We start from the raw sequence: 144,179 nt of genomic DNA, 5'->3' as shown, positions 1-144,179 counted from the left end.
AAGAGTCATCGGTGACGACTGGGTCGCGTGAGTGTGTTGCGTTGGATAAGTGTTGTTGCTCTCTGTAATCTTTGCTTGTCGATTGACCAGACGAACGAACTGAACAAGGCGCACCTGTGGTGGCGAACGCGAAATCGAATCCATCCCCTATCCCCTGATCACTACAAGAGAAATAGTCCGTAGAGACACTATTTTTGGTTTGTAGAGACACTATAATTGTCTCTACATAACTTTAGACACGCTTGGTGCAATGCCACAAAACTGTCACTGCGGACATTGTCGCTAGGTGTGATGAGACACTATCTCTATTGTTTTAGACATTGCATAGAGACACCACACCGTCTCTACGTTTAAGACGACATTTCATAAAGAAATTGCATTGTGTCTTTATACTTTTTAGACATTTCATACAGACACTATATTGTCTCTACATTCAACGTGATATTTTGTAAAGACATTAAATTGTGTCTCTATAGTGATCTGCTAGAAAATATGCATTGAAAAGATAATGTTGAAACCAATCCTCGAACTCAAGACCTTAAGGAAAACTACACACTCACCTAACCATCTCAACCGAATACCAATTCTTGCTTATAATTCTAATGAAATTATTATGAGTAGTCTGGTGCATGTCTCAAACCTTCTAAGAATATTTCTACACAACATAATATGTGTCTCAAATAGTGTCTGTAACAATACCGTAAGGTCATTTCCTCAGGTATCTCAAACCATGTCTCTACATGAGTTTTGTGACAATTTATTAAATGCCTCAAAAAATGTTTCTATACCATAATGTCTCAACTAGTGTCTCTATATTTAAGACATCATCCATAGCGCCTCATAAAATGCCTCTACATGAAACTCTGTCTCAAAATTGTCTCTAGGTAGAGACAAAGAGTACATTGACTCAATAAAAATGTCTCTGCAAGACATATTTGTTGCAGTGAATAATCCCTAGTTCCCCTAAGGCCATTACACCTGTGTTGGCGGTGGTGCCCTGGCGGCGGAAGCCTCCATGGCTGGGTAATACCACGCGCGCTGCGGCGGAGCGAAGAGCGGCGGCAGGCAGTGCTGTGCTGCTCCGGTGGCGCCAGCAACCTGCATGGGGCCCCAGGTGAAGGGTGCTGGCGGCGTCGCGCCGTAAAAGAAGCTCGGCAGCGTCTGGGAAGCTCCAGCGTCCAAGGGAACCGCCGTCGGAGGCGCCTGCACACGAGAATCCATGCAAGGAAAAGTCAGGGCAAGTCAAATGTCTCGAATCAAATAAAACAAGCTAAATTTCAACAGTAAAATTCCATTCTTTAGATCACGGTGATATATATATCGGGCTGGTTAAATTGTTTTGAACGATGCAAGTTCTGCAACCATGTGCATTTACCATACATTTATTGAGTACTAGACCCGATTGAGCGATGCTTTAAAGAAAGCAGTGGGCCGAGCTGCCAAGGAGATGGGCTGGTCACAGTCTCGGCCTGTTTTTCGTTTTGGGGGGCTTAAGATACAAGGTATATTCATATATGGGCTGAATTTCCCAGGTTGGTTTCGCTGTCAACATATATGACCTATTCTTGTTACCATCTTTGAAAAAGTGGTGATATAAATTGATATATATATATAGGAATTTTCACAAAGTTGCATGACATGCCCCTTCGCCGGCTAATTGCTAGTGGTTATTACTATCAGCACGGACAGACAATTGTTTACAATATCGCCACTTTGCATTGCGGATGGCTAAAGAATAACAACCATATGCGATATAAAATCTAAATAGTCTCTAAGTTATTTTTTTAACGGAACAGGGGGATAGTAACCTACCGTAAATATATTAAAGAGAAGAGTGAGGAAAAAGAAAGCAGAAAGCAAAGAAGAAACTATAAACCCAAAGTTCTCCCACTAACTACTTATTTTGACTATTGTGTGTCTCTCCATGGTCGACCCTACCTCCTCCAGATCTATTCCTTCGGATGGATCGATCTCGTCCCATACCAATCCCCTAATCATATGTCTTTTTTGGTCACTATACTACTAGCCCTTCCTCCTGCTAGCATGTGCATTTACCATGCATTTAACTTTAAATACTAGAGTACTAGGCCCGATGGAGCGATGCGTTAAAGAAACAACAGCAATGGGCGGGCCACCGAGGAGATGGGCCGGTGAGAGTCTCGACCTGTTTTTCTTTTTTGGAGGCTTAGGCTACAAGGTATATATATTCACATATGGTCTGAATTCCCTGGTTGATCCATAGACCAACTTGGCCACCCGGTGGACACGTTCTGTGTCCACATATACTAACTACTTTTGTTACCATCTTTGAAAAAAATAGTGATAAATATGTTATATAGTACTTTTCACAAAGTTGCATGATATGCAGAAAGCGAAGATGAAACAATAAAACCCAAAGTTCTCCCCCTGACTACTTATTTTGACTATTTTGTGTCTCTCCATGTCGACCCTAGCTACCTCCTCCCGATCTCATCCCTTCAGACAGATCAATCTCGTCCCTTTCCAATCCCCTAATTACTTTTCAATTCGATCATTACTACTGCCCTCCTCTGGCTCCTCACTCCTCCGCTTTTTCGATCATTACTATTGTTCGCCTGCCTCCTATGTGAATGTTCCAACAACAACAAACTTCGACCACTGCCTCACAATATCTAACCTAAGGAGTTCACATCACCGAGATCACCTTGACATATGCCGAAGATGATGCAGCTGCCATTTTGCAACCATAGGCAGAAGAACTAACCAAACGTGGAAATGGAATCATCGACTGACAGAAAAATATGAGGGCATCAGCTCCTCCTTCTAACCGCTGATGCCAAGTGTCATGCAGCTCTAGGGCTTTTGTTGACAAGGAAGTGTAGAACAAGACGCTAGGGTACGTACTACAGCTCCGCCGACATCCCATGGATTATGGAGTGTGGATGACATCATCGATGCATCCAGGAGGAGGATTTGTTCTTGTATGTCCGTTTTGCACAAGAAGAACATTTCGAGCCGATGTGTTCATGTGTTCTTGTTTCCATGTATATGTCCTGGAGGCTGAGTATATCTACTCTGAAGGATTATTTGTGTTTTGGATGTATGTTTTTGATTATTTCTCCTCTTATCTGCATGGAAATAGTGTCATGAGCCACCAAGTAGCTTGCCGGCGACCGGAGGCGGTGCCACCGAACACTGTTGCTTTTTTTCTTAACAAATATTACCATTTCCAATGGTTGGATTGAAACTGGTTTGTAGTTACGAAGATAAGCCAAATGACTCAAGATATATAATAGTTTGTGATAGCATGTATAATAGCAAACAAGAACTTTCCCCGATTTCAGACGGCTTCCTAGGTGAGTTTCGACTTAAGACTGGGAGGGTGTCGGTGAGCTCTCAATGGTGCAGTCAGAGCACACGATGTCTCTTTGGGACTCCTTGATCACCACTGAGGCCAATCACCTCCTCGCTCCTTCATCCTCTCTCCTTGTCTCCCTCTTATTTGACTTCAGTCGTTCATATTCCTTGATTGACCCTCAACAGTGGCTGGTTTCTGAGAACGGCTACTGGAGGGTGTGCACGAGAGGTGTATTCTGTAGTAGTGTGCTCAATGATCATACGACATCCAAATGGTCGATATCGTATGACATCAATCCTTTCTACTCCGCTGTCGGAGCACGGTCTCCGGCACCGGGGATGCCGAGCAACCCCTTTTTGGTTCGGCGGAGGGCGAGGGGCGATCGCTCCGGCGATCGCCGGCGTGGCGATAGACACGAAGTGTAGACACGAGGTTTTACCTAGGTTCGGACCACCCGGAGGTGTAATACCCTACGTCCTGCTTTAGAGTTATATTTCCTTGTATGAGTTTTTACAGGTTGCCGAGGAGCTCCCGGGCTTTGCTACTTGTCCCTCTAAGGGCTTGGCTACTTGGGTGAATGCTGAACTGAAATGAACGGAACGTGACTAAAGTCCAACCCTTTTACCGGTGGCATCAGTCCTCCTTTTATAGACAAGGGGATACCACTGGTGCCTATGCATGCAGCGTGACACGTTTCCAGACGCGTGTCACAGCCACATGAAATACATCTTTGCTCATCCATGGTGGACGCCATGCAGCGCCCGGTCCACTGTACACGGTAGTAAAAATGGTTCGTAGGGTAGTCGCCCTAGCCTTACTAAGCAAGACTAGGCCTGCTGATAAAACTCCTGTCGGTGCATTAAATGCACTGCGCCCGCCGTCTTGTCCTTTCTTCACTGTTTTGCGGGCCCCGCCTGCATGCCTGAGCGTGGGTTGCTGGGGTGCCCCTCCCCGACTAGCGCACCTGGCTAGCTGCCGGGAGGCGTTCCTTCAGCTTCTCGGGACCGGGTTTCCCGGGGGCTTCTTGTACTCGGCCCTTAGCTTCTCCAAGTGTCGTCTCCTCGAGGCAGGCTTTCCGGACTCACCACTTCCCAGGAGGCCTTCCTGACGAGTGCCCCCGGGCGTGGGCCGACAGCCTTGAAGCTCCCAGCAAGTGCTATCCTCGATCAGTTGCTGGGCTACGCCCTATCCAACGCGTGGGTCCCAAGGGGGAACCCTCGTGGCACACGGCCTCGCGGGCCGCATTTATAGTTCCACTCCTTCGAGCGAAACGGTCGGGCGCACGATTTCGTGCCTTATCCCCCTTAATCACCAGAGGGCCACCCTTCTTAACCTCCGATTCTTTAGGGCTCTTTATTGCCGATCGTGGGGGTGTCCGTTGCGGCCCGCCAACCCCGATATATACCCAAGGCCGGCGGCAGGCACTCCCCATTGCCCATTGCCTCCTCCCAAGCCCTCGGTGCCCCAACTTCGACCAAACCACCTCTCCACCTCCGCCGATGTTTCCAAGGGCCAGAACCATCCCAAGGGTGGCACCAGCAAGGGGGAAAAGCGTGAGAAGGCCAGTAAGAAGGAGCTGTCGGACAGGGCCCGGAAGGAAGAGGAAATGCAGGCTAAATTCGCCTTCTTCCCCCCCCCCCCCGGGTACAACGGCGAGAGGGTCGACAAGCTGGTTTTGGCGCTGGTCACCAAACACAACGAGCACGGACCGACTCGGATTCTCCCCGTCGGTGTGGAGCGCGACCAGCAGTACTTCCGAATCTTTGGGAGGTTCATCCTTGCCGGGTTCATGCCGCCGCACTCCTACTTCCTTTCAACCATCATGGAGACCTACGGGCTCATCATGGCGCAGCTTCACCCCACATCATTCTTCACACTGGTTGTCTTCCAACACCTCTGTGAAGCGTTCGTAGGGGTGATACCATCGGTGGCGTTATTCTGACACTACTACTACCCGAGGGTGGAGAAGAAAGCTCCCTTGTCCTCGGGGGTAGTATTCAGATTCCGTGATAGGATCAAGTCGGAGTTCATCGAGCTGGGGAAGAAGAAGATCGCGCACGAGTGGCGCCGTGACTGGTGCTGGGTGCGCACCGACGAGCTCCAGGAGTTCCATGAGGAGCCCCTCGGGCTTCTGAAGGGCTCTGACGACTGGATGCTCCGCGACCAGAAGGACGAGGAGCTGGCCCCAATCTGTGCGAAAATCAAGGCGCTCCGTGAGGCTGGGCTCACGGACACGGATGTGGCGTGCCACTTCATCGGGAGGTGCGTGGCTCCCCTGCAACGGCGCTCACATCCGGCGTGGATGTACACCGGGGCCGGCGATTGGACCCGGCTGCAGCACACGGACCTCCTCTCGGGGGAGGTAAAATTCTGGGTGAAGGGCATCACCGACGAGGACAAACCTTACCGGCTGCCCCCGCTTGAAGCACAACCGCTCCACGCTGGGATCCCGAAACCGGGAGCTGGGGATCTCCCACTCTGCGACGAGTGGGGGATCGTGGAGGACCCCTCGGCGCAACCTCCCCCCATCCCCCACCCCCCCCCCCCCCCCCCCGCAGCACCGGCCCCACAAGGGCAAGGGGCCGGCTTATGACTCGAGGAAGGGGGGCCAAGGCCAGGCCTCCACCAGGGCAGAGGGCTCACACTCCGACGACTGCTCGCTGGGCGTCGGGGAAGACCTCAGCGACGACGATGACGGCGACACCCAGGCAAGCGGCGGAGTCGCACCGAAGGAGGATGACGAAGAAGACGACGTCCCCCTGGTGAGGCAGTCCGCGGCGGAGCGGGCGGGCAGGCAGGAGGCCAGCCCGCAGCCTCAAGAGCCTCACGGCGACGCGGGGGCTGTTGGGGAACGCGGTAGGCTACGCTAGCACAAAATAAAAATTCTACCGATTCCGCCCGGATCAATGCTGTAGATGATGAGTGTTGATGCCGAGTAGTAGTTTGGCCTGCTCCTCGTCGCGGATCCCACGAGCAGTTCGGCCAAGCGCCGCAGGTGCAGCGCCTCCGAGGTATCCACATGTACAGGGAGGAACTCCGTGCAGCAGACTGCTAGATCCGATCACAAGGTTTTGGGCGTGGAGGTGTGACAGCCGAGTATAACTCGCATCTGGACTGGTGTAACCCTAGCCGGGTTGGTCTCCTCCACTTATATAGATGTCCCTAGTGGGCTCAACACTTGAGGCCGGTTAGGAGTCTAATCCCGATACGAGTTGGATCCGATCCAATTCGGTCCCCACCCCTTAAGCGTGTGACCTTTCAGGTTCGCGGTCAGTCGGACACGACTACGAGCTCGGACTGCGGGCCTGAGTAACACCTTACTCGTCCACTGGCACCGACTCAAGTCGATAGTTGGCAGCGGCACCTAGCAGCACGTGCCAACTCCCGAGTGACCACAAGGTATATTGACGAACCATACAATGTGTCATATGCAACATTCCTTTTGCCTCACGATATGTGTGTCGAGGAGCTCAAGGCGAGTGCTTGTCATCCTTGTGGATAACTCCACTCTCTTCTCGTTCCTGTGATACAGATTCCCGAACGGGTTAACACTTAACCCAAGTCGCATGGCCATACTTTCCGAATCTGATATAACTCAAGAGGGCCCAGAGATATCTCTCCGAATAGGAGGGGCAAATCCCATCTTGATCAACCATGACTCGCAGCATGCTTCTCAGCAAACCCAAAAGCTACCTTTATAACCACCCAGTTATGGAGTAGCGTTTGGCAACCCGTAAGTATGCCGATTCACATCCCAAGCTCATGCGATGACCTCAGGTCTAGGACTGGCATATACATCGTACTTGAGACTAACAAATGACAATCATCTCGTTGTGTCTCAGTGCGGGTCTGTCCGACTCAACAATCTCATTGTCGAGTCCATGCTATCAGTCGGCAACGCCTTGCCCTATGACTTGTGAAACATAGTCATCATACTGATTCACATTGCTAGCCTACGTTATGTGTCCGCATAACCTCAATGACCAGGGACCATTAGAACAACATCATAGAATACATAGTCTCACAAACAAATCACGTATTTATTGATACATATCAGTGATGATGTTCAAGGACAATAATAATAACTCATGAATACATAGGAAATAACATCATCACATGATTGCCTCTAGGGCATATCTCCAACAGTCTCCCACTTGCACTAGAGTCAATCATCCAAGTATCACATACCCATGGCTCGTGTGTGCGCCTCATGCTTTGGCTGCGGGAGAGGCTTTGTCAATGGATCGGCAACATTGAGATCCATGTGTACCTTGCATATCTTAACGTCACCTCTCTCCATGAATTCACGTATGAGATGGTAATGCCTGAGTATGTGTTTGGATTTTTGGTGATGTCGTGATTCTTTGGCTTGTGCGATAGCACCACTGTTGTCACAGTAGAGGTCCATGGGATTGGACGCGCCCTGAACCACTCCAAGCTCAGAAACAAACTTTCTGATCAAAACGCCTTCTTTCGCGGCTTCCGAAGCCGCGATATACTTAGCTTCTGTTGTAGAGTCAGCCACCATTTCTTGCTTAGAGCTCTTCCAGCTCACCGCACCTCCGTTCAAGACGAACACGTATCCAGATTGTGATTGATAATCGTCCTTGTCCGTTTGGAAACTAGCATCGGTGTAACCCGTTACAACGAGCTCATCCTCACCACCGTAAATCAAAAACATATCCTTAGTCCTTCTCAAGTACTTAAGGATATTCTTCACCGCTGTCCGGTGACTCTCACCGGGGTCAGCTTAATACCTGCTCGTAACACTTAGAGCATAGGAAACATCCGGTTGAGTACATAACATGGTGTACATGATGGATCCGACCGCCAAAGCATACGGAATTGCACTCATCCGACTTCTCTCATCAGAAGTCGAAGGACTCTGAGTCTTGCTTAGACATATACCATGCGACATGGGGAAGAACCCTTTCTTTGCCTCATCCATGTTGAATCTTTTCAACACTTTGTCAACATATGTACTCTGGCTTAAACCAATAAGCCTCCTTGATCTATCTCTATAGATCCTGATTCCCAAAATATAAGCCGCTTCTCCCATGTCCTTCATTGAAAAGCTTTTCTTCAATGAGTCCTTGGCTGCTTCTAGCATCGGAATGTCATTTTCAATCAATAATATGTCATCCACATATAAGATTAGAAATACGACTGAGTTTGCAATAAACTTCTTGTATACACAAGGTTCTTCTTCATTTTTGATGAAGCCAAACCATTTGACTACTTCATCAAAACGAATGTTCTAGCTCCAAGATGCTTGCTTCAATCCATAGATGGATTTCTGAAGTTTGCATATTTTTCCAGCATTCTTTGGATTGACAAAACCCTCGGGTTGTATCATATACACGTCATCGGTTAAATTTCCGTTAAGAAAAGCCGTTTTGACATCCATTTGCCATATCTCGTAATCAAAATATGCAGCAATAGCTAGAATGATCCGAACTGATTTAAGCATCGCTACCGGCGAGAAAGTCTCGTCGTAGTCAACTCCTTGAACTTGTCGAAAACCCTTTGCGACAAGTCGAGCTTTATGGATTTGAGCATTTCCATCCATATCAGTTTTCCTTTTAAATATCCATTTGCACTTGATGGTTTTTACACCCTCCGGCGGATCTACCAAGTTCCAAACTTGGTTTTCATCCATGGACTTTAATTTGGATCTCATGGCCTCAAGCCATAACTCGGACTCTGGACCCACCGTCGCTTCTGCATAAGTAGTCGGCTCGTCATTGTCTAACAACAACACATTGCGTACATTACGCAGTCTTTCCAACCTTCGTGGATTTGGTGCTGCATTGGCTGTGGGTACGATGACTAGCTCAGTCACTCGGACATCACCTGTCGAGTTATCCCCTACTGGCTCATCTCAAACTTCTTCGAGTTGCACTGACCTCCCACTTGCCTCCCGACTGAGAAATTCTTTCTCAAGGAAGACACCGTTTCGAGCGACAAACACTTTGCCCTCTGCCCGGTTGTAGAAGTAATATCCTAAGGTTTCCATTGGATATCCCATGAATATGCACTTGTCCGATTTGGGAGTGAGCTTGTCTGACTGAAGTCGTTTGACAAATGCATCATAACCCCAAATCTTTAGAAAAGTCAAACTGGGACGCTTTTCAGTCCATATCTCATATGGTGTCTTATCTACGGACTTTGATGGTACTCTGTTTAGTGTGAACGCTATGGTTTCTAGAGCATAACCCCAAAATGACAAGGGAAGATCTGACTAACTCATCATCGACCGAACCATGTCCAACATGGTCCGGTTCCACCGTTCCGATATACCGTTTCGCTGTGGTGTACCTGGCGGTGTGAGCTGTGGAACAATTCCACAACTCTTCAAATGTTCGTCGAACTCGTGGCTCAAGTATTCACCTCCATGATCGGATCGTAAAAGTTTTATTTTCTTGCCACGTTGGTTCTCTACTTCATTCTGGAACTCCTTGAACTTTTCAAAGGTTTCCAACTTATGTTTCATTAAGTAGACATATCCATATCTACTCAAGTCATCAGTGAATGTTATGAAGTATTGATAACCTCCTCTAGCTGTCGTGCTCATTGGTCCACACACATCAGTATGTATGAGTTTCAACAAGTCGGTCGCCCTCTCGCAACTCTTTGCGAAAGGCGACTTGGTCATCTTGCCGAGTAGACAAGACTCGCATGTCTCGAATGATTCATAATCAAAGGAAGTTAAAAGTCCATCTCCATGGAGCTTCTTCATGCGTTTGTCACTTATGTGACCCAAACGACAATGCCAAAAATAGGTTTGATTCAGATCGTTAGGCTTGCGCCTCTTGACATTAATGTTATAGACAGATTCTCCTTCAAGATTAAGGATGAATAACCCGTTCGTAACAGGTGCAAAGCCATAAAACATATCCTTCAAATAAAAAGAACAACCATTGCCCTTAATATTGAATTCATAACCATGACTCAACAACTTTGAGACAGATATAATGTTTCGACTTAAAGAAGGAACATAATAACAATTATTTAATTCCATAACAAATCCAGAAGGTAAATGAAGTTGCAAAGTGCCGGCGGCCAATGCTGCAACTCTTGCTTTATTGCCAACCCTTATGTCAAACCTGTCCACTTGCGACGCTCCTAGTCCTTACCAGCCCCGGCATTGAGTTGCAAATGTGAACAACTGATCCGGTATCCAATACCCAAGAGCTGTTAGGTGCATCAGCAAGATAAATGTCTATAACACATACAATAACCGTACCTGAAGTAGAATTCACACTTCCACCCTTCTTTGCCACTTGGGCCTGGTACTTGCTGCAGTTCCTCTTCCAATGACCGGTGCCTTTGCAGAAATAGCACACGGTCTCTGAGTTCGGTCCAGCCTTAGGTGCAGCAGGGGCAGGGGTCGGGATCACATCCTTAGCCTTTCCCTTCTTTGCCTTCTTCTTAGCCCAAGAATTCTTATTGAACTTAGGCTTTCCCTGCACCAGCAACACTTGCTTGGTATTCTTTTTGATATCCTCCTCTACTGTTTTAAGCATCCCATGCAATTCAGTGACTTTCTTTTCCATGCCATGCATATGGTAGTTCGAAACGAACTGCGCATAGCTCGGCGGAAGAGATGCCAGAATTGTATCCGTGGCCAACTCTTGGCTCAGCGGAAAGCCCAGCTTCTCCAAGCTCAGCTCAATGGGTCGCCCTCCTTCAGCTTGCTTTCCAGGAAGGACCTCCAAACATTAAATCTTTCAGTCCTAACCTGAGTCTGAAACATGCCCTTGAAAATCTCGATCATATCGAAAGCCTCAACATTCTCAAATTGCTGCTGCAATTCGGGTTCCATATAGGCAAGCATCAGACAGCTGATTTCAGTCGACTCATCACATGAGCGCTGATAGGCATTTCTAACAGTAGCGGTGGCATTATCAGCCGGCGCATCTGGAAGTGGGTTCTCTATGACATGTTCTTTCTTATCGTGCCTGAGAACGATTCTCAGGTTCCGATACCAGTTGGTGAAGTTAGTTCCATTTAGTTTATCTTTCTCAAGAACAGATCTCAAAGCAAAACTAGACAATTGAGGTGGTGCCATTGATCTACAATAAAAAATGCAAAAACACTAAGACAAGTATTCATGAAGAGTAATTCATATTAAACACTTTAATAGAAATATACTCCCACTAAAATCAACATCCCTCCATTGATCATTAGTGATTCAAGATCCAAGATCAACCAATCGTCTAGTGAGCTTTAGCATCACTGCTAGCTGATTGAATCACTCGGTAGGCAATTCTTGCCAATCGTATCTCTATACGACTCTTGTTAGTCGGTAGGCAACACTTGCCCCGGCTCCGACTCCTTTTACCCCGAGGCCCAAAACCATTTTGATAGCCCTGTCAAGTTAACCAAAGCTTTGCATGTAAGTGTCCGACACGAACATCACCAACGACAAGGAAAAATGGTGATACCCCAATTTCATGAGCCCATCACCAAATGTACTTGTCTTGTGGTGTTGCACCTATTGGGGAGGTAAATAAACTTAACATTCTTTGAGGGATCATTCTACTCTAACACAATACCATGCATAGGAGTAAACAAAGCAATAACCATCACAGATAATCAAATTAACATGTGAAATAGTATGGCTCTGTTCTTCATGGTGATCTCCGTCTCCATGAACCTGTTCATCAAGCCGCCATGGTGCTCACGTCCTCCAATTCATACTAAACTGCTACACCTAGCATCTTGTAAAGAATTTACATGGAGAATGACATCACATGTCGACACGCAGGTCGTCATACAATTATAAAGACAGCACCTTGGCTCCAGCCTAGCTGACAAACTCATGACACGCAGGTCATGCAAATATTACACACATGCATCACATACATATGAGCCATACTATTCACAACAATCCTGCAAAAACAAGTTAAGCGTAGAAATCCATTCTACCGAATTGATGTGAACTCGCAACGACAACTAAGGCGCTACGAATACATAGCACGGCGGTCCCGCTAGGAGTATGTATTTCTATTCCAATCCGAAGTTTCCTTCATGTATTTCTATTCCGATTTGATCAATCGCATTGATCTCGTGAATCGTATCCAGATTTACGTTTTACTGTCTATTCCGATGGCGGAAATCCGACCGGTAGGAGTATGTTGTGTCACGACCTTCAACAATATCGCATCTGGATTTACGTTTCACTGTATACTCCGATGGCGGAAATCCGACCAGTAGGAGTATTTTGTGTCACGACCATCAGCATTACGATTATCAGAATCGAATATCCATGATCCCCGAGTATAATCGATCAATCGATTGAGTACAAAACCGATCTAACACTTAGATTGACCACCAAGATAGCAATAGATCACATCTACTACTAATCGCATAACACTTATGCACGTAATCCGAATCCAAAAGAGACAGCATCGGCTCTGATACCACTATTGGGGAACGCAGTAGGCTATGCTAGCACAAAATAAAAAAAAATACCGATTCCGCCCGGATCAATGCTGTTGATAATGGATCACGAGATTACCACTAGACGCGCAGACCCGTAGCGGAAGTAGAGTCGATGATGCGTGTCGATGCCGAGTAGTCGTTCGGCCTGCTCCTCCTCGCCGATCCCACGAGCAGTTCGTCCAACCGTCGCAGGTGGAGCGCCTTTGAGGTATCCACACGTATAGGGAGGAACTCCGTGCAGCGGACTGCTAGATTCGATCACAAGGTTTTGGGCGTGGAGGTGTGACGGCTGAGTATAACTCGCGTCTGGACTAGCGTAACCCTAGCCGGGTTGGTCTCCTCTACTTATATAGACGTCCATAGTGGGCTCAACACTTGAGGCCCGTTAGGAGTCTAAGCCCGATATGAGTTGGATCCGATCCAACTCGGTGCCCACCCCTTAAGCGTGTGACCCTTCAGGTTCGCGGTCAGTCAGACACGACTACGAGCTCGGACTGCGGGCCCGAGTAACACCTTACTTGTCCACTGGCACCGACTCAAGTCGATAGTTGGCAGTGGCGCCTAGCGGCACGTGCCAACTCCCGAGTGACCACAAGGTATATTGACGAACCATACAATGTGTCATATGCAACATTCCTTTTGCCTCACGATATGTGTGTTGAGCTCAAGGCGAGTGCTTGTCATCCTTGTGGATAGCTCGATTCTCTTCTCGTTCCTGTGATACAGATTCCCGAACGGGTTAACACTTAACCCAAGTCGCATGGCCATGCTTTTCGAATCTGATAACTCGAGAGGGCCCAGACATATCTCTCCGAATAGGAGGGGCAAATCCCATCTTGATCAACCATGACTCGCAGCATGCTTCTCAGCAAACCCGAAAGCTACCTTTATAACCACCCAGTTACGGAGTAGCGTTTGGCAACCCCTAAGTAGGCCGATTCACATCCCAAGCTCATGCGATGACCTCAGGTCTAGGACTGGCATATACATCGTACTTGAGACTAACAAATGACAATCATCTTGTTGTGTCTCAGTGCGGGTCTGTCCGACTCCACAATCTCATTGTCGAGTCCATGCTATCAGTCGGCAACACCTTGCCTTATGACTTGTGAAACATAGTCATCATACTGATTCACATTGCTAGTCTAGGTTATGTGTCCGCATAACCTCAATGACCAGGGACCATTATTACAACATCATAGAATACGTAGTCTCACAAACAAATCACGTATTTATGGATACATATCAGTGATGATGTTCAAGGACAATAACAATAACTCATGAATACCTAGGAAATAACATCATCACATGATTGCCTCTAGGGCATATCTCCAGCAGGGACGAGGGCCTCCGGCGGCAGCAATGCGGCTGCAGCAGCCTCCCCGACCACCCCGGCGGCTCCGACAGCTCCCCCTGCATGAATCGGCCCTCCGGCGAGGAGCATCCTAGCGGACAGGGTGCTCAAGCTCAAACCGGCGGGGTAAGTTCAATGTTGATTTCACAAATTTCTGTGTGCCTGACTAACTTGTTTTTGTGCTTTCCTGTTCGTCGAGGAAGAGGGGGAAAACCAGCACATCGTCGGCAGACCCAAATAAGAAGCTCCGCCCGGCATCGGGCGGCGGCAACGGAGGAGCCGCTAACGCGTCTATTGGGACGGCGGCTGCAGCCGCTGGGGACCCGAGGATCCCCGATTCGAGCTCGCAGGGTACCGGCCCTGTGGCAGGTACGTGCGAGTTCCCACCCTTCCTTTATTCATCTGCGCTGTCTCCCGTACTTGATGCAAGTGCTCTTCGTGCAGTTGCCGGAGAGGTTCCGGCTGCGCCCGCGCCCACAGAGGTGCGGGTAATCGACCTCACCAGTGAGGTCGACGACGATGCTCCGGCGGAGGTTGCCTCCGTCGGAGCCCTCCAGCAATCGGCCACGGCACCCGCCAGGGCCATGACTGCTGCCGCAGGTGACGCCACGCAGGGGGCGCCAGCTGAGGCGGGTGACACGGACCATCCTCCGCCAGCCGGAGCAGGCGGCAGCGCTCTGGAGAATCCCTTGAGCCCCCAGCCCCCTCCTTTGGACGGGCAAGGAGCAGTGGGGCTTGGCCAGGCCGGGGGCACGCCATCAAATCCTGATGCACCCTCGGGATCACAAACGGTCGCGGCAGGGTCCTCCTCCTCCGTCGGAGCCGCCTTCAGCCCGGGAGCAGGGGAACTTGCCGGGCGGACTTGGGGTCGGATTACCTTCGACCCCAGCGTGTTCCAACAGGGACACCAAGTGATCGACAACATCCAGCAGCAGCGGATGTTCGTCGATTTCTTCAACGACGCACAGCAGCACCACGCCCGTGTAGTGGCGGAGCTGGGCGCAGCACAACGAGAGGCGGAGGAGTAGCGCACCGAGCTGCAGCAGCTCCAGGAGGAGCTCCAGCAGGCGCGGCAAGTTGGGATGACGCCTGCTGTGCAAGGGGTGCCGGAGGCGGAGGTCCTCCAACAGCTGTGGGACCTCCAGCAAGAGCACCAACGGGAGCTCGAGCTGGTGAAACCCAGACACGCCAAGAGCGAGGAGGAGCACCAGGCGGCTCTGTACTCGTTCCAGGGGCGTCTCCGCGAGAAGACGGACTTGCTGTCCGGCTACTCCCTGGAGATCCAACGCCTCCGCCGCGAGGTCAGAGAGCTGGAGACGGCGGCTGCAACGGCAGCCGAAGCCTCAGCGCGCTGGGAGAAGGAGCTGCAGGACCAGGCCCGCTCCCGGGAGCGCGAGCTTGCGGGGCAGCTCAAGGCTGCCTAAGATGCCGGCTCGTCCCTTCAGGGCGAGCTCAACACGGTGCGGCAGGAACTCCGGTTGATTGACGACGACAACACCAAAAAGGCGTCTGAGATCGGCAGGCTGAAGTCCGAGTGCTGCGAGCACAATCTGCAGGCCCAGGAGGACGGGGGAGGTGGCCAGGCTGAACAAGCTGGCGTACTCGGCGGTGGAGGCGCTGCAGGGTTTTGACATCCGTGTGGCTTCCTTCGATGGGGCAGACATGGGCAGTTTCACTTCTTTCTTCGCGGAGTTCGTCAGCCGGTTGAGCGGCCTACAAAGCTGCGTTACAACCTTCGGGGGCTGGCAAGTCGGCCTTGCAGCCGAGCAGGTCGCCAGGCAAATTCTCACCCGGGGCCACTCCACCCACCTTGATTTCCTGTTCGAGTCAGTCTTTGACGCCTGGTCGGACGAGGAAGAGACCAAGACCCACCGGGAAGCGGTGCAGGGCGTCATGGACGAGATGGTGGCGCGGATGCAGGGCAAGGTCGATGAAGACGAAGCCACTGCTGAGGAGGTAGTCGGGGAAGCCCCCGATGCCGTGGATGCACCCGACACCGAAGCAGCCACCCCGGGAGCAATCCCGCATGATTGCGTGTTGTTCTTTTTATTTATTTTCCTGCAAGTGGCACATGGCGCCTTAGAACTTGTTATGTTAGCTTTCCCTTATCACCGCAAGTGTTATTCGTCAACCTGTTTTTCTCAAGCTTTAATATATCCAATGCCACTTTTATTTGCTTCTTTGCCTAAGACTACCTTGCCGGGGAGGGGCTTTGTCCTTCTCATGTTTTAGCCTTGCGTACCCGGGGACTCGCCAACCACGTGCTTAGCCAGACTAGGGACCCGGTACGGACCCGCCGTGCTGACCTAGGACCAAACAGCAGTGGCTAGTCACTCCGCCTGCGGGTTCACTACCCCAGCGCGCACGCCTCCGGGACGGACCCGCGAGCCACGTGTGGGGGGCGTCGTCACCCCGCAAGCATCCTTCCTACGCTCTGGCAACACAGGGACCGAGCTTACCTCAGCAAGCCAGCGTTACTAAAGGGAAAAACCAAGGACCCAAAATAAGATACTTAGCTTCCCGTTCTCTTTGGTCTTGTAGCACCTTGTTGAGAGCCGTGGCAAGGACGCGGTGGCAGTGCACCCTCCAGCAGCACCCTCGGAGCTGCGGAGGCATGGGCCACCACCGTGTCTTTACGACGCCTCTCACTTGTCACATCGTTTGTAACATCCCAAAATTTCAAACTTTTACATGTGCATTGCATCCATGAGCATCATGCCACAATTGCATATTTGAATTCAAATTTGAATCTCAAAAGGGCTTTAAAAGACTTTGTTTACACCCATTTAAGCTTTGGATTTTCAAACCAATAGGGTTTATGTATAAAAGGGGTTTAATGCATATAGAAGCTATCCCATAATTTTTGGATAATTATTTGGAGTTGGAAAGGTATTTTATTTAAATAGATATATAGCCCTAGAGGCATTTCTAGAGAAAATGTATTTTTATATAATTTATTCTGAGGGGAAACTACCCCCCCAAAAGTTGTATCTTGGTAGAACATGATTTTACAAATTTTCTAGAATTTATTTGGACCAATTTGGAGTTCAAGCTCAAAAGATATCAAAGAAATGAGAAAAACAGAAAAAGAAAGGCCTAAAAGAAAAAAAAACGGGGTAAACCGGACCGGCCCGGCCACTTTGGGCCGAACCGGCCCAGTCCGACCGCGCCCGACCGGCCCGGCCCGCCTGGCCACCCGCGCGCACGAAGACGCTGACAGGTGGGGCCCACCTGTCAGGCTCGTCGTCTCCGTTTGGAAGGCGCCCGCACCACCCGCGCCGGACTTCCCGCGCCGCCACAATCACCGGAATCCGGAGATTCCGGCCTTCCCGAAACCCACCGGCCGCGTCGCTTTAAAGCCCGAGCACCCCGCTTCTTTTCCCCCCCGTTTGCCCTCGCTCGCACACCCCCAGGCCGCCGGAATCACTCGCCGGAGAAGCTCCAAGCCCGCCGCCGTTTCGCGCCGTGCCGACGAGCTCGGTGAGCCCTCCTCCTCGCCACCTGCCTCTTCTTCTTCCTCACTCTCGTGCGCGCCTTTTGACGCTACTCGTTTGGTTTTTGGGGCACTGCAGCGCCGCCCGCACCGCCGCCCGACGCTTCGCCGGAGCCGCGACCGCGCCGCCACGTCTTCTTCGACCTAGGCGACGACCCGCGCCGCCCGATCCCCGCCGACCGCGCCCCCGTCTCCGCCGTGCCGCGCCGCGCCGTCCCCAGCCACCCCCGCAACGTCAGCTTCACCCGAGGACCCCGCGCCGCTGCGCCCGTGCCCGCGCCGCCGTCCCCTCCGTCTCCGGTGACCGCCGCGCCGCCCGGTAAAACCCTAGAACTCCCCTCGTCCGTCCGATCCGGATCCGAGGGCTAAGATTAGATTCCGTTTTAATTTTTAACCGAACCGGTACGCACCAATTAGATGCTGACACGTGGCACCCGGTTTTATAAAATAAAAATTTAATTTTAATCCCCCGGAATTAATAAAAGGCACTTTTGCAGATAGGCCCATGTAACTTCAAATGATCATAACTTTAAATCTGTTTGGCCAAATTTAGTGATCCGCACCTTTTTGAAATCCTTAGGAAATTTAGAATCTTTTGGCACTGTCCAATTTCAAATTTGAATATTTGAATCACATTCAAATTACAGATTAGGGTTTTATGCCTTTTAAATCATAACTAATTATCTAGAAGTCCTTTTTGAATGGAACCAGTGCCCAAAATTTTGTTTTATTGTCCTTTGTCCAATGGGACAGAGAAATAAATATTTCGAATTAATCTATTTGGCTGATGCCAGTAAAACCTCATTTTAGGGTTTAAACCCTAGCCATTGCAATTTATTTAAAAACTCTAATTGCATGTGCTTAATTATCAATGCCTTGGACCAGTAGATCACCCAAATAAACCAACCCACTCATGTCATATGTTTTGCATCGCATCATGGCATACATATTCTTTTGTCATGTTTGTATTGTGTGTTTATGTGTGTGTATATGTTTGTTGATTGTATAGTATTCTCGGAGAGCGAACCTTGCAATTGTGACGAGTGTTTGAACTCCAACTACTATCAAGGCAAGTTCACTTTGACCATCATCCCATTATTTTATTATGCACTAGATTTTATTAGTTGCATTGTCAGGATTATACTATATCTATGCTAGCTATGATCTGTCCTAGTAGTATAGGATACCTTTGTCATGACTTTCACCACCAATTGCCATCGTAGTAGTAGAATGCTATGCTATGATAATATACAAGGGTGGTATTATTACAATGTGATACTATTGAAATAGAAACATAGTTTTCCTAGTGTATGGTAAAACAAGTAATTCAATGAACCGTCCTGGGTGGGCTGCTTTGAGTATTCGGATGTCGTGACGTTAGGTCCATTTCTATGGGTCCCTCTGAGTCGAGTTCCTGTGGATTCAGGAATGGATCGTCCATGGAAGCATGGGTGTTTCTACCCCGTGTCCAATAAAATTCAAAGCTATTTGTCTAAAAATGATAGAATTTGAATAATGATGCTTTTATGCAAAATAGCCAAACCCCACTTAGCCAAACTATGCATGTACTTGGTAGGTCCTTTATAACTCTAGTGAGCTTGCCAATACATTCAAATGTATTGACCACGTAGTGGCTGCAATTAATAATGCAGGTGAAACTGACGAAGAGTGAGGTTCGTCGATATTTCTTTGGGTCATGTGCTTACATTCCAACATGCTCTCTCCTCTGGGAGTAGATGAGGCCCTTTTTGTTGGGCTCGTTGCATAGGAAACAAAAATTTTCCTACGAGAAGTGCGGAAGAAAACCCAAGAATATATATACTAGATATATGTAACGAGAGGGATCATGAACACCATACCCTCGTAGACCGCTAAGCGTTACGATCACGAGATCGTTGTTGGTGTAGTGGAACTTTCAATGAGATCAATCTCAGTGCCGAACGGACGGCACCTCCTTGGTATCCACACGTTCAGCTTCACGTTGTCTCCTCCTTCCTCGATCCAGCAAGCGAGAGGGAGAGGTAGACGAGATCCCGGCAGCACGACGGCGTGGTGACTATGGTGAATATTCTCACGGGCAGGGCTACGCCGTGCGCGTGAGAAGAGGAGGAGAGGAGGGCTCAGGGGAGAGAGATCCAACTGAAAGCTTGGGGGTGCTCTCTCCCTTGCCCCCCCTTCTATTTATATAGGGGTAGAGGAGGCGTGGCCGGCCAGGACTCTCCGGCGGCCAGGACTCTCATGCGGCCAGGACTCTCCGGCGGCCAGGACTCTCATGCGGCCAGGACTCTCCCGCGGCCAGGACTCTCCTCCTGGCCGCATGGGCCCTGTGGGCTAGCCCCTCGGCCCATTAAGGCCAGGGTGCTCCCTCACAGGCCCATTTAGCCTAGGGATAGGTGGGCCTCAAGGTGGAACCCTCCGGATCCCTCCGGAACCTTCTAGAAGCTTCCCGGTCAAAACCGGGAAATATTCCAAACTTTCCAGAACCCTGAAAACAACTTTCCATATATAAATCTTTATCTCCGGAACATTCCGGAGCTCCTCGTTGCGTCTAGGATCCCATCCAAGACTCCGAATCATAATTCGATATCATCATCATTTATCTCATCTAACCCAAGCAACATGAAACGTTAAGTGTGTGACCCTACGGGTTCGAGAACATGTGGACATGATCAAATATCAATAACCAATAGCGGGACCTGGATGTCCATAATAGTTCCCACATATTCCACGAAGATCTCATCGGTTGAACCACTATGTCGAGGATTCAATTAATCCAGTATCCAATTCTCTTTGTCTCGCGATATATTACTTGCCCGAGATTTGATCGTCGGTATCGCCATACCTAGTTTAATCTCGTTACCGGCAAGTTCTCTTTACTCGTTCCGTAATATAATACCCCCCGCAACTAAACACATTAGTCGCATGCTTGCAAGCTCATTAGGATATTATATTACCGAGAGGGCCCAGAGATATCTCTCCGTCACAAGGAGTGACAAATCCCAGTCTTGATCCATACAACCCAACAAGCACCTTCTGGGATACCTGAAAAACACCTTTATGATCACCCAGTTACGAGATGACGGTTGATGCCCACAAAGTATTCTTCCGGTACTTGGGAGTGGCATGATCTCATGGTCTAAAGAAATAATACTTGACATAATAAAACATAAGCAACTTAAACTTAAGTGACACGATCAAAAGCTATGTTTAGGTTTGGGTCTGTCCATCACATCATTCTCCTAATGATATGACCTTGTTATTAAATGACAACACATGTCTATGGTTAGGAAACCTTAACCATCTTTAATCAACGAGCTAATCTAGTAGAGGCGTATTAGGGACACGGTATTTGTTTATTTATCCACACATGTATTTGAGTTTCCAATCAATACAATTATAGCATGGGCAATAAACATTTATCAAGAACAATGAAATATGATAATAACAAATTTATTATTGCCTCTAGGGCATATTTCCAACAGTCTCCCACTTGCACTAGAGTCAATAATCTAGTTTACATTGTAATAAATCTAACACCCATGGAGTCTTGGTGTTGATCATGTTTTGCTCGTGGAAGAGGTTTAGTCAACGGGTCTGCGACATTCAGATCCGTATGTACTTTGCAAATCTTTATGTCACCATCCTTGACATATTCACGAATAGTGTGAAACCGGCGTTTAATATGTTTGGAATTCTTGTGAGACCTCGGCTCCTTGGCGTTGGCTATGGCACCAGTGTTGTCACAATAGATGTCCATGGGATCCAACGCACTCGGAACCACACCAAGTTCAGATATGAACTCCTTCATCCAAACTCCTTCCTGTGCCGCTTCTGAAGCAGCCACATATTCCGCTTCAGTTGTTGATGCTGCCACAACGCTCTGCTTGGAACTCCTCCAGCTAACTGCACCACCATTCAAAATAAATACGTATCCGGATTGAGACTTAGAGTCATCCGGATCAGTGTCAAAACTAGCATCGACGTAACCCTTTACGACGAGCTGTTCGTCACCTCCATAAACGAGAAACATTTCTTTAGTCCTTTTTAGGTACTTAAGGATATTCTTAACTGCTGTCCAGTGTTCCACTCCTGGATCACTTTGGTACCTGCTAGTCAAACTAACAGCATGACACACGTCTGGTCTAGTACACAGCATGGCATACATAATAGAGCCTATGGCTGAGGCATAGGGGATACTATTCATCTTTTCTCTATCTTCTGCCGAAGCTGGACACTGAGTCTTACTCAATATCTTACCTTGCAACATGGGCAAGAACCCTTTCTTTGCTTGATCCATTTTGAACCTTTTCAAAACTTTGTCAAGGTATGTACTTTGTGTAAGTCCTATCAGGCGTCTTGATCTATCTCTATAAATCTTGATGCCTAATATGTAAGCTGCTTCACCAAGGTCTTTCATTGAAAAACTTTTATTCAAATAGCCTTTAACATTTTTAAGAAGTTCTATATCATTCCCAATCAGCAATATGTCATCCACATACAGTATTAGAAATGCTACAGAGCTCCCACTCACTTTCTTGTAAATACAAGCTTCTCCGTGAGTTTGGACAAATCCAAACCCTTTGATCACCTTATCAAAACGGAGATTCCAACTCCGAGATGCTTGCTTCAGCCCATAAATGGAACGCTGAAGTTTGCATACCTTATTAGCATCCTTAGGATCGACAAAACCTTTGGGCTGAACCATGTATAACTCTTCCTCAATGTGACCATTAAGGAACGCGGTTTTGACATCCATCTGCCAGATTTCGTAATCGAAAAATGCAGCAATTGCTAACATAATCCGAACAGACTTTAGCATCGCTACGGGTGAGAAAGTCTCATCGTAGTCAACTCCTTGAATTTGTCGAAAACCTTTTGCGACAAGTCGAGCTTTATAGACGGTAACATTTCCATCAGCATCTGTTTTCTTCTTGAAAATCCATTTGTTCTCAACGGCCTTTCGGTCATTCGGTAAGTCTACCAAAGTCCATACTTGGTTTTCATACATGGATCCCATTTCGGATTTCATGGCTTCTAACCATTTTTCGGAGTCTGGGCTCATCATCGCTTCCTCATAATTCGCAGGTTCATCGTTGTCCAACAACATGACATTCATGACACGAACATTGTACCACTCAGGAGTATTACGTGTTCTCGTCGACCTGCGAAGTTCAGTAGTTGTCTCATTCAAAACTTCATGATCATTATCATTAGCTTCCTCTCTAGCTGATGCAGGATGCACGGGAACAGTTTCTGGTGCTGCGCTACACTCAAATTCGAGAGAAGGTTCAATAACCTCATCGAGCTCTACCTTCCTCCCACTCACTTCTTTCGAGAGAAACTCCTTCTCTAGAAAGGACCCGTTCTTAGCGACAAACACTTTTCCTTCGGATCTGTGATAGAAGGTGTACCCAATTGTTTCTTTAGGGTATCCTATGAAGACGCATTTTTCCGACTTGGGTTCGAGCTTATCAGGTTGTAGCCTTTTTACATAAGCTTCGCATCCCCAAACTTTAAGAAAGGACAGCTTAGGTTTCTTGCCAAACCATAATTCATACGGTGTCGTTTCAACGGATTTAGATGGTGCCCTATTTAAAGTGAATGCGGCTGTCTCTAATGCATAACCCCAAAACGACAGTGGCAAATCAGTAAGAGACATCATAGACCGTACCATATCCAATAAAGTACGATTACGACGTTCGGACACACCATTGCGTTGTGGTGTTCCAGGCGGCGTTAGTTGTGAAACAATTCCACATTGTCTTAAATGCGTGCCAAACTCGTAACTCAAATGTTCACCTCCACGATCCGATCGTAGAAATTTAATTTTCTTGTTACGATGATTCTCCACTTCATTCTGAAATTCCTTGAATTTTTCAAATGTCTCGGACTTGTTTTTCATTAAGTAAATATACCCATATCTACTCAAGTCATCTGTGAAGGTTAGGAAGTAACGATATCCACCGCACGTTGTAACACTCATTGGTCCGCACACATCAGTATGTATGATCTCCAACAAGTCACTGGCCCGTTCCATTATGCCTGAAAACGGGGTTCTAGTCATCTTACCCATGAGGCATGGTTCACATGTATCAAATGATTCAAAATCAAGTGATTCAAGTAGTCCATCAGAATGGAGTTTCTTCATGCGTTTTATACCAATATGACCTAGACGGCAGTGCCACAAATAAGTTGAACTATCATTATCCACTTTGCACCTTTTGGCATTAACATTATGAATATGTGTGTCACTACTATCGAGACTTAATAGAAATAAACCATTCACAAGTGGTGCATGACCATAAAAGATATTACTCATATAAATCGAACAACCATTATTCTCTGATTTAAATGAATAACCGTCTTGCATTAAACAAGATCCTGATATAATGTTCATGCTCAACGCAGGCACCAAATAACAATTACTAAGGTTTAAAACTAATCCCGAAGATAAATGTAGAGGGAGCGTGCCGACGGCGATCACATCAACTTTTGATCCATTCCCGACGCGCATAGTCACCTCATTTCTTGCTAGTCTTCGTTTATTCTGTAGCTCCTGTTTCGAGTTACAAATGTGAGCAACTGAACCAGTATCAAATACCCAGGTGCTACTACGAGTACTAGTAAGGTACACATCAATAACATGTATATCAAATATACCTTTGACATTGCCAGCCTTCTTATCTGCCAAGTACTTGGGGCAGTTACGCTTCCAGTGGCCAGTCCCCTTGCAGTAGAAGCACTCAGTATCCGGCTTAGGTCCAGATTTGGGCTTCTTCGCGGGAGTGGCAACAGTTTTGCCACCCTTCTTGAAATTTCCCTTCTTACCCTTTGCCTTCTTGAAACTGGTGGTCTTATTGACCATCAACACTTGATGCTCCTTTTTGATTTCCACCTCCGCGGTTTTTAACATCGCGAGGAGCTGAGGAAGTGTCCTATCCATCCCTTGCATATTGTAGTTCACCACAAAACTTTTATAGCTAGGTGGTAGTGACTGAAGAACCCGGTCAATGCCTAATTCATTAGGAATCTCAATTCCCAGTTGTCTCAGGCGGTCGGCGTACCCAGACATTCTGAGCACGTGCTCGCTAACGGAGCTGTTCTCCTCCATCTTGCAGTTAAAGAACCTTTCGGAGGCATCATACCTCTCCGCACGGGCTTGGGTCTGAAATAAAGTATTCAGTTCCCCAATCATAGCATATGCCGAGTGGTGCTCAAAACGCTTTTGGAGCTCAGGTTCCATACCAAGCAAGAGGCCGCACCTAACTACATTGTGGTCCTCAGATTGAGTCAGCCAAACGTTCCTAACGTCAGCAGACTCAGTTGCTGCGGGTTCTGCACCAAGTGCTGCATCAAAAACATAAGCCTTTTTGGCAGCTTCGAGGATAATCCTCACATTCCGGAACCAGTCCGTAAAGTTGCTTCCATTGGACTTCAGTTTATCTTTCTCTAGGAGAGTATTCATATTGAACGTAGTACGAGCCATTGATCTACAGCATATTTGCAAATGCAATTAGACTAAGTTCATGATAATAAGTTCAAGCTAATCAAATTACTAATGAACTCCCACTAAAATCAACATCCCTCGGGTTGTTTAGTGACACATGATCCAAATCCACTACACCAAGTCCGATCATCACGTGAGATGGAGTAGCTTCAATGGTAAACATCAGCATGTTGATCACATCATTCATATGACTCATGTTTAACCTTTCGGTTCCTTGTGTTCCGAGGCCATGTCTGTACATGCTAGGCTCGTCAAGTTAACCAAAGTATTCCTGCATGTGTAAAACTGGCTTACACCCGTTGTATGCGAACGTAGAGTTTATAACACCCGATCATCACGTGGTGCTTCAAAACGACGAACTTTTGCAACGGTGCATACTAAGGGAGAACACATTATTATCTTGATATTAACAATGAGGGATCATCTTATAATGCTACCGTCAACTAAGCAAAATAAGATGCATAAAAGGGATAAACATCACATGCATAAATAATGTGACATGATATGGCCTTCTCTTCGTGTGCCTTTGATCTCCATCTTCAAAGCACGGGCATGATCTCCATCATCACCAGCATGGCGCCTAGGTCCTCGGGCGTCATGTATAGTTGCCTCCACCAACTATTGCTACTACTAGCGATAAAGTAAAGCAATTACATGGCGATTAAATCATTGACACGAAGGTCATACAATAATTAATGAGACAACCATACGGCTCCTGCCGGTTGCCAAACTCATCGACATGCAAGTCGTGAAATATTACAAAACATGATCATCTCATACATCAAATATATTATATCATATCTTGGCCATACCACATCACATGCCCCTGCAAAAACAAGTTAGACGCTTCTACTTTGTTGTTGCATGTTTTACGTGGCTTTAGGGGCTGCACTAAAAGAACCGTTCTTACTTACGCAAAAGCCACAACGGTGATATACAAATTGCTTATTAACCATATAGGCCTCCCATTGCAAATCAGATTTCAACTATAGTGGGAGAGACAGACACCCGCCAGCCGCCTTATGCAATACAAGTTGCATGTTAATTGCGGAACCGGTCTCTTGTGCGAAGACAAGTAAGGTTGGTCCGAGCCGCTTCATCCCACTATCCCGCAAAATCCGATTGTGCACAAAGGAGGTAGCAATATGAACATCAACGCCCACAACTAAATTGTGTTCTACTCGTACAAAACATCTACGCATAGATCTAGCTCTGATACCACTGTTGGGCTCGTTGCATAGGAAACAAAAAATTTCCTACGAGAAGTGCGGAAGAAAACCCAAGAATATATATACTAGATATATGTAACGAGAGGGATCATGAACACCATACCCTCGTAGACCGCTAAGCGTTACGATCACGAGATCGTTGTTGGTGTAGTGGAACTTTCAATGAGATCAATCTCAGTGCCGAACGGACGGCACCTCCTTGGTATCCACACGTTCAGCTTCACGTTGTCTCCTCCTTCCTCGATCCAGCAAGCGAGAGGGAGAGGTAGACGAGATCCCGGCAGCACGACGGCGTGGTGACTATGGTGAATATTCTCACGGGCAGGGCTACGCCGTGCGCGTGAGAAGAGGAGGAGAGGAGGGCTCAGGGGAGAGAGATCCAACTGAAAGCTTGGGGGTGCTCTCTCCCTTGCCCCCCCTTCTATTTATATAGGGGTAGAGGAGGCGTGGCCGGCCAGGACTCTCCGGCGGCCAGGACTCTCATGCGGCCAGGACTCTCATGCGGCCAGGACTCTCCCGCGGCCAGGACTCTCCTCCTGGCCGCATGGGCCCTGTGGGCTAGCCCCTCGGCCCATTAAGGCCAGGGTGCTCCCTCACAGGCCCATTTAGCCTAGGGATAGGTGGGCCTCAAGGTGGAACCCTCCGGATCCCTCCGGAACCTTCTAGAAGCTTCCCGGTCAAAACCGGGAAATATTCCAAACTTTCCAGAACCCTGAAAACAACTTTCCATATATAAATCTTTATCTCCGGAACATTCCGGAGCTCCTCGTTGCGTCTAGGATCCCATCCAAGACTCCGAATCATAATTCGATATCATCATCATTTATCTCATCTAACCCAAGCAACATGAAACGTTAAGTGTGTGACCCTACGGGTTCGAGAACATGTGGACATGATCAAATATCAATAACCAATAGCGGGACCTGGATGTCCATAATAGTTCCCACATATTCCACGAAGATCTCATCGGTTGAACCACTATGTCGAGGATTCAATTAATCCAGTATCCAATTCTCTTTGTCTCGCGATATATTACTTGCCCGAGATTTGATCGTCGGTATCGCCATACCTAGTTTAATCTCGTTACCGGCAAGTTCTCTTTACTCGTTCCGTAATATAATACCCCCCGCAACTAAACACATTAGTCGCATGCTTGCAAGCTCATTAGGATATTATATTACCGAGAGGGCCCAGAGATATCTCTCCGTCACAAGGAGTGACAAATCCCAGTCTTGATCCATACAACCCAACAAGCACCTTCTGGGATACCTGAAAAACACCTTTATGATCACCCAGTTACGAGATGACGGTTGATGCCCACAAAGTATTCTTCCGGTACTTGGGAGTGGCATGATCTCATGGTCTAAAGAAATAATACTTGACATAATAAAACATAAGCAACTTAAACTTAAGTGACACGATCAAAAGCTATGTTTAGGTTTGGGTCTGTCCATCACATCATTCTCCTAATGATATGACCTCGTTATTAAATGACAACACATGTCTATGGTTAGGAAACCTTAACCATCTTTAATCAACGAGCTAATCTAGTAGAGGCGTATTAGGGACACGGTATTTGTTTATTTATCCACACATGTATTTGAGTTTCCAATCAATACAATTATAGCATGGGCAATAAACATTTATCAAGAACAATGAAATATGATAATAACAAATTTATTATTGCCTCTAGGGCATATTTCCAACACTTTTACTCTACCTTTCCGCTGCAGCTTCATGATACATTGTTATCATGATTTTGAACATTATTTGTTTATGCTGGCCTAGGAGGTCATGCAAGTTTGTAAGTATAATTTAAGTTCTGGATGATACGTTGTAATAAAGTACTTTTGACATTTTTATCTTGGTATTATATCTTGAACTGTGTGTGCTAGTGAGTCGATCCAGGGACTAGCACAAGTAAGCACAGAGATCGAACCCTTGGTGAAGGGGGATCGCTTCATCGTCATTTCTGGTGTCGTCTCCTAAGGGATGTGGCAGTGCCGCGATGGTGGAAACACCCTCAATGACAAGCGCAGAAGGATGCACCACCATGGCCTCTCTGCGACATCTCTTAGTTTCTTGCCCGTTGTTGGTGTTGTACTCGCCCTGGTCTCTTTAAATAGCTGAAGCGCTGCCCTTGCCTCCACACGCACGGGACCACCAGTCGCCGCGTGGAGGCACTGGCCCTGTCTCAGTTTCCTGCATCAAGCCTCGAAGTAATTGCCATATATGTACAACTTACTTGCAAGACGACGACATCCGTGACCACCCCACGAGCACCACAGTGTGCCTTCGCCTCATCTTTAATCTGCATGTCAGATTCCTGCAATGCCCAAGGTGCATAGCAAAAAAATTCGAAATGCACGAAAAACAGTATAAACTGGATAACCTCCTGTCTCCCAGCCCCTGGCATGGAAAAGTCGACCTCAAACTTGGGTGTGAGTATCTGTATGTTCCCGTGGTGCCTTGCTGGCACGTAGCACGTTGCGGACGGGTCCGGCAACTGCTAGGCCTCGTTCCGGGGCGTCCCGGCAACGAGCTTGGTTTTCAGGGTTTCGGCAGCCCCCTGCTCATAGCCAAGGATAAGGAGACAATTCTGTGCACCTAGAGCAGGAGGCAAAAGCATTCATAAATAGCAAAGCACAATATTCATGGAAGCAACACTTATCTTTATTCAACTTTGTGCTAGCGGATTACAATCGGGCCTTGCCCGGCTACACTAGCTTAAAGAGGCACACTGCCACAGCGTCACCCGTGGGTAACGCGCCACTGTTTCACTGGTAGAACTTGTGCAGGTGCTCAATGTTCTAACTATTGGGCACCATCAAGCCTTCTTCGGTCTCCAGCCAGACAGCCCCCGGTCTGGTCACCTGCACTACCCGGAAAGGGCCTTCCCAGACTGGAGTCAACTTGTTCCCGGCCTTCGTTCCTTGTATCCGGTGCAGGACGATGTCTCCAACCTCGAGCCCCTAGAGACGGACTCTCCTGTCATGATAACGACGGAGTCCCTGCTGGTATCCTGCAGCTCGCACAGCAGCCCGGCATAGAATCTCCTCGATGAAGGTAAGGTCATCAATCCTCTACGTGTGTTGGCTCTTCTTGCTGTACGCGCGTACCCGAGGTGACCCATATTTGAGCTCGAGGGGCAGCACAGCTTCTGCCCCATAGACGATAGTAAACGGAGTTTGACCTATCGCCCAACTCGGTGTGGTCCGCAGCGACCATAGCACGGGCTGGAGTTCTTCAACCCAATGTTTCCCGTGGCCTTTGAGCTTGTCAAAGGTTCTCGTTTTGAGCCCCCGCAGCACTTCTGCGTTGGTTCGCTCAACTTGCCCATTGCTCATCGGATGAGCAACAGAAGCAAAGTGAATCTTAGTGCCCATGTCCTCGCAATAAGCTTGGAACACCACAGTAGTGTATTCTGTGCCGTTGTCGGTGATGATGCCGTTAGGCACACCAAACCGGCACACAATGCCCTTGAGGAACTTGATGGCTGCCTCCGCCGTGATGGCTCGGATAGGCTCCACCTCGATCCACTTCGAGAACTTGTCGATGGCCACGAGCAAGTATTCATAGCCACAGACTGCTCTTGGCAACCTGCCGACGATGTCCAGCCCCCAGACCGCGAACGGCCACGAGGATACGATGAGTTGCCGGGCTTGTGCTGGTTGGTTGCTCTTCTTGGCGTGAAATTGGCATTCTTCACAGGTCTTGACTAATTGTTCGGCATCGGCTGCTGTTGTCGGCCAGTAGAAGCCGTGCCGGAACGCTTTCCCAGCTAGTGCCCTAGAGGCCACATGGTGCGAGCATGTGCCTCGATGTATATCCTCCAGCAACATGCGCCCTTCCTCCTGGGGCACGCAGAGGAGCATGACTCCATTAGGACGCCTCTGGTAGAGTTTTCCGTCCACCAGGGCGTACATCTTCGCTTGCCGGGTTACTCGCTCCGCGGCAATGTCGTCTTCCGGGAGGTTCCCGTCCCTGAGATAACGAATGATATCCGTCCCCTAGGGCGGTGGCTCCCGACTAGTGTATGCCACCAACTTGGCGGCATGATCCCCCGCAGCTGCAGGTTCGCCTTGAGTTGCCGGAGGGGCTTCCCCGGCAACTGTCTTGGGCTCTACAAAGGGCTTTGACTGCCTCTGTACGAACACCCCAGGAGGCACCTTGCTGCGTTCCGCTGCCCATTTGGACAGTTCATCTGCAACAAAGTTGTCCTTTGAACATGGACTCCAATTTTCGCACTTCTTCCACGTACGCTGCCATTGTAACATCCTAGAATTTTCACATTTTGGAATGTTAAATAAAATAATTATTTTAAATAAAAATATTGCTTTTGGAAATATTTTGGTTGTGAATTTCTGGAGGATTTTGAATTTTTAGGACTTATTTAAAATTTTCCACACCATGTTTCAATATTCAACAAAAGAGTGGATTAATATAAATATCCAAATTTATACAACATGGTTGGAAGATTTATGTAAGTTCAAAGTACTTTATTTAGAACCATTTGCATATTATGATTTATCTGGATTATTCTTTTTATCTTAATAAATCCTATTTTCCTTTTGCGGGATTTATTAACATCCCAAGTTTCCAATTTGGATGCCATGTAATGAGAGCGTCATTGGAATATTTGAATCGATTAGAAATGTTTTCCAACATTTATTTAAATGTCAAAGACAGGGAATAATATGACTTTTCTGGTTATAAGGTTGGAAACATATTCAATGATTCAACTATGTTTTTTCTGTCGATTTTCATTTTGTCATGTTCATTTGGTTTTTGAGAAGGAGTTATCAAATATTCAAGAAGAGGATAACATGACATCCTCATGTGGAGATGATATTCCAACATTTATTAAATCAATAAGAGTGGGAATAATGTGACTTTCCCAATTATATAGTTGGGAAATCATTTCCAAAAGTTTGCATGTTCTTGGTTTGGTGTTAACATCAATTTTGAGAATTTGGTGGAATCTAGAATATTTATATGGTTTTATTTGGATTTTAATTCAGGATTATTTGAGTTATAATTGTGCTTATAAAATTTATTTTGGATGGAAATCCATTTTGGCTTAGTCCATATCGGATATTTTGATTTACTGAAATTGTCTTGATTTGTTCGGAGTTCCTATGGTATTTTTCGAATGCCGTATTTGAATTATGTGAATTTTGTAATTAGAAAAGGATTACAAAATCCTAATTCCACCCCGGGCCGACCCAACCCAGCCTCGTACGAGCGCTGCTCGTCTTCCTCCTCGTGCCTGCGCAGAAGCAGGCAGCAGGCGTCGTCGCCGCCACAGTCTCCGCCACCGCTGCACCTAGTCGCTCCGTCCCCTGTCCAGGTGCATTGAACCCAACCCCATGGCTACCCTCTCCCTGATTCCCTCCTTAAATTTCTCCAATAAAGGCCTCCAATCACTCCCCCAATCAAGGCCTCCATCACTTCCAATCACCATTAATGGCGCTGCCATTTATTCCGGCCATTACCTGCCATAAATCTCGCCCGGATTTCACTATAAAGACCAGAGCCTCCCCTCCATTTCCCTCCATTTCCCCACTATAAACATGGCTAATTCAACGCCGGAGGCGACTGGAAAGACATCGCCACCGACGACCGCCTCCTCCGTCGCTTCGTCCGCTTGCTGCCGCCGTTGGAAGCCGTCCCAAGGACGACCGACGATGCCATGGACTTCACCATGACGTCCCCAACCCCATCCACGACCTCGTCCACTCCGCCGATGATCCCTTGCGATTTCCCCAACTCCAGCGACCTTCTTCTATTGTTTTTTTTCGGTGAGAAAACTTTCACCACGATCTGTTTTGATTAGCCATGTTTAGAAGCCCATATCTTTTGATCTATATATCAATTTCGGCTAATTCTTTCTGTTGTAGTTAGATCACGTTTATATCTATAGATTAGATCAATTTTTGCACTTTATCCAGTCTATCTACACCAGTACTTCGTCGGTTGAAAACTGTTTCACAGAACCCTGTTTGTTGAATAGCTATCTTCGGTAAATCATATCTTCCGACCAGTATCTCCGTTTGGATTGAACCTTTCTTTAGACCACAAAATATACCTTTGTCTACAGATTAGTTGACTTGGTTCACAATTTCTATTTCCTCCACACAAGTGAATCGTCGTTGCAAAACTGAACCTTCAGCAGCCTCCCATCCTTGGCCGTTCTGCCATGAGTTCAGAAACTTTGTTATAGATTAGCTAGTTTTGTAAGCCTGTATCTTTTGACTCACAATTCCTATTTAGGTGAAACCAGTGGATTTTGAAATCTTGTTAGATCTAGTTTAATTCATCCTATTGGACCTCTGTCATTGGAAGCCATTTGCACCAGGATACTTTCAATTGAAATTAGCACCTTTAGCCTGCCAGTTTCTGACTAGCCATTTTTGCAAGCCCATAACTATTACTCTGTAGATCCTATTGAGAGGAATCCAACTGTGTTAGTTAGTGTGTAGTTAGTATGAACCAGAAGCACAAAACCCCTTTCATTTTCTTCCATTTAGCACCATATGCCAAACAGCCAAAGTATCTAAGTTATAACAGTTCCTATAGACTTAAATTCCAGACTGTTAGCCCTAGGACCTAGAACTTTGTTTAGGGTTAAAGTAGTACTAGTTATACGTTGAATTGGTACTGTTATTGATTGCTTTTCATGTTGACTCGTGTTTGGTGTTCGTTTGGAGTTATATTTGGAGTTATTTGAATTGTGTGAATTGTGTATTTATATTTGGTTATTCGTTCTCTACAATAGATCACGCGGAGTGCGATTGTAGTGATTGTGTGTCGTTTAATAAGAAGGCTTCAACAAACTTAACAAAGGCAAGTTCACTTTGATCATTATCCCATTATTGTTGTTTTTAAATACCTATGGACTAGTGTTGCTTAGTAGAATGCATGGATAGGACTATTATTGTATATATGCTAGCTATAAATTCCTAGTAGTATAGATTACCCCTGCCATTACATTTCCACTAATTGCCATCACAAGTAGTTGAATTTCTATGCTATGTTAGTATACGTGGGCGAGGGAATCTCAATTAGCATGAAACAGATAATGTGGAGCGTTTTAGAAACCTGGCAAAACAACTTTAACGAATCATCCTGGGTGGACGGCTTTGAGGATTTGAGATGTTATGCGACGTCAGGTCCATTTCTATGGGTTCCTCTAAGTCGAGTCCCCGTGGATTCGGGGATGGATCGTCCATGGACGTCTCCCCGTGGATTCGGGGAGTGTTTGCGTCGCAAATGTGGAATGCCACCTGGGGTATCAGAGACTGGACTAGTTTCCTATTTAGTAGCTTCCACTACAACCACATGCCAATATGGGCTCTGGCTTGATGGAGTAAGACATATGATCCTGGATCCGAGGGATTGTGCAGATGTAGCCGTGTAGGTGGGAACGTAGGTCCCTCAGGTGGTCTTGGTGACAATGATCTGAAAATTCTTGTAATCGACGCCGTTGCTACTCTATCCTGAGGACAGCAAGGGATTAACCCGTCAGTTTCTTGTGGGTAAAGTGTACCACATCTCAAGAGTGTCAAACTAAGTACTTAGCCGTGTCCCCGGTTACGGACAATTATGAGCGACTAGATTTGGGGGCTGTAAGGAAAATCTCACTCATTCCAATTTCTTAATAAAATGAATGGTTTGAACTTGGGATAGGAGCATTGATGTGTCTACTCAATGTCCATAGATTAATAGGAGCATCGGTGTTTCTACCCGGTGTCCATTAGTTAACATTACTGTAACATTCATTTGTAGTAGGGTAAATTATGTTATGCTTCCACGCAAAAAGCCTAAACTCCACCTCGCCAAATACTGCATATACTTGTTAGGTCTGTTATAACCCTTTGGTGAACTTGCCAATACATTCAATGTATTGACCCCGTAGTGGCTGCAACATTTAAATGTTGCAGGTGAACCAGGTGAAAAGTGAGGTACGAATTGTTAGGGTTGCGAGTTTACATTCCAACATGTTTCGACTGTGGAGTTGTTATGTGACTCATGTATCTTCTGCTTTCCGCTGCAAGATTTTATTTTCCTTTGAGCTAACCCATGGGTTATGCAATATGTAAGTTACTACTAAATTCTGGATCAATGCGATGTAACATACTTTTGACCTTTGTATCTTGATATTACATCTTGAAACTGTGTGTGCTACCGAGTCGATCCAGGGACTAGCACTGTACGCACAGAGATCGAACCCTGTACGGGGGCGGTCGCTTCAGCCATCTGGGGGCAGTCGTAGTCCTTATTCACCTGGTTAATCACGAGTTGGGAGTCCCCGCGAACAACCAAGCACTTGATGTCGAGGGTGATCGCTGTGTGCAGCCCGGCAAGCAGCCCCTCATACTCTGCTATGTTGTTGGTGGAGTTGGCGAAGTTCAGTTATATCACGAACTTGAGCTGGTCTCCAGTGGGCGACTCGATCACCACTCCGACACCAGCGCCCTGCAAGCAGAAGGCGCCGTCGAAGTACATGACCCAGTACCCTTCGTCTAATCTTTCGGGAAGGCTTGCTTCCGGCTCTTCTTCCTCTATGTCTGTCGACGTCCACTCCGCGATGAAGTCAGTGAGAGCGCTGCTCTTGATGCTCTTGGTGTTTGCGAAACGCAGCCCGAACTCCGCCAGCTCCATTCTCCACTCGGCCACCCTCCCGGTGGCTTCACGGTTGGTGAGGGCCCTCTCCAGGCAGAACCCCGACACCACCGTGATGCTGTGCACCTGAAAGTAATGGCGCAGCTTCGTTGAAGCGAGCAAGATCTCAAGCAGAAGCTTCTGGACCTGCGGGTAACGTACCCGGGCATCGCGCAGCACCGTGCTAAAGAAGTACACAGGATCCTGCACTAGCCGCTTGCGGGGGTCAACCTGCATAGGCCGTCCCTCGGATCCAGGGGCAGAGGAGGTAGCCGGGGGTTCCTTCCGCTCGTCGGGAGCCCCCGGCCCTTCCGTCACAGCCCCCGGGACTTGCTCTTCCCTTTCGGCAACGAGCACGGAGCTCACTGCCTGGTCCGTTGCTGCCAGGTATAGTAGCAACGGCTCGCCTGACTTGGGAGCGACGAGGACCGACGACGACTTTAGGTACTGCTTCAAGTCCTGGAACGCCGCTTCCGCCTCGGGAGTCCAATTGATTGGACCCTTCTTCTTCATTACCTTGAAGAAAGGCAGGGCTCACTCGCCCAACCTTGAGATGAAATGCCCAAGCGCCGCAACGCACCCGTTGAGGCGCTGGACGTCTCTGACCTTGCGGGGTGCCTCCATCTTCTCGATCACCTCGATCTTCTGTGGGTTGACTTCGATTCCCCTATGAGGAAACCAAGAAGCCCAACAAGTGCCCCGAGTCCACACCGAACATGCACTTCTCGGGGTTAAGCTTGAGCTTGATCCTGCGAAGGTTGTCGAACGTCTCCTGAGAGTCGCTGACGAGCGAGTCCCTACGCCCCGACTTGACGATGATATCGTCCATGTAGGCCTCGATATTCCGGCCTAGCTGGGGTCCCAGACACTCGCGCAAGGCGTGCTTAAATGTCGAGCCCGCGTTTTTCAGCCCGAAAGGCATGCACTTGTAACAGTAGCAGCCAACTGGGGTGATAAACGTTGTTTTCTTCTCATCTTCGACTGCCATCTTAATCTGATGGTAGCCGGAGAAGGCATCTAAAAAGCACAAAGACTCACAACCTGTTGTAGAATCTACTATTTGATCGATTCGGGGTACAGGGAAGGGGTCCTTAGGGCATGCACGATTAAGATCAGTAAATCTACACACATACGCAGTTTATTTCTAGCCTTAGGGACTGCAACAGGGTTCGCTAACAAAGTGGGGTACAACACTTCCCTGACTGCCCCGGCGTTCTTGAGCTTCTCCACTTCCTGCTGGATGAAGTCTTTGCGTTCTTGTGCTTGCCGGCAAACCTTCTGCTTGACGGGCCGTGCATCCAGACGCACCGCCAGCCGATGCTCGATCACCTCCCTAGGGACTCCGGGAAGATCTGACGGCTACCAAGCGAACACGTCAGAGTTCTCCCGGAGGAAGGTGACGAGGGCGCTTTCCTATTTGTCGCCGAAGCTCGCACCGATGGAGACGGTGCGTGCCTCGTTGCTGGCATGCAGGGGCACCTTCTTGACCTTGGTGCCCTCCTCCTTCAGCTTCGCGCCCTTGCTTATGCACGGGCCAGAGCTGGAGCTGCCCCCGGCATCTACCCAGGAGCGGCTCGTGCCTTCTTCTGTGCAGGTTGTTCACCCGCAAGTGGATCCTCGCACCCGGCAACGTCGTAGTCACCGAGATCTGCCACTGCGGAGGTCTTCACGACCTCGCCCACGCACCAAGCAGCATCCTTCAGGTCGCACTTGATGGAGAGAACGTCGTATGTTGATGGCATCTTCATCACGTCGTAGGCGCAATGGGTTTCCGCCATGAACTTGATCAGCGCTGGCCGACCAATGATCCCATTGTATGGCAACGGGGTGTGAGCCACATCGAAAACGATGTGCTCGGTCCGGAATGCTTCCCGGGAACCAAAGGTCACCGGGAGCGTGATTCGCCCCATGGGCTGCATCACTACGGGGTTTATCCCCCGGAACGGGTCGGTGGGCTTCATCTGCTACAGGGGCAGCTGAAGCTTCTCCATCAGCTTGGCGGACAGCAGGTTGAGGCTTGCCCCGCTGTCCACCAACACCTTGGTCACCGTCACATTGTTTATGATCGGCGACACCACGAGGGGGAGTACCCCTGATCCCAAGGGACGGATCGGGTGATCGTCCGAGTTGAAGGTGATCGGCACATGCGACCACCTCAACGGCTGCTGCGCCTCCACGCTGGGGAGAAGAGCGCAGACCTCATGCGTAAGCTGCTTCACGGCAGCGTGAGACGTGAGAGCATATGCTCCCCCATGGATGCAGGCGACGTCGCGAGGCTCTTGGAAGTTGGGCTCGTCGGCGTCGGCGCTGCAGTTGTCCTCGCGCTGCTCGGCGCGAGGCTTGTCGCGTCCCCGTGGAGGCCGGTCCTTGCCGCTGCGTGCCTGACCGTGACTTCCCGCGGGTTCTCCTTTGTCGCCGCCGGCTGCGCCCTGGCCTGCTCCGCCGCGAGGGTTGTTCGGGCAGTCCCGAGAGAGGTGCCCGATGTCCCCGCCGTTGAAGCAAGCCCCGGCAGCGCGGCGCTCCTCAGGGAGCTGCTCGCGCTTCTCCTTGATGGTCTGAAGAGTGCGGCAGTCCTGCACGTCGTGGGTGGTGTTGGTGTGGATGGGGCAGTGCGCGGCCGCTGCCGGCTTGCTACCCGATGCTCCCGCCGACGCCGCCTTCTTGGTGGGCCTCTGGGGAGCCCCCGGCTCTACGGCAAGCACTTGCTTCCCGCCGCGTTTCCGGGAGCCCTTCTTCCCGGAGCCCTCCGATGGGTTTGCCGCCGCTCTAGCAGCAAGGTCGAGTGCAAGGCGCCCTTCCTCGGCCATCGCGCACTTGTGCGCGAGAGCGTAGAGATCCCTTGTGGTCCGGATCCGGTGCATGTTCAGCTTCTCACGCATCTTCGGGTCGCGGACGTTGATGGCGTACGTGTTGATGATGGCGGCCGCTTCCGCCTCAGGGATGGAGTAGGAGAGGTTGGAGAACCTGTTGGCAAAGTCCCGCAACGTCTCCCGGTTTCTGCACTACCGTGTGCAGTTCCGCCATGGTTCCCGGGCACTTGTAGCCATCCTAGAACGCGTTCACGAGCTGCTCGCGCAGGTTAGCCCAGGAGGCTATGGACCCGGCGGGCAGGTTGAGCAACCAAGTCCTCGCTGATCCTTTGAGGATCATCGGGAACCAGTTGGTCCTGACCTTGTCGTCGGCACCAATGGCGTGCATGCCCAACGTGTAGGTCAGGAGGAAATCCTTGGGATTTACGGTCCCGTCGTACGTCCCTAGCGTCGGTGTTCGGAACTTGCGGGGCCATGTCACCCGGCGCAGCTCGCGAGTAAATGCGGCGCAGCCGTCCTCGGCGCCCATGGGAGCATCTTCCTGCTCCTCTGGGCGCTGGCGTTCTACCTCACGCCGGCTCCGGCGCTCCAAGCGCGGGCGGAGGTTTTCCTGCTGGCGGGCGTTCAGGACGCCTCGCGCATCACCCCGCGTAACGGTCGGTGACGAGTCCGAGGACCTCACGGGATCCTCGCCTCCTTGCCCTCCCGGCGGGGGAGGGTGTTCTCCGTGCCCCGAGAGGTTCTCTTTCTCGGCCGTCAACTCCACGACCTTCTTTTCCAGCACTGCAGTGTGTGCCTGATGAGTAAGAAGGTAGATAAGTACACATGATTGATCATCAGAATTCAGACAATGGAGATGAGCAAAGGAGCAGCGGTGAGGATTACTTAATGGGCGCGTCAGAGCTAGCTGAGTACTGTACTTACCTTGCGGCGGAGGCGGTTTCTGCGGGCAGATTCGCTGTTGCGCAGCCGCAGAGCCTCCTTCTTCTGCGCCTGCAATATTTCCGTGCATCCATTAATTAGTAGTAATAATTGAGTAATTTGTTTTTGTTTTTGCAACGAGTAGTAATAATTTGTGGCATCGAGGACGTAACATTTATACATAGGGACTAATGTTTAATTACCTCGATGAGCGTTTGGTGGCCGTTGACGTTGCTGCCCCCGGCCGGCTGGATCGAGGGCAGGGCAGCAGCAGCGGCGCTTGCCTGCAAGGGTTTATAATTTTGACATAAAAAGAAATTCAGTACCCGAAAATCATTTGGGAGAAACTTGCTCTTTAATCTTTCATTGTGTACGTAGAGCCTAAAAGCCCGAAGTTCGAGTCTCAACATTAATATTGAGTACAACAAAACTCAAAAAAGGGTATCGAATTAACCCTGGATAGTCAGCATATAAAAGGATAACCATAGTAACCGCGCTACAAGTTGTTAGTTTTGCCCCAAGATTACAAAATCTTTAGGGCCCAAGGCACCTGTCACGCCTTGTACTTTTTGTTTCTTCTCAATACACACAAGCTACACCCCTTCGTGTGTGTGTGTGTGTCAGTGTGTGTGTATACACATTACACGACCGACAAGGCAATGATTCTAATATTACTAGGATACAGATTTAGACTCAAACACAACTCGGTTACTAATCAAACTTTCTCATCCCCCTCAGGTATTGCCTAGAGCCCTAGAAGACGATGCCTACTCCGACTAGTGCTCTAATCAACAACTTAAAGTAGAAAACTAACACGAAAACACACTACGAATCCTACCTGACTCAATTACACAAGATTAGTTCTAGCACAAGCTAGTTACAGCAACGCAAGAAACTTGACAAGAATTGATCTGTCTGTATGGAAACAAACCGAATTTTCTTAAGCAAAACCGTAACGATGGAGAACTTTTAACCCCCAGGTGGCTGGCCGACGACTGGTACAACAGATGGTCTCTCTCCACAGTCCACATGCCGGATCGATGGGTCTACGTGGTCTCTCTCCGCGAATTTTACTGAGGAATCAAGCAATCGATGGATGGAGTGTATAGTTGTGTATACCTGAGCCGCCGCGGCGGGGACGGAGAGCCGCTGCTGCTGCTGCTGCGCCGGAGAAGGAGCGTGCGGCGTCGACATCCTCGGCGGGCTCACGGCTGCGCTGTCGTCCCCTTCGTCGTCGTCGTCCAGGACGACGGGGATGGCGCCGTCCAGATCCACAGGAGGCATATCTTTTGGCTAGCTAGGAGAGGGCGCGTGAGGGTGCTGGGCTGGCTCTCCTGCTCTAAATGCCGTCTCCTTCCTCTTTTTCCTGCAGAAGACGCGGCGAGCGGCTTCAGTTGCTAGTCATCCAGTCCACAGCGTATGTCATGTGCCCGCCAGGCGCGGCTCGTGGCCCGAGGCGAGGGACACGTGTGGGCGCCAATCTTGCCGTGCGCGCGCCAGGGACGGCCCAGATCGATACAGCCAAAACAATCGGCGCCAAGCCAACGCGCGCCGCTGGCTGCTGGCTGCAGCACCTGCCGCGCCGCCCGTTTGATGTGTAACGTAAGCCGGTGATGGACTCTTGTTTTCTTGACGAGGCCGGCGTGGTGTGTGGGCCGAGTTGGCTGGCAGCCCAGCTGCGGATCGATCAAAGCTCGGCGCCATCGGTGGCCCCGCCCAAATATTGGTCCCAAGCTACACCCAGGATTTCTCCCCTTTCCGTTATAGAAATAACGGAAATAGAAAGTCATACTGCTGCCCAAGAGACATGATCAAGGGAAATTGTGGGGAGAAAACGGGGAACGACTACGGTGGGCAGGAAACCCGCCCCTAACTAGGGTCCTACCAAAAAAGAGTTCAAAATGCCAGCACAACATTACAGTCATCAACAAAAGACACCACCACATTACAACAACTTAGAACAGAAACCAAAACCTCCAGGACCATTGCTTGCGAGAAGAAGACACATCACAAGCAGCTGGCAGAACACCATGGCCCACATCAGGTAACTGGAAGGCGCAGCACATCAAATCAGCAGTCGTCGGGACTCCCTACTTTAGGCTTCGCATGATCTCCTGTGCATTATAAATTAAATTAGCTTTCTGGCACCATCCTTCAGAGCATCAGCGCCACTGCTTCCTTTGTGCAGACCTGCCCACGAAATAAGATATGCACAAGCAGCAAAGATAATCTCAAAAGGGGAAGTGAGTTTGTACTTTTCGAAAGTCACACGACTTCGACAATTACAAACTGCCCAGTTAACAACAGCAAAACCCACCACAAAAAATCTATCCCCACCAAAGAGAAAGGCATGCATCCAATAAAAAAATTGCCACAACGAGTTGGGAATAACTGAAGTTTCAATGGGATTTAGTGACATAACAGTAAAAGAATAAGTGCCTGACAGATTCAATCTCCCCACAGAAAGAACAAAGAGGAGATCCTTGCCAATTCTTTTGGCTCGTACACTCCATAGTCAGCACAACATCCTGAAAGAGCAACCAAAGGGAGATCTGAATTTTTAGGGGAATGTCCGCACGCCAGATCCCCTTGTTATGTGCTGATCTGAAATCGGACGTTGCAAGCTGATCTCGTGCTTGGAATTGGATATCGTACGTGGCAGAAATGCAAATGGATATTGGGTAACTTTAGGTATGCAAACAGGATCTCGCGAAAGTCCCACTTCTAGTGCAATTCTCCAATCTCCTATTCAAATTTTCAGCAAAACTTTGAATAGAAGATTTGAAAAAATGAACTAGAAGCGGGACTTTCGCGGATCCCGTTTGCACCCCTAGGTAATTAACTTTGGTTCAAGCCCAAACTTGTCCTATAAAAAAATTTGCTACTCAAATAAATATTTGGTTATGGTTTTGCTAACCCATGAGTTGGTCAAAATTTTGAATTGGCTATATGACATTTGGCTTGCCAAATACTCTCTGTTGGTAAATATAAGAAGGTCTAGTTTTGTCTTAAGTAAAAAAAAATTCAAGTCTGACCAAGTTTATAAAAAAATTAACCAACTTTAAGAATTCCAAATTAAATTTACTAAATCTATCATCGACCAGACTATAAAGCACACATGCCCAGGCTATACAGCACACGGCCGAGGAGGGAGAAGGAGGCGGCGCGCGCGAGGAAGAAGGAGAGGAGGGGGGGAGGGGCTACGTCAACACACGAAGGAGGAAGAGGGGGAAGCGGTCATGCCTCACGGAGGAAGGAGAAGAGTATGCGTCGGCATCGCGAGGAGGAAGGAGAGAGGTAGGCGAGGGAGGAGTGCGGAAGAGTCTTTTCGGTATGCTTGCCTGGATCTGCACGTATTGGGTTAAACGGATGGATCAACCGGCCCGGATTTGGTTTTTTTTTTTAGCACGCCGGGAGTTTTGTTAACTGACTGATTCGATCTCTGCACGTATATATTGGGTTTAATTTGCCTTGTAAAGTTGGAATCATCCGTCATGCATGCATGGTTATCCTGACGCCCAAACCGAGTCGGCCTACTGGGCTAGCTTGTTTGAGCTGCAGAGCCGAGCCGAGTCACGGCTCAGGCCGCTCGGGAAGACAGACCAAATTAAGCTCGAACATTTTTTCAGCCCAGCCCAGTCTTCCGAGGGACAATTACCGCAACCCACAGGCCCACGGCCCAGCGCGCGTCCCCGCTCGCCGCCGCTCTCCTCCGGGGATGCCGACGTCCTCTCCTCTTCCTCGGCTCTGGCCTTGCCTTGCCGAGCAACACGGGTTGCCTTGCCTGCACATCTTCTTCCTCGGCTCGGGCCTCCAGCGGTAGCGGGAAAACGGGGACCCCACATGGCAATGGTTTTTCCCTCAAAAAAAAACATGGCAGTGGTTATACACTCAACTCGCGTGCATCCTGGATTCATCACGTACTAATTGATTAACGGAATCGATCGACCAGAATTAAGTCAACCGATTCGAATTGGGTTTAATTTGCTCTTGTAATCCGTCTCGCATACGAGTACTACATATATCTCGGTCATATTTGACACTAGCTTTGTACTAGCTGCTTAGCTTTATTAGCTAGCAAATATAGTCGTAGCTAGTACTAGATCGACCATCGGATCCCTGATTCAACCCATCCATCCATGGCCGGCAGCGACGAGCCGGCGAGCTCGCTATGGTCTGACCTGCCGACGGACCTCGCAGGCCTCGTCCTGCGGCAGGTGCCTTCCTACGCCGACCGTGCCCGCTTCGCCTCCGTCTGCCGCCATTTGCGCTACGCCGCCAAGCTTTTGCTGCAATCGCCGTCGACGATTCGCCCAGCGCTGCCGTGGCTCAAGATCCTCGACGGCGACAGACGCACCTTCCGGAGCCTCCCTGACGGCGAGCTCCACCGCCTCCCAAGGACCAGGCCGCCGCCGCTGCTGTCGGCCAACATGGGTTGGCTGCTGTTCCAAGACGCCGGCGGACGCCAGTACCTCAAGAACCCTCTCTCTGGCGCCGTCCTCAGGCTCCCGGTCCAATGCAAGGCCCCCGCCATCCGCCATGATTCAGAACCTTCGTCGTCTTCCTCCTGCAACTCGGACGAGTTCCAAATACAGAAGGTGATCGCGTGCACCCGAGACAACGCGGTCGCCGCCCTGATCAGCTACCGCGGCCTCCCTTCCACCGTGGCCTACTGCCGTCCGGGAAATAACACGCCGCCGTGGTCCATGGGCCGCCTGGTCCTCCCCGGGCCCCCCGACACCTGGTATGAGGACATGGCCATCTTCAAGAGCAGGGCGTACACAGTGACCCTGTGCGGCGACCTCTGGGCGCACGACATCACGCAGCTCGGAACTGCCGCCGGCGAGGTCCACGTGTCGCCACGCGTCGACCACGTCATCATGGGGCCCGCCAGCGCTGGTGACCTGGATGGGGCATACGCCTACATGGCCTGCAGCCGGAGGAGCTTCCTGGTCACATCGGCACGCGGCGACAAGCTGCGCATGGTGCGCTGGATCGTCCCCTACGACCAGCACTTGATCCCCGGCCAATGCCGCCGGGGCTGCACCGCGTGCGCGGCTGCAAAGACCATGGAGTTCAAGGTGTTCGAGGCAGCGGACATGGAGAGCGGCGGCCGGTGGGTGGAGCTGGAGAGGCTGGACGACGACGAGGTGCTCTTCATCAGCGCGCACTGCTCCAAGGCCATGAGCATTGGCAGCATGTCGTCCAAGTCCAACTATGGCGGCGTGAGAGGAGGGCAGATATACTTCGCCGGCGGCGACCTGAGCTCATGGTTCTTCGGCGACGGGCCGATCACCAGATGCCCAACTCGAACCTGTGGGGTGTATGACATGAGGACCAAGCTCATCTCCCCCATCTCCAGCAAATGGCCCATCAGCGATCAGTCGCCGGCGGCATGGTTCTTCCCCTTTGTTGACCATAGTGGTGAGGAGGACTCCAATTCCGACAAGAATAAGATCACTTGGAGAGGCATGCTATCGAGGTTGTTTACATCGATCATGCAGATGTAAGTACCATGATTGTAACTTACTTTATTTGAGTTTGTCTCTAGCTTGTTGCTCCTTTTTAATCATGCCCAAAAGGTCTCCATATGGTACTTACCTGTCAACGAGAGAACAGTTGATTAATCATCATATAAACCAGGACCGTCTTACAAGGAATTCATGATTCACTTCACAGCCAAATTAAGATGAAACTAGCAGGTGTGCCCGCGCGTTGCTACGGTTCAACAAAATCACAGACTACTTATTTTTATTTTATGTGTAGGCAACTCATGACGCCGTCGAGGTCGGCATGCGGGTGTGGTGGCGTCGGTTGTAAGACGGAGTAGGAGAAATTGTGAAAAAAAACTGGAGGAAAAGAAAATAAAACTGTGGCATATTGGTTGTAATTTTAAAGAAATTAACTTCCGGCGCCGACCGTACCATCACCACCGGGACCGGACACAGAATTTCCCTTAGTCATATGTTGCATGCAGACATAAATCCCACAAACTACAAGCATAGCTAAAATTCTATGTGTTGCAGTAAAATAAAATCCTTATATGAGCTGAGCCGTAAATCCTACGCGGTGACGACCAAGTCAACGTTTTCCAAGCACGAGTCAAGATATTCACGTGGCGCTGTCAATCCTACGTGAAAAAGGAAGACAAGTCAATAAGTCAAGCCTCGCATGCCATGGTCAAAAGCTTAAATGAGCTAGAGTAGTGGGCAAGAAATGTGTGAGATGAGGCTTTTGGTCCATGGTGGACCATGGACCATCTCTCACTTCCCCTTCATGGTGCACACAAAAGTTATGGACCAAAACAGCTACTTTTATCATTTTGCTCCCATTTTTCTCTCTTCCTTAAGGGTAGCCATGGTCTTTTGACATGGACCGCTAGGCTATAAATACCCCCCATGGGGGCATGTACCACTCACTCTAACTTGAATAAACTCAAGGGGAGAGGGCTAGAGTGCTCCCTCTAAGGTTCGCTCTCGTGCGCCGCTCTCGACTGAAAGTCGATCGGCCTCGAGGAAGCCTTCTAGGGGACTCTAGTTTTGAGGCTCCGAGCTAACCTTGGTTGGCACGGGCTCGAAGGAGAAGGGATTGGGTTAGAGTTCCGAGGGTATCCTAACCTCGATAGTTGGAAAGACGCGTTCGGTCCAAGTACGAGGCGGCCCCGACGAATCTCTCGCCAAAAGGTGTCTTGGTAAGATCCGCTCGGCCCAAGCCCTCGTCTAACAACCCCCTCGAAGCCTTTCCTAACATAGGATTAAGTCGCACCCACAGGGTCGACCGAACATATTCAAAAAATATCGACGTGTCAACTTGTCCAAGTGTACGGCGACCTTCGCTTTAAGGCCGGCGTACACGCCCTACTTTTATACCCGAACTTGTGCCATCGCGCATTGGCACGCCTTACTCTAATTGTTGTCGAGAACAACAACAGTGGCACCGACCGTGGGGAACCCTCGCCGCAATTGGAGATCTAATGGCCCCGACGAAGCCTACTTCATCGGGTCCCCAACTTGCCGCGAAGTCTGCACGGTTGCAAATGAAGAAAGCAAGTGCCTCGGGTGCTCCCGAGGAAGAAGGAATGCTCACCAATCCAGACGTCGCCGCAAGCATGGTCGCCACGACGGAAGTCGCGGTCGCCCCTTCGCTGCCCGCCGTCCCCGAAGGAACCGAGGTGCTCGAAACCGTCGTAGGCGGTCCTTCGAACCAACGTGGTGGCAAGGATCGGCGAGCTGCCTAGAGTTGCCGCCCCCACAGGGGATACGGAACTCGGCATGCCTCGCTCGAAGGGCTTCGCGCCACCTTCCCTAAAACCAGTGGCAACCCTGCCCTCGGAACCTACAAGAGGAAACAATGTGGCGTCAGGAGGATCCGCGCCAGAAAACCAAGAAGTCCCGACCTACGACCCCTCCAACCGGGATTACCTCCACTGGTGCTCGCCGCGATCGCCCAAAGAGCTCCTTGGTATCATCCTTATTGGGGGCTTCCGCCGCAAGGCGCTCTCCAAGTCGCACACACTCAACATCAACCTCGCTTTGCGAGTGCCCCGCAAGCGCCCCTTGCTCTCCCCACCAGGGTCGAACATGGCGGCCACCGGGTACCACCTCAAGCTGCGCCTCGCAGGGAACGAGATCCCAGCGTGCATGGAAACGAGCAAGTGGCGGAATCCGGAGCTCGTGCCGGCAGCGAAAGGAATTCCCGTCGACGCTCCGACCCTCCAAGAAAACGCCGAGATCATTCTCCAAGCGACCACTCTAGCGACGAAAGCGACGAGGGAGGACCTCGCCACCGAAGGAACCAAAAGAATCGGCCGACTTGCAACCCACTCAGGCGGGAGATCCAAGACGCGCCTTTTCCACCAAGGTTCAAGCCACCCACAATACGGCCATACGACGGGGAATCGAATACTCTTCAATTCTTGGATGTCTACTCCACCGCCATATGGGCCGCCAGGGGAGGTCCCGTCGAGATGTGCAATGATAAGGGGTGGCCCGATCTTCTCAGAGAGCAACGTGGATAACTTGTATGATTCTACAAATCTTCCGGCTGTTCACCCTTCGCCGCACGACGAACTTGCAACCCAATGGAAATTCGCAGCACCACACACTTGCGCAGTAGTCCGCCGACCACAAGCGGTTTCGCAATCTTCCAATTCCCAGCGGAACGACAGATTACACTCGAACTTTCAGTAAATAACAAACACCCTATCGAAACGAATATGGTGTGTATGATTCCAGATGAATGCTTCTCGCAATCAACAAGAGTCTCGAAAATAGCTAAAACGTGGTCTAACCCTAACCCTAGGCGTACCCCTTGTATATATAGGCGAGGGGTAACCAAACACACAAATGGACTCAGACTCAAACTAGGTTCGACTTAAACACATACAACCAATCCGAATAGGACTTGGCTTAAATTAGGACTCGCAGGTCAAGGCGCCCCTTAGACGTGTCGGACTCGTCGTAGGCTGTCCTGGTGCGCTTCGTACTCGTACTCAACTTGTGGTGGGCAGATCATTCTTGTCGTTGGCTGCACCTTGCTCACAAGTTGCTCTTCTAGCATTTTGTATCCTCCATCTTCATTTGTGGTGCGCCTGCCTCCCTCTCCTCCCTTGCGCATATCTTGATGTTGGATAACAGCACTTGATGATCCTCGCACGCGGCCTCCTCTCCTCCACGCTCCACGGTTGCCTCAGCCTCAAATCTGATCACACAAAGATACAAAGACTTAGGCAGTATAAAATTCTCATCAATATAAACATTAGGTGCAGCTAGGAGTGAGTTCACCTGTTGTTCTAATAACTTGACACGTGCTCGTGTAATTGGTCCAATGCATAGATCATTGGGTTTATCTTGAACAGCAAGATCATCATTAGGCAAAGATGACAAAGGACTAGGGATGCCCTCATCATGCAACCTCTTTCCACTCGCGCTCACCGGAATGGCGCAAACTTGGTTTTATAACCTGCGGAAGAACTCCGTGCACTCGTGGGAGCGCCTCCAAGAGGTCTTCATCGCCAAGTTTCAAGGAACTTCAAACAACCCGTGCAGGTTCACGAGCTATATGCCGTGAAACAAAAGCCGGGGAAATCCCTCCGAAGCACCTTCCATCGCTTTGCGAAGGTGTGAAGCCAAATTGCCAACCTGCGTCGACCACCGTGATCGACGCATGCATGCAAGGTCTTCTCCAAGGAGAAGTGAATCGGGCCCTAAGTCGTAACCCACCAAAGATGACCGAGGAGCTCTATCGAATCTTGCAAGAATACGCCCAGGGCGAAGACGGGGACATCGCCAAAAAAGACGCGCCATGCGCCGCTCCCAAAGGAGCTGCCTCGTCCGACAAACCCCCTACGCCTACTTCGTCTTCCAAGAAGAAGAAGAGGTGGGGGGAAAAGGCCCCCGGCGACCAAGCCCGGAAGATCTTCACCGTCGAAGGACAAGCATCATCCCAAAAGACTTGGCAACCCAAGAAGCCTCCTCGCCCCGCCGAGGGGGGGAACTGGGAGATGCCTCATCCACAACTCGGCAAGCCACAGCACCAAAGAGTGCAACACTCTCATCGCGGCTCGCGAAGAGTTTCAGGCACGAATGCAAGCCCGACGCAAGGATGAGAAGACACCCGAGGCTCCACGCCCCGCCAACGTCCTTGTCGCTGACCCAGCACCCAAGGAGGATAACCTCCCGTTCCAGGAACCCGCACATCACGTCGGAATGATATTCGGGGGCTCCGCCACGGGACGGGGATCAAAGCGACAACGCAAGGAGTATGCTCGCGAAGTCAATGTCGTGGGAACTTTCACCCCGACACCACCACCCAAGTGGGCGAGCGTGCCAATTGCCTTCACCGAAAAAGACGCCAAGGGGATACGCTTCCCACATGACGACACCCTCTTTGTGACAGCGATCATCGCCAATTGTGAGCTCAAGAAGATTCTTGTGGATGGCGGAAACTCCGCCGACATCCTATATCTGAACACATTAAAGAAGCTGATGGAGCCACAGGGGGGATATAAGAACGGTTCGCTGCAACCATCCCTTTATCGCTAAAGCTCCCGTGAAGCAAAAACTTCGAAAGCTCTCCACCGAGCGAAGCGAAGTCATCAAACAAGAAATCGCTAAACTCTCCAACGTCGGGCTCATCCGAGAAGTTTGGCACCCCGAGTGGTTGGCCAATCCGGTCTTGGTAAGAAAGCCAACGGCAAGTGGCGAATGTGTGTCGACTTTACCGACCTGAACAAGGCGTGCCCCAAGGACGACTACCCGCTCCCTCGGATCGACCAACTGGTCGACTCCACGGCGGGATGCGAGAGGTTGAGTTTATTGGATGCCTATTCAGGATATCACCAAGTCCACATGGTCAAGGAAGACGAGGAGAAAACCAGCTTCATCACTCCCATCGGCACCTTCTGCTATTGCAGGATGCCTTTTGGTTTGAGAAACGCCGGCGCAACTTTCCAAAGCCTCGTCAGCTTCATCCTCAAGGAACAATTGGGGATGAACACCGAAGTATACGTTGATGATGCCGTCATCAAAAGTCAAATTGCAGGAACTCATCCCAAGGACCTGCGTGAAACCTTCGATAATCTGCACAAGTACGGCGTGAAGCTCAATCCGAAAAAGTGCGCATTTCGAGTTCGAGGAGGGAAACTCTTAGGCTTCCTTGTCTCCCAACGAGGGATCGAGGCCAACCCGGAAAAAATTCGGGCCATCCTGGAGATGAAACCTCCTCGCTCTGTCAAAGATGTGCAACGCCTAGCGGGAAGAATAGCGGCCCTAGGACGATTCGTCACCCGGTCAGCCGAAAAGGGTCTCCCTTTCTTCAAAGCCCTGAGGAGCCTCAACAACTTTGAGTGGACCGACGAAGCCCAAAGGGCCTTCGAAGAGCTCAAGACCTATTTGTCGACCCCTCCACTTCTCACGAGCCCAAAATAGGGGGAGCCTTTGCTCCTATACCTAGCCGCGACCCCGGTCGTCGTAAGCGCGGCACTCGTGAAGGAAGAAGATGGGTCACAACGCCCGGTGTACTACGTGAGCGAAGCTTTGGGAGGAGCAAAGGGTCGGTACACCCAGATCGAGAAGATCGCATACGCCCTCCTCATGGCCTCTCGAAAGCTCCGTCAATACTTCATGTGCCACACCATCATGGTGCCACCTACTTTCCCACTCAAGGAAGTCTTCCGCAACAAGGAGGCCACCGAAAGAATCGCCAAATGGGCAACGGAATTGGCGCCTTTCTCATTGGAACTCACGGCGAGAACGGCCATAAAATCCCAAGTCCTGGCTGACTTCGTGGCCGAGTGACATGCTCCACCAGCCTCGCCCGAAGAAATCACATCCAAGACCGAGCCCCCCGAACCACATTGGATAATGAGGTTCGACGGCTCTAAGCGCCTCGATGATGCGGGGGCTGGAGTTATACTCATCAGCCCCGAAGGAAAGATCTTGGAGTACGCCGCCCATCTTGACTTCAATGCCACCAACAATATGGCAGAATACAAGGCGCTACTTCTCGGACTTCGACTGGCCAAGGCCATGGGAGTCCGACACCTTCTCATCCAGAGAGACTCCCAACTGGTGATAAACCAAATGGACAAGTCGTATCAATGCCTTGATGAAAGAATGAAGAAATACATCGAAGAAGTTCGCAAGAAGGAACGGTATTTCCTGGGCATGGAGGCGCGACGATTCCACGAGGAGAAAATCACGTGGCTGACAGGTTAGCCCGAACGGCCGGTTCCAAAGAACCGCTGCCACCCAGTGCATTCTTTGAAGTAATTCGCAGCCCATCCATAAAGAAAGCAGCCGACGCCCTTGACGAAGCTTCAAAGACCAGCATGGCCATCAACGCTCCACCCTCTTGGATGACACCGATTATCCGTGCCTTGAAAGGCGAGGTGGACAAAGAAGCGGAAGGCCCAAGCGCCAAAACTCTGCTCGCAAAAACCAAGATGTACGTCCTCCTCAACGGCATCCTATACAAGAAAGGAGCGGTCACGTTGCTTAAGTGCATAACTCCTGACCAAGGATCCAAGCTCCTCCTGGAAATCCATTCAAGGATATGCGGCCACCATCTTGCGCCAAGGGCCATCGCAGCAAAAGCCTTACGTCAGGGATTCTAATGGCCCACCAGGTGCAAGACGCAATCACCATATTGCGGAAATGCGAAGCTTGCCAGAAAATGGCTAAGTCAATCCATGCGCCCGTGACTTCCCTAAAGAATATCCCGATAACATGGCTATTTGCATGCTAGGGAATAAACCTCACTGGGCTTTTCCCCGCATGCAATGGGGGCTGCAAGTACCTCGTGGTGGCGATTGATTACTTCTCCAAATGGATAGAAGCAGCGCCGCTTGGCAAGATCACGTCACAGGCCGTTCAAAAAAAATTCTGGGAAAACATCATATGCCGATATGGTGTCCCGCGAGAGCTAACCGTGGACAACGGCAAACAATTCAACTGTGCAGAATTCTGCGAAAGCCTTGAGATCAAGCTCCACTTCGCATCCGTAGCTTACCCCAAGAGCAACGACGCATGCGAAAGGGCAAATGGACTAATCCTCCAAGGACTCCGCCGAAGGGTTGAACACACGGTTAGCAAAGCAAGGGGAGCATGGGGAGATGAACTTGCTAGCATGGTTTGGGGCGTACGCACCTCCGTAAGCCGCTCCACGGGCCGAACACCATTCTCTTTGGTGTATGGAGCTGAAGCAGTTCTTCCCGCCGAGGTCGAGTTCCGCTCACCTCGGGTCGAAAGGCTCCAAGAAGCCACCCCAATTGCATTCATCGAAAATGAAGAGCATCACAAGACGGCCGTCGATATTGTGGAAGAAGCCGTGACAAAGCCCTCATGAGGCATGCCATCTACGAGCAAAGCGCCGCACGCCTCTACAACACAAGGGTGCGGGAATGAGCCTTCTCCCAAGGAGATCTCATACTGAAAAAGAATGTCGACACAAAGCTCCAGCGCAAACTCGACCCTAAATGGGAAGGACCATACCACATCGCCGCAGTATTGGGAAATGGTGCATACCACCTCGAGAATATGAAAGGACAAAATGTTGTCCACGCCTGGAACGGCGACAAGCTCCGGCGTTTCTACACCTAAGGAGGACCTTCAAGGGCAATCCTTGCCGCTCCCGAAAGGAGATCATCAGTGCCCAACCGGCCTCTTCCCTACGAAACTTCGAGGAATCATAAGCGCCAACGAGGCCACGTCTACATAAGGCTTGTAAGTGCCCACCGGGCCATACCTTAAGACAAGGAAGCAAGGATAAATAAAGCAAGTCCTTGAGGAAAAATTAAGAGTGACACGAGACACTCACACGACTCATCGTCGTAAAAGAGCCGCTGCCCCTGTGCCGCTCACCGAGGAACACGGAAAGGCCTCCGTTGGCCCAAGCATCCTCTAAAAATGTCCACGGACATAGGTCGCTACTAGCGACTTGTTCCTTGGTGGATCCTAACGTGCCTCGAGGCCATCCAGCAAGTAGAACCAAGTCCCCCGAGGGCCGGAAGCTCCTTTAAACGCATTTAAGGGGAACCGTAAATAAGCGAGTTATGCATGAGCTTACTTACCTCGGAGAACCGTGCTACCCGTATGCGAGACGTCGCGCACGGGCCTGCATGATAGTAACCGGGTTAAGGCTCCATAATAATTGTGGGAAAGCATAGCTTCCTGAAGTCCAAAGAGGGAAAATTCCGCATGAAATTTCCTGAACGGCAGGTCGAAATGTCCGGATCACTACCGGCATATCGATACCGACCCTCACAAGGGTAATAGGACCCGTGGCTCGTAACCATGGCCTAAGGCGCCGAAGCCAAGTCGTATCCCAACGGCGACAGCAATTGATGGCACAAAAAGTGCAATCATAGCGAACGATCGCGAGCTGTATAAACTAAGGAAATATAGTACTTCACAAGAAGGAAATATAGTACTCCAAGAAACACATGTTGAGCCAAGTTAACATTTCCGATAATGTCGGCTACATGGTGAAACATGAGAAATACATGCTGAGCTAAGTTAACATTTCCGATAATGTTGACTACATAGTGAAGCATGAAACACAACAAAAAAGCTGCCTTACAACCTCTACGACTAAGAGCCTAAGCATGCTAGCCATGAGGCTAAGTGAAGTGGAGATATGCAACATCGCATAAGTAAGCAGCTGAGGTACATCACCACCTCCGAGGGCGACGAGCCTCACACCTCACCGTCACCCTCCTGAAGAGAGGGCTCAAGGCAACGCACGAAGCGTCAAGCCTGAGCGCGAAGAGGAGCACCCTGATCCGCCAGAAACTTCTTCACCCCGTGAGACATCTCACCCTCAAGCCCACTCATCCTGGCACCGCCATCAAGGACTGCCGCAACCGCCGACGAAACAAGTCAGGCACCCATACTCAGGAGGCACTTCTTCACGGTAAGCTCAATGAGCTCCACCTAGGAAGTAAGCACCCTGCTCACCTCATCCACCGTGCGACACGGAGGAAGATCCGGCTGGGGAACACTCCTCAAGCAAGTCATCCTCTCCCGAATCTCGGTGGCCTAGGCAAGCAAAAGTGAAACCACCTCGGGACGACGAGCACGAGGAGCAAGCATCGGGTCGTCACCCGCTACCGCCAACTCCACCTTGAGGGAAGTAGCCTCCGCGCGGGCATGCTCTCTGTCAAGGTTGGCCACCACCAAGTCCTCCTCAACTCGACGGGTCCTCGCGATCTCGTCCTTCTGGTGCTCCTCAGCAAGTCGAGCCCTGGTCTTCACGGCCGCGAGCTCCGCCAAAACGCGGGAAAGATCAGCCTCCACGGCCTCGCGCCGCACCCTCTCCGAAGCCAACTCACTCAAGGCAAGGGTAGACTTGGACATCTCCACGTCCAAAGCAGCAGAAAGCGCCCCCACCTGAGTTTTGAGGGCAGGAAGGGCACCCACGGCCTCGACCAAACCCCTCACCTGCAAAGAAGAGGGAGTTAGCACAAGGCTAACCCGAAGGACAAAGGGAGATACGTCATGGATGCTCACCAGCTCCAGTGTCACGAAAGGGTCTCTCGCTCCGTCCTCGACCGTCGGAAGTGCTCCATCCCTCGCTTGAGTCGGGGGCTCGCCCTCGAGAACCCCGGGCTCCGCGGCCCTCGCACCTAAAAACAAACCAAGGAGATCATGTCAAAATCATTCGGAAAAAGAATGATGTAACCAAAAGAGAAGGACACTCACCCGAGATAGGAGCATCCTCCTCAGGGCGCTCGCGACCAATGAAGAACACCTGGACGCCCGCACCGCTGGCTCCGGTCGACAACTCCACCACTGAGTCGCTCCGAAGCCGAAGCCCTGTCTCGCGAGTGAAAGCCTCAACCTCGTGACTTGAAGGAGGAAGAACTTGCTCAAGTCCAATCTTCCCCTTCATGTGCAGATCCAAGGTCACCCTCAGGGGGGACCTCGACTTGCCCACGATAGGATCCGCCGAATCCGCCGGGGCGTAGTCAAGAGAAGGAGAAGGAGTCGAGGGAGCCTTCCTCTTGCATCCACTCGACGGACAAGGTATCTTGGGGACCGGCGCGACAAGAACCGCCCAGGCCAGCACCGCCGTTCCTGCCTTCGCCTTCCCGCAGGAGTGCCGCAGCTTGGACCCCACCGCCAACAACGACGGTGTGGCCAAGCGGGAGTAGCAATCACCCACTCGGAGAAGGCGACTGAGCTTCGGGTCCTGTCGCACCGGCACCATCTTCCCGAAGAACCTCGCGATGATGTTGTGGCATCCCCCCTCACTGATCTTGGTCTCGTAGTCGCGGTGCTCTGGTCCGCCGTAGGAACCTATCAGCTGCGCGGCCCACAACGCCGCCCTCTCCTCAGAAAACGTCGCTGAAAAAGACAAGACAAAACCATTAAGTACCTTCTCAAGGGAAAACAATCAAAACACAAAGGGGAGAGGGGTGCCACTCACGTGCGGTGACGAGCTGTGGAGGACGGAAAGATCGAGGGGTCCCAATCTCGGACCTCGGATGGCTCCTCATCATGAAGCGTCCCGCCATCACCATCTCCTCCATGAGGTCACGAAAGCTCCTCTCGGCGGACACCTCCTTGATCTTGGTCACCTTCCAGAGGTCGGCCGACCAAGGATCGCTAGGGTGAGACTCCTCCCTGAGACCTCCGGCCCCAGAGTGCCGAGGGAGATCACCCGTGTGCCGATGACAGGTCTTCGAAGCCCGGAGAAGAAACCATTGGGACTCCCACTTGACGAACAACTTCTCCGCACTCTTCCCCGGCATGAGCAGGAAATCGTCTCCAAAGCCGGAACGAAGCCTCAGGTTCACCGAACCAAAGGCGCTCAGAGCGAAGCCGTCCGGGGTGAGCAACTCCCTCACCTCCATGGTGAAGTAGAACAACGAAAGCTTCATCGAAGGCTCCTCGTGAAGCGTCGTCTCACACAGCCACCTGAAAACATTCAACCTCACGATCGTCGACGGGTGAAGCTGGGCCAACTCGATGCCATACGTCTCCAGAAACTCCAGCAAGAAGGGGTGAACAGGCACACACAGGCCAGCGTGGAACCAAGCCGAGAATGCCACGATACATCCCGGACGGCGCCGTTGGTCGAGCCTCACCTCCTCACCATTGGGCAGGATACCATCCCCCTTGGGGAAGTATCCCGCCTCCTCCAGTTGGGTAAGATCCTCGGGGCTCATCGACGAACGGAGAAGGTGGTCATGCGCCCAACCTCCGCCGTCCACCGGCGCTGTCAGAACCAAGGGAGGGCCACCATGAGGGCGGAAAGAGACCTTCTTCTTCCGCGACGGTCGGTTCGCCGCAAGCTATGCCGCCAAAAACCCCCTCGACGGCTCACCTGCCAGACGCTTGACATCGGGTCCCGCCATCTCACCTGCAAAAAGACCCGCCAAAAATTAGCAAAATGCGGAAAAATTCTGAAAAAGACAAGAAAAGGGGGAGCCAAGCTCCGCGGGCAGCCCGGCCTGCGCAGCAAAAAAAAATAAAAAAAAAAGGGGAGGCCTAGACCACTTCGGCCGTCCCACGGGCCGTGGCCCGCCGGGCTAGCCAGCCCAACCGAGGGAGGAGAAGATGGGAACCACCTCCCCCTCCTGCGCACGCAAGGCGCTCGGCCTAATGCCTCGCGCACGCCGCACCTACGCCCACACCCGTGCCGCGTGTGCCACGCCGCGCCCGCGCTCGCCATGCCTCGCGCCGGCCGCGCCTCCGCCCGCGTCCGCGCCGCGCCCAACGCATCGCGCCCGCGCTCGCCCTGCCTCGTGCCCGCCACGCCCGCGCTCACGCTGCCTCGTGCTCGCCGCGCCTACGGCCTCGTCCAGGCCGCGTGTGCCGCGCCGTGCCCGCGCCTGCCTCGCCCCGTGCACGCCGCGCCTGCACCTGCGTCCACCTCCGCGCCGCGTCCAAGCCCACGACCGTGCCACACCAAAGGTGCTCGACCAAATGCGCGAGAAGACCGCCGGATCCAAGGACGCCCAAAACAACACCACCTCACCTTCACAAGAACAGGGAGGACGTGGCCGGCGACGAGGATCCCCCGGGAGGACTTGGAGACACCGCCGACACCTCGCTCCAAGCGGCCTCGGGCGCGCCCCACGTCCCCACGAGGACTCGGTAATGAAAAGCTTCCACGGCCGAACCTCCGCAACCAGCGCGATCTCCATCCAGGAAGGAAGGTAGATAGCGCCCCTGTGGAGCTCCCTCCGCAACCTAGCCCTCGAAGGAGTGCCGGGTGCTGCCGAACGCATCTTCGACACCGGGCAAACCAAATAAGTATGGTGTGAAGCTTCATGGGACGCAGGGAGCTCCATTTTATAGATGACCGGAGGCCCTAGGCGTCCGGGTCCGACCAACCACGCGACGACACCTCGCCGTCCTCTTCACTGTCCAAGGCCAACAAATATGGGGGGGAGACAAGCTATCTTTCTCAAAAGGAAGAGAGGAGGAAGGGGCAGAGCCCTCCCCTGCGGCCCCAACCAGGGAGGAGCTTCCCCCGTCACCCATGGTGACGACGCCCTGCGCAAAGGAGGAAAAGGGTCGGTTTGACCCCCACCCCTTTCTAGCCCGTACCAAGGAGGAAGAAGGCATCCGGCCGTTGGATCTAGGGCTGCCCGTCTGTCCTAGCCGTCCAATGCGCCCACTTAAGCAACGAACCAGTACCGGGCCGACCAGGCCACGGTCCAGGAGCGGCCCAACTAACGGCCGGAATTAAAAAAAAGGAGGAGATGCGCGCCCGGAGGCGGCCCAGGAGCCAGCCTAGTCCGCTCCCGCGCCCGCGAGGCTGGCCCAACAGGCCCATGCGGCCGGCTGGGTGCAGGAATCTTGCGGAAAAGCCCAAGATTGTGGAGAAATTACCAATAAGACCTCGGAAATTTCGGGAAGGCCCCCCTGATTATTGCAAAAAAGTCCTCCTGGACACCGGATTTCTTGCAGAGAGGCCCCTGGGGTCCCGATTTTTGCTAATATACCCCCGAAACTCGATTTCTCGCAGAGAAATTCGCCGTGGGCATGGAATTTCCCCGCAACGCCTCCAAGGATCCTGTTCTTTGCAAGAAAAACACCAAGTACCTCTGTTTCTCACAAGGGAGCCCGCCAGGGAATCCATCCAAGGTACGATCCTGAATCCAAGAACGAGAAAAGGGATCAAAGGTCTCGCATCGAAGGTTGACCCGAAGGCATTCTCAATGCCTCCAGCTCAAGGGGCTACTGTTGTAGTAAGACAAAATCCTCATATGGGCCGGGCCGTAAATCCTACGTAGTGACGACCAAGTGAACGTTTCCCAAGCACGAGTCAAGACGCCCACGTGGCGCGGTCAATCCTACGTGGCAAAGGAAGACAATTTAACAAGTCAAGCCTCTCATGCCATGGTCAAAGGGTTAAATGAGCTAGAGTAGTGGGCAAGAAAGGTGTGAGATGAGGCTTTTGGTCCATGGTGGACCATGGACCATCCCTCACTTCCCCCTCATGGTGCACACAAAAGTTATGGACCAAAGCAGCTACTTTTACCATTTTACCCCCACTTTTCTCTCTCCCTCAAGGGTAGCCATGGTCTTTTGTCCTGGACCCCTAGGCTATAAAACCCCCCACGGGAGCATGTACCACTCACTCTCACTTGAATAAACTCAAGGGGAGAGAGTTAGAGTACTCCCTCTAAGGTTCGCTCTCGCGCGTCGCTCTCGACTGAAAGTCGATCGACCTCGAGGAAGTCTTCTAGGGGACTCTAGTTTCGAGGCTCCGAGCTAAACTTGGTTGGCACGGGCTCAAAGGAGAAGAGATTGGGTTAGAGTTCCGAGGGTATCCTAACCTCGATACATAGAAAGACGCGTTCGGTCCAAGTACGAGACGGCCCCGACGAATCTCTCGCCAAAAGGTGTCTTGGTAAGATCCGCTCGGCCCAAGCCCTCGGCTAACAAACCCCTCGAAGTCTTTCCTAACATAGGATTAAGTCGCACCCGCTGGGTCGACCGAACATATTCAAAAAATATCGACGTGTAAACTTGTCCAAGTGTACGGCAACCTTCACTTTAAGGCCGGCGTACACGCCCTACTTTTATACCCGAACTTGTGCCATCGCGCATTGGCACCCCTTACTCTAATTGTTGTCGAGGACAACAACACTATGAAAAGAACTTATGACCAGGACAAAATCGTGCAAATTTAATCAAGTCACTCTCCGCATACACTTTCTTTACAAGAGTGACCAATTGATACCCAAAAGGAATGAACTACAATGAGCTAGTTGTCAGTGCACTTGTTTCTGTACAAGCTGTTGCCGTTTGCATTTTGCATACAGGATCAAAGCCACTTGCTGGTAAGCACTTGCTGTTCGTTGCAGTGAAATTCGCAGTTTCGTCAAGATTTGCTTCTCCAAAAGGATCAGTGCACATTTCTAAGATGGATTGTCTCTGCTAGTTAGCCACTGCTTCTAGCACCTGCAACACAATAACACTATATGGTCAGTAAGGCATGTACTCCCTCCGATCCTAAATTGTTGTCGAAATATTACATGTATCTAGACGCTTTTGAAGAATAGATACATTCATATTTGGACAAATTTAAGTCAAGAATTTAGGTTCAGAGGGAGTACAAAATTGCAGCTTCCAGTTAGTGCAAATGGTAAATTCAGCGAGCTATTCTGGACAATCAAAGGAGCAAAATAGCGAAGCAGGGGGAAAAAGTCACTGAGATACCATGGCATTGGTCAATCAATATTTCTTAAACCAAGCTAGACAGGACTACCAAGATGGTGATAGATCATTATTTCAGAGATGATATATCAAATGATGCATTTCATTCTTATTTGTTTCATTGTATTTGAGAAAGTATTCATTTCCCCAGTTCGTACTGTCCAAGCACCAAGAGCAGAAGGTCAATTGCACCTGAAAATGAAGTACACCAAGATTCTGATCATTTATCATTCGCAGCATGCAACTATATACCCATGCACTCGCAACAGAAAATCCTTTATATCTCATCCAAAGGGACTTAAATGGCACATGAACCACTAATTGGAGAGAAGAGAAACAAATCATGAATAATCAGTGGAGGGTTCCAAGTAAAATCTACACACCGATTTAGTGGCAAAAGTTAGATCAAGCATGGAGCGGGCATGCCATGTTCTTGGAGTGATAGAAGGATGTTCAAAATCAAAGAGAAAAGAATAACGAAGGCAAAGTTCCAAGTATTTGCTTCTTTTGCTAGGAAGGAAGGTAAAACCCTGTGTGTTTTCAAACTGCATTATATATTAGACACAAAGTAGACTGCAGGTATGTCACACAATATAAGCTAATTGATGCAATTTAACTGATATAATATGCAGAGTTAGAATGATATACCCACCAAATCATCAAACTATCTCAGGGGCAGGCGAAGATACAGAATTGGGTAACTGGTTTTTAGGCTCTGCAGATGGAAGTAGATGATCAGATAACTGATTCTTAGGCTCACGAGCTCGATGCCAAACTCACATGCTATGAAAGATCTTCTGTAGACACCAGCCAACAAAATACAGGTAAATGTACTATTCATAGTTAAATCTTATCCAAAAAGAAGGAAGCCGAAAAGTAGGAAGAGTTGGTAGTCCCAGTTCCACTCCCACATATGTACGCCAGACATACCCTATCGCAAAACACATTGCTAGACAGTGTATACCGAACAACACCATGTACAAAAGGTCATTGGGTAAACACTTCCAAAGGCTGTAATCTATAAAGGCAATGGTACAAATGGCTGTACAAAAAGTAAACGCAGCAGCTAGGGAAGTGCAGCTTTTCCCATGACCAAATTGGGTAAGAAGTAAACCCAGAAACCAAACACTGGCAAATACGACGAAAAATGCTATCACGGCGATTTTCTCAGAGTTGAAATTATCTGCATCTTGGATCATTGCAAATAAGCTCAATCATTGCACAGATTTTGTCTCAGAGTCAACTTTAGGTTTCACTTCATATCTTGGGTAAAATATCAGAACTTGTGGTAGAGCAAAAAAGACACAGTCAATAAGCACTTTGTTCAATTTCTCCATCAGATTCTTCTCTGCCACCTAAACCACATTTGGAAAAAAAACAATTTCCATCAGCAGTTTATTTAAAAGAAACAACAAACAACATAAAAAACAATCAACTTGCACAACTGACAAACCTGAATGTTCTCATTGCTAGGTTCACTTTCCACTATTTCTTTACCAGGACAATCTTGCGTCAACCCAACATTTACTTTTTTTTTCTCAGATGTCCCCTGTCTAAGGCGGCTTGGCTCGTCAAATATGCAGGATAGTACTTCACGAATTTGTCTATATAATGTGTTTGACCTGTGAAATATGTAGAGATAAGGTTAATCCAATGATGAGAGACTTCGAAACTGTGACTTTAAGTCTATAGAAAACTTAGTTTTCCATGTATGGGTGCAGAATGAGAATCTAAATGAGTGCAAGTGCAAGTTCTTTTTCAGCAGAAGCGATAACATGGCATAGGTGCTTCAGAAAAGCACAAGTATCCTCTTTACTTTCCATTTTACTCCAATTATAAAAAATGTCTATGCAAGAATAGAATTTAATGTGATACTAACTTACTTTTCTTAATTTCTTAGTCTCATTAGTGCTGCACATCCAAATTTTGAGATTAATCACAAGATATAAATGAATGAATTGATATATAAACATGCTGCCGATACAATCATATAGGATACAAGGAAGACAAACAAAGCCCATTTAGTGTGTAGTTATTTAGCACAGGCTACTATAGTTATATTGCATTGCACATGGTTAGATGATGCATTTGTCCATGCCCTCATCATGTACAGTTTGAAACAGCACAGATCTGGTTAGTGTCAAAACTATAGAAAGTATAATAGTGCAGTGTATGAGTACCTGGTAGAAAAAGCGTCGTCAGTACCATTTCTTTCTTCCAGCAAATCAAAGTTCGTTGTTGCATCAACATTTTGCTCTTCAAGCTTTAATCAAAGTTATGAAGTTAATTCTCAATTCTAGTTTTTACAGCTGATGCTAAAGATGCATAATCATAATTTGTAGAACAAAGTAACCTTGACAAGGGAAAGAGCTACAAGGCAAGTTTCAGATTCTTTGAGTCATAATATATACTATAACACAAAGTGGTATTGTAACTTTCAGAAAGAAAAAAAGAAGTGGCGCTGTGACTGGGCAATCAGAACAGCATTCACCCAGGTTCAAATTATAAGACATGCACATCCAGCTGCATTCCCCATGCTATTTACTGAGAATGAATGAAAAATATAAAAGCAGAACATTGCCCTTTTTTCAAGACCATTCGTATTTCCTCTCTCAATCCAGTAAGTTAATTGAATGTTAGACAAAATGCTAGTTCCAGCAAGACACTGTAGTTTTCACAACATTCCTGATGAAGTTTACTTTCAACAAGATCACAATTGAGGAAAACAATAAGGGAAGGCTCAGGAAAAAGAATATATTATGTTAGTTGTCACAACATTCCTGATGAAGTTTACGTTCAACAAGATCAGAATTGTAATTAAGGAAAACAATAAGGGAAGGCTCAGGAAAAAGAATATATTATGTTATTTTACAGAATTTGACCAATCATAACTTGGCTGATCACAGAAAGAATTTTACAGAACCGTGATTACTTGCTGATGTAATGAGACATCCACAGAGGATCCAGTGGCAGTAAGAAAGATCTTTACCCTGGAGTCATGGGCATAGGATGGTGGGGCGCGCGTATCGATTTCTTGTGTAGAGATCATCTGATGGATTGACATATTCTCTAATTTCTTGATCCTACAAGTGCAAAGCACAGGAACACGAGTGAATCATTGCTGACATAAAGAAAAAGACTGAAATAAATCTAATCTACAGGCACTCCGTGCCCCTAAACTGTAAACCCCTTCCAATTTCTCTACGAGCCCCTCTGGATTGGAAGGGATTCAAGGGGAAACGAACGAACTTCCAATCCCCCTTGATTTAGGCAGGGATGGTTTCGGTTCCTAAACCCCGTGATCGATCGATGCCATTGCAATTCGAACATTCACGGCCGCGCAGGTGGTACAGTACAGTGCAGTAGAAGGGAGGTCAGGGTTGGAGCAGAGCGGAGCGGACCTCGCGCGAAGCAGTCCGAGGCGGGCGTCGGCGAGGAAGCGGCGGTGCGGCTGGGGTCCGGAGGATGGAACCTCCGTCACGTAGCCCTCGGCAACGAGCAGGTCGAAGACCTCGCGGACGACGTCGCGCTCGCGCAGCAGCCCTCCTCCTCCTCCGCTGGAGCCGCTCCCACCCGGAAGCGCGGGCGCGGCGGCGGACGTCGAGACCTCCCCGTCGACGCTGGGGCCACGGCCGCTGCTGTCCTCCTCCATCGATGCGCGGCTGGGCCAGGGTTTCAGGAGAAGGGTGGCGGTGGGGAATCGGCGCGAGGTGGGAGGTTTCAGAGGCGGGCGGGAGAGGGGACTAGCAGGAATTCGACGGGGAAGAAGGGCGAAATGGTAACGTAATCTAAGGGCTCGGGTTGGAGTATTCCGGAAGTCGAGGGGGTTCCTTGCCAATGTGTGTGGGCCTTTCTGTTATGCGGGGCCAGCGCGCCAGCTGGCCGCCTCGCTGGCATCCAGCTCAGACTCCTTCTCGGATCAGCTGCCCGCGAATCTTGGCGCAGATCAAATCAAACCAATGTCTTCTACCACTAAGACATCAACAAGACGAAGAGCTTGTCGTCCTCGTCAACAGATGCAACGATCAAATTCAGTTTCAATGCGGCACAACGCACGTTCTTCGTTTCCTTTTAGCCAATCTGTTTCTGAAGATAACTATTCCTGGAGCGCAATCTTTTTTTTAAAAGTAGGGGAATCTATTCATTAACAACAGAGTACATTTTTGAGCCTCTAGGGAACAGAGCTTTGAGGATTACATAAGTGCTTCAAGGGGCAGTTAAGAGCCTTGTGATTGCTATTAGTACAAGAGAGAGTGTGCTTGCTGTTTTGGCTGCTCTTAATTAGCTTTCCTAGCCAAATGGTACGCTAGAGTGTTGTTATCTCTGGTAGTGAACAGAGCGTTGAGAGAAGAGTGGGTCTCGATAATCTGGAGAAGCTGAGGTTTGATGGACCAATGCCCCGGACAGCCTTCAATATCCCTGTTTTGGCAAGCTAGAACAAGGCCTTGATTATCAGAAATCTGTTTTGCATCTTGCTGTTGAAGGTGGGAGAGAATATTAGCAGCTAGAAGAGCTCCTAGAGCTTCAGCCTGCATCGCCGAAGACACTGGAGAAGAGATGGCTTGAATTTGCGCAATCCATCTGTTATGAGGTTCCGGTGATTCAATGAAGATGCCGAGTCCAGCTGGAGCTTGACCATCTTCGGAGGCTGGATCCTTCCAAACTGCATCTGAATATATGTTGAATCCCTATAGCTGTGAAATCTGAGAGGTAGAAATAGGAGTAGTTTGAGAAATTTGGATTTCCTGTTCCTTCCCAGAGCTCAAGTCAGCAGCGAGCTCTAGTTCAATTCCTGCAATCAAGCTTTTAGCATTTGGAAACACCTGAGTAGGAGAAGCAAGCTTCCTGTAAATAGAAAATTGTTCCTGGATTTCCAAATACACCAGAGAAAAGTGAAAATGTTTTGAATCGAAGCCTTAGGACAGTGCTGCACATAAATTTCAGATCTGATGAACCAAGGGGCTGCAAACCAAGCAGTTTTGGCAAAAGGGCAGAGAAAGAAGATGTGTAGTTCATCCTCTAAAACTCCACACTTGACACAATTTTTGAAAATGTGTTTAGAGATCTTACCAGCTCTTTTACCTGTGGGAAGGGCACGCTAAAAAAGTCTCCAGGAAAAAGTTTTAACTCTGGGAAGGAGATTCTTGCATTTCTAGATTTCCATAAGCGCCGGGGAGACCTGCGAAGGTATAGGGGAGGGAGAAGAATCCTGCAGGGCTTGAGCACAATACTTATAGGCATTTTTAGATGTGCATTTCCCCGAGGCACTATGCTTCCAGCAGAGAATGTCTTTTCCATCTCCTCGAAGAATACTGTCAATCGAATCCCGCTTTCATTGACCTTGAAGTCTGAGATAAGGCTTTTTCTTTCTATTAAAAGATCACAAATCAGAGGGGTGATCAGTCCTCTTTCAATCCTTCATCTTCTTATGAGTAGCCGCCGCTGGGGGTCCTCAGTCTGAATCCTCCACTAGCATTGGACCAACAGTCAGTCTAGCTCTCGCTCTTATCCAATTTCCTTATCCTTTTGGGGCAAGGTCGGAGTAGTAGGCAAATACAATTTCTTTTGTTGCATGCGGATAGGGGTCCTGAGAATAGCATCTGCTGCTGGATTATCAAAATGCCGCAAAATCAAGTTAGTGTTCCAAGTTTTAGTACCAATATTCCAAAAATCCCTGACCTCAGCTAGGTATCTGAAAGAAGAAGCTTGAATCTTAAGATGAGAGTGAATGTTTTCCCAGTGAGAGAACCACGGAGTGCTCCAAAATAGATATTCTCCCTTCTCTGATCTGATAGAAGCAGGATTCAAAACGAGTGTGCCTGATTTTGGAAATGGAGGCCCAAAAATCAGATTTTGGGGAGTTGCAGTTGGGCTTCCAGAAGGAATAGTCAGGAAAATACTTGGCTGAGAATGAGGGAAATATGACTACGCTTTGAGGTAAAGAGGTTTAGTTTGGTCTCCTCCCTGACACCAGTCCACCAAAAGTTCCTAATGATAACAGTAAGCTTAGCAAGGAAATTCTTGGGAAAAAGGAAATTGGACATATAGTAGACAGGAATGGAGGAAAAAACTGAGTTAATGAGAGTGAGTCTACCGGTGTGGTAAAGGCGATTGGCTTTATAACCATTGAGCTTAGCTTTGAATTTGTCAATAATGAAATTCTAAGCTGAGGACCTGTTTTTGGGAGGGAGGATGAGAGGATGTCCAAGGTGAAGAGTAGGACTGTTGAGATCCTCGACATGAAAAATACTTTTGATTTGGGAAGCAAGAATGGGATCTACTTTTTTGCTAAAAAGGATGGCAGCTTTGCTCCAATTTGGAGTCTGACCAAAACAGTGACAAAAATCATCAATGATGTGCAGAATGTTTGTCGCTTCTTGAATGGTGGCACTTCCACAAATGAGTAGGTCATCTGCAAACATCATGATTCTGGAGGAAAGCAGAAAAGAAGAAGATTGTACAACTGCGCCCGTCTGACAGATGATACTACCCTGGTTCTCTGCTCAGTGACCTTCTCCTTATGAAGACACAACAGAGCAGATTGTTGCTTTTCATTCATGAAGGAGAACAGAGTTTTAGATACAGAGAGGGAAAAATACTCTACGGGAGAAGAAACAATCACAAACGTAGAAATTATAAGAGTTCAAGTTGTCCAAGATTGATCGGTTTCAGAATGATGGGAGCAACAATCACTAATGTAGCGATGAGTTGCTCAGTTTCTGACCGCTTCATAGTCCTACAATGAATCTCCACAACAAAATTTACAACACAAGGTACATAGCCAGGATACCGCATGCCAGTCACAACCACAAAGACAACTATTCTACTAACAAACTGCATTTGATTGTGCGGCATGGTTGGGTCAGACCTCCGTCAGATTGTGTCAAGCTTGATGTGGATGCATCGTTTGATGCAGATAATCTCTGCGGCACTACGGGCGCTGTCATCCGGGACCGGAAGGGGGAGTTCATCTCGGCCAAGACCTGCAAACTTGATGTCGTTCAGGATGTGCTCTCTGCTGAAGCGCACGCTCCGCGAAGTGGACTTGAGCTTGCGGCACAGACGGGCTGTCATCGGATTGCTGTTTGTTCCGATAATATGGAGGTCGTTGAGGCTATGAACAGCAACGGACTGAATTATTCTACAGCGGCGGCCATTTTCGATGACTGTTCGGTGCTTGCCTCAGATTTTGTGAAGATCACCTTCAGACACTATCCAAGTGAAGCGAACAAGGTGGCTCATGAGCTAGCGGATTTAGCTAAATCATCCATGCCCTCCTCTTGGTTTCACCTCCCTCCTCCGAGCATAATCCTTCTCTTGGTGAAAGATGTAACTCTAATTATGAATGAATAAAAGGGGGATTTTTGCTGTCAAAAAAACAAACTGCATTTGACCGCCATTCGGCTATCAACAAAAAAGCATGGGGGAAAATGTACAAAGTACAAGCTGAAACGGACAGCCAAAACCTACATAATTCATGTCCAGCTACAAACTATATATCATACAATCTATGGTATGTTTTATGGAGTCGCCAACTTCTCTTCCTTGGATCTGTCAAATAAAATAATAGAATGTTTAGGGAAGCTAAGACTAGCGGCTATTTCAACAAGAAAATGCCACACTTTACAAAGGAGCGGGAAGCCACACTGGCATAGCATGGGCATTGGGCATTGTGCGTGCCTTCAAACTAGCATATGCTATGGGGTCCTCCTTGGAGAAACTTTGTAAGTTTAATCTACATTTCTGACTGAAGGATGATGTAGCACGCCAAACAAGCAGCGTTAAGTCATGTGTCCCTAGATGTCCCACGACAGCATCCTTAAACACCACTGCGGCGTCATATATAAATAGGCTTCACATCATTAGCCCCAAAGCTTAATCCACATGAAGGACACCTCCGCTGACGGTTTCTGAGTAACTTCTGTATGCACTCATTACAGAATAGATGGTAGCACTTGGTAATCACAACCTAAACGATGCGGGAGAATAAGTTGTCAGATTTGGTACGGTGACTGGGGTTAATAGGAAATGTAAGGGAACACTATTCACCTCTTTCTGTCGGTTGTGACAGACACCACATTTCAATATCTCCCTATACTCCTTGGCCTCTTGATGGAGCTTTTCCAGCACTGATGATTCCTCTGTCTTTGCTCTAAGAGAACTAGCTTTCCTTGACATCAGTTCCAAGTCATCCTCAATTCTTCTCTTACTAAACCTGGAAAAAAACATTAACTTGTAACGCAAAGAAATCAGAATGTCATACGGAGTATGGAAAAGGACATCCTCTGCAAGCAATTACCTATCCTTCTCTAATTCTATAAGCAGCCCAGCAACTTCCAACCGACTCCTCCCAACTTTGGCTTGCACTTGATCCATTGAACACCTCAATTGCTGAGCCTCTCCCTGTGCATCCACCAGCTTTCTTTGAGCATTGCCCGAAGAAACAGAATGACGCCGTTCATCCTCTGAAAGTCTCACTGCCTGCTCTGACCAAACTTTCAACTGCGAATAAAGAAAAGCATGTGATCAGCGTAAAAATAGGATATTCTTCCCTAAATTGTGTCATTGTGTGTGTCCATTTACCTTGTCATCAAGCTGAGAAATTTTCTCCTTGTAGAGATCTATCAAGCTCTTAGCTTGCCGTAAATTCCTGTTCAAGCTGCATACCTCTAAATGCAAGGTATCCTGTGTCTGTTTCACTTTAACACCTTCCATAAAGATCTGCAGTAACATGCAAACATAAGATTGTGCGATACAAGTTGCTGTTCAAAAAGATACTTATACTTCCATATGACATATCAAGATAAGTATTGACTCTCTAGGGTCTCGAATGATCATTCCTTGTACAGTTATATAAATCTAATTAACCAACCATATATGGGCATGCTAATACATTACTATTTGAGGTTTTCTACACAACTACAGTATAATCTAATTGCCAAGACATTACTATTTGAGGTTTTCTACACAAATACAGTCTGTAGCACGTTCAAACTGTCAAAACTGTTCAAACTAGGTCTCAATTCTGAGTTCTTCCTGGTTTGCACAAGGATACACCAACATGAACAAACAATATCAGATGGGCTCATAGAATTACCTTTGTATTGTGATCATCTCTCTCAATAATTTGCTGTAGATATTGTTGATTTTGTGTTTGTATATCTTCATATGCTTGCCCAATACTCTGAAATGTCAAATATAATTATTTCTAGTTTACTGAGTTCTGTATCGTACAAACATGTAGAGATGATACAGACCTCAATCTCTGACAGGTAAGATTCACCCTCTTCATGCTTTGATTTCAATAATTCAGATAAATTACCAAAATCTCTGTAGCGCACAGAAAATTCACCAGTTAGTACCTTTTTCATCGGTAAAAATGGAGCATGTACCCAACTTCTAATCTACTTCAGCAGATGCAATGGCATATTACAGCGAAGTATGGAGATATAAACTTTTATCCAGGTACACTTCCAAATATCCAGTGAAGAAAATGCATATATAGAATGTACCTTCTGGAACTATCCATCTTCCCCCTTAATTCAGCAATCTCAGCTTCACAACTTGCTAGTCTCTGCTGAGATGTTGCTTCAGCTTCAATGGCTGCCTTGACACGCTGCTCTAGCCTACTCTCATCAAGAGAAGATTCAAGGGTCCGGACATGAGCCCATTCACGATATTCTCTATCTTTAAACTCCAGCACATCTCTGTCACAAAACAGTAAGCTATGTACATCAGAAGGATAGAAGCTTGTTTTAGTGAGAAAATAGCTTCATGATGGATTCTGCTGCAATAAAACCACCTTGAATCAGTAGATTCATGCTTAAACATTTCCAGAAATAGCTTCAACTCACAATTCGTTTGCCGTAGTTCACAAACCTACATAGTATGTGAATTATAATTGCTTTATAATTCATAAAAACAAAATGAATTAAAATTCAAGAAACTAGCTTAAACAAGCCATTTCCTGATGTCTGACAAAGACAAAGGAATCCCAATAATTTCAAGTTAAATCAGCAAATTTTAAAATATCAGTACCGTAGATCGTAGATCCCTTATTTCAGATCCAGCACGAGCAGATCTACATAATAATTCATTGATAGCATTTTCCTGTAAAGCACAAAAAAAATTAAAACCTTAACCAAATCAGTTACAAAACACTTGTGAACTTCTCCAAACTTGTATCAAGTAATTTACCTTTCTTGTTAGAACATCAGAAAGGGAGTGAACCTCAGCTCGCAAACAATGCAATTCTGAAGCATCATCCTTGTACTTGCATAACTCATTTTGCATAGCGCCCATTTCTCTGGGCAGGGATGACACAAGGGCTTTAAATTCTGATATGATTTGCTTCCGCCCTGAAGATAGAAACCTTTAACTTATTTATATTTCAACATGGCCACATGAGAACAACCCAATATTATTAACAACTTCAAATATAGGCACCATCATACCAGGTCCTCTCGAAGACTCTTCAAGTTTCAGCAGAAGCATATTCTTTTCATCAACTACTTTCCGCAGATTTTGTTCTAAAACTGCAATGCTTGACTCACAATTCACATAAACCCTATGTGAAATTCCAGCCAGATCAACTTTTGCATTAACTTCCCTTTCTTGCCATATCAACTTATCCTTGTCAACCTGAAGAAAGTCAAGTAGAAACTCAGCCAAACATAACATACTTTGTTCAGGCTCTTTGCAACACGACATGTACATATCTACTGCCAGTAACCACCTGTAATGTCTCTAATAGTGTCCGGCACTGATCTAACTCTGCTTGTGACTTTTGGAGTTGATCCTTCAGAACTTGAAAAGCTTGTGAAGAATAAATGCTCTTGCAATCCGTCAAAGTGTTCTGTTCATAAATTTCGAAGGTAAGTCATGCAAGATTTTTTTTTCAGTAAAATACATCTTCCTTCTCCAAGATGTGACTCCTATGTGGGATCTCAATTAAGCCAACTCACCATTGAAATTATAGCAAACAGATCAAACTAAATTAAAATAGCTCTTCAATTCTTGAGATGCTATGAGACAGCTTTTAGTTGAGGTGACAGAATTTTAAACCATACATTTCATCAAAAGATGTCCATTTTCAAACAACGCGTCTGTATGTTACCCTTTACATGCTAAAATAGTCTAGGAATACTTCAGTAGTGTTGGTACTTGGTATAAAAGCAAATATCATCCAAAAATACACAGCAAAGCATGGCTCAAAAACACTAGTATTACACATCAACCATGGGAAAGATACTCAAAATTGTAGAACAACATTTAGACCCTTGTTATGGCCCCTTCCAAAAATATTTCACTAAACAAGCGCGTGCAGACCTGAAAAGTAGCTAGCTTGTTCAAAATCTCAATTCTCTCTTCATGCAGTCTCCTAATTTCCACCAAACGTTGTGAAACCAAATCCTGATCCAAATAATAGAACAAGCGTCACCATTAGGTTCACAGCAAACATAGTCAATACAGTGGATGTTAAGAAACCAAGTTATAGTTACCGTAAAATCCTTGTGGCACGCTTCAAGATCCTGCAATTCCTTTTGTTTGTCTCTGACATTATCCTCTGCCATGTTCTTATTTCCTAAAGTAGGGAAGAAGGTTGGAGTTCCGCGTGTAGTGTCTCCCTGTGTTTTGAGGACTGCCAATTTGTGGTTGCTTTCTTCCAACTCAGCAACAGCACTAGCCAACTCCTCTTCAAAAGTTAACATCTCAGTCAAGTTAATTTGATGAACTTTACGCAGCATAACATAAGTACATGTGCAAGGTTGCAAACGTTGTTTAAATAATTACTCGTGTCTATTAAGGGCCAGTCCGTGGCTAGCTACAAAGCACCAATACGGCCAGATCCTCCGTGGTGTCGTGCTGACACACAGGGACACACCCCGACACGGGTGTCACCAAGTATCCCCTGTTTTTGAATTAAAAAAATGAAATAATTCGGGATACGGCTTGCAAACACTGGGACACGACGGCAGATCTGGATGGCAACAAAAAAACTGGATCTGTAACCATCGCCACAGCCGTCAGCCATGACCCGACCCCAACCTACCTCTCTAGTGCTCCTGCGATGCGGCCGGTGACGGACGCGCCGGCTGCCGCCGCCAGACTAGTCGGCCGCCGCGCCTCAAGATCTGACGCCGGGCGCTGCCTCAAATCTTCTCCATCCGTCGCCGTCCGCGCTCCAGAGTCCAACTCCGGGATCCAGCTGAGGTAACCTACAAGCTCTTCCGCTTCCCTCTTCTCTATCTCTGCGGATCCCCCTGCCTCTGTTTTTTCTTCTGTGCTACTGTGTTCTTCTCTATCCCTCCAAATCCCTCTGCCTCTGTTTTATCTTCTGCGCTAATGTGTTGTTGTGGGCCTCTGTGTGTGCTGATGATGCCCAATGCTGTGGCCTGTCATTGTTTTAGGAAGCATGACATCTGTGGGAGGGGATTAAGGCATGTATTGGAGGCACACGCAGTAGGCACGAAATAAATGGGGCAGTATCTTCTCTACTAATTTGTAATTATATATATATATATATATATTTGCCGTATCCCGTGTCCACATATGCATGTTGCCAGGTCAGTGCAATGGAGGTGGCTAGGTCAGTCCAGTAAGGAAAACAGTTACAGTGATACAAGAATCCTCAAAAACAAGGATAGCTGACATGTCATTGTGCAGGGGTACAGGCAGAATAAAAAAGGGAAGAAAGAGAATTAGTGGAAGAGAAGAAACTATCCTATCAAGCCCACTATAGCGCACCCTGGCCCAGTCCATCATGCCGTGTGCTTCCCGTGAGGGATTCCCTTACACCACCTCTTTCACATCTCCTGATCTCTTTCACAGTCGCCTCTCATCCCTTCCTCACGATTGCCCACTCATGTCTATTATCCATACTCCTTGATCTCTCTCTTCCCTCTTATTACTATTCACCATCCTCACTTGACCTCCGTATTGTCGATGACTGATCCAAGGGAGGAAGCAGCTGCTGCTGCAGGAGGCAGGATCAGCAGAGGAGAGAAGGACGTTGGGGCGGTAGCGACACACAGAGCAGGTAATGGCGGTGTGGAGGGATTTAGGGAGAGAAGGTGGCTAGGCATTGGTGTATTTGGGTAGAAGCACATTCAATGCAATTTAAGTGGTGGCATGCATATCAGAAGATTATTGGCAAAGCATCGGAGGTATATCAGGATATTTTATTAAAAAAAGCTGACAATACACAATAAGAATAAGGGTGGTATCCACATATATAAAAGCATCTCATGTTTAAGAAGATACCTTTAAGGCGTATATGTTCAGCTTTGCGTTGAACATTTAAATATTTCTGATTTTGGTACTTCTCTGTCAACTTTCTGTGCTTCAAGTGGAGATCACTAAGTGCTTGCATGGCCTCATTAAACTCTAGCACTAGCTCATTAAGGGTACTTTGGAGTTCCCTACTAGAATCTGCAGTGACAAAACAAAATAAGGAAAAAATTACCAAAGAGGAGTGAAATTTGGCAGTTCTCTAGCTGTAAGTAATAATAAACTATTACCAAGGAAATGTGAACTCAGAACAAACCATTTTCAGGTAATGCAGCAACGAAAGCCGGCTGAAACTTATTGCTTGCATCCCATGAATCAATTGACGAGAAGACATTCTTCAGCACATCAGTAGTTGATGAGTGTGCATTGTTTTCCATATGGCAACCACTGCTTTCTGTGGCACCTGTTTCGACGAGCCTGCTAAGGAAGTCTTTGTCTTTTGGGATGCATGCACCATCTGAGTAGGAAGTTAGAAACTAAGGCTTGTAAATTTTCTGGCACGACAACTAATGTTCGAATAATTCACAAAAATCCAACACAAAACAAATCCAAGGAATTGCAAGATTCAAAGCTCCAAAAATCATACTCCCTCCGTCCAACAAAGGATGTCTCAACTTTGACTAAATTTGAATGCATGTATACACTAAGTTATGTCTAGATACATTCAAATTTTAACAAACTTGAGACATCTTTTGTTGGACGGAGGGAGTACTGAGAAAGAGTGAGCAAGACACATATATTGCTTCCATTACAAATTGAGGGACAAAATATAACTAATAGCTGACAATCCAAATCATCATCAATTCAGGTAAGTAGAAAAACATACCTGTGGACACATTGCTATGGCCTGAACTGCAGGAAGAATTTTGAGAGCCGCTTTTGCAAAGAGAAATAGACTTCAAACCTGTCACAAGCTGCCCAAGCATAACATTTATGGTAAGAAAAATGTAAGACTGGAGGCCTTCTGCAGGAACAAGAACAAGGTTTGGTGGTGTAGCTTACACTCTCCCAAGACTTGTTAACCAGATCTTGGGTCTCATGGTGAGCTTTCTGTCTCTGTTTGAGATCATCAAATTTACCCTCAAGGGCACGGTACCCAGACTTATGGACTTCTAGTTGTTCCGAAAGCTTCTGATTTTTGTATTTAAGTACAGCAAAATCAAGCTGCCAAACAAGAATGAAGTGTTGAAGTTATATGTTAACGTTGTACATAAAAGGACCTAATAAAAATACAGTTTATAAATGGCACAGATGAAGCATTTGATATGGGAGCCACAAAGCCGCGTGGATTTCTTTGTTTAAATAAAAGGAAAAGGAAATCAATGTGATGAGCGCAGCTTGAAAATACTGCTATAATGAAAAGCAGACAATGCTAGAACAAAATCTGCAATGAAGAGCGGTACGGAGAAGAGTAAGAGTGCATTAATGATCAATGCATCTGTTTTGTACTTCTATACATGGCAGTCTGAAAATCGTCTGGCATAACGTATACCAAATAAAGCTCTATTTTAAATGCAAGTCCACTGATAATGCAGAAGTACAGGTAATTTTATCCTTAATTAGCTCACTAAATGCATACTAGATTCATTTTCGCAACGCGGTTTTTCCTACCTAATACCAACCATACCTTGAACAATTTCAGCACGAGCTCGGCTGAGTAAATGCAGGTTTGCCAACAAGTTATGTATATGGTAGTAGACTGCTCATGCAATGCTCCAAGGTAATCCCTGGGTGCAACCAGGCTGACCAGTCTAGAAAAACTGAATATTTAGGTAAAATAACTGCTGTTACGATTCGTGAAGTTCCGGCCGGTTCATTAACAACCCTAGCAAGGTCGCTGGCCCAAGCTACCTGATACACTATCCAAATAAAATTGAAGTAACAAGCCATTATAAACCAGCCTGCATCAAGCAAGAGTGAACATACTTAGCGACTCCATATGATGGGTATATCTTGTGTGTGAACAATCGATAATAGATCGATTCATCCAAAGCTCTTCTGAACTACCTAGAGACTTCAAATGGGGTGTATATCTAACACCCTCTGTGCTGTGGACAATTTCAGCAAGACCTTTTAGGTCTAGTCTACCTAAATAGGCAACAAAAGGAGTTTTGCCAGCATCACGGTAAACTTTGCAGTGAGGTAAAAATTATGGATAAACAAGTACGGGTTCGCCAGCCGTTACAGTCGGCTGCTTGTGCAACGCTCCAAATGAATCCACACGTGCAACTAGGTTGCCGAAACGACTGGATATGCAAAGCCCTAGACAAAACGGCTGCTGTTCAGATTTGAGAAGCTCCTATCAATTCATGAACTACCGTGCCCTAGCAAGGTCGCTGACCCAAGCTAACCTGACACAGGATCCAAACACAATCACAGCAACGCAGAGATCCATAGCGGCCTCCCTCAACACAAAAGTAAAACTACTTCCATAGAGACCTCTAACGAGGTGCGTGTGTGTATACCTTCTTGTCGTCGGAGCAGGGGGGAAGCGCCGGGCGCTTGGCGGCGACCGGGGCAGCGACGCCCTGCTGCGGGAAGGAGCCGGAGAGCCGCCGCTTCCGATCAGGCTCGCCAGTGCTCCCCATAGGCCAATCAAAACCCTAAACAGCCCTCCCTCCGCCTCTCCAATCCCTAGTCCCCCGCATACGAAGAGGAACAGCACCAAAACCCACAAATCACCCGAACCCAGACCTCCCCGGAGGACACACGAACACAGCAACCACCCGAACCCTAACCCGACGCCACAACCCTACCCCTGCCACGGATCGATCGGGAACAGCAGCGAAATTGGCGATGGTTCCCTCGCGGGACGGGGGTGTCGGTAATGGCGGCCGTGCTCCTCGCCTCCGCTGGGGGTTCCGGGAGGCCGGATCGAGCCGGGGAGGTGGGGGGAGTGAGAATTTGCGGCGGTTTTGGGGTATGCGGTGGAGGAGGAAGAGTGTGTGTGGGCTGCGGGAAGAGCTCCAAACCTGGGAGAAAGGCGAGAGGAGGAGACGGCGGAGAGAGAGGGTGGGGAACGGAGACACGGTGGAAAATGGGGGATATATAAATCGGGAGGAAGGGTCAACATTACTTACCGGTTAATTAAATAGCCGGAAAAAATAAAAACTTGCCATTGCAGCACTCTTGGGAGTGGAGGAAGCAGAGGCAGTGGTGGACGGCGGCGAGCAGCGGCCGGCGACGGGATGGGAGGCTGGAGAGGAGCAAGTTCGGGATTTGTCGTCCACGACCTGCAACGTGTCGAAAGAATAGCGTTCTATTTAGATGGTCGGAAGAGGAGTGTGTTGTAGGTTGTCGGTTGCGCATGATTGTTTTCACTGGCCGCCGACTAACCACAACCCTTGTGTTCCCACTTGATAGTGGTCTGGATTGTTTTCGCGCGCGGTGATATCCTGGTGGGAAATCCATGGTCCCTTTTGTCTATATGGTAAAACATTTCCTTGCCACGATGGAAAATCAAAGATATAAAAATCAAGAAGAGCGATCGACTTTGAAGGAACGAAAAAATACCTTGCGCTTTGGGAGAGGATGTGGAGCCACGTAGTCAACTACAGACGGATTGAGAGGTTTTTTTTTAAGTAAGTATGGGTTGGGAGGTTGGAGAGGAGCTCTTACAGTGGCGGGAGGAGCTCGTCTGGGTTAGGATTGGTTGGTGGCAACCTGTTCTTGCTTCGGCATCGGAAGGACGGCGTCCTACTTCGACGGATAAAAGAAAATGGTGGTGATTGGTCAGCATCAACGGCGCAGGAGAGAGGAAGTATGGAGTAGTCGTTGGCGGGCTTTCACTTCACGGAAGCAGAAAAACGGTGCTGAGAAGTTTGCCTGAGGACGGCAGGGGCTCTGGCACGACATCCGCGTAGGAATTATATGATTTAAGACATCACGTGATGATCATCAAATAGGCTGCTGATTATCTTGCCTAACCACACCACAAAGGTGCATGAGAATCAAAATAAGGAGATGAAAAGGAAATAGGAAATGACAGTAGCTTAAGCATCTCCTTTGAAAATGAGGAAGTACGTGGTGGAAACCACCCTTCCCATGGAACACATGCAAAGCAAATATTAGTCAATGGATCAAAAATGTGTGGACTAAGATGAAACACAATGATAAGATGAAACACAATGATAGCAATGATATTATATATGAATGAAATTTCAGTGACATATCAATAACATAATATACGTTATAAAATTTCAATGTTGTATCAATGTTATATCTATGAAATAATATACGTTAATGAAAATATCAATAAAATTTAACGATATATCAACAAAACTTTAATAATATATAAATGACAGAATGATATGTTATTAATTAAATATGAATGAAATCTCATAAAATTAATGAGAAATTTTTGCTGACCGCAGGTGTATTTTAACAAAACTCAAGGGCGTGGATGGAAAAATATCCTAGAGAGGGGGTGGAGTGTGATTGATTCGAAATAAATTTGAGGGTCTAAATGAAAAATTGTGAATGCTCCTAGAGAGGGGCTGGAGCGCAGATTGATTCGAAACAAACTTAAGTGTCTAAATGAAAAATTGTGAATGCCCTATCTCAGCCCACACATTTTTTATCAACGGCTAATACTTTATTTTTACTTAGAATGAATGTTTTTTTCCATAGATAAAAAAGAATGGGGGCCAAAATCCATTTTTCCTTCTTTTTTTAGAGGAAAATCCATTTTTCCTCTTCGAGGGAAAGCGAAAATCCAGTTGACGGAGCACAAGGCACGGTCCTCGACAAAGGAAAACAAAAAGGAGCTCCATGCCCACTACGTTAATTTCCCAGCCCAACTGTTTATAGGCCGCATCAAGCTGAGCGTACTAGACCATCCCTGCTCGAACATGGGCTCCGAAGGCCCATTTCCAACAGACAAATACCTGTGACCCAAAACCCTCAAAAGAACAAAGCCCGTTACACAGAGGTAGCTTCGCGGCTAATCAACCAAGAGACACCGAGGTTTTCTCTAGGATTTGGCGACTCCGACGGCGATCTCTTTCCTCGCCGGAGTTTTCGCCGGATCTCTCTTCTCTCGTTCCCGATCTCTCCCCTCCGACTCGTGCTGATTAAGGGGCTGGCTGGCCCAGCTTCCCGGCCTTGGTTGTGTGGTGGAGAGAAGAGGGCGCGAGGCTAGATCCGTTCTTCTGTTCTTCTGATCCATCTTGGCGTCTCCAGATCATGGCGGGGGAAAGCTCTCAACGCCGCGATGGAAAGAAAGGCAAGGCACCGGTCGATGTGGACGACATGCTAAAGAAGCTCAAGCTCCACGATGCGGAGCTTCAAGACGTTGTCCTTGGCAAGGACGACGTGGGTGATCTTCCTTCGGTGAAGTGGATGGCAGTGGCAAAGGTCCTCACCAAGAAGAGTTTTGGCAAAGATGCTTTGCAAGCAACGATGCAAGCTGCATGGGGAGCCGATCGTGAAGTCCTTCTTCGCGAGCTCGAACCAAATCTTTTTCTCCTACAAGCTTTCTGCCTGGGAGACTGGAAGCGGATCATGGAGGATTGTCCATGGCTGTTCCGCAAGTGTGCTCTCATGACGGAACCATATGACGGGCCTTCCATGACTCCGAAGATCCCGAACCACGTAGATGCGTGGATCCAACTCCACAAAATCCCACCCCTATACCGCACCAAATCGGTCATCACGCAACTTGCGAGCAGGGTGGGAGAGGTGATGTCGATTGATCTTGCTGCAGTCCCTACTAGCCGTGGTGATTTCTTTCGAGTTAGGGTTCGTCTGGCTGCTCAGGCTCCCCTGACCAGAGTTGTTCCTTTGTCTCTGGTGGGACAGGAACGGATGCTTTTACCAGTCCTATATGAGAAGATGCCCCGTTTCTGTGATTTTTGCGGCTTGATGGGGCATGACAAGCTAGAGTGTGGTTCCGGCGAATATGCAGACGAAGATCTGCAGTTTGGGGAGTGGATGCTGGCCGATGAAGCTCTTTGGCGACCGGGCACACCCGGTATGCGAGGTGGCAGCAGCTCTGGGGGACAGGAGCACGGACGTGGTGGCTATGGCGCTCATTCACGGGTGGCTGGTTTGATGGCCGTGGTTGGGGCCGTGGACGTGGTGAGGAACGTGTTCTCTGCCGGTGGAAGCCACGACAACCGACGAATAGTGGGGGACGGAAACATTCTTCTACGGACGCGGGACTCAATGATGCTAAAGAGTTGGCCGACACAGCAACGAGTCCTATCAAGTCGCCGGCAAGTCAGAAGTTGGCGGATCAGGGGGGATCCGAGGCAAAGAAGCACCTGGACATGGATGCTACTTCTCAAGAGCAACGCGATGAGAGGGTGCCTCCTCCCCCGCCTCAATATATCCCACCTTGTGAGCAGAAGAAAATGAAGAAATCAACGGGTGTAGAGGGTAAGCAGAAGGGAGAGACGTCAAGCTCAAGCAATGCAGGATCGGCGGCCTCCCCCACGGAGGACCACCGGGAGCAATGAGTGCCTTATGCTGGAATTGTCGGGGTCTTGGCATGGCCGCGACAGTTAAAGAACTCCGTGATCTTGCTCGGAGTTATGCCCCCTCTATTCTTTGTGTTGTAGAGACTCAACTTCATAGAAAAAGAGTGGAAAGACTAGCGCATACGCTAGGTTATAAGAACTGTTTTGCAGTTAGTAGTGCTGGCCGTAGTGGAGGCATAGGAATTTTCTGGAACAATGAAATAAAGATTGAGATTTTACCGTATTCCCAGTATCATCTTGATCCAGTGGTGTCTTCGCCGGAGATGGATCCGTGGCGACTCACAGTGGTGTACAAGGAAGCTCAAGTTAGGAATCGACACAAGACATGGGACATGCTTAAATTTATCCGATCCTCCTCGGACCTCCCATGGTTGTGCATTGGCGATTTTAACGAAGTACTCCATCGTAGTGATCATGATGGAGTTTGCGAGAGGAGCAATGCTCAGATCGCTGGTTTTCGAGAGATGGTGGATGTCTGTGGCCTTGTTGATCTGGGCTACCGTGGTGCACCGTGGACTTTCGAAAAACGAGTTGTAGGCGGCAGCTTCTGCCGGTCCCGGCTGGACCGCGCTTTTGCGTCTCCTGGATGGTTGGCCCGCTATCCACTGGCGGAGCTCACACACTTGGTTGGGGTTACTTCTGACCACTTGCCGATTCATCTCCGTTTTCACCCGAGAGAAGACCAGCCTCGTGACGAACGCTTGTTCAGGTATGAGATTATGTGGGAGTCTCATGAAAATTTTGACCCGTTTCTTAAACAGCAGTGGCAGGATGGGGTGACGTGTGCAACGGCCGCGGAAGTCAAAGAGAAGCTAAAACATGTGGCCGGCAATCTCAAGACCTGAAATCGTAAGACTTTTGGCAATATCAAGCGCCAAATTTCCAGGCTGAAAGGAGAGTTGGAGTGCCTCCTGGCTTTTCCAGCATGAGTAGGCCCATCATATGAGGAAACAAAAATTGTCGAGAAGCTTACGAAGCTCTACCACTGTGAAGAAATTATGTGGCGACAGCGCTCGAGAATTACTTGGCTTGCTGTGGGCGATAAGAACACCAAGTATTTCCACCAACGCGCAAGCAAGCGTAAGAAGAAGAACAAGATTCAAAACCTTAGGCATGGTGATGGCACGACCTGTACTGGTCCCGGGGAGATGAGTGAGATGGCTCGGGAATTTTATGCTCACCTGTATAGGTCAGAGGGTACGCACGATATGGAGGCGGTGCTGAACACAGTGCCTTGTAAGGTGACGTCCGCCATGAACGATGACCTCTCCGTTCCGTTCACGGCGGTTGAAGTGAAGGAAGCTTTGTTTCAAATGTTTCCGACAAAAGCCCCGGGGCCCGACGGCTTCCCAGCACATTTCTTCCAAAGGAATTGGGATCTTTGTGGGCAAGAAGTGACCACGGCAGTCCTGCGCATTCTCACTGGCGAGGATGATCCGGAGGTAATAAATGAAACATTTGTCGTTCTAATTCCCAAAGTTGCCAGTCCTTTGGAGCTGGGTCAGTTTAGGCCCATTAGCTTATGCAATGTTTTTTATAAAATTGCTTCGAAGGTGCTAGCTAACCGCTTGAAAAAGATCCTTCCTGAGATAATTTCACAGGAGCAATCCGCCTTTGTTCCGGGACGACTGATCACGGATAACATTATTACCGCTTATGAATGCCCGCACTTCATGAAGCGGAACACTGCTCTCAAGCATCGCCAATGTGCCCTAAAGCTTGATATGCGGAAGGCCTATGACCGAGTAGAGTGGTCATACCTGCAGGCGATTATGACGAAGCTGGGCTTCAATGCTCGATGGACAGCTTTGGTCATGAGAATGGTGTCGTCGGTATCCTTTGCGGTACTGTTTAATGGTTTGCCCCTCCCTCTCTTCAAGCCGGCAAGGGGTATTCGTCAAGGAGATCCTATCTCATCGTACCTGTTTTGCTAGCAGTAGAGGGCCTCTCGTGCCTTTTAAAATCCCGAAGTTCTATTGAATCATCAAATCTCCAAGGTTTAAAGGTGGCCAACACCGCCCCGGCGGTCAACCACTTACTCTTTGCCGATGATAGCCTGCTATTTGTGAAAGCGAGTGCGAATGGGGCGGCGGAAGCTGTGGAGGTTCTTGACATCTATTGTCAAGCCTCGGGACAAAGAATTAATCTTGAAAAGTGTTCTGTCTTCTTTTCGAAGGGATGCCCGGTTGCTATTCGGGAGGAAATGAAGAATACTCTCCAGGTTGAGAACGAAACTTTAAGTGAGAAATACTTGGGGATGCCGTCTGATGTGGGACGTTCGACTAATGGCTCTTTCAAGTACTTGAAGGACCGAGTCTGGAAGCGTGTTCAAGGATGGATGGAACATACGCTTTCTTCGGGAGGGAAGGAAATTCTCATTAAATCTGTTGCGCAGGCGATGCCAACTTACTCTATGGCATCCTTCCGCTTGCCGCGTGGTCTTTGCCTACACATTAACGGCCTGTTGCGCTACTTTTGGTGGGGTAGCAGAGATGGGAAGCGCAAGACCTGCTGGGTTTCCTGGGAGGAGATGTGCTCACCGAAATATGCAGGAGGTTTGGGTTTTCAAGACATTGAACTGTTTAATCTCTCTATGCTAGCGAAACAGGCATGGAGTTTGCTACAAAGCCCAGATACTTTCAGTGCAAGAATCCTCAAGGCCGTCTATTTTCCTGAGGATGATGTTCTGAATACTGTGGCGGGTGCGCATCCATCACAGATTTGGAGATCGATCATTGATGGCCGTGATGTGCTCAAACATGGTTTAATTAGGCGAATCGGCAATGGGTTGAACACTCACACATGGAATGACAATTGGATTCCTCGCGACTCGGCGATGAGGCCGATTGCTTGCCCACGGGACGACCTCCCTGTCCGTGTGGCTGATTTCATTGACAGCTCTTCAACAAGTTGGGATTGCCAAAAACTTGAGAATTTTTTCCTCCCAATGGATGTGGAGTTGATTTGCTCCATCCCCATCTGCACCCGTTCGGCCGAGGATTTTTGGGCGTGGAATTTTGAGAAAACTGGCATCTTCTCTGTCCGCTCCGCATATCGGATGCTAATCAGTAAAAAAAGAAGAAGGGAGGCATGGCTTGATGAGCATGCCTCGATTTCTAATCAGTCGGCAATGGAGAAGAGTTGGACAACAATGTGGAAGGTCCAAGTCCCATCAAAACTGCGGGTTTTCCTCTGGCGGTTGGCGCGAACGTCACTCCCCACCGACGATATTCGCCACCACCGAAACATGGCCACATCGAGCGTGTGTTCTATATGTGGAGAGCAGGATTCCTGGCAACACTCACGCATTGATTGCAATATGAGCAGATGTGTTTGGGCGCTCGCACCAGAAACGTTACGAGAACATATGGAAAGAACGGTAGAACCAGATGCTAAACAATGGATTTTTGCGATGATTGAGTCCTTATCTCAGGAGGAATTGACCAGATGCTTTGTGACGCTCTGGGCGATTTGGTATGCCCGAAGGAAAGTGCTTCATGAAGATCATTACCAGAGTCCCCTCTCGACGCACTCCTTTATTGAAGCTTTTCCCCGTGATCTTGAGATCTCAGCGTCAAAAAAAGAGAAGATAGCCGGGCCGCGGCCTTCGTAGCCAGCTGTGCGGTGGATTCCGCCGCCCTCATCTCATGTCAAGATCAACGTGGATGCTGCTGTTGCCAAGCACTCCGAGACTGGCGCGATCGCTGCAGTATGTCGTGATAAGGATGGCCGTTTCTTGGGAGCTTCTGCCCTGGTCATCACCGGCATTACTGATCCAGGGACCCTGGAGGCGCTCGCTTGCAGGGAAGGTCTTGCGTTGGCAGAAGACCTGCAGATCACTCATGCCCGGGTGGCGTCCAACTGCCTGGAAGTTGTCACAGCTTTGAAGAGTGAAAATCTTGGCCGGTTTGCCCTTGTCCTGAAGGAGATCAAGGGTGTTCCCGGCTCACATCGGTGAGCTTTGTGCATGAAAGAAGAGTCTCAAATGTGGAAGCACACAGCTTGACGCGAGAGTCAACTTTTCGACACCTTTGGCTTGGAGAGTCGCCTGATCCTCTTTGTATCCCTCTATGTTTAGTTAGCCAATAAAATGGCGGCCTTCTCAAAAAAAAAAAGCCCTCAAAAGAACAAAAACGGCCCGCCCGCCAAACACACTCTTTCTCGCCTCCTTCCCTTCGTCTTCCTCCCGACGGTTCTCTTTTCTTTCTTTCCCCGACGACCAGCGCTCCCTCCACCTCTCTCGTATCCTCCACCGACTCCTCTCTTAGAGATGCCTCCTCTTCGTCGCGCCACTGCTCCATACAGCCGACAGCGTCCTCGTATGGTACCGCCGCCGCCACCTCCGGCAGATGCCGGTATCGTGGTCGATCGGCGTACGTGCACCGACGCTGTTCGACGGAATGCCCCAGCCGGAAGGTACCTGATTCATCTCGCGACCCTCTGTACCTCGCCCTATCGGCTTCTGTTGGTGCGTTCCAGGAGTATGGGAGTCCGGGGAGGTATTTCTTGACGATCTGCCAAAATTGTGGATTGCCTTGCCTTCGGACGCGTCTTTCTTTGTGCGGCGTTCCCTGTTCTTCTGTTCCTTGACGATTCGGTAAGCCCTGTGCGGTCACGAGCGCGATCCGCGAACGCGAGTTGGTAAGGTGAGATTTCGGGTTGGAGGTACAAAGCAAGGTAGTGATAACCTGGCACTGACGGTGGAATGCAACCTGTAAGCACTACTATCAATCATTTTGATTTGTTCTAGTATTAAAGGACAGTAAATTAAAATTAGTGCCTTGCATGAACGAACTCCTGTACTGTTGATAGTCCAGTCACGATGGCTACATACCATGTTTTGTGTGCCTTCTGAACTAAATTTTGCTGCACGGAAATGCGCGTGCACCTCTCCAATGTTGTGTGAGGTGCCCTCTAACAGCTATGTTTGACTTCAGCAGGAGTGGATCAAAATCGCGTGAGATGTGTATGCGTACTGTGCTTGACTGGATGGTTTAGTTCTTGGACTGGTGTTTGACCATTGCTCGGTAAGTGTTCTTGTGTTTTTAGGGGCATGATGGGTCATACGGAGGGTTTTATTTTGCTGTCCTAAGTATTCTTGTGCTTCTTGTCTCAATCTTCTGTACCCATGCCGTTTTCAGATACTGAACATTAATGTAAAATAAAAATAAAGAAGCTTCATTGGTTAATTCAGCTTCAATTACTTTAATGTCTTTTATCTTTTGCTAAAATGTTACGGTGCTAGTTGAATTGATGTTAGTGATGTTTGTATATTGATCTTCTTGTTCGCATGGATGGCCTTCTATCCGTGTTCATGTTGCATGCTGATGCTGATACTGTTATCTAGCGGGATTATAAGGAAATAACAGAAGACAGTACTGAGCTAGGAGAGTTTCTTGAATTATTACATTATTTTGTCGTGGCATTGCTATGTGTGAAGAGAGAGGCCCCTCTTGGTTCTGAAAGGCTGCCATGGGTTAGCGATTCATCTGTCTGGTAACAGATACTCTCACATGCAATATTCTTATCAGCCTGTGCACAAAACGCGACCAGAATGATTGCACTGTCATGTTTTTTTGCAGTGCCTGTCAAAAGATAGTATCATGAAATACAATGATTGCTGGGCACTACTAATGGAGAGGATATGCAAGCTCTTAGGATTTTGTCAACATGAGTGAATTTGCGTTTTCCAGCAATCTATATGCATGTTCTGCAAAATATGCTATCTGTAAATGCAGCAGTTACATGCGATGGCCCTCAAGCTTGCACTAGACTCCAGTAGTTTTCTTGAAACTGTGGTTCTTGATGGAAGTGTAAGTAAAGGTGCATGCAGGATTTGTGAAAGATGCAAAAGGAAACCGCTGCTAATGGTGCTCATTGTTTGCAGGCTATGTGCTTAAAGCCCTGTTTGTTTGGGTTTCAGTTTCAGCTTTTGGTGATTCTAGCAATCGCAAAAGCATTTCTCCCGTTTACACATGAAGTTGAGAAACACTTCCGGACGTGCTTCTCAGCTAGAAGCACCAAAAATACGTCCGAAGGTGCTTCTCAACTTCATGTGTAAACGGTAGAAGTGTTTTTGAGATTGCTAGAAGCACCAAAACCTGAAGCTGAAGCCCAAACAAACAGGGCCTAAGTCTTCATGAGGAAACATTATGTCTTTCAGAGAGCATAAAAGGAAGGATTACTGCTGACTGAATCCACCCTTTGTGTTATTCTCAGTAAATTTGTCAGTTAAGCATTGATAATTTAGAGGTTGCAGCTTCATGCAATAATTGTAAAGTATGATTTTCACCCAAACATCTTTGCACCAGCATCTATACCCTATGTTGCATGGATACGTCCCACACCTGCCGTATCCGTGCGGGATACTGCATAAAACGGGGATACGCGGAGATACGCCTGGGATACTTGTGTTTCCCAATTAGCTCATTTTCTGAATAAAAAAAATTTGGAAAACGGCTGGGCTACGCACGGGACATAAGCAGGCCTGTTACTACTGGCACCACAGCCCATTAGGCAGCCTACTTGATTCTCACGCACGACTGCACGACTCTCGTCGCCATCTCCCAGTTGCAGATCGAAGTTCTCCTCGCCCGCCAGCTTGCCTTCCCATCTGCAAGCGATTAGTCCAGTGTTCATCTCAATTTTGTCACCCTGTATAATATGGTATACTTTTGTATTTTTTTTAAACATTTTTTATATATACTCGCCGTATCCCGTAAGTGATTTTTTAGAAAATGCCGTTTTCCCGTATCCTCATATCCGTATCCCCGTATTCGTATCCCCGTACCATGTAACATAGTCTATACCTATGCAGGCACCTGCAGGTCGAAAAATCTTATGCAGTATTTGCTGACATGGAAGGCAAGAATGTTGTCTTATGGAATGCAGTGATCACTGTTCTTCTAGGAATGTTCATTCTTGGTAAGCTATGATTCTTTTCAAGAAAATGCTGAAGATTAGAGGTTTTCTAAATGAAGTTGCCTATCCGTGTATGCTGTCAAGTGCAGCCATGTGGGCTTACTTTGGATTGCTAATGATTGATCTTACTATTAAACCTAATAGCCTTCACTATTTTGCATGCTTGATGTTTTGGAATGAGGTACGATGACTGATGAGGTTTGGGGTTTGCTTCGAACAAAGCTGTTTGAACCAACTGCTTTTATGAGGATCTTTGCTGGGGTTATACAGGAACTATATGAACCTGATAATGGTGAGAACCACGTTTTGCTGCCAGTCGAACTGGGAGAATATTTTGATAACAGAGCACCCTAGAATCATTCGTGCCTATAATAAATTGGATGGATTCTATCGCATGATGTGCACTATTAAAAGGAAGTGGCAGTGGCTGCTTAAACACAGTGAGAAGTTGGCAATTGCTTTGGTTTAATCAGCTTACCTTCTACTACAATTAGTACAATTCAGTAATTCACAAGAACCTTAGGATCTGTGGAGACTGCAATTCTGTTATGAGTTAATTAATATTGCAACCCATCTCACTGGTCGTCTGGTCATTGTCAGAGACATCAGTAGATTTCACCATTTTAAGGATGGTTCATGTTCTTGTGGGAACTGCTGGTGATTGAGAATACCAATCATCTTCAAGTGGAGATCTCATCATGTAGCAAATTATTGTCCTGTGAGTAGTGGCACTATTGCTTTAAAGATCCATGTCAGGACTTATATTGATAGATTGGCCATTTAAGTCAATAATGTCATGCTGCTGGTGCTGGCCCCATTGGGTGCAATATCAGCAGTATCATCTGAACTGTGCATGGCAAATGGAAGCTCAGGTGTGGGTCCTTGATCATCTGAACAGACTGAGTGGCCTATGGAGCTCTTATCTTGTACAGTAGTTGTGCCATACATCATAAGCCGATGTTTCTTAGATATTCAAGATTTATTCATGTAGAAGTACATGTTTGAAGTGTTCTTTCCTTGACCGCTGTTTATCTGAGCATATGAGGAAGTGTTTCAGTGCAACTACTGGACACTATTGGCATACTGCAGTAGATAACTGCATGGCTGCACCGGTTGATGCACATCTTGGTTACCTTCCTGTGATTTCATCATCCTCATTATTGTTTCCACTCCAAAAATTACGATCTCTGGAAAGTGGTATGCTCCATTCTCCTTTTGTGCTGCTCCCCTCTCTTGTGTTTGCAATTTGTTAATAACACTTTATCAGCTTTCATACTGTATTTGATTCTGTTGCATTGAACATCATTACTATTTTGAAAATATCTGCATTCACACAAAACTTCTCATGTAGGTTTTAAATCTATATATAACTTTGTTTTTGATTCATCTGTACTGACTTCTATAATTGGAAACTAGTTTTCCATGAAGCTTTAGCCAGACATGAGGCAAACTTCTATTTCTCAACAATATTGTCTTTGTCCACCATCTGGGGTTGACATCAACACATCAAGGAGCAGAGTAATGAGTATTTAGAAATAATGCCAGACACCTTTTTTAGCTCTCATTTTAATTATATAGTAACCTGTAGCTGTCTCCTTTTCTCGGACACGTGTTTCTTTTTTTTCTCTCTCAAAAAGAAAAGGAAAAACAGCTTCCTACATTTTGATGCTTTGTTTTCTTCGTTTTGGCAAAGTTTGTCATTTTCATTGCTTAAGATTAAATACAAAACTAATGTCTTTGTTGACATATCCTCTATTGTCACTGGATGAGTTGTCAATTAGTCTAGGATGTTGCTATTTCGAGGCTTAAGCCATCAATTTGGAGATCTACTCATTCTCTCTGTACCACAACAAGACACAGGGGGAGATATCAATACAGTGGAAATGTTTGTCCTTGTGCTATCATTAACAACTTAAATGTATGCTCATGCAGTTTCCACACCATAGATTCATTCATGGTACAACCAGACGTGTCTTGGGTCCTTACAGTCCTCCATTGGCCTACCATCTGTGTGTGCAGTGCATGCACGCCACACCTGTTTTCTCAAGGAAAGTACTGTTTCTGTACAAAAGCTGGCGTCTAGAACCACTAGCAGGGACTGGGGAAAACTGCAAACAATACACGCAACTACAGTAAGAGATGAGCATTCATCAGGCCAGCCGTTTCTCGTGGACCATGCAAGCATGCTTGTTCATGAGCCTCATGAAGGCAGTGACTTATTTGGAAAGCAACGAGATCCAGTGGCTGATGCCTGATGGGTGTATCATGGCCAGCATATTGTAGGTCCAGTTTGTGGGTCGGGCCTCTGGTGCCCCATTTGCCTGGGGTGGGTGGCCATTCACTTGATCCTCTGATGCATCCCTCGTGGCACCGTCATAGGTGTTCATCATGTTTTGCCTTGATGTTTTCTTTCCTAGTTCTGCATTTTGTTGTGATCCCGGGCAGTGCTTCACAGTAATGCTACGCAGTAGGGTATAAGGTTTGGCCCCAGATTAAAAAACTTGCACATTTGGCTGCAAGTTCTATACACGGATGATTCGATTAGCTTGTACTTTGCAGTTGCACCCATTGATAATCCAATCTTCTCGGTATGTGTTACATAGAGTGAGGGTCTGCTTTATCATCATGGCACTCACATGACCCATTTGTGCTGATGCTAAGATAACATTTACTTTTGGTGTTCAAAAGTGTTAATCATGTAACTCTGGGATGAGGTTCATCTTTTCTGTAATTAGCGAAAGCTTAGCCTCCCCCCCCCCCCCCCCCCTGCACATGGCTTGCGTTCTCGTAAGCAGACAGGAAATCTTGCTGTTGATACGGTAGTTAACCTGCTAGTTTAATCATCATTACCACCGTTGATGCTAGTCTCATTCAGATGAACCTGTAGCCGGCATGTTGATCCTGTTTTTTTGTTGCCCCTAATCAGTTGAATGCTCTAGGACCTTGTTTGAATAGCTTGTCTCAGCATTCTCCACTACGTACATGTAGCAAGACCTACTTCTCAGGTAACTTGCACCTGTAATATATATCTTTAGTCTTTACAAGAAGTGCTTACACCAGATTGTAGTGACCTAGGTGTTAGGCTTTTGATCTAGATTCTCCAGGCACTCTATTTTAGTTTCGGCGTGTTTCACACGGTTTATCTTCTATAGCTAGCTGTGGCTTGCCCTCTCAAGACTGAAGGGCAGCAAAATCGATCACCATGTCAGTTTCTCCAGGCATCTACTTTGAAACATTGACTGGACAGAATAATAACATGTTGTTGGCCTCGTGCCATTTTTTTACACAGGCAACAAAAGCAGGAGACAAAACTCTAGTTATCTTTTGGTACATGTTGTGAGGAATCTTGCTGGTTATTGGAGTTTAGTGGCCTTTTGTGTCTGGACTCAGGCACCTCTAAGACCATCAGTTTAGGCAGCCATTTTTTTAGTATCCTATTAGGGGAAATCGAGCCCACTTGAACACTTAACTTTTGTTGAGCCTTTCCTTCCCAAGGGAACAAAAAGGTGTACACCGGCCATAAAAGATTAAGACACGAAAATCCCAGGTGTTAGCATCATTATTTCCGCTACATCATTATTTTTAATGTTGGGCATCTGCAAAATTTCATATCATAACATTTTTATAGTTGTAATATATGTTTTCTTGCATTCTACATGAATCAGTTCATTTCCTGCAGGAAAAATGGCCTAATGTCTTAAAAAGGAAACATAACCATCGACACTGTTCAAAGTAAGGTGGAATACATTGCATATGCACATCCCTACTTAATCCTTACCCCTTTAGGTGAAAGTGAAAGCATTGCACCACCAAATTGATTGCATGAGCTCTAGAACAGTTGAACTGTACACGAGGGGGGAGATTGGGAGAGAACAAAATCCCCAAGGGGATATTACTTTGTTTCTTGAGGAGGCAGGAGAGGATACATCAGCTTCAGAGCTTCTTCTTGGACCCACTGAAGCACTCACTCATTGACAGACATGACACATACATACACAAGTCTGTCTGTCTAGCTCTCTCCCTCTCCTTTTCGAGTTGATGTTTCCTGGAACCTCTCTACACCCATGCCTGCTGCCAGGGCCCCATACAGCAAGTAGAGTTTCTGGAAGACAAGAAGGAAAAGGGGAAAGAAAGAAAGAAAAGAACAGAAAAAGGGTGCTCTGGTGATGGATGGATGGAAGATTGCCCGGGGAACAAGGGATCTCCCCACTTCCTTCCTTTTCCTTCCACAGGTCAATTCAAACCTGTCACTTGGCGCAGAGCAGCAGCAGTAAGCTGGTGGTGGTGGTAACTTGTTCCACTGCTGGTTGTTAGGATCATGCAAAGCATATGGCCTCAGATGGATATCCTCGTCATCTTATTTATGAGCTGCCCCTGTCATGTTAAGTTCTGATTGGTCAATTGTCAGAGTTATATGTGGCCGCTTTTCATGATGCTGAACCCAATGATGTTTACCAGTTGCTGGGCACTGGAGACACGGCGGCGTAGGGGATCTGGTGCATGTAGCCGTACATTGCCTCTGTCGCCGTCGACGTGTCGGCCTCCGGCTCGGGCCCGCAGTCGAGGTTCACGCCGAACAGCCTGAGCCGCCTTGTCGGCGCCGAGGCTGGGCTGCAGGTCCTGCCATCTGCGTCCCACTGCGACTCCCCTGCGATCATTCACCGGAAATTAATGGTGTGCTAATCAAGGTAGAGGTATGTAATGATGGTACTGTATATTGTCTTTGTTCTTCTGTTCATGCAGTGTTTATTTTTACCTGCATGGTGCATGTCGCTGTGATCATGGTCTACTGAGCGCCGGTAGGCTTGGGAGTTGGCCGGGCTAGTAGGGTATGAGCCGGATGTGCTGTAGCACATTGGACTCCATGGCTGCTGCTGATGCTGCTCCCTGGGGTGGTTCTGTCCGGACGCCGGCATGACACGCACAGCGGGCGGTGGCGTTGGGGCACCGACGTCGCCGCGGCGCCTGCAGCCGATGAACAGACGGTCGCCGGTGCCGAGGCCGCGCACTCTCTCGAAGTGCACGACATCTCCGGCGTCGAGTTGCTTCTCCTTGACGTACCGGCTCCAGCCCTTGGTGAGCACGTAGCTCTGGCTGCTCGTCCAGTACGAGTACCTGAACCGCCATGGCTTGCCGGCCTCGTCGTCGAAGGACAGCAGGAGGCCTTTCTCCCCGGAGTCGCCGCCGAGAGGGAAGCACCTCTCGGCGTGCTGCTTCGGGATCACCAGCCTGTTGAGCTTGCCCACATCGCTGGGCGTCAGGGCCTTCTCGAACAGGTGCTCCTTCTCGTAGTGGTACTGCTGGTAGTGCAGGTTCGTGTACATGGCCACCCCCCATGGCCATGCATTGGGGTGGTGCTCCTGGGAGAGAGGATTCATGGCCATCCTGCTGGGAATGGCAGGAAAATACTTGTGCTAGCTAGCTAGGTTCTGCTTGCCTGTGGCAAAAGCTGGAGAAGATCGAGTAGCTATAGCTAGCTAGCAGTGGTGATGGTGTGTGGTGGTAGAGAACCATGCAGATGTCATGGGCAGGCATTTATAGCCTACCAAGGGGAAACTTTGGAGGGTGCCCATGTGAGGAGTTAATATTTTCTCTGGTACATGAAGGGAGGGCTGAGTGCATTTGATCTTGGAGGGAGCAGAGTATTTTAAACCCAGCTAGGTAGACAGGAAGAATCAAAGTGAAGGGCTTCAAAGTTGCTGTGGTTAGAATATATATGCATAGAGCATAGTTTCAGTGTGTAGCTAGCTGCTGATCGTGCTGAAGTTAGAAATAGTAGTTGCTGATGAGGAATGATCAGGTGGTGGTGCTTCAAAGTTGGTGCCTGGCCATTGTGGCTTAATCACAGCCATCCAAGAGGTGGAGTAGAATAGAGTAGGCCCTACCACTGGTTTCCATGTGCCTTTGGTGGTGGTTGGACGCTATGTGCAGGTAATTAACCACTGTCATTAGGTCCCCATTTTAAGCCCCTTCTCGAACCGTGGAATATTCCAACTCTGCATTTTGAACTGAATAACATGGATTATTATTATTACCGGAGTGATGGATTAGCTGGAGGATGGATTTGATAGATGGTACCAATTTATAGTTGATACCTGTGGTCCGGTTAGGATTGCAGCTGGTAGGCAATTTACTTGTTCAGGTCAGGGTACTAGTGCCTGGTCTCGCCGGATGTGACATTTGAGGGCGTATGGACCGTGGGGATTTAATTATCATGCGCTATCATGTAGTACTAGGCACCAGCCATTTTCTTTGTGATCTCAGATTCAACACAATCAAGTGTTCTGTCAGGCCTGTCTAATTGAATGCTGTGTGCTGACCACCTAACAGATCGAGCAGGACTCCCAAGCAACGATCGAGCTGGTTTCGGCTGGATTCATACACAGTGGATTGGAATCTGACTGTAAGGTAAGGTAGTGTTGTTTTAATTTTTTGGTCCAGGACAACTTAATTGTCCCATGAATCATGGTTAGGCAAAACAGGGAGAATATGAAATAGAATATATTTATATCATTGGTTGAGATTGCTAACCATAAGTTAAGCATTCTATAGGGTTCATCACACGATTGTGCTAAAGAACTCAAAACTCTGTTTCTAACAATTAGCTCTAACTGACAACCTTCCTAACCATATTGATTAACAAACTAAATCTACTGCCCTGATGCGTGCTGTCGTAGTGGTACAGGCGCTACTACCTTGCAAATGGGCCCACCCCATGACAACCTGCCGCTCATCAGGGTACAGAAGAGGGGATTTGCATGGGAGAATATATAATTTATTTCTTTTGTTAGATGACCCTTGCATATTAGTGGCGCTCTCTTATAAATATGTCTTAACATGCATCAGGCATTTGGGGAGCACCAACTGTTGCTGGAGGATTGGAATCACAGGACACTGGGTGATCTGTTTGTTATGAATTTATAAGTGGCAGATCTGTATCAGATTCCGTAAAATATCAGGGACAAAAATCAGCCATGTCGCTTTGCTTGCTTCTTTGGAGACAGGTATTCCATCACATGGTTTTTGGGGAAGCCGTTATGGCTAGATACATTGTGTGCTGACTAATACATGCTTATGTTAAGTATTATTCCGTTTGTCAAACTTTTGGAGAAACCGGAGGGGCCATGATCGAGGAGGGGGTCATTTTTATGTTAGGAGGTACTGTCGAGAATCTAATCATAACGATTATTTTAACGGATCTAAAAATAATAATCCTCCGTTCATTTCATTATCCTGCCCCTTCTTATTGTTAATTCTGCACCAGAGAAATGGAATATAAATGTATGTGATCATAATCTCGCGTGGCCTTGTCATTACTACTTTCTGTTCAGTGTTCATGGGGCTTCAAGTCCCCAAACGCCAGGATCAAAACTGGACCTGCACAGAGATCACTTCCCCAATTTCCAACAAGCCCTGAATCAGGTGGTAAGATTTTTTGTCCCCAGTTCCTCACGTCCTCTCCACTATTGCTTAATTATTTGCTAGTGCAACTCCCACCCCTCATAGTTACTCCTATTCTGACACAAATCCCCAGAAAATCATGTATTCTGTTGTTTGCACTTTGCACACAGAGGTATGCAATAAAGAAAATCGAGGCTCAGTAACTACACTCTACATGTACTGCAAAAAAGTATCTATACTTGATTGCATTTGCATATATAATTAGGACTGATTAAACTACAAGTCCTATGTTTAGCATCTCTTGGAGTATGGAACATACACAAGTAATTAACTTCAAATTGTTCAACAAGTACAGTGTCTTCTGTGTAAGAAAAGCCGTAAAGGTTAATTACTATAGTTATGCAGATGATGACCCGGCCTATTGTAAATGTTAAATATAGCCGCTAACATTTTTTTGGAAAATAATGGAAAATATGTACGATGGGGAATGCAATATTCTTGAATTTTCGAATCAAAATAGAAGCGCGATGTGGTTTCCTTTTCCTTTCAGAATCACAAGTTGGGTATGCAGTAGTATAGTCAAACCATACAATTTTCATATCGCCGGTTGCATGTCTAGACTTTGATCAAAGAAGCAATAAACAAAATATAGTACCCGTAAACTTGATTATATTGCGTGTTATCAATGTCAAAGAGTGTCAGGAAGTACTAGATTGTAACTACAATATTGGTACTCATGCTACATTGCCCTAGTGCATGCACTTGTTGTGAATTTTGACCAAGTGTATCATATTTAAACATGACCATGAGTAGGAGCTGGGGAGCCATGCAGCAGGTCCTCTTTTCTTAACTCAATCATGCAGCTCACCTGCCCAATCTTTTGATAATGCAGGTTTGGTTTTTCCATGCACATGAATGAGTTGGTATCCTATGGGAATTGAATACATGATAACTCAAGATAAGGGGACACATGCTAATGCTCCTTAGTGTTGTTATTCTTGTGGTCTCAGCTCCTTTCCATTGAGGCCGTGCATGTTTTGCTAAGTTCATGCAGATGTAGGACTAAAGAGCCTTGAGTGCAGCATGTTACTCTCCGTTAAACAAATATATACATGCCACCATGGGAAGTGTGCCATTAAGCATTACCAATCTCGGGCCTTTAAATATTGGGAAAACCAAAAGTATCTAGATTAGTCAAATCAAAATGACACCAATAAATTTGTTGTCGAAAAATAGTTTCAAGAAATGAATTACAGCATCATAGTCGTTTGCTGGCATATCATTACAAAACCAAGGGTCAAGCACTCTTCCAACCTAAACTGTTTACCTTTTCCATGTCACCTCACAAGGTACATGAACCCATGAAAGTCAAACACTGTAAGGTTGACCATCAACATAGAAGCATTTACCTGACATCCACGATGCCGAATTGATAATATTAACTCCATAACATATATGTCCACAATGTATACTTGTTTTTTTATATGAATAAACATATTTTCTTACAAATGGTCAACATCGTAATTTTGGAGACGGAGTCAGTGTTGATGTATCGAGAACTCATTCAAGATCCCTTTTTTTTTTAGGTATTATAAAGCTAACACGATCAATCAGATCGAGCTTGGGAGCACCAGCTTACAAACACATAGCTAGATCATCATGATCTAGTCTGGTTATTTCTACAGCATAATCTTCATGGTTTGGTAATTAAGTTTTAAAAAATCTTCATGCATGATTTGGTCATTTCTTTCTGGGGAACTTAATGATGGACACCACGGAGCTCATTTCTGTGAGATCTAAAGCATTTGCATATGTTGTGGACTAGCTTGGGACCATGCATATATGCATGGTGTGCACAACCACCATTGCATCCTGCATTCATTGTGTCTATGGGACAGCTCCCTGTAGCTATAGCTAAAGCTGCCTAAGTTTCTGCACCAAGCAAGAAGCTGCAAAGTGTGTGCACGCAGCTGCAGCTGAACCGATCGAGCTGAGCTGAATCTGCAGCGATCTTTTGAGCAGATCTTGGTGGGAAGGAAGAAGAGATGGATGGATGGATGGATGGATGATCCTTGAACAGGAACTGAAGACCGGTCGATCGGAAGGTGACGCATGAGAGAAAAGAATTTTGGTGTGTTCTCAGATACCCTTTTGTTACCCCTCAGCAGAGCATGCATTATGTCGTGCTAGGTACTCCCTCCGTCGCATAATTCTTATCGATATATTACATGTATATAGACGTTTTTTTATAATAGATATATCCGGACAAGAATTATGAAACGGAGAGAGTGCATAATAATGATCCGAAGACCCTGGGCTGTGACGGATCTAGGATTTTGCCAAGTTTTACAGGTGGTTCTATCAAGTGGCATGTAATTTACGGAACAGGTGCACAAAGTTCTGTGATCGATCTAGGCGGAATTGGACTAAATCAAAATCCTGTAGGATTCAAATGGACATGTCACGGCAATCATGTGCTTTTTTTATTTCTGTGTTTTTTTCTATCGCGTGAATCAAAGAAGCCCTCGGAAGCCAAACGGCGACTTTTCAATCTCAAAGCTGCGCCATGCATGCTACAGGAGCTAGCTGCTGGCTGGCTGGGCCAATTAAGTTCGCGGCGCCGCAGCACGTATCCATCGCACGCGTTCTGCGTCAGCGTCTCTATCCATCGACCATCGTGCATCTTGCGTTGCAAATTGCAATTGGTCCCTGCATCTATGCCACTTTGCCAGTGCCAGAGACCAGCTCTGCATATACGTTACTTGCCCAGTTGCTCTAGCTGCTGCAGCCAGAGCCAGACAACGAGATCCCCGGCCGGGTCGGTCCCCGATCGACTACACACAACATCTTTCAGGATGCAGGATTCCAGGAATAGCCCACTTCTAATTCTCAAAACTTTTATTCAAAATTTTGTTCAAAATCTGAATACTCCCTCCGTCCCTCCATATTAATTGATGAATTATCGCATGTATCTGGACGCTTTTTGCGTATAGATAAATTCATATTTAGATAAATTTGAGTCATTTAATATGGAACGGAGGAAGTAGAATGTTTGAGAATTGAGCTAGAAGCAGGTGTTCCACCTGATCTCTCGTTTGCACCGCCTAATATTGGGCCTCGGGGGTTGCATGTGTGTGACTGTGAGCACGGGACGTGTATAATCGAAACATTCCAAAATCTCAGCTTCGTGTATTTCGATCGACCTCGTATAAAAAGTGCAGCAAGAACATGTAATCGGGTTATGCAGTATAAAAATTATATTGTTAAAATTCCTTTGTGATACGAGTTCGATATTATGCTTGACACAAAATCTGAACTAAAACAATGTCAAAAATTTAGTATCAAGGCAGATGAGTGATTAACGGGCATTAGGTTTTTTTTAAAACCCATCTATTTTTCTTTGGAAGAAGAAGAGGGAGAATGTGCTCAAAAGGAAAAAAAAAGTGAGTTGACGCAACGCAAGATGCATCTGTCGACCATGTTCCATGTGGGGGCCTAAGCTTCGATCAGCCGGCCGGCGACACACCTGAAACTCGTGCGCGCCGCAGTTGTCTTCATGGGCTTTTTTTTTTAACTGGTGCCGATCCGGCTTGTGGTCTCCCTCAGGCCCAGCCCGCGCGCGACATGGGCCGTGGTCCCGGTGCTCTGGCTCTGGCTCCATCATGGTCGCATGCATGCCCGTTCTTCACGTTTTTCACAGGCTCTGTCTCCATCATGGTCGCTGCTGCTGCAAACAATACACCAACTTTATAATTCGCTCGCTCGTGGAGCTACGGTTGTAGACATATAAAGTGCGTTCGTGTCATTCGGATTACAAATATACACATTGAATTTGTGCATCAACCGATGCAGAGGCGTCCTTTTGTTTGCGTTTGGTTAACAATGTGCTCACTCCGTTCCATAATTCTTATCGAAATATTACACGTATCTAAACAATTTTTAGTAATAAATACATCCATTTTTTGATAGATTTGAGATAAAAATTATGAAACGGAGGGAGTATTAAACATAACCAATCATTATTGCCCTCATGATGTGTTATGTAGATCCAACTAAACACAAATGAGCACATGAAAAACATGATTCATTCAAAACTTCAATGAGCCAAATCGTTGCGAATCTGTGTCAGATTGGATTAATGGACTGATCGATCGAGCTCAAGCGGGTAGCGGTGATCTAGTACTAGCTTAGAGCTTAGTTATGACATGTATCTTTGTAATTGTTGTGTCTCCGAGTACAGTGGCCCATCATGCATATATGCTACTACTATTATTATTCCAATGAAGCTGATCTAAATCTGTTATTAATTACTCTGTGACCCTTCAAAGTTAATAGTAATGTACCAGCAATAAAAATGCAAATAAAATATCAATAAATAAGCTAGAATAAATTGACCACTCCCCTACATATATATGGCATGGATCATATACACCTAGACCTAGCTAAGGACTATCTATGGTCTCCTCTTTGTAGTATTGTCTGAGCCAATGCGCTATGATTCTCGTCTCCTTAATCCGCACTTGCTTAAGCCATTCAGGGTCTTCTTTCGTGGAGAATCTCAGGTCTACGTGGTGTGACCCTGGACAATTACATTTCCAAAAAAAAAAGTTTCAGAACAAAAAATTAAACAGAAAATACTCAATGTCACTAACTAAAAACAGTGAGGATTTTGGTTGTGATGAGATGGTACCTTTTGGTTCAACCAGCGCAATGATACTATTGGAGATGCTCTTGAGTACCCTGTGTAACATGTCCCGAAAATTGTAATTAATTAGGCCAGTGCTTGTTCTGGGACCAGTTAAAGTTAGCTCCAGTTACTGTTAATATATGTTTGGAGTTAAGATCTTCTTGACAGAGTTTTGATTTGTACTCGTAAAATTGGTTGTAGTCTTATTTGAATTCAAACTAATTACCCGCCGCTGCTCCACGGATCCCGGAGCCCATTGAAGAAGATGATGTTGCTCGCTGACCTCCTCAAGACATGCTTAATATCCTGAAACCAATATACAAAATGAAATGAGAAAGAAAAGAGAAACTATATACTATATTATCAACTGAACTGGCCCATAAATTTCAGCCCAGATTAAACTTAGCGTCACCCAGCCCAGCCCAGTCTAAGGAGAACGCAAGCCCACAACAATAGGTATATATAATCCTCTACAACGAGCCGCCAAACCAAATAAAACTGAATAAAACTGAAATACTATTACTACTGCTCTCTCCTTTCATATATATATACATATATATATATATATATATATATATTATATAAGGCCAACATAAAATCCCATGTCAAACTTTCATCAATAAATAGACTTTTATACACATGTTTTATATTATTTGCTACTCTTTTCAGGAAAGTTTGTCAAATTTGGAAAAAAATGACTTGGAACCAAACCTAAAAATACACTTATTTGTAGACGGAGTGAGTACTTACGAAGCCGCCGAACTCAGTGGGGATCCAGTAAGGTCGTGGTGGGAGGCCAGTGGAGGCGCGGCAGCCGGCGAGGAGGTCCGTGAAGTTGAAGGGCTCCGGCGGGAAGACCGTGCCATTGCGGACCCCGTAGGTCATGAGGATCATCTCCGTGCAGGCCTGCCAGTCCCAGCCGTCGAACATGCCATAAGGGTCGCTCTCCGTGGCGTCTCCCAAGCAGGGCTCGGCGCCCGTGTGGTTGTAGTACACGTCCAAGGCGCCCTTGATCCGCGCGAACGTGTCGTTCCCCGACTTCGGGTGGTCAATTGCCCGGCACATCTGATCGATCGACCAAAGCACAAAAAATAATCTGGTTAAATCTATTATGCAACACATATTTTATCATGTATTAGAAGTACATGATTTTTTTTTTGAAAATCTATTAGAAGTACATGATTGATTAACAAAAAAGGAAAAGGATGCTATAAAATCTCATAAAAAAGGAAAACATCAGTCCATAGAGTTCATAGATCATTGTAATTTTATAAGAATATTTTAGTGGCCAAGATTACATAGCTATTTTCTGATAATGCCTTTGGGAGGGCCACTGTGCTAGTTGTTGGATTAATTTTGTGTGGTAAATATGAAATGGTTGTGCAAGAAATGAATATGGATTTGAACCTCTTTGACTGGGTAGGGCGGGAGAGGCGTGAGGAAGCCGGACGAGGTCGGGTAGTCCGTCATGGCGGAGTAGGTCAGGGCGGTGTCCAGCAAGTCCGGTATTGCGTCCACGGTACTAGCTCTGCATAATTAGTTACAAACACAACATAGGTAAGGACGCGGCTATACTTCCACCTCGGACGGCTGATTTTTAAGGAAAAAAAAATTAAATCTAAGTTGACGAATCAGAACCGTTGGTTAATTAATAATACAAAGATAAATACATGCATACCGGCACATTTTGAAGGTACTGTTGAGGTCCGCGCGGCCGGCGTCGTTGGAGAGCGCCTTGTCCAGCTCGCCCCACGATTTCATCAGCACGTCGTGGCAATTCTTGCTCTCGCTCTACAAAATCAATTCATCGATCACATTTATACTGAGTACTAAAGTTAATTAATTACCGTAAACGTCATTGAAAGGGTGCACAACAAAGATTTAGATACACTGTATTTATAGATATATATACCTTGAAGTCGTTGGAGATGACGTCATAGAACGCGTAGGGGTCGGCGAGGCCGTAGAAGCCGAGGATGGGCGCCGACGAGGCCACGGCGCCCATCACCACGTGCGGGTACTTCATCCGCACCCACGCCGCCAGCACTGTCAATCAAGGACCGATATACACATATTCAGACATTGACACGATTCAGAGGGATGGACTTATAAGATGATTAGCTTACTGCCGCCGTAGGATCCGCCGAAGACGATGACCGGCGCGGCGTGGGCGCTAAGGTTGGACTTGAGGCTCTGCACGAGTGTGGCCAGGTCCGCCACCGCCTGCGTCGTGGTCAGGTATCCCACCGTGCTCGTGTTCCTGAACGCCGCCTCCTCGCTCCCGAACGGAAACGACTTCCCATAATACCGGTGCTACGTACATCCCCAAAATCAAAATCAAAATCAAAATCAGATTTATACCATCTCAAAACTTCGTGCAACTCATGTTTTTAGTCAGAAATCAGCCGACGTGCATGCTTGTCCGTCGGATCTCAATCCAACAACAACGAGAGAGAGAGAGGTCTCAAATTTCAATCCAACGGTTCTGATTCATCAACTGAAATTATCTAAAACCTTTTGCTTATAAATCTGCTGACAAAGAGGGCGAATTTTCCTGACCTCGACGAAGAGGAGGAGGGCGCGGAAGCGGGGCGCGAGCTCCCACATGAACCCGGTGTTGTTGGTGAAGAGCTCCACGTTGCCCTCGTTGCCGGCATAGAGGAACACGGGCGACGTCTTCCCGCCCCAGTAGGTGCCGTTCACCAGGTACCGCTGCGGGAACGTCCGGTAGCTGGCCGGCAGCGCGTCGAAGTGGTCCAGCCGCTGCTCGTAGTACTTGGTCTCGTACCTCACCTGCGTCGGCACTCCCCCACCTGCCGCCGCAGCCACGATCGGGCGGCGGCGGTGGATGTGGGTTAGCGGCGACGTGTGGCGGCGGCGGCGATAGGTCGGAGGGGCGGTGGCGCCGGAGACGGTGAAGAAGGAGATGAGTGTTACTGTTAAGAGGAGGAGGATCAGGGTGGTACTTCGCGCCATAGTGGATGGATGGATCGATGGAGAAGAAATTGAGAGTTTGCTGAGATGCGATTGATAACCAGCTAGCGTGTAACTAACTGTATATATATATGTGGATCGATGGAGCGGTTGCATTGCAAGATCTGGGTAACTAACTCGGCTAGAAGCCAGGATCAATGAACCGTGAGAGACTAGATTTGGAGTACTACTCCTGTTTACTGTTTCAAGTTGGACTCGGCCGGCGGGGGCTGGCCCACCAGTCAGAGCATGCATGCATGAAGAAGAATTAACCACCTCACCCTCTGCATGGGATTGACCGGCTATTCAGTCTCTCCAAGCTAGTTAATTTGGACAAATCTTGGCAAAATCCCAACCTATGCTATGCATGCACCAGATATTTAAGGGCATATTGTATATTAATTAACCGAGATTTTGGAGATTAAAAATGCTTTGTACCTCAAATTGTATGCCCGATATGATTCACAATCTGTCTTTAATTGTTAGTTTCATATCACGAGAGCTTTACACTAGATCTCATGCACTCGCAATGATTTTGATTAATTTTTTTGCAATGATTTCGATTAATTTTTTTGTTGTCATGACAATATACACACACGTACATATATGTGCTTTTCTTTACTGCACGGAGAAGCGGAGATAGCTATCACTACCGGAAAACCTCTCTTTCCCGGAGGCCTCGGCCTTTGCCGACGGCATTTTTTCGTGCCTCCGGCAAAGAAGGCTTTGCCGGCGCAAAATTAAAAAGCCTCCAGCAAAGAAAATGCCTCCGGCAAAGAATACAAAAAGCCTACGGCAAAGAAAAGACTTCGGCAAAGAGCCAAAAAGGCCTCTGGCAAAAAAGTTGATCACGTGGACTTCCCGCTGCGGCTAACGGCATCGTGAACACGAGGCCTCTTTGCCGAAGGCCAGGCAAAAAAAAGTCTCCGGCAAAGAGTGTCTATCTCATCCTTTTTGTCTCCATTTCTCTCTTGTTTCAAATGAAGATGTATACCACTACTTTTTGAGTTGAAAATTTTACTGTACTTTCATTTGACATTGACGACGAGTAATGTGAATTAAAATCATAACTTTTTATGTAAAAATAATTATTTATCATTTATAGAGCCGTTTAATAGGGAAAAGTGAAACAATACCAAAACTTTGTCAAAAATTCACAAAATTTGTCATGGTACCAAGTTATAGGTATATAAGACTGGGATAAAAGTTACAAGTCAATACATAAAATGAATATGGTACATACTTCACAAAATGAACGATCTCAGGAGTGAACATCCAAATTTGAATCCCGAACAAAGCTTTGCATTAATTTGAGTTGAGAATTTTAGTGTGGTTTCATTTTTCATTAATGATTACTACTATGAATTAAAATCACCACATTTTATGTAAAAAAATTACTTATCATTTTCTATAACCATTTAATAGGAAAAAAATGAAACAATACTAAAACTTTGTCAAAAAAGAACCATTTTTGGCATGGTGTCATTTTGTGGGTATATTTACTTGGCATAAAAATTACAGGTCCATACACAAAATTAAAATGGTACATGCTTCACAAATTGCAACATCTTCGTATAAGTTACCGAACTTAGCACCCAAACGTCCAATTTGTGTACCGAACCAAGTTGTGCAATAAGATTTTCCCCTTTTAAGTTGATTCTTTTACTATGGTTTCATTTACTGATAATGATAAGTAATGTGAATTAAAACCACCAACTTTTATGTAAAAATAATTATTTATCATTTTTAGAGCCGTTTTATAAAAAAAATCAATAATACTAAAATTTTGTCAAAAATTAGCAATTGTTGTCATGGAGTCATATTACGGGTATATAAGGTTGGGTTAAAATTTTCAAATCAATACACAAAATCAAAATGGTACATTCTTCACAAATATCACGATCTCGAAAATGAACCTCCAAATTTGAGTCCCGAACCAAGTTTCACATCAATTTGTCCATTTTTGGAGTTAAATTTTTTACTGTGGTCTCATCTAGCTTTAATTATGATTAATGTGAATTAAAATCAACACTTATATGTAAAAATAATTATTTATCATTTTCTAGAGCCATTTAATAGGAAAAAAATGAAATAATACTAAAACTTTGTAAAAAAAGTACAATTTTTGGCATGGTGTTATTTTATGGGTATATAAACTTGGGGTAAAAATTATAAGTCAAATAATAAAAATAAAATGAGAAAAACCTTTGCTAAGTAAACACACTAAATAAAAAGTAAAATATGCCTTTGCCGGAGGCTAGGCTGCCGGCAAAGACTAAATAATCTTTGCTGGAGGCTAGCCGTCGGCAAAGGAAGTATGGCCACGTCACGGATCCGGGTGACGATGCCAATCGATGACTTGGCAAGATCCGAGCCGCACATCATTTTCATCTCTCCTTTCTTGTTTCTCTGGACGTATCCTCTCTCTCCTCTCTATCTTCTCCTCGTCCTGCAATCTCTGTCTTCTCTCCCTCTTCTCCCCATCCTCCACCGGCGACCTGGCCTGCACCCCAGCCCTCACGCCGGCGACCTGGCCTCCACCCCGGCCCCTCACGCCGGCGACCTCGGTTCTTCCTCCAGGTGCAGGCTCTCTCCCTCTCTCCTTTTTCTTCTCTCGCCCCCTCTCCTCTCTCCGTTCTTCCTCCATGTGCAGGCATGTGTAGCAGTGAGGCAGCAGCGGCGGGGCGGGGAGGCAGCAGCGGCAGCGCATCTGGCGCAGGACGCGGGCGAGGGGCGAGAGGAGGATTGGGGCAGAGGATTGGAGCGCTGAGGGCGGCGGCAGGCGGCGTGCCGCGCGCGGCGGCGGGATGCAGCAGCGGCGAGCGGGGAGCATAGCGGCAGGGGGCGCACGGGGCTGCAGCGGCGTGCCGCGTGCGTTGGCGGGCTGCAGCAGCGGCGAGCGGGGCACGCGGCGGCAGGCGGCGCACGGGGATGCAGAGGCGAGCGGTGGGGCGAGCTTCTCTCTCTCTCTCCTGCGAGCTTCGGGCTACGGGCGGCGTGCGCTGTGGGCAGCGGCGAGCAGCACAGCGACGAACAAGGCCGGCAGCGGCGTGCGAGCGGCGGGGAATTTGGGACCCTGGTGATGTTTTTTTGTTATTTTCGATTTTCTTTGCCGGAGGCTGGCCTTTGGCAAAGCCCCCCTTCCACGTGGCCTTCCGTCTACCTCCGTGCGGACTGTTTGTTACTTCTCTTTGCTGGAGGCTCTTTTTTTTGCCTTCGGCAAAGACGAGAAAAAGCCTCCGGCGAAAAGGCCTTTGCCGGCTAGACTCCATGCTGACGCCCTTTGCCGGCGGCCCCGAAGAAAAACCGCGTGCAAAGCCTTTGCTGGGGGCATTAGTGCCTTTGCCGGAGGTTCCAGGTCGCCGGAGAAGTCCGTTTTTCCCCGTAGTGTATGCTGATTCACCTACAATGCTATAAAGCTCATTGCTGGCAAGTAAACTGTACCTTATCACAAAAGAAGAGGCAAGTGTGTGGCTAGTATTTAAGTGACACCTATGAGATAGAGATGCAACTAATGAGGCGATCAATGATTTCCCAAGAAAAAGTTTTCTGCTACCTGTTGATATGCAATTTCATGTTACATGCTGCATGAACTTTTCCTTCTTCCGAAGTGGCATGTAACCAAACTAATATGTAGAAGTAGTACTTATTCAGCAAAACCAATGAACATTTGATGCACCTTTATGTTGCTAGCTTTAATAAATGTTTCAGGCTGCTGTGGCTGTAAATTTAGTCAGTTCATTAAGGACATTCAAGGTGCTAAGATATCCACAGCTAATGCATGGCAACAACACTACTCCTATGTGACGTATATACAATGTAACCCCACCGTCCCATATTAAGTGACTTAAATTTGTCTAAATATGGGCATATGTATATACTAAAATACGTCTAGCTAGATACATGTAATATTTCGGCACTCCATATGGGACGGAAGGAGTATCTTTTATTTATCTCTAGTGAGATACACAAATGTTGCTGTGAGTAGATAGGGAGCGCACAGGAAAGAATATCAAATTTCGATATAGACCATAGGAGGGAATAACTTAGCAACATTTTTACTCAAAGATCAACTAGAAATGTATATATAGATGGTCATTACTGAACACCTACATTACTCCGATGGTCTGCCAAAGTATCATATCTTTACTCTCATGCATATATAAAAGAACCAATCGGGTGGCAGCGGTTCATTACCCCTTCTATTTCTCCTCAACCATGTTTATTGTAAAAAATAAATCTATTGCAATAGGCTGAGATGACAATGATATTTGCCACCAAATTTTAATAAATTACCAACAAGTGCCATTAATATATAATAATGATTTTTAGTCTAATTTAGCCATAATGACTAACTTATTTTATCCGTAGCATGAGCATGTCGCTAGTTTGTACATGGTTTACCAAATGCTCTGTATTGGAAGTAGAGGTGGAACTCGATTTTTGACACAATTATTTGTTGGTATTCAGGGGTTGCCTTTCTCTGCATCTGATTTTGCACCACAACTTATAAAGTACGTCCGATAACCACAAACTAATCGTGACTTCGTAAGCACATGGATATAATGGTTACATTATTCAGTATGATCGAGAGATATAATACTTTTTTTGACGAACCTGCCAGTTGTTCTTCCTTTTCAGTTAGAAGAGAGAAAGAGCCAAGCTCACCTAGTACAGACACAAAGCAATAAGAAAACCAGCTTGCACTGCAAGCTGACGACATGAACAAAGACACAGACTACCTCTCTCTCCAACAACACAGAAGGCTGCACAATGTTTATTTGAAATGAAATCTTTAATGATATCATCGTAATCGATCTTCTTCAACACTTCCTGCCATTCATGCCCCACCCCCCACCCCCCAATCGCATCCTTCTGCATCAACGTCCACCGCGCAACTCCACTGCATTTACTACAAAACAGGCGTCATAGCAACAGAGATAATGGCGATGATGATAGCATTGATTGCCACTGACAACAATATTCGAAGGTGCATTTACTACAGAAGACTGCTCTATTTGTTTGATATATTTCGAATACTTGATATATTGTGGAGCCGTGGACATGAAGAAGGTTTGACCAGAACGTCCTTCTGTCCACTATATAACCCTGCCCCCACCCCCTCAACCCCTGCCCCCACACACACCATCACCACGGCCTCAAGACCAAATAAAACACAATCCTCCAATATCCCTTTCTCCTTCTGATCTTCTTGAATTTAGGTGACCGAGAGGTAAACATCTTCCTTTGTTAATTGTTGCTCTAGTTGCAAAATTTCGTTATATATATTTCAGTCTAAAGTTATGTTAATCGATCTTGCTCGTATAGTGTGAACTATGATCCACATAGAGTTCCTGCTCAACGATTCTTGTCTAGCTCCAGTCTAGCACTTGTACCAGTCGCCTACCAGATCACGGCTTTGCTCTAATTCTTGCAGTCTCTCCAATTATGCAATCCTCTCCAAAATTGGGGCTTTTCTTCACTTCAGCACTTCCCCTCGCAGTGGATTCAACTAGGTTCTTAACCTCTTCTCAATTCTTAAACTGAAACCTGCGATGTCTAATCCAACTCGGCACCTAACCAGCTTGTCAGCATCGTAAGTTTGCCTCAACATTCCCCCTAGAAATAAAAAAAGAATGTAAATCTACTTTCATTTATTTATTAGGGATGATACTTTCTTTTTCTTATTCGATTTTCTATAATAAGTACAACGAAAACGGTGGTAGAGGTAATGGCAGAGGCGGCCAGAACGGAGGGAGGCAGGTGGTGTCGCTGCTGCAGCTGAATTTAGGGCCTATAGTGGCGGCGCCACCAGCAGTGGCACTTGAGGAGGGTGAGGGCAGCGATGTGTCATCGTCGACATCATGTGTGTCATTGCACGGTAGCCCGTCACGTGAAGATTTGATCCTCTGTCAATGCAACAGGTGCTTCATGCTATGTATTGTGACTAAGAAGGTATTCCCTAGGTGCCTCAATTGCAAACGTCCTAGCCTCTTGATCCTAAATGTTGGTGATCACGACCAGTCCTCGAGCAAATGAAGGATATTAGTCATGCATCGCGGCGATGCATGGATGTTCTGTGTTGGCGCTGAGTGAGGGACTGGTGACTATTGTCGGGTCATCTACTTAATTAAACAATGTTATCTTATATGCATTATTTGCCTTTTGTGGTTCATGTACTCAATGGTTTGTTGATTAGTGGTTATAATGATGTTGTGTTCTTGTTAATTGTAAACCTCGTGGTGGAGGAGGTGGTGGCAATAAGTGTGGACAATTTTATTTCACATATGACCCCAGTTCCCTTTGGTTGTTGTTATAGTCATTTTATTTGTTTCGTGCCTCTGAAGGATTAATAAAACGTTGCAATATTTCCTAGCTTTGAAAGGGTTTTTCCAAGCTGGCGTACACATGCAAACCAATGTATCCATCGTTCGTCTCCTCAACACATGTTGTTCATTGGGATCTTGATGTTCCCACTGAAAAAGGAGAAATGACTAATGTTTATCCTATGCACTGATCAACTTGAGTTGTCAACCAAAGTTAAACATTTTAGTTTTCAGTGCGGACTATCATGTTCATGAAAAAAAACATATTTTAGATATGACTTTGATAGTCTTTCTTCAATTAAATAAGTGACCAATTTAAATGAATTAATAAGTTATGAGTTGATTAATTTGTGCATACATAGACCATTGTGCACGACAATTGCAATATGTAGACGGTTTTCCTAGTGAACCCCAAAGTAAGAATGTGGAAATGGAAACTCAATAATAATCCAATTCAGTTCAGAAAACTTTTGAGGAAAAGAGTTATGCACTATGGAGTAATATAATTAATATCTACAACGTTGTTAACCTAAAAGGCAACAATCTTTGTGAATATCTTGTTTTCTTAAGGGAAATGATTGCAGCACTCATGGAGTCACCTCCCTGGCCGGATTGATCTTTTTTAAGGGGAACATCTTAGTTTATTTGAAATAAAATCTTGAATGATATCCTCGTAATCAATCTTCTCCAACACTGCACTCTGAAGTGCTATTGTGGCCAAATACTGCAGCACTCATGGAGTCACCTACCTGGTCGAATTGATGAATTGGTGCCGTCGGCGTCTCGGCGATTGGGATCGCCAGATCGGATCGGGTGAGGAGGGCGTTGACAACAAGTCCAGGCGCTCGGCCTCATGGCCTCGTTTAAGTCATTTTATCCTGGCTACGTAATGGGCTGTAGGACTGCATAGTAAATAATTTTGGGCCCTGGGCACTGTTCAGTCGAACAGGCCGCACTCCCATGCATGGGCCTGGGCCGGCCTCTTTCCTGCCTTAGTCCTCACGCCGCCTCTGCCGGTGGAATGGAAGCTGATCCGCCCGCCGTCACCCTCTCTTCCTCCAAGGCTCCGTTTGGCATTGCGGTGGATTACCTTAATCTCTTTTTTTTCACCTGATTTTCACTATTTTCGTGTTTCACTAACCAACTTTTCCCAATATTTCTGTGTAATTTTCCAAAGCAGATTATGAAATAAGTTCATCCCAGCACATTTCAACAATGCCAAAGTGAGCCCAACAACTGCTGCCACTACTGACCGGCGCCTCCGCTGGTCGAAGCGGACCCGCCGTCGCTGATCCGCCCCCGCCGCCCATCTCTCCCTCCAACTGCCACTGGTTGTCGCCCCGCCGGTGGAATGGAAGCCGACCACCTTCGCAACATCGGCCTGGTCGCCTAGCAGGTGACGACCGCACCATGGGAACCACCGCTGGGTCCTCACCACAGGAATCAGCGAGGTCGTCCCACAGGATATCATCGATCCTTGTTGCTTGCAGCAACACCACCGTCAGCCCCCCCTCATCGCAGCTTCTGCATCAAACGTCCACCGCGTAACGGACTCTACTGCATTTACTACAAAAGATTGGCGATGGCGATAGCATTGATTGCCGACGATCATAGTCAAAGGTGCATTTACCTAGACAGTCTTTTTTGTTTGATTTTGAATACTTAATATATTGTGGACCGTGGACATGAAGAATGTTTGACTGGAACGTCCCTCTGTTCACTATATAACCCCCCCCCCCCACCCCACCCCTCCCCCTCCACCCACACAAACACCAACGCTGCCTCGAGGCCAAAGAAAAAACAATCCTCCATTCCTTTCTCCTTTTGATCTCCTTGAATTTAGGTCCAGGAGGTAAAAATCTTGTTTTGTTAATTGTTGTTCTTCTTGCAAAATTTCTTTGTATATATACAGTCTAAAGTTCTGTTGATTGATTTTTCTTGTATAGTGTGACCTATGAGCAACATAGTCAACGACAACGGTGGTAGTGGTAATGGAAGAGGCGAACATAACGGAGGGAGGCAGGTGGTGCCGCCGCTGCAGCTGAACTTAGGGCCTATGGTGGCGGCGCCACCAGCAGTGGCAGTTGAGGAGGGCGAGGGCAGTGATATGATCCTCTATCAATGCAACTCGTGCCCTAGGTTATGTATGCTGGAAAGGGGGGAATTGGCCCGGTGCCTCCACTGCAACCAGCTTAGCCTCTTCATCCGAAATGCTTAAATAAATAAAAAGCGCGATGGCGACCAGTCCCTGAGCAAATGAATAAGATTACTCATGCGTCGCTGCCATGCATGGATGTTCCGTGTTGGCGCCGGTTGCGGGACTGGTGACAATTGTTGGGTCATCTTCTTAGACAATGAACCTTATTTGTATTGCCTTTTTATGGTTCATGCATTAATGTTGTGTAGATTAGCATCTTTGTTGGTTAGTGGTTATCATCATGTTGTGTTCTCCTTAATTGTAAACCTCCTGGTTGAGGAGGCGGTGGCAATAATTGTGAACAAATTCATTTTTATTTGTTTTCATGCTTCTGAATAATTCATAAAACGTTGCAATATTTCCTAGCTTCGAAAAGGTTTTTTGAAGCTGGCGTGCATGTGAAACCCAATGTTTCCGTCGTTCGTCCCTGCAAAGCATGTTATTCATCAGGATTTTTGTGTTCCCACCAAAAAAAGGAGAAATGATTACTGTTTATCCTATGCACTTATCATCTGGAGCTTTCAACAAAAGTCAAACATATTAGCTTTTGGGGTGGACCATCATGTTCATGAATAACAGCATATTGTAGTCATGACTTTGCTAGTCTTTGTTCAATTAAATAAGAGATAATGCATGGCGATCCTATTGATTGCCACCGATGACCATAGAATCGTCAAAGGTGCATTTACTATACAAGACTGCCTCGTCTTTTTTTATTGGAAGCATTAATAATGTGGAGCCATGGATATTAATAATGTTTGACCGAAACCTACGTTTGTCCACTCTATGCCCTCCCCCTTCCCCATGACCCCAAGGCCAAAACAAACAGCATCCTCGACCCTTTTGATCTCCTTGAATTTAGATTACCAAGAGGTAAACATCAATCTAGCATCTTCTTTTGTCAATTGTTGTACTTGTCCATTGCAAAATTTCTTTCTACATATTTCAATCTAATGCGTTATGTTGATCAATTTGCTCGTATATTGCGACCTATGGACAACACAATCAACGGCAGCAACGGTGGTGGTAATGGCAGAGGCGGCAAAAACAGAGGGGGGTAGGGGAGGTGGAGCCGGACTTCTGGCCTCTGATGGAGCCGCCACTAGCAGTGGAAGTTGAGGGGGATGGTGGTGAGGGGAGCGGTGGGTAATCGCCGACGTCTTGTGTATCATCGGACGGTAGCCCATCGCGTGATGTTTTGATCCTCTATGAGTGCAAGCAGTGTGTTAGGATTTGTATGGTGACCAAGAAGGAATTCCCCATGTGCATATATTGCAACCAACGTAGCCTCTTTTGCCGTCCGTATTTAGACATCGAAGTCAAGAAAAAGCGTGATAGCAACCAATTGTCGAGCAAGTGAATGGGATTACTCATGTGTCCCTGCGATGCATGGATGTACTGTGTTGGTGTCGAGTGAGGGAACTGACTGCTATTGGATTGTATAGTCAGGCAATGTCAACTTATATATTTTATTTACCTTTTTATGGTTCATGGATCAAATGTTGTCTTTTATTAGCATCATGGTTGATTAGTGATTGTTATGATGTCGTGTTCTTGTTAATTGTAAACTTCGTAGTTGAGGAGATGGTCGTAATAATTATGTTTTGTTGAACAAATTTTATTTCACATATGGCGTCATTTGCATTTGCTGCTTTTAGTCATTTTGTTTGTTTCGTGCCTCTGAAGGATTAATAATGTGTTGCAATATTTCTGCCTTTGAGAGGCTTTTTCAAGCTGGCATGCACGTGCACCGAAATGTCCGTGTCGTTCGTCTTTGCAAATCATGTTGTTCGTCGAGATTTTGATGTTTCCACCAGAAAAGGAGAAATGACTAGAGGTGGATGGATGTTTCATTTTGTAAATTATTGTTATTGTGTCTTTTCCACTGTTTATGTTAATGTAACTGCTCCATCACAATTCAAGTAAGGAGCATATATCTTTCATACTTGTAATGTTTCGGGTGGTCGTGAGTTCAGCTGCACTAGCAACTGACAGGTGGCCATTCAAATTACTGCAGCCTAACGTTCGTTCTATCTCACACTCCAAACCCCTCCTGTATCTTCTTCCTCTGCCGCCTCCTCCCCCAATCAACCACTCATGCCTCCTCGCCCAGCCGGATCCTCCCCATTCTGACCTGTTTTCGCCTCAGACTCTAGGTAGTCCAATCCCCGTCGTTGCGCTCGCTCCGCGAACGGCCGTGCTCCGTTCTCTGGCCTGGACCCCGATCCCCGTTGCTGCTCTGGTGTGGCCGTTGGAACTGCGGGAAGACTGCAGGGGACTGAGCCCTGGGCGCATCGCAGTGACGACTCTGCTCCGCCACGCATCAGGTGTTTAATTCCCGCCGCCCTTGCTTCGGCTCCGGTCGTGTTCCGCCTCTGGCTAGGTTTCCTCGATCCCCACCGTCGCGCTCGTCGACCATCGTTCGAACTGAGTGGAGACGGGAAGGGAGCATCGCACCAGGCGTCTAATCCCCGCCGCCGCACTGGCTCCGGCTTCGTCCGTGGTCCGCCTCCCACCAGATATCCTAAATCCCCGCCGCCGCACTTGCCAGTCGTAGCATGACCTTCTTTCTTCAACTTTGCAAAGCCAATACAGAGTTTCTTTTACACATTAAGTTGTTGATTCACACAAAATCATTCATTTTTGTTGACGTCTTTCACTGTTTGTTTATCACCTGTTGTTGCTAACCTTGGATTTAAATCTGTCAGTTCAGAACAAAGGGTTGTTCCTTGGTGAAAGAATATTGCAACAATTTAACTAAATAAGATTGCAGGCTCCGATCCTGTTCTCTATTTCCTGTGATAAGGTGAATGTTACTACACTTCTTTTGCCTAATAAATGTATAGTTCCTCATATTTGTTTTATTACCTTCACTAACAAGGTTAATGCAATCAACTAGGTTGCAGGTTTCAATGCATAAAGTACTAATCCACAATTAGTTCTTCCTGTAAGATAGAATATATAATTGTATGGGTAATTGTATACATATTATGTGAAATTTGTCCTTTTGAGTTTCCTTCTGGTTCATTAAGTTGATCTGAACTGGCTTGGTACAGTCATAGTTGCCATTTTGTTAGAGTCGAGGACAATTCTTTCTGTATGTTCTGGATAATGACTTGGAGAAGTAAATTTTAGTAAATATCTATGGTGGGGCAAGTGAAATTAATTATTATCTAACACATTCTTTTACCTGACATTAAGAGAGTCATGTAATGCTATAATGTGTGGCAGCAGTAGTAAATATATGTGGTTCCTCTCAGGTTAGATCTCACGGTAGTGTCGAGTCCTACAATGTGTACTAACAAATCATAATTTATATGACACATGGAGTCTTAGTAACATGTGAACGTAGTACCTAACAGAGAGTTCAATCTGTATATTGTAGGACGCTTCTTACATATTTTTATGCTTTACAAGCCTGCAAGTATATAGTGCTGCTATACTATAACATGAAAGTTCAGCCTTGTTGTACATGCTGCAGGGTAGTATATATGTAGCAGATAATTTCTTTTAGAGGGTCATGCCACGGCATCAAAGTCAATGCATCGCTAAGGGAAAGCAAGGTCCTTATACGTCACGCCTTGAACTTATGTAGTATATTCGCATAATTATTTAAATCTTACCTACTTATATGACTTTAAATCTTACCTACTTATTCTTTCTGTATGTCGGAGAGGCATTGGACCAGTGAGCTGATGTGTTAGCTATGATGAGGAAGGCGCCGATCCACAATCCCTAATTAGGAAAAATCCAGGTTTCATCTTTTGATTAGTGTCTTGGCTGTTGCAGGTATGTAAGTTTAACAAATATTCTAGATTACTTGCTTACATGGTGTTGCTTCTTTTCATAACTATTCGCTGCAAGAAATGTCCTACCATTAAGGCAGTATATTTTGCAATGGCTATGAATATGGTGGTGCAGCCACGAGAAGACAGAGGTATGCATTTGTGGATCGGCGTGTGCCAGTTGGTTTGCAATGTTACACCTCACTGGACTGCAGTGTGATTCAGATGTAAGTCATTGTGGCATCTCATGTTTCAATCAGGTTTTGAAGGTTATATGTCAGTGTTTAGTTTTGCATCTGTGTTAGAAATCAGGCCAAGAAACACAACGCGGTCTGGACTCTACACGAGGTGGATTTGGGGACGAACCTGCTGTTCTCCGTCAGGAACTGAAACTGTCGAAAACGAAATTCAGAAAACAGACAGAAACCATACACACAGGTGTTTTTGCGACGCGTTCAACTTGCGCCTTTTCTGCTCCCTTCCTTTTATTCAGAGGACCACGATGACGTAGCGATCGTGACCTATTCTTACGCTGCACCTCTCCACGATCCACTATGTCCGTGCCATCCCACGGATCAGATCAGGCGAGGCTTCTAACTGAACTACAACAGAAAGAAACGATCCCATGTTAACAAAGCACACGTCAGATTCTACAAACTAGGAATAACAAACTAGCCGGTGTGCACATGACAAAGCAACACCCTGATCTATCTATGTCACGTACTCATCGTGACAGAACTTATTTGCTACAAGTGAAATTAACAAAGCAACTAGGAGCAACGAGAGTAATAAACAACATTCTCTCCCTTAGTCTTGTTGCGCTTACCAACGCTTGTCATGCCGATCTGTTCCCTCATCTTGAAGCGATCCCCCCCTTCACCAAGGGTTCGATCTCTGTGCTTACTGTGCTAGTCCCTGGATCGACTCACTAGCACACACAGTTTCATGATGAAATATACAGAAACAAAGGTCAAAGTACTTTATTACATCGCATCATCCAGAATTTAATAGTACTTACAACCTCGCATGACCTCTGGGGCCATCATAAAACAAATACTGTTTCAACATCATAAAACAATATTTCAAAATACTGCAGCGGAAAAGGGTAGAACATAAGGGCCACACTACTCCAAGGTGAGAGCATGTTGGAATGTAAGCACATGACCCATGACAAAACGACGAACCTCACTCATCGTCGGATCCACCTGCATTGTTAATTGCAGTCACTACGTGGTCAATACATTTGAATGTATTGGCAAGCTCACTAGAGTTATAAAGGTCCTACCAAGTACATGCATAGTTTGGTTAGGTGGGGTTTGGCTATTTTGCATAAAAGCATCATTATTCAAATCCTATCATTTTTAGACAAATAGTTTTGAATTCTATTGGATACGGGGTAGAAACACCCATGCTCCTATTAACCTAGGCACATTGAGTAGAAACATCAATGCTCCTACCCAGTTCAAACCATTCATTTTATTAGGAAATTTGAATGAGTGAGACTTTCCTTACAGCTTCAATATCTAGTTGCTCATAATCGTCCGTAACCGGGGACACGGCTAAGTACTTGGTTTGATACTCTCGAGAGGTGGTACACTTTACCCACAAGAAATCGACGTGTTAATCCCTTGCTGTCCTCCAGATGGAGTAGCAACGGCATCGATTACAGAAATTTTCAGAACATATTCCCCCAAACCACCTGAGGGACTCGTTCCAACCTACACTGCTACATACCGATGTCACCTCGGATCCAGGTTCATATTTCTTACATCCATCCTGGCAGAGCCCATAATACCATGTGGTTGTACTGGAAGCTACTAAACAGGAAACTGGTCCAGTCTCTGGTTATCCCGGGTGGCATCCCACATTGTGACGCAGGCGCTCCCCGAATCGCATGAGGAGGCGACCATGGACGCTCCCGAATCACACGGAGAGACGACTCAGCGGGCCCCATAGAAATGGACCTAACGTCACGACATCCTCAAGCTCAAAGCAGCCCACCCAGGACGGTTCATTGAATTACTTGTTTTGCCATACACTAGGAAAACTATATTTGTAATTCAATAGTATCACATTGTAATAATACCACCCTCGTATATTATCATAGCATAGCATTTTACTACTACGATGGCAATTGGTGGTGAAGTCATGGCAAAAGTATCCTATACTAGTAGGATAGATCATAGCTAGCATAGATACAATAATAATCCTGACAATGCAACTAATAAAATCTAGTGCATAATCAGATAATAGGGTAGATGATCAAAGTGAACTTGCCTTGATAGTAGTTGGAGTTCAAACACTCGTCACAATCGCAAGGTTCGCTCTCCGAGAATACTATACCATCAACAAACATATACACACACATAAACACACAATACAAACATGACAAAAGAATATGTATGCCATGATGCGATGCAAAACATGTGACATGAGTTTGGTTTATTTTATTTGGGTGATCTGCTGATCCAATGCCTTGAGAATTAAACACATGTAATTAGGGTTTTTAAGAAAAAGCAAAAGCTAGGGTTTAAAACCTAAATTGAGGTTTTATTTGCATCTGCAAAACAATTTAATTCATAATATTTATTTCTCTGCCCCATTGGACAGAGGACATTAAAACAAAATTTTGGGCACTGGTTTCATTCAAAAAGGACTTCTAAATAATTAGTTATGATTTAAATGGCATAAAACCCTAATCTGTAATTTGAATGTGATTCAAATATTCAAATTTGAATTTGGACAGTGCCAAAAGATTCTACATTTCCTAAGGATTCCAAAAAGGTGTGGATCACTAAATTTGGCCAAACAGATTTAAAGTTGTGATCATTTGAAGTTACAGGGGCCTATCTGCAAAAATGCCTTTTATTAATCCGGGGAAATAAAATTACATTTTTTATTTTATAACTCGGGTGCCACGTGGCGCATTCCTATTCGTTGGTACCGGTTCGGTTTAAATGAATAAGGACGATCTAATCTACACTGTTGGAGATGGATGGACGGACGAGATCGATCGAGGGAAGCTCACCGGCGGGTTAGGGTTCCGGCGACGGAAACCGGCGGCGGCGCGGCGCGGGCGGGGCGGCACAGGGGTGCTCCGGCGTCAGGGCTGACGGGGAAATGGCGGGCGATGACGGCGCGGCACGGCGGAGACGGGGCCGCGGTCGGCGGGGGCTCGGGCGGCGCGGGTCGGCGCCTAGGACGGGACGAGCGGGCGGCGCGGTCGGCGGACGGCGGCGCGGGCACGGGCGCGGCGGCGCGGGGACGCTCCGGCGACGTGGGCGCGACGGGGAAGACACGGGGAGGCGCGGCGCGGCACGGCGGAGACGGGGCGCGGTCGGGGACGGCGGGGTCGGCGCCGAGGACGAAGATGGGCGGCGGCGCGGGCACGGCTCCGGCGAGAAATCGGGGCAGCCCGACGGCGCGATTGGATGGGGAAACAAGGGGGAAAGAGAGAGGAGGTCGCGGGGGTTATAAAGGAGTGCTCGGGCATGAAAATGGAAGGCCGGAGGAGGAGATTGCGGCGGCGGGCGCGCGGGGACGGCGGCCGGAAATCGCGCGCGTGACCGGCGGCGCTTTCCTTCGGGGAAGACGCAGCTGACAGGTGGACCCCACCTGTCAGCGACTGCGGGCGCGCGCGCGCGGACCGGGCGGTCTGGGCCGGTCGGGCGCGGTCGGACTAGGCCGGTTCGGCCCATTTTGGCCGGGCCGGTCCGGTTTACCCTTTTTTTTTCTTTTAGGCCTTTTCTTTTTCTGTTTTTCTCATTTTTTTGATATCTTTTGTGTTTGAACTCCAAATTGGTCCAAATAAATTCCAGAAAATTTGTAAAATCATGTTCTACCATGATACAACTTTTGTAAGTAGTTTCTCTTCAAAATAAAATATATAAAAATACATTTGCCCTATAAATGACTTTAGGGCTATATATCTGTTTGAATAAAATACTTTTTCAACTCCAATTAGTTAACCAAAAATTATGGGATAGCTTATATATGCATTAAACCCTTTTTATACATCAACCCTATTGGTTTGAAAATCCAAAGGTTACAGGGATGTAAACAAAATCTCTTAAAGCCTTTTGTGATTCAAAATTTGAATTCAAACATGCAATTGTGGCATGATGCTCATGGATGCAATGCACATGTAAAGGTTTGAAATTTTGGGATGTTACACATCTCCAGGAACTTAACTCTCCCCAATGCCTTCGTCAGGATGTCGGCCTTCTGATCTTCAGTTCGCACATGTTCTATCACCACCGTCCCAGATTCAACACACTCTCCGATGAAGTGATACCGGGTGTCTATGTGCTTGCTGCGCTCATGGTGGACTGAATTCTTACTCAACAAAATCGCAGACTGGTTATCCACCTTGAGCTTCACCTGAACTGAAACTTCTCCAAGCAGATCTTTCAACAATCTGCTCAACCAAATTCCTTGGCAAGCTGCACTAGCAGCATCTATATATTCAGCTTCACAGGAAGAGAGAGCAACAACTCTTTGTTTCTGCAATACCCAACTGATTGGATTCTCACCAAGATAAAAGATGATGCCAGTAGTGCTTTTTCTGTCATCTAAATCACCTGCCATGTCACTGTCACTGTTGTAACCGGCAAGCTTCAGTTGGGCACTCTCCCCTCTCTTGTACAGGCAGCCATACTGCAAGGTGCCCCGGAGGTATCTAAGTATGTGCTTGACCGCTCCCAGGTGCTCTTCTGTAGGTGCTTCCATATATCGACTGACAAGCCCAACAGAAAAACAAATATCCGGCCTTGTGTTCACAAGGTACCTCAGGCTCCCAACTACACTTCTATAATCTGTAGAACTTACCAAAGGGCTGTTACTTACTTTGCTTAGTTTCAGTCTTGGTTCCATGGGGGCCTGAGCCGGATGGCAGTTCATCATGCCACATTTTTTCAGAATATTTGCTGCATACAACGACTGACACAATGAGATGCCTTGGGCTGACTGCTTCACTTCTATCCCAAGGTAATAGCTGAGCAGACAAAGGTCACTCATGCTGAACATACTCCTCATTTGCTGTTTGAAGAGCTCAATCTCAGTTGTGTCACCTCCTGTTACCACAAGATCGTCTACATACACACCAACTAGCAGACTTGATTTTCCTTTCTTTCTTTTATACAGAGCATGCTCAACAGGGCACTTCTGAAAGCCAAGCTCTGTCGAGGTTTTGTCCAGCTTTGCATTCCATGCTCGAGGGGCTTGGCGCAGGCCGTATAATGCTTTGTGCAGCCTGAGGACTTTCTGTTCCTTTCCTTTCACAGCAAAGCCAGGAGGTTGTTCTACAAACACCTCCTCCTCCAATTCCCCATTGAGGAAGGCGGATTTCACATCCATGTGATGAATCTGCCAACCTTCTTGTGCAGGCAATGCAAGAAGTAAACGAACTGATTCCATCCTGGCAACCGGGGCAAAGACTTCTTCAAAATCTATCCCCTGCCTTTTGAACATACCCTTTGGCAACCAACCTAGCTTTGTGCTTGACCACTGCTCCCTGTGAGTCCTTTTTCAGTTTATACACCCACTTCAAGCCAATGGCTATCTGCCCTCTAGGTAGATCTGCAAGTGTCCAAGTTTTGTTGCCTTTAATCGAATTTATTTCTTCTTCCATTGCACTCTGCCAGGCTCCTTCTTTTTCTGCCTCTCCAAAGTTACTCGGCTCCTCCATGCCGAGCATGCACATGTCATCTTCTTCATATACTTCTTGAAGTAGACGCTTGCCTTGTGGGCCCACCGGTCCACTTTCAGGTGTCTGAATTTCCTGCTGAATTTCTGTCACAGCCGGCGATTCAGACAGTGGAGACAGTGCAGGTTGCATTTGTACAGGAGTTTCAGCAACTGCCTTGTACTTTTCTTTTACTGCATCTGCCCCTTCTTGCTTTTCTGGAGCTGCAGGCGTCCGCAATTTCCCTGTTACAGCAGTATTTTCTGGTGATGACTGGACAATCTGTGGTGCTACTCCTTCAATATATTCGTCTGCATAATCTTCTATTATGAAGTTTGGAGTTGCACGGCATCAACTTCTTTCTCTACTGAATTGCAGCACCACTTTCTTCCCTCGTCAAACACTGCATCTCTACTCACGACAAGCTTCTTTGTCGCTAGATCATATAGTCTATACGCTTTGGACTGCATTTCATATCCAATGAATACCATTGGAGCACTTCTGTCCTCGAGCTTTTTTCTGGTGTGTGCCTACTTTTCTGACATGCGCCACACACCCAAACGTGCGAAGATGCGGCACAGTTGGCTTCCTCTGGTGCCATGCTTCATATGGTGTGTGCCCAACGACACTCTTGGTTGGAATTCGATTGAGGAGATACACAGCAGTTGTGACTGCCTCTCCCCAAAATCTGCCAGGTACAGACATACTCTTTAGCATACTTCGTGCAGTGCCCACAACGGTCTGATTTTGCCTTTCTACAACACCATTTTGCTGTGGTGAGTAGGGAGCCGTAAGGTGTCTCCTGACTCCCAACTGCTCACAATAACTTGCAAAATCTCTTGATGTAAATTCCCCTCCACGATCTGTCCTAAGGAGCTTTAGTTTGTGCCCGGATTCTGCTTCCGCGGCTAACTGAAATTTCTTCACCTCTGACAGTGCCTCATCCTTGCTCTTCAGTAGCCGGATCCACATATAGCGAGACACATCATCTACCAGGAGGAGGAAATACTTTTTCCCTCCTGGCGTTGCTGGACTGACCGGCCCACACAAATCTCCGTGTACAAGCTGCAGCGGATACTCGGCGCGGTACTTTGCTTGTGCAGGAAAAGGAATTCAGCGCTGCTTACCAAGCATACAACCATCACAAATCTGCTCGGGCTTGTCGAGCAGTGGCATGTCGCGCACCAGATTTTCTTGTGCCATCTTCTTCAGGGAATGAAAGTTCACATGACCCAATCTCGCATGCCACTTCCAAGCCTCTTCTCCATGTACTGCTTGCAGACAAACAGGCTGCTCCATCTGAATTGGCAATATATACAGCCGGTTCTTTGCTCTCTGAACTCTAGCTAGCACCTTGCCGACAGGATCTGTAACTGTCATTACCCCTTGGTGAATAACAGTCATGCAGTCAGTCTCATCGAGTTGGCCCAAACTGATTATGTTGCTTCGGAGCTTCGGTATGAAGTAAACATCAGTGAGGAGACGATGCTCGCCGTTCTGGCACACCATCAACACTGTCCCCCTCCCATGAATCTCAACCACCGATCCATCTCCGAATCTGACTGTACCTTTAACTTTCTTGTCCAGTTCAGAAAACTTGTCAACACAACCTGTCATATGATTACTTGCCCCTGTATCAAGATACCAATTCTGATTTTGAGTACCTCTCAACTTCGGCAATACCTTCTCTTCGTTCAGAAACACCTTCTGTTCTGACTCCTCAACTGGCTGCACCATCTCACAGATTTCAGCCACAAGCAACGCAGGCCCATCATCGTCATCATCTGACCTCGCTGCAAGATTAGCTCTTTCTCTCTTTGGCTCACGGCACTGAGAGGCAAAATGACCCATGTCATCATAATTAAAGCATTTAATTTTGCTCTTATCAAATTTCTGGTGTTTCTTTTTCTTACCACCAGAATTGCCGCTTGAGCTGCCGCCGTTGTCGCTGCGACCACCACGGCTGGATTGGGCACGATTGTTCTTCTTCGTGCCGCCACTGGAGGATACACCCTTGCCCTTCTGCATGAGCTGCTCGAGCGCACGCGTGACGATCAGCAGTTGATCATCGTTGCCGCCATCGCTGCCGCCAGCGTGCGCCTCCTCAAAGTCCTCCTTGCTCTCCTCAAACACCCGCAAGCGCCCGATCGCCTCCGCAGCAGACATGTTCTTAACATCTCCCCACTGCCGGATGGTACTGATGATGGTGGAGAAACGCTGCGGCACCGCGGCGAAGAGACGCTGCACCACCCTCAACTACGGCAGCTTCTCTCCCAGAGCTCGTATCTCCCCGACTAGTGCATTCAGCCGGCGAGAGAAGGCAGTGATACTCCCCATCCTGCATCGCGATCTGATCGAACCTCCTCATGAGTGATTGGATCCGGGCCTCCACGACCCGATCTTCACCGATCCGTGCCGTGCGGATCGAGTCCCACGCCTCCCGCGCGGTCTCAAATGCCATGATCGACATCATGACATCGTCTGGAACCGACCGTGAAATTGCTGTTATCGCGCCGTGATCCATCTCTTCATCTACAGGACCTGTCCCATCGATTGCCGGCCACACGCCGAGGTGACGAAGGAGGATCTTCATCTTCCCGGCCCACAGCTGGTAATTCGACTCCGTCAGTGGCGGGTACTGCACCGGGACGTTACTGCCCCGTCTCCCACTGCTGGTCGATCCATCGCCGTCACCTGGCCGCTTTCCCGGCGGCGTGTACTTCCCCGCCACCGGTGTCGTGAGATCGCCTCCTCTCTTCGGGGACGTTGACATGTCGCCAAGCGCCGCCGCCAAATCCCGCAGGAAACCCCGCCTCCGATTCGCCTCCGTGGCTCTGATACCAAATGTTAGAAATCAGGCCAAGAAACACAACGCGATCTGGACTCTACACGAGGTGGATTTGGGGACGAATCTGCTGTTCTCTGTCAGGAACTGAAACTGTCGAAAACGAAATTCAGAAAACAGACAAAGACCATACACACAGGTGTTTTTGCGACGCGTTCAACTTGCGCCTTTTCTGCTCTCTTCCTTTTATTCAGAGGACCACGACGATGTAGCGATCGTGACCTATTCTTACGCTGCACCTCTCCACGATCCACTATGTCCGTGCCATCCCACGGATCATATCAGGCGAGGCTTCTAACTGAATTACAATAGAAAGAAACGATCCCTTGTGAACAAAGCACACGTCAGATTCTACAAACTAGGAATAACAAACTAGCCGGTGTGCACATGACAAAGCCACCCTGATCTATCTATGTCAAGTACTCATCGTGACAGAACTTATTTGCTATAAGTGAAATTAACAAAGCAACTAGGAGCAACGAGAGTAATAAACAACAATCTGAGTCTATTAGATTTTAAGAAAGGAAATAAACAGAGGTATTAATTTTGTATTCGGAGCAGAGCCAATTAGATTGCATATCTAAACATGATTTTGCATACTTATACTATGGTAGTATAAACAATTGGCAAGAGTCGTTGAGTTAGCTGTTTTCTTATGAATCAATATGTTTTTGAGCTCCTTTGGGTTTTGGTTGTACGTACTACTAAGTCCACTTCTTAGTTAGTGCTTCATTTCTTCGGAATCGCATGGTTTGGCTATAACACAGGAGCTTGATTTGCATTACTAAATTCTGGATGATTATGTGTGTGGGTAAAGATGTCCAAACTTTTTTATTATATATTTTTTAGAATCCACACTTTTTTTTATTGAGGTAGTCATGGCTCCAGCTTATTTACCACAATTGCATTTATCCCAGGACTATCTGGTGGCAAAGAAAAGAAAGTGAACTAAACTCGCAATTTGGCATGTAGGAAGGCAGAAAGCAGAAGATTTTGTATATAGGTTTTTTATGTGTCCTTTTTTTCATGCTTGTGTAACTGTAACCCTAAACCTAATTATGACTCATGATGCAATTGATAATTATTGCACTGATGATTCTTCTTTATGTCGGCATATGGAACAATTTGCACGGCGTTCCATCTCCAGACGATGATCCTGCGCGCATCGTCATGTTGACAGTTATTTTGATAAAGATATAAGCATCACCTGTGGCTCATATATTGTGTTTACTTTTTTAGTCTGGAACTAACACAAAAAAGTTTGTACACTGAACTATTGAGTACTGGTGCATGTGCTTATGTAGTAGCTTATGTTTTAGTAGCAGAGGTTGAGGTATCCCAGAGTGGTATCTTTACGGGAGATCCTCCGGTTGTTTCACATTTGATAGATGATGTAACTTATTTGAGAATCAATAAAGCTGGCATGATGAAACTGACTAACCACGTCATGAATAAGAGAAAGAGTGTGAATTTTATGAGTGTACATTCAACGGACTGTGCTAGACACAAATTCATCTGGTCAAAAATAGTCAGAAGACATGTTTTATTGTTGTTGCAAGGGTGGTCGACAAACCTGTATATGAAATTATGAGTCATTGTCTGATTCAAAAACACCATGTTTGTTATTCGATGGTGTGTTGTGTTAGCGAAACAAAACGAGACTTGTGTTTGCCGTGATAACATTAAAAACTGCACACACGTTCTAACGAGTCAAGCTAATTTATTTATGTTGTATTTTGCTGTTCTGTTGCAACGCACGGGCATTCGGCTAGTAGATCTAACTTTTAACATATATTTTTTTCGGTATGGAGATTATTTTTTTGTAAAGAGGGAAACTTTATTCTTTAGCAACACAGTACAGAGGAAAGCCTGAACATGTCAAGGCTTTGCTGGGTACAGATCTGTCGAAGAGGAGATCCTTTTTTTTTTCCGAAAAGGGGATGCACACAGCCATTTTATTGCAAAGTTAAATAATCTCGGTACACACATCACGAGTCACACAAAGTGGATACAAAAATAAGCCAACAAAAGCAAAAATCTTGAATGTGTTTATGCATCTTGGAGTCTAGTAGCAGGCCGCCAGGCGCCAGCCAGCCAGGTTGGAGATATCCCGTGCGACCATCTCCAACCTAGTGCATCCAAAAGCCGAAAGCTCCGGTTTGTCCACAGGGAGGAGGTATGACCAGAGACGGATCAAAGCAGTGACCCTGAATATAACCTGCAAAAAGTGAATAGCTCTGGATCGGTTAAAAATAATATAATTCCTGCACTTCCAAGTACTCCAACAAACAGCAGACACTCCCACCTTATGTGAGCCTTACTCTTTTGTCAACCCCATTCAACCAATTCCCAAACTACATTTCATACATCCTGTCCAATTACATTTGGCAAGATTATCTTTCGTTAACAACACTTGACGATCTAGAAACCCACATAAAATCCTTAACTTTTAAGGGGATTTTTAGTTTCCAGAGATACTTTCAGTGTAAATACAATTGCATTATTCATAATGTTACTGTACATGGATTTAACCGAGAATACCCTGAGACAGTTAGAGTCCATGAAAATTTATCCGGTCCTGCCTGTGATTTCTATAAATACTATTGGCGAAGAATGGAGAGGAATAGAGGATGGAGGCCGCGAGGAGGGCTCCCATGGCTTTGCAGTGCTGAAGAGACGGTGGAGGAGGAAGCCTGGATTTGAGAAGTCCACCTGTTATTAGGATCCTGAGAATCAATGAAGATGCCCAATCCTGCCAGCGCTAAACCTGATTCTTTTTTAGGATCTTTCCAAGCAGTATCCGAGTAAAATGTTAAATCCCTGCAAATGAGAAATCAGGAAAGTAGAAGGTTTTCAGTGATAGTTTTTTGGTGATAGAATTTACCTCCACTTCATCAGCACATTGTCAGATCAAGCTGGCATAGGAGTACAAAGATTTCAGCGATCTAGGTACATGATCAGTTAGACGGGTGCAGTTCTTCAATCTTCCTTTCCTTTTTTTGCTTCCTTCCAGAATCAACTTTTTTTTCCTCCAGGGGAGCAAAGAAATTAACTAATTCTTCGAGTAGCTTGAGTATTATTTTTGACCAAGTGGACTTGGTTTATTTGAGAGAAAGCGGTCAGAGAAATTTTTTTAGGGCAACCAGAGTGTTTTTGATGGGCCTTTTCGTACTGGTATTTCTTCTCCGCATCAGAATGACTAGACATCCTCGTCTCTGCCGTCAGGTCCAGAGACATCCCAAATCAGTCCCAGATCGCCGTCGAGGTTGGCAGCAGGCAGGCGGTGTCTCTTCGCGTAGAGTGGATCGAGCTTAATGGCCGGCCGGTGAGCATCGCCGGCGGCCGGAGAGGAGGCGGAGGTGTCGGGGATCGAAGATTCCGTCTCTTCCCGTGCCGGAGGTGGCGTTGCCCTGCGGACTGGCCCGCGCGCGGCGGCGGCGGCTTCCACTGCTCGTGGTAAGTAAACGCAACTGTGGTACCACGGGGAGGAGTTTAGTCCCATACGGCTATCTATTTTTTCATTATATTTCTTTATAAGTTTGGTAACTAAACGCAACTTGAGAGGAATGTGTATCTATTTTTTCATTGTATTTCTTTTTAAAGTAACAAGTAATTATGGAGTCATTACAGTGGATGCTAGGGTATTCTGAAGTCATAGTTTTATTTTATCAAGTACCAACACAATTATGCATGTTTATGGTTTCATGACACGTCAAATAATCTCTTGACAACGACGCACCAAATAATCTTGTTCTGATATCTGAGCATAGGTTCGCTTTTAGTTTTCACAATTTCTTGATCATTTCTTTGCCGTCTCCTTGTGTGTTATATACATCACCTCCCTAGCTTATATATAGGATGAACACTATGGTCAAACACATTTGTTCTTATGGATAATTGACTGGTACTGCATTATCGGTTTGGTTGTGCTGCTCCAAATTTTCAGTGCTGACTTGTTTTATTTATACTAGCGTATCTAAGTGTAGCATACCTGGCTGCTTTAAGCTGTTCATTTTTTTTCTGTGCAATTAATGTAAACTGAAGTTTATATAGCGAGGAACTTTATTTAGTTAGTTCCTTCAAGTGAGGGTTTTGATCATCCTGCCCAGACAACTATAGGGTCGGAATCAAAATGTCGTGTTCATGTTTGTTTTCTATAAATCAATAGAAATTTGTAAATGTCTTTTTTTAGAAACACAATACAAACGCAGACGCTCACAACACACGCGTGAACTCACCCCTGTGAATGCACACACGCACACCCTACCCCTATGAGCACCTCCGAAAGACTGAGCCGGCAGATCTTGAGAGGTTGACGAAGTCACCGCAGGTGCGTCGCTGTTGATGGGTATCCCACCTATCACTGAAAGAATAGCGGCGGTTAAATCCTGTAATAATCCAGGAAAATGTGACACACATGTCAAGTCTAGTACTTGAACTTGGATGGTTGGTTCCACCACAGAGAATTAGACCGCCTGAGTTAAGCTCAATTCACAAAATAACAACAATAGGTATATCATATTTTGATTTTCTCCTTTTCTTCAAGCACCTTGCCTTTTCAGCAGCCCGAACAGTCACTTCTGCTTTGATGCATAAAAAACTCACTGAAGATATTTTTTTTAACAGGACGATGGCAACGTTATATGCTAACCAAATAGAATGTGTGAACTATATCTGTTTACTCCAGTCCAGTCCTTTTTTTAGTTGGAGATCCAAGTGTTTTTTGCCCAAAAGCTGTTCAATAGAATTGTGTTGCCCATCTTTTAGTATTTAGCAGTTTCCAACTTCTTTCTTTGCTCTTCAGTGAAGTACAATATGTATCTGTAGGTGTTTGTTTTCATTGACTTAAAACCATTTCATGCAGATACCAAAAGTGAAATGCATCCTGTACTTTTCAAATGTTTTGTGGGTTAATTAGTGTCGTTTTGTGGGCCATTTTAGTTTAACCTTTCTTATTTTGTGGGACAATTTGATTTGTACTAGGTTTTTTCACATTGCCAAGGTCTCCGTCGCCGCCCCGACGCCAACACGGCGCCTCTGCCGGACCAAGCGGATCCGCCCGCCGCCGCCCTCTCTTCCTCCGACAGCCGCTGCCACTGCTGACTGGCGCCTCCGCTGGTCGCCGCCCTGCTGTTGGTGGGGGAGATGGAATGATGCGGCGGCAGTTCCGGCGAGCAGCGGCCACGTGCGCCCTTGATACGGCCCCGCTGCTCTCCTCTCTCTGGCGGCATTGTTGGTATGTTCAAATTTCTATAGTTTCTTCCTCCCTCGTCAACTCAATTGATGTGTCGTCTTTGTTTGTACAACCTGCTAACAAGGCAACGAACAGAACCTGGCGAAGTTACGGTGAGCAAAACGTCTTCTGTCCCGGGTGCACTATACTCCTGACCAAGCTCGCACTGCTACGGGAAGGTTTATCAGTAACGGTCGAAAAAAAACATCAGTAACGGTTGGGGCCGTCGTTACTAACTTCGTGTTACTGATGATGGGTATCATCAGTAACGGTCGCTCCAACCGTTACTGATGTACCTATCATCAGTAATGGTCGCTACGACCGTTACTGATGTACCATCATCAGAGGCGGGCGGCCCGACCCGACCGTTATTGATGAATACCATCATCAGTGACGGTCACGTTTCCGCGCCCGTCACTGATGATATGTACATCAGTAACGGTCGCTTTGCCACATTAGTGTCGGGCGAGCGACCGACACTGATACATTTTCGGTAATTAAAAAAATAATTAAAACCACAGAAAATACACAGAAAAATATATATTTGAATACACAGCACATCACAGCACAGAACAGAAAAATACACGGCCACATCATTTATAGCATACAAATGTATATAAAGCCGCATCATTTAAAGCATATAAAGAATACAAATGTATCTTACTTCACGACATTGATTATAAAGTGTCAAAATTTCATAGAAGCATATAAAGAATATAAATGTATCTGATTTCAAGTTTGAAGCTATTGTTGTGGGTGAACCCTAGTCACCACTTGTTCCATGCGTTCGTAGAAGTCCCCACTAGGCTTGATGACCTCATTGTTGATGAGATGGGTGAACTGTTGGGAATATGCCCTAGAGGCAATCATGTATGATGTAATTCCCAATGTATTCATAAATATTATTAAGTTGTCCTTGTTTGAACATCTGATATGTATCATTGAATATGTGATTTGATTGTGGAACTATGTATTCATGTTGTTCATACTAAATTGTCCTTAGTCATTGAGGTTGTGCTGGACACATAACCTAGACTAATGTGAAAGTTGGCTGATGACTCGGTTCCACTTGTCATGGGCATGGTGATGTCATTCCAGCTTACACGGACTCGGCTAAAGAGTTTAGCGAGTCGGACTGACCCATATTGAGATGCAACGAGTAGGTCGTCATTTGCATGTCTCAATCAATGTAATCCTTAGACCTGAGGTTATCGCACAATCCGAGTTGTGGATCACCAACTTAGGTTCTGTCAAACGTTGTTCCGTAACAGGGCAGTTATAAAGGCAGAGTTCGGGTTGACTGAGAATCAAGCTGTGTGATGTGGATAACCAAGATGGGATTTTGCCCCTCCGACTGGAGAGATATTCTCTAGGCCCTCTCGAGTGATATGATTCGGGAAGCATGGCCATGCGCGACTTGGTTAACTGTTAACCGGGTCGATCGACTAAGAGTTAGTCGGATGAATCGTATATCACAGATCGAGAAGAGAGTTGAACTATTAAAGGGATGACGATTAATCGCCTATAGTTCGACAAGGTATATCGTGAGGCAAAAGGGACTAAGACGTATGTCACATTGGAAGGTACGTCGTCATGACTCGATGGTACTTGGGAGTCGGCACGTTCTGCTAGGAGCCGCTACCGATTGATCGATTGTGAGTCGGACTCCAATCGTGTCCAAGTCACCATGAGCCTGCAGGGTCACACACTTAAGAGCGGGAGCAAGTATTTGGTCGGGTTGGACCCGAACTGGAATTGGGCTGACAATGCGAGTTGGACTCGCAGGGTGGATGGGCCACAAGGCTTGGAGCCCACTTCCACTCGATATATAAGCAGGGGCGTGGGATGCCTAAGGGGCACGGTTTTTCCACTCTCATGCGTTGAGAACCCTAGCCCGATTCAGTTCAACCGTCGCACCGGACCTAGCAGTCCGCCGCCGGAGCTCCTCCTCGCACGTGTGGATACCGGCAGAGGTGCTGTACGTTCAGCACTTCGACGATCGCGGGATTGGATCGGCTGGATCGGATCGAGGGACTGCACTGCATCAAGGCGCCGCATCAATAATCCGCAACTGCGCGTCTAGTGGTAATCCTCGTGGCCTTCTACCTCGGCTAGATCTTGGGAGTTCGCGTAGGAAAAGTTTTTGTTTATCTCTATGCGCCCCTTCATGAACTCCCTTTGAATGTTATACACGACCCATTTAGGTCAGTGTGCCATTGTCATTCGGGGCTGCCAGTACTCTTTCACAGCCGCGACTGACCCCTTCCACTCAGACTTGAACATGCTGGCATTCTCCATAAGGATGTGACAGCAGTAGTAGCCACAGTACACACTGCCGGCCGGCTATTGCTGGCAAGGGAACATGTGGTTGTGGTGAGGCTCGTCTTTATAGCCTTTACCAGTTAGTTTTCCCTTGGTCGCCACTTTCCAGGTAGTGTTAATCAGTGATTTGATGGGTTTCCAGTACCGACCTCGAACACTCTTCTTCGGAAGTAGTGAATCGAAGTAGTACACCGTGACCAAGGCAAACAAATGAGTAATGTCACCCAATGGTCTCTGTTTTCAGAAGAAACAAACTTTACTATCTAAGAGTGTATAAGAAAGACTGAATTAGAAAAAAACAAACGGTTCCATATATATTCAACTTACTCCAAATTAAGGAAGAAGAGGATAAAGTCGTGGTCCGCGTACTTCTCCAGACATGCCACCAAGTGTTTAGATGCCAGTGGTCTTGAGGGATCCTTTTCTGGCTCAAGACCGATGTCACCGTAGTTGAACACCGTGGGGTTTAGAATGGCTACTTTTTTGACCTCCATTCACCGCATTTTCCTTATTTGGTAGGTAGACCACAGCCTTAAGAGGTTGATATCAAGCTTTTGGCAGTTGAAGAAGTGGAACAGTTCGTTGAACTCCACACCAAAGGTGATAGGACGTTCCTGAATGTTCCCAGTTTCTTGGTCAAAGAAGCCATAGTCTCGTGGGATTCGAATATTGATTGGTTGGGCATGCTGTTGAGAACCAGCTGATGCTTGCATGTAGAACTGATGAAGCTTTTGCATCTCTCTGGACACAGCACGCAGGGAATCTTCGGTGACCATCGGTCTTCTAGGATAGTAAATAAGCACCCGGTCAAACTCCCTAGCCACGAAATAGGATCCGTCTCCGAATCTCTGGCCTTAACGGGGGTTCTTCATGAGAATGTCAGGCCTAGTTAGGGTTTCCTCTCCCTCCTTCTGCGCCGCCGCCATCACCTTCTTTCCGGGCCGTGGACGCCATTGCGCCGCGCCGCCACCTCCGACCGAACCGCGATGAACCGTGCATGTCACCGGCTGCGCCTCGTCATCCTCTTCGAGCGCGTGCAAGGAATCGGAGCGAGATCGCCTACATCGACGCCCGCAACAACTTCTTCCTCTCTGGCCGCCGCCCGTCTCCGACGAAATTCCGGCGAGCACGTCCGTGCAAACCTCGTCAGCTTCATCTCGCGTCACCGGGGTGAGCTCCTGTCTCCCCCGCCTTTTTCTGCGCTTTCTTTCGTGCACCGTAGTGTCGTAGCACCGCCGCGCGCTCCGGCGAGCTTTAGCTCGTCGCGCCGTGCCGCCGTTTGCGATAAGGCCTGTGTGATGGCCTTCGTGCCACCTAGGTTTACTTTTTCCGCGCGTTGTATCCGAGGGTTGCCTCCGCCGCTTGCCGTGGTTGCCGCGCGTGCCCCCAAGCCGCCCGCTTGGGTTGAGTTAGGAGGGTTTGCGCCCTAGATCTTGTAAGATCTGAATCGCAGCCCGCCTGGTTACCTTGCTCGTCCGTTCGCTCTGGTCAGACCGACCCACGTTCGATCTCCCGGTGCCGCAGGGTAAAAACCCACCTTTTTACTCTTTGACCGAACCTGACAGATGGGACCGGTGGTCAGTGACCACGGGCAGCCAGCTCAGCGCCCCCCGCCTCGTCAGCTCTTCCGGGCCCACTGTCAGCCGCACAGGCTAGCTGCACCCGAGTGGCTTTAGATCTCTGTGTGTTTTCTTTTGTTTTAAAATTCCAGAAATGTTTCAAATCTTGTTTAATTCCTAGTAATTGCATGCTATATCCGAATTGGGCAAACCATATATGTTTTGAAATCAGAAAAATGCAAGGAATTTGACTGAGCATTTAGATTTACACTTTGAGGTTTCGAATTTCAATTCTGTCCCAGATTTGAAATTCAAACATACGAACTTATGTAGCTCCAAGTTTGAAATTGCTAATGAATTTGAACCTTCTGTAAAAATGTGAATTATTCCTTGGAACCTGTACTTTATGACCATGTTACTGTTTAATATATTTGAGCAAAGTCTAACCACTGTTACCATCCATCTTACCATCTAATGGATAATCTTTTTCACTCAATGCTTAGGACTCTTGTTTAAATCGAATGCATCATTCTATCACATGCCATGCATTCTTGATTGCGCATTGCACTCTATGTATGCTTATTCCTACCTACCTTGTGTGTTTGGATCTTATCGTTAGCGACTCCGACTTACTCCACCGACGATCCGGGTTCCCACACTTCTTCGGATCCCCTCTCTCGGTGCCCAGCGACCGAGAATCTAGGCAAGCAGCCATTCCTTGAACATGTTGATTATACCCAATGCCTCTCTCTCATTCCTGCATTAAGTTACGGTCTCGGTTATTATCACGATGCCTCTAGATTTGCATAGCTTTAGTCAGCTCTACTCAAATGCCTATTGTCCTGTTCCTTATCCTATTACCATGTCGCATGTTTGCTATTGCCCTAGTTGGTCAATAGAAATCTTGCTTAGATGGCTAGTCTAGTGTCCGTACTTGGGGGTTTTACACTTGCTACATCCACATGCTACTTTCTGTATGTAGTTGCAATTATTAAACTGTGACCTGTTATTACCTGCACAAGGCAACGATGGGAGGCCGTGCTAATGCATTGGTATTTTGTTCCATTGGCGCCGACCTAAGGACCGAGTTCTCGTTTTTGCCGATCCAAGACACTTCGCGCTAACCGTCACATGGGGTTTATGGGGAGCCCCATCGGCTTAGTACTAGTTTCGCAGCTTATTCAGGGGCCACATAGTTCGGGCGTTCCATTTAGCATATCGCTTATACACTGGTGTTGTGTTTGGAGATTTGTGGTACTTTGCATACATATAGGACTGCGGCACACGTCTGGAGTGGTCATTCTGCGGACACTGAACCACTACCAGCTGTTCCCGCAACTCTTGAGTCCATACGACGCTTCGGCCAGGCTCTCGTTTCGGATTAGACTCAGTTGGGTGGCTCCCTGAATAAGAGGTGGTTCTGAGAAACGTCGTGTCGTTCAATCCAGCCAGCACTCATTTTGGTGTGCCACAAGGCCGGCATCAAGGGATGGTTGAACGTGTTGGGTAAATTTGTGCACCCCTACAGGGATAAATCTTTCGGAAAGCCGTGTCCGCGGTTATGAACGACTTGGTTGGTCATTACTTGATCATAGAGAATTTAACCAACCTAATCTCAACAACTTGACTAGTAATTAGGGATTATTTCTGGATATGCTTAGAATTGCTTAAGTGTGAGTTTCCTTTGGATTGCTTCCTCACAGGGTGTTGAGGGGGTGATATGAGGATTGTGTTGTTTGGTGTTTAGTAAATAGGTTAATCACCTTACACCTTAGCAGACGCTTCTCATCCTCTCATTAGACGTTGTTATTAGTGTCTCTCCAGATATTGTTGCTACTGCATAACCCCACCATATTCCCTCCTTTGAGACTTGTTGCATATTTAGTTTAGTTCTCCCCGTAAGTCTTGCGAGTACTTTGTACTCAGTTGCTTTGCAATGTTGTTTTCTTCAGAGGTTCCAGCAGAGCAGGTGAGCCGCTAGCTTCTTCGTGGAGCACAACGTTGGATTCGATGTTTAGCCTGGAGATCCAGATCAGGGTTTTGAGACTCGTGGCGGGTTTCCGTCCAGCTTCCAGCCTCTTTAGGCCATGCTGTATTCTTGTCCGTACTCGGCATAATTCGACTTCCGCTGATGTAATGATGTAATGTTGGGACATGTGTCCTCTTTTTGTAATATTTGTTATTCTGCTCCTTGTACGAGCTTTGTAATTACTCTCTTCTGTAGAGTTTTGGTAATGATATTCATGTTGCAAAACTCTGCGATGAGCACATTAATGCATGTATGTATTGAAGTGTTTATCGTAGGTTAAGAACCTGAGGCTTGAATTATGCAAAGGTTAGCAATTTGGGGCTAAATTGCATAATTCCGGTCCTGGGGTCTTACACCAAGCTCCTAGGCCACATAATGCGGTAGTTTGGACAACCGACTAGGTTATCCACGCCTTCCTCCGGAGGTAGCGGGATAGCATAATCACGATGGTCGTCGACGACGGAGTCCACCATCACACTCACTTGTGGGTCGTTCATAAGAATGCCGTGCACAAGTGGCAGTGATTGTCTGGGCATTAGGCGGCCAATGGCGCCTACAGGCTTCCCAGGCATGTCTACGTGGATACGACACTTCACCGGTGCCTGTGCGTAACAAGAAGAAGGCATATGTGTGTAAGAACTTTATTCATGAAGGTAAGGAGTGAAAAAGAGTTTGAAAAGTATGCTTAGAAGGATGTTGTCGCTCAGACCCAGATCGTTATCCCGGATGCCCTCGCTTGGGTCCGGTTGGCTAGCGGGGGGGTTGTCCATGCTAGGAGCCGGGCTGTAACCTGGGGTGTATGTGTCATCGTCTTCCATACGTGTGTCGGAGGCGGCGCTGCTCTTTAGCGGGGTGCTCTTTCGCGGGGGAAGAGGAGGAAGGAGGTTCCTCAAACCTTCCACTCCTTCCCCGAGTATGGCGTCAAGGGCGGGGTGGTCTTTGGCCAATGCCGACACCAAATGATGGACGGCTTGCACTGCATATTCTCTTGACACCTCTTGACACACCATAGATGCCTGCTCTCGCGCCTCCGCCTCAGCTTGTTCTATTATTTCAGTAGAAGAGGGGAGCTTTTTCTGGACCCTGCTTCGCTTCGGAGCAGGCGGAAAATAATCATCCCCTTCGCCTTCCCCTAGAACACGGCCCGTGTGCTCTGTCTTTTGCAAACCGGTGGTCACAGTCGACTCCCACCTCTTGCTCTGCACGGAGTCGGCGGATGTTTCTGACCTCTTGCTCTCCTCCCATTTGTGGGCATTTTCCGATTATCATATATGACAGGACATGAGTCTATATGGATCATGAGTGTCATAATTAATGATGAAAACAAATTAATGCACGTGAACCCTTACCGTAAATTTTTTAACAGGCGGCTGCATTGGCTCAATGCCCGCCCACTCCTTTGGTGTCATGTGCTGACGTGCATATTCTCTAGCACCCTGCCTGCCGCCTCGAAAATTCGGTCCTGCTTGCGCCAGACCTTCTTCTTCCCCTCTTTCCCTGCACTCCCTAGCCTGTGGTTCAAAGGCTTCCTCGCGCACAACGCCCTCATACGTTCACTCTTCACAATGAAGGCAGGGTCAGACGATTCCTTCTTGAATTTTTCCCATTCGACCTCATCAGTTATCGACGGCCATTTCTTCTTGATGATCTCATAGGGTTTGTCCATCCACTTTCTAGCGGTGGTTTTCCAATTAGCAAGACCATTCCGTGCTGCTATGTTGACGGACGCTAGGAATCGCTCGCGCCACTCGTCAGTGACTTGGAACCTCCTTGCAATGTCCGCGATGCACGTGTTTCTAACGACTTCGGAGATGTCACTCCACTCGTCGGTGATCTTGCAATATTTACGTGCAACGGCTCCATAGGTCGTTGCAAAGGCCTTCTGTGCCCTCTCGGGCGAATCCGGGTGGCCTTTGTGAGAGTGCCGGGTGACCATGTAACAAAACTCCTTCAAGTTGTGGCTCCCCCTCGGCGTCTTCTTCCTTGGCTTCTTAGCCGTAGAAGCAGTTGGCTGTGGGTTACTCTCTTCCACCCGTCGCAAAACACAAAAAACCACAGACGCACCGATCTCCGCGCGGGCGCACAGATGGACGGTTCCTGTGCGTCGACTGAGAAATAGTTATTTCTCAGGCGCCTGATCAATAGCAATTCCGAAAAAATAAAGTGTCACCATAGCTTATTTATTGCCTCATACACTATCCTGAGAGATGTTTAATTATTTATTGCCCTTCTGTTTTGACTTCTGAATGACATTAGAGAGTTCTTTGTTTATTCCATGTTTAGTTTCTACATTGCATATAGCTTGTGTTTTTTTTAAGAAACATATAGCTTGTGTTAGAACCATGTGTCAGGGTAGCAGCTTGCTCTATCAATAGATAAAATCCCATTAGTTAGGATTATTTATATCCTATTTGTTAGGGGTAACCTTTATCTATACAAAAGAAGTGTTGGCCACACTATCCAATCAATCAAGCCATGAAAAGTTAGTTAATACGTTCTACGCCTTGGGTAGTTGTCTCATCCTCGATCTCTTCTCAAGTCTCAACCCCTCACGAGTGAAGTCACATGTTCAACAAAAAGGACTCATCAATGGAAGATATCTGGAAAAACATATGCAATCTATAGCAGAATATCATAGCAAACTGTATAAGTTCGTTGTAAAGGAATGGGATGATCAAATGGGTAAAATGTACCGGTTGTCATGAAAGTTATAGTGTCCGTTTAATTTAGTCCCTGTACCCAGAAAACGCACATCTGGGTCAACAAACTTGAAAATACGGTGCAATATTGTCCTATACATTATTCTTGTACGTATTATGCCTTGTGGCACATATCTGATTGGTGGGTCCCACAACTGACAGTAAAGCCTCGAGACTTTTTTGCAATCACCCCCTTCAGTGAACGAAATCCCCAATCCCCATCCCCTAACATGGCGATGGTGCTTCTAGCCATGTCGCCGTCGTTGTCCGGTTGCATGCTGGAGCATAGTGTGCGCACTGACCATGCCGATGCCAATGATGAAGACCTCACCGCCGAGCGCAAGCAGCCGTTCGTGATTGAGTAGTGTGTTGAAAAGCACGTGCTCGGATTCGACGACTGTGAGGCTTGCGGTGACAAGTTGGTCCAGATCATGGAGATCTGAACGGAGTTCCCGGCCCCTCGCCGGCATCGGGTCTGTCGAGCCATCCTGCAAAGATGTAACATCCCAAAATTTCAAACTTTTACATGTGCATTGCATCCATGAGCATCATGCCACAATTGCATGTTTGAATTCAAATTTTGAACCACAAAAGGCTTTAAGAGATTTTGTTTACACCGCTGTAACCTTTGGATTTTCAAACCGATAGGGTTGATGTATAAAAAGGGTTTAATGCATATATAAGCTATCCCATAATTTTTGGTTAATTATTTGGAGTTGAAAAAGAATTTTATTCAAACAGATATATAGCCCTAAAGGCATTTATAGGGCAAATGTATTTTTATATATTTTATTTTGAGAGGAATCTACTCCCAAAAGTTGTATCATGGTAGGACATGATTTTACAAATTGTCTGGAATTTATTTGGACCAATTTGGAGTTCAAACTCAAAAGATATCAAAGAAATGGGAAAAGCAGAAAAAGAAAAGGGCTAAAAGAAAAAAAAATAGAAAACCGGACCGGCCCGGCCAAAATGGGCCGAACCGGCCCAGTCCGACCACGCCCGACCGGCCCAGCCCGCCCGGCCGCCCGCGCGCGCCCGCACCCGCTGACAGGTGGGGCCCACCTGTTAGGGGCTTCTTCCCCAGAAGGAAACCCTCGCGCCACCGCCGCGATTTCCGGCCGCCGTCCCCGCGCGCCCGCCGCCGCAATCTCCTCCTCCGGCCTTCCATTTTCACGCCCGAGCACGTCTATATAACCCCCGCGACCCCCTCCTCTTTTCCCCCCCGTTTTCCCTCGCTCGCACGCCGCTAGGCCGCCGGAATCCTTCGCCGGAGCCGCGCCCGCGCCGCCGCCCGTCTTCGTCCTAGGCGCCCGCCGCGCCGTCCCCGAGCGCCGCCGACCGCACCCCCGTCTCCGCCGTGCCGCGCCGCGCCTCCCCGTGTCTTCCCCGTCGCGCCCACGTCACCGGAGCGCCCCCGCGCCGCCGCGCCCGTGCCCGCGCCGCCGTCTCCTCCAACTCCGGCAGCCGGCGCCGCCCGGTAAGAAACCCTAGCCCCTCGTCCGTCCGATCTAGATCGATGGCTAGGATTAGATCACTTATAAGACGAACCGGTACGCACTGTGGAGCGTCCGATCTTTATAAGTTATATCTAACGGCTCGGATTAATCCACTTAAACCGAACCGGTACGCACCAATGAGAACGCGCCACGTGGCCTTAGTTAATAAAATGAAAATCTAATTTTTAATTTCCCGGATTAATTAAATGGCATGTTGCAGATAGGCCCCTGTTATTTCAAATGATCATAACTTTAAATCTGTTTGGCCAAATTTAGTGATCCACTCCTTTTTGGAATCCTTAGGAAGTGTAGAATCTTTTGGCACTGTCCAATTTCAAATTTGAATATTTGAATCACATTCAAATTACAGATTAGGGTTTTATGCCATTTAAATCATAACTAATTATTTAGAAGTTCTTTTTGAATGAAACCAGTGCCCAAAATTTTGTTTTAATGTCCTCTGTCCAATGGGGCAGAGAAATAAATATTTTGAATTAAATTGTTTTGCAGATGCAAATAAAACCTCATTTTAGGATTTAAACCCTAGCTTTTGCTTTTACTTAAAAACTCTAATTACATGTGTTTAATTCTCAAGGCATTGGATCAGCAGATCACCCAAATAAAATAAACCAAACTCATGTCACATGTTTTGCATTGCATCATGACATACATATTCTTTTGCTTGTATGGTGTGTTTATGTATGTGTATGTTTGCCTGATTGTATAGTTTTCTCGGAGAGCGAACCGTGTGACTGTGAAGAGTGTTTGAATACCAACTACTATCAAGGCAAGTTCACTTTGACCATCATCCTATTATTTTATTATGCACTAGATTTTATTAGTTGCATGGTTAGGATTATTACTGTATCTATGCTAGCTATGATCTGTTCTAGTAGTATAGGATACCCTTTGTCATGACCTTACCATCAATTGCCATCGTAGTAGTAAAATGCTATGCAATGATAATATATGAGGGTGGTATTATTACAATGTGATACTATTGAATTACCATATGATTTTCCTAGTGTATGGCAAAACAAGTAATTCAATGAACCGTCCTGGGTGGGCTGCTTTGAGTTTTCGGATGTAGTGACGTTAGGTCCATTTCTATGGGGCCCGCTGAGTCGTCTCTCCGTGTGATTCGGGAGCGTCCATGGTCGTCTCCCCGTGCGATTCGGGGAGCGCCTGCGTCACAATGTGGGATGCCACCCGGGATAACCAGAGACTGGACTAGTTTCCTGTTTAGTAGCTTCCAGTACAACCACATGGTATTATGGGCTCTGCCAGGATGGATGTAAGAAGTATGAACCCGGATCCGAGGTGACATCGGTATGTACCAGTGTAGGTGGGGGCGCGTCCCTCAGGTGGTCTGGGGGATTATGTTCTGATAATTCCTGTAGTCGATGCCGTTGCTACTCTACCCTGAGGACAGTAAGGGATTAACACGTCGATTTCTTGTGGGTAAAGTGTACCACCTCTTGAGAGTGTCAAACTAAGTACTTAGCCGTGTCCCCGGTTACGGACAATTATGAGCAACTAGATATTGGAGCTGTAAGGAAAGTCTCACTCATTCAAATTTCCTAATAAAATGAATGGTTTGAACTGGGTAGGAGCATTGATGTTTCTACTCAATGTGCCTAGGTTAATAGGAGCATGGGTGTTTCTACCCCGTGTCCAATAGAATTCAAAACTATTTGACTAAAAATGATAGGATTTGAATAATGATGCTTTTATGCAAAATAGCCAAACCCCACCTAGCCAAACTGTGCATGTACTTGGTAGGTCCTTTATAACTCTAGTGAGCTTGCCAATACATTCAAATGTATTGACCACGTAGTGGCTGCAATTAATAATGCAGGTGAAACTGACGAAGAGTGAGGTTCGTCGATATTTCTCTGGGTCATGTTCTTACATTCCAACATGCTCTCTCCTCTGGGAGTAGATGAGGCCCTTTTTCTCTACTTTTCCGCTGCAGCTTCGTGATACTTTGTTATCATGGTTTTGAACATTATTTGTTTATGCTGGCCTAGGAGGTCATGCAAGTTTGTAAGTACAATTTAAGTTCTGGATGATACGATGTAATAAAGTACTTTTGACCTTTGTATCTTGGTATTACATCTTGAACTGTGTGTGCTAGTGAGTCGATTCAGGGACTAGCACAAGTAAGCACAGAGATCGAACCCTTGGTGAAGGGGGATCGCTTCAAAAGAGCACCGGCCGCCTTCACAACATCGGCCTGGTCGCCTGCCGCACCATGGGAACCACCGCCGAGTCCTCGCCACGAGAATCATCAAGGTCCCACAGGACATCACCGATCCTTGCTTCTTGCAGGGACACCACCACCACCATCGTCCTGTCATTCATGCCCCCTTCATCGCAACCTTCCGCGTCAACTGTCCACCACGCAACGGGATTTACCGCATTTACTACAGAAAAGGTGTCATATCAAGAGAGATAATGGTGATGATGATAGCATTGATTGCCGCCGCCGACCATAGTCAAATTAAAGCTGCATTTACTACAGAGGACTGCTCTATTTTGTTTGATTTCGAATACTTAATGTATTTTGGAGCGGTGGACATGAAGAAGGTTTGACCGGAACGTCCTGCTGTCCTATATAATCCACCCCCCACCCACACCCACATACCACCACGGCCTCGAGGTCAAAGAGAGCACAATCCTCCATCCCTTTCTTCTCCTAATCTCCTTGAATTTAATTAGGTGGCCGAGAGGTAAGAATCTTATTTTGTTAATTTTTCTTCTTGCAAAATTTCTTTCTATATATTTCGGTCTAAAGTTATGTAATTGATCGATTTTGCTCGTATAGTCAGAACAATGAGCAACATAGTCAACGACAACGGTGGTTGTGGTAATGGCAGAGACAACCAGAACCTTGGGAGGCCGGTGGTGATGCTGCTACAGGTGAACTTAGGGCCTATAGTGGCGGCGCCACTAGCAGTAGTAGTTGAGGAGGGCGATAGAGTCAAGGGAAGAGGCGAGTCATCACCAACATCGTGTGTTTCAACGGACGGTAGTTCGTTGGGTAATGATTTGATCCTCTTCCAGTGCGACTGGTGCTTCATGTTATGTGTGGTGCCTAAGAAGGAATTTCCCAAGTGCTTCTACTGCAATCAGCCTAGCCTCTTCATCCCAAACGCTGAAATCAACAGAAAGCGCGATGACGGCCAGTCCTCGAGCAAATGAAGGAGATTACTCATGTGTCGCTGCCATGAATGGATGTGTTGTGTTGGCTCTTGGTGCGGGACTGTTGAGCATTGCCGGGTCGTGTACTTGGACAATGTTACTTTATATGTATTATTTTCCTTTTTATGGTTTATGTATTGTATTCCTTTTTATGATTCATGCTTCATTTGCTCGAGGACTGATTGCCATCACGGTTTTTGTTGATTCCAGAGATTGTGTACGGAGGGATGAAGAGGCAGGCTGATTGCAGTGGTGGCACTTGTGGTATTCCTTCTTAGCAACCATACACATAACCTGAAGCACCAGCTCCGCTGATAGAGGATCAAATCATTATGTGACAAGCTACCGTCTGATGACACACAAGATGTCGGCAATGACCTGCCACTAACCTCGGCTCCATCGCCCTCCTCCACTTTCCATTGCTTATGGCGGCGCCACCATAGACCCTAAGTTCAGCTGTGGTGACGGCACCACATGCCTCCCTCCGTTCTGCCCACCTCTGCCATCACTATCATCATTGTCATTGACTATGTTGCTCATAGTTCTCACCGTAAGAGCAAGATCGTCCAAGAAAACTTTAGACTGAAATATATAGATTTCTTTTTGCAAGGAGAACAACAATTAACAAAAGAATATTTTTACCTCTCCGTCACCTAAATTCAAAGAGATCAAAAAGATAAGGGGGTTGAGGGTTTTTTTTTCCTCAAGGCCGTGGTGGGGGGGGGGGGGGGGCATAAAGTGGACAAAAGGACATTTCGGTCAAACCTTCTTCATGTCCACGGCTCCATAGTATATTATCTATTCGAGATCAAAGAAAATAGATCAGTATTCTGTAGTAATGCTCCTTTGACTATGGTCATTGGTGGCAATACATGATATCACCATCTCCATCATCTCTCTTACTACGACACACCTATTCTGTTGTAAATGCGGCGGAGCCTGTTGCACGGTGGACGTTGATGCAGAAGGTTGCGATGAAGGGGGCAAGAATGGCAGGACGGTGGTGGTGGTCAAAGGTTGCATTTACTACGGAAGATTGCCTTTAAATCTTTTTTGATTTCAAATTATTAATAATGTTGAGTCATGAACATTAAGAAGGTTTGACCGGAACCTCCGTCTATCCACTATATAACCCCCTCTTCCCAACGACCTCAAGGCCAAAACAGTTTAGCTAGTTTACTTGTTGAAAAGGCACGGTACGGTTATCACCAGAAAATATATAGGACACTCTCCAGCGGTCAAGTGTTCACACGACACGGTCGAGGCAATTGGGCGAGAACTAGCCTGTTGTTGGGCCTTTAGCCCGTATCAAAGCCAACTGATGTGCTATTTCTACCCGTCTCTTGCTCCTAACCAAATCCTTACGATCCCCTAATAAAACAAAATTCAAATCCTTACAAAATATTTACACGAAATTATTTCCGCTCTGAGCAGAAGCTCTGGAAAAGACAAGTATGAAAGGTAAAAGAAGACAATTCATGATGAACTAGTAAGTAACTGCCCGTGCCACTGGAGGCTCGCCAGCGAAGCCTGTCACCTCTCAACTCACTAAGAAGATCTTGCCGAAGACAACTCTAGAGCACGGTGATGAAGCCGAGGCATCCGGCGATGAGGCAGCAGAGTGAGCGGCAGAGCTTGCCGAAAGCTCCAGGTAAGCGTACGCCACGTTCTTCACCACCGTGCACAGGATCATGTGTACGCCGCCTCGGCTGGCGGCAACTCCCGGGGAGTCGGGAGCATTCTGCTGCTTGACGGACTCCGGCTAGGAGATGATATTACGCAAGCCATATTGCTAAAAATGGTGATTCTTCTCGAAAGGTCCACAAAATGGTCCAAATCTGTGTCTATTGGCGACGATATGATCAAAAAATCGGTCGAAACCCCAAAAATGTGGGCTAAAGCACACAAAAATGGCTGAAACGGTGAATTATCGGGACCGACAAAAAAAGCCCGAAACCATGTACGGGTAGTAACGGTATGAAAACACCCAGGAAGCATGGGCTAAACGGTCAATACGGTGATTTTCTGAACAAGCCAAAAAAGGCCCACTCGGCATTATCCTGTACTATGTATATAGTACGATGGTAACAATTCTGTTTACGGCAGCGAATTAAACTGTTTACATGGATCACAAACTTTGGCCCATTAATATCGAATTCTCGGTTATTTTCATCGTGGCCCATGGGCTGCATATCATTAACTAACATAAAGCTTTCTGTAAGCCCCTAAGCCCAAAAATATTTTTTTTCGCAGCTGATGCGTTGAGGATGTGTGTTCGTGTTCGAAAACGAAAACATGAATCCTTTGGAATCCAAATAGTCCGGGTTCAAAGAATCGAAATCTTTTTGCAACTCACATGAAAGGGAATTTAACTGCTTCCATTTCCCGTAGGAGCAACACAATTTTGACTCGGCAAGGCTGGCGATGCAATATAATTGGATTGAATTGATCGTCGCTTCCCTTGATTCGCTACTTCCTTCGGGATTTGTTTGAGCACTTAGTTAGTTTCCTTGTCAAAACGTACGGTGCGTTCTCCAGTCTCATGCCACCACAACCAGATGGTGGTCATTGGGCAAGAACCTTGTTGGGCCTTTCTCGCACCGGCCCGAGAGGAGTCAACGCGAGGATGTGTATTATTGTTTGATTCTTAGGTATTTTTAGCCTTGCCCATGGGCTCCTTCTCCACTGCATGTGAGTGATGATGGTCCACACAGGCCGAGAAACTACAGCCCACATAAGTCTTTTCCATTTTCTTAAAAAAAATATTTTACGAATTTCGATAGGTACTTCTGCGAAATTTAAGGGTGATACATACTTTTACGATAAGTCTTTTTGTATGCATTTTTTTAATTTGGCACTTTCTTACTTCCATATTATTTTCATTTTTTGCGAAGTTTCTTACTTTTATTTAACCGGTGATATATAATTAAAGAAGAGGAAAGAAACAAATATACAAACTCTTCAAAAAGTTTTTGCCTAAATCAAGCAACAAAGATGCCCGGGGCTAGATTTGGGAGGTGGCTTCTCCTGAAAGCTGGGGGAGGGCAGATTCCTAGTGAACATGTGCTCTTAGATGTTAGGCATGTGCAAGGCTTCGGATAAATCTAATTCGGCTTGGTGAACTTCATGGCTATGGTTATGTCTATAAGGCAGACAAGGACACGTAGACCATGAGGGCCGGTCAAGAAGGTCAAGAAGTTTGCCTTGAAGGGAAAGACAATAATGAACAATATGTACAAGGTACATGTGTGCATATGTTGCAGGTGGAGTACGTAGAGGTGAGAAGGAACTAGGAGTGTGGCGAGTTTCACAATATATCAAATCCTGTTTCATGTGTTTGTGTTCTTCATAGATTGAGATCTGCAATTTTGGAACACTTATTTTAATCGAAAAGAATAACTAAATGAAGTAGCAAAAGAGGTAGTGGCGATCACATTGATTGCCACCGACGACCACAAAGCCGTCAAAGGTGCATTTACTATAGAAGACTGCCTCGATATCTTTTTTGATTGGAATTATTAATACTGTGGAGCCATCGACATTAAGAAGGTTTGACCGGAACCTCTATCTGTCCACTATATAACACCCCCTCCCCCTCCCCCATGACCCAGAGGCCAAAACAAACACTATCCCCAATCGTCCCGATCTCCTTGAATTTAGGCTACGAAGAGGTAATCATCGATCTAACTAGCATCTTCTTTTGTAAATTGTTGTTCTTCTTCCTTGCAAAATTTCTTTCCACATATTTCAATCTAATGTTATGTTGATCGGTCTTCTTGTATAGTGCGAACTATGGGAAACACACTCAACGGCGACAACGGTGGTGGTAATGGCAGAGGTGGCGAAAACGGAGTGGTGGAGCCGCCGGTAGAGCCGAACTTCTGGCGTCTGATGGACTTGATACCAGCAGCGGCAGTTGAGAGCGATGGAGGTGAGGGGAGCGGTGGGTCATCGCCGACATCATGTGTGTCATCGGACGGCAGCCCGTCGCACGATGTTGTGATTCTCTATGAGTGCAGGAAGTGTGTTAGGTTTTGTGGAGTGCCCAAGAAGGTATTCCCCATGTGCATGTACTGCAAACAGCCTAACCTCTTTCGCCCTCCGTGCGCAA

General features: G+C 47.0%; 4 protein-coding genes and 4 long non-coding RNA genes across 10 annotated transcripts; 4 read left to right on the top strand and 4 right to left on the bottom strand.

Moving 5' to 3' along the window:
• Nucleotides 1–58,382: 58,382 nt before the first annotated feature.
• LOC104584641 lies at nt 58,383–62,723 on the bottom strand. Of its 3 annotated transcripts, none has more exons than XR_001407555.2 (6): nt 62,338–62,723; nt 61,926–62,019; nt 61,117–61,199; nt 60,390–60,558; nt 59,589–60,291; nt 58,383–59,128 (listed from the first exon to the last, which is right to left on the bottom strand). XR_001407555.2 is itself a non-coding variant. In XM_010239632.3 (5 exons), the coding sequence occupies exons 1-5, from the start codon at nt 62,586–62,588 to the stop codon at nt 60,151–60,153; spliced, it is 738 nt and encodes a 245-aa protein (XP_010237934.1). In that variant the 5' UTR covers nt 62,589–62,723; the 3' UTR covers nt 58,383–60,150. The 3 variants fall into 3 exon arrangements, 1 of the variants encoding a protein (XP_010237934.1); XR_001407556.2 differs by having other exon boundaries at nt 58,383–58,681; XM_010239632.3 differs by having other exon boundaries at nt 58,383–60,291.
• A 3,586-nt stretch (nt 62,724–66,309) lies between these two features.
• LOC100825148 (E3 ubiquitin-protein ligase BRE1-like 1) lies at nt 66,310–75,255 on the bottom strand. The gene is made up of 19 exons (XM_003577781.4): nt 74,692–75,255; nt 73,229–73,390; nt 73,053–73,140; nt 72,483–72,683; nt 72,200–72,367; nt 70,438–70,631; nt 70,265–70,348; nt 69,672–69,791; nt 69,391–69,577; nt 69,134–69,294; nt 68,975–69,046; nt 68,739–68,815; nt 68,449–68,643; nt 68,194–68,266; nt 68,034–68,120; nt 67,520–67,657; nt 67,236–67,438; nt 66,986–67,151; nt 66,310–66,905 (listed from the first exon to the last, which is right to left on the bottom strand). Exons 1-19 carry the CDS (start codon nt 74,812–74,814, stop codon nt 66,774–66,776), a joined length of 2,631 nt encoding a protein of 876 aa, XP_003577829.1. The 5' UTR covers nt 74,815–75,255; the 3' UTR covers nt 66,310–66,773.
• A 7,525-nt stretch (nt 75,256–82,780) lies between these two features.
• Nucleotides 82,781–84,582, top strand: LOC112272380. The gene is made up of 2 exons (XR_002966098.1): nt 82,781–84,201; nt 84,288–84,582. It is a non-coding gene; the product is annotated as an uncharacterized LOC112272380 (long non-coding RNA).
• Nucleotides 84,583–89,321: 4,739 nt separating this feature from the next.
• LOC100824846 (B3 domain-containing protein Os11g0156000) lies at nt 89,322–91,345 on the bottom strand. The gene is made up of 3 exons (XM_003577780.4): nt 90,383–91,345; nt 90,082–90,274; nt 89,322–90,000 (listed from the first exon to the last, which is right to left on the bottom strand). The coding sequence occupies exons 1-3, from the start codon at nt 91,008–91,010 to the stop codon at nt 89,988–89,990; spliced, it is 834 nt and encodes a 277-aa protein (XP_003577828.1). The 5' UTR covers nt 91,011–91,345; the 3' UTR covers nt 89,322–89,987.
• On the top strand, nt 90,189–95,532 carry LOC112272321. The gene is made up of 4 exons (XR_002965960.1): nt 90,189–90,320; nt 91,957–92,034; nt 92,473–92,784; nt 92,958–95,532. It is a non-coding gene; the product is annotated as an uncharacterized LOC112272321 (long non-coding RNA).
• Nucleotides 95,533–97,314: 1,782 nt separating this feature from the next.
• On the bottom strand, nt 97,315–100,690 carry LOC100838327 (lysosomal Pro-X carboxypeptidase). The gene is made up of 9 exons (XM_003576250.3): nt 100,274–100,690; nt 99,841–100,027; nt 99,627–99,760; nt 99,393–99,505; nt 99,122–99,242; nt 98,465–98,779; nt 97,941–98,020; nt 97,718–97,767; nt 97,315–97,606 (listed from the first exon to the last, which is right to left on the bottom strand). Exons 1-9 carry the CDS (start codon nt 100,688–100,690, stop codon nt 97,470–97,472), a joined length of 1,554 nt encoding a protein of 517 aa, XP_003576298.1. The 3' UTR covers nt 97,315–97,469.
• Nucleotides 100,691–105,826: 5,136 nt separating this feature from the next.
• Nucleotides 105,827–106,922, top strand: LOC112268808. Its single transcript, XR_002960290.1, has 2 exons — nt 105,827–105,920; nt 106,125–106,922. It is a non-coding gene; the product is annotated as an uncharacterized LOC112268808 (long non-coding RNA).
• A 1,853-nt stretch (nt 106,923–108,775) lies between these two features.
• On the top strand, nt 108,776–109,529 carry LOC112268931. Its single transcript, XR_002960478.1, has 2 exons — nt 108,776–108,865; nt 108,960–109,529. It is a non-coding gene; the product is annotated as an uncharacterized LOC112268931 (long non-coding RNA).
• The last annotated feature ends 34,650 nt before the right edge of the window (nt 109,530–144,179 follow it).

The sequence above is a fragment of the Brachypodium distachyon genome, chromosome 4 (genome assembly GCF_000005505.3).
Source record: "Brachypodium distachyon strain Bd21 chromosome 4, Brachypodium_distachyon_v3.0, whole genome shotgun sequence".
Taxonomy (NCBI): Eukaryota; Viridiplantae; Streptophyta; class Magnoliopsida; order Poales; family Poaceae; genus Brachypodium; species Brachypodium distachyon.
Note: the sequence above shows the minus strand (reverse complement) of the source record. Positions and strands in the feature narration are given on the sequence as shown.

Coding starts and splice junctions, on each gene's coding strand:
- LOC100824846 (XM_003577780.4), bottom strand. CDS start 91,010: ATGGCCATGAATCCTCTCTCCCAGGAGCACCACCCCAATGCATGGCCA. Junction 90,275..90,382: donor CAGCGACATGCACCATGCAG/GTAAAAATAAAC, acceptor GAATGATCGCAG/GGGAGTCGCAGTGGGACGCA.
- LOC104584641 (XM_010239632.3), bottom strand. CDS start 62,588: ATGGAGGAGGACAGCAGCGGCCGTGGCCCCAGCGTCGACGGGGAGGTC. Junction 60,559..61,116: donor GACGACGCTTTTTCTACCAG/GTACTCATACAC, acceptor CATATTTCACAG/GTCAAACACATTATATAGAC. Junction 60,292..60,389: donor CTAGCAATGAGAACATTCAG/GTTTGTCAGTTG, acceptor AATGTGGTTTAG/GTGGCAGAGAAGAATCTGAT.
- LOC100825148 (XM_003577781.4), bottom strand. CDS start 74,814: ATGGGGAGCACTGGCGAGCCTGATCGGAAGCGGCGGCTCTCCGGCTCC. Junction 68,816..68,974: donor TAAGGGATCTACGATCTACG/GTACTGATATTT, acceptor CATACTATGTAG/GTTTGTGAACTACGGCAAAC. Junction 68,644..68,738: donor CATGAATCTACTGATTCAAG/GTGGTTTTATTG, acceptor GTTTTGTGACAG/AGATGTGCTGGAGTTTAAAG.
- LOC100838327 (XM_003576250.3), bottom strand. CDS start 100,690: ATGGCGCGAAGTACCACCCTGATCCTCCTCCTCTTAACAGTAACACTC. Junction 97,768..97,940: donor GATCCGTGGAGCAGCGGCGG/GTAATTAGTTTG, acceptor CATGTTACACAG/GGTACTCAAGAGCATCTCCA. Junction 97,607..97,717: donor TGCGCTGGTTGAACCAAAAG/GTACCATCTCAT, acceptor GTAATTGTCCAG/GGTCACACCACGTAGACCTG.